Below are 123744 nucleotides of genomic sequence, written 5' to 3'. Positions count from 1 at the left end.
CCCCCCCCCCCCGCTCAAGCATGCACTCTTTCTCTGTCAAATAAATAAATAAATAAAACTTAAAAAAATAAAATAAAATACAACTTCTCAGGAGTGCCTGGGTGACCCAGTCAGTTGAAGCATTCAACTCTTGGTTTCAGCTCAGGTCATGATCTCAGGGTTGTGAGATCAAACCCCCCTTGTTGCATTCCTTGCTAAACTTAGAGCCTGCTTGGGTTTCTCTCTCCCTCTCCCTCTGTCCTTCCCTCCCTCATGCTCTCTCTCGCTCTCTCTTTCTGGGGAAAAAAAAAAAAACAAAAGAAAAAAACAATAGAACGAAAAAAAAGAAACTTCCTCACCAAACCACTGAAACCACTCTTTTCAAAATCATTAACAACCTACATCTTGCCAAATTCAATGGTCAATTTTCTGCCCCACCTTACTCAATATCCACAGAATTTGACAGAGTTGGTTTCTCTTCCCTATTTAAACACTTCCTTCCCTTGGTCTTCAGGGCACCACCATTTCCTGTTTTTTCCTCCTACCTTGATGATGACACCTTCTCAGTCTCTTTCTCAGGATCTACCTTGAAGTACCTCTGGCCTCCTCTCTCTCCACTGGCCTCCTTGGTGATCTCATCCTGCCCCATGACTGCAGATACCATCTATATGCTGAGTGTCCCCAAACACCACAATCATTCAGCTGTTAGTTGCCTAGTAGTGGTCTCCAGCAGCCATCTCAGTCTGAATGAGGTCATAACAGAACTCTTGATCTCCATCCCCTACCACCATCCCTACCACCCAACACACACATCAGCCTTTGTCCTCAGTCTCCCTTTAATAAATGACACCACTACCCACTCAGTTACTTTACTAGATTGCTAAGCCAATCATAAAAAAAAAAATCACAGATGGGGTGGCTTAAACAACAGAAATTTGTTTCTCACAGTTCTGGAGGCAAAACATCTGAGATCAAGGGGTCAGCAGATTTGGTTCCTTTTTGGTTTCTCTTCTTGCCTCACAGATAACTACATTCTCACTGTATCTTCACAGGTTTGTCTCTCTGTGCATGCTCATGTTTGGTATTTTTATGTGTGTTCAAATTTCCTCTTCTTATAAGGATACCAGTGATGTTGGATTAGGGTCCACACTCAAGACTTCATTTTCACTTAATTGCATTTTTAAAGATCTTATCTCCAAATATTGCTACTTTCTGAGGTACTGGGGCTAGGACAAACAAACAAAATGTTGTGGAGACACAATTCAGCCCATAAGAGTTGCTCAGTCCAAAATTTTAGCTGTTATCTTTAGTCCTCTCTTTTCCCACTCATTCTATCAATTAATCTTCTTGATCTTCAAACACATCTCAGATATAAACACATAAATTTCTACTTCTAGAACCCAAGTGTAATTCATGCCCATTACTTAGCTGGATACTGGATACTAGATATTGGAGTTGCTTCCTAACTGGTAGTCATGCTTCCACGCTTGCCCAGACAGAAGTCAGAACAATCATGAATGAATGAATGAATGAATGAATGAATGAATGAATAAAATCCTTCCATGGTTTCCTGATGCACTCAGAATAAAATCCAAATCCCTTACCATGGCTTGCATGATCTAGCCTCTCTCTCTCTTCTATCTTAGCACCCACCATATTCCCCCTTGATTATTATATTCTACCTACACTGAATTTCTTGCTGTTTTTTAACACACCAAGTTTTTCCTTCCTGCTGCTCTGTCCAAGCAAGGAGGAACTTTTATAGTGGGAAAAAAATATCCTGGATTGACATCTGCTTTTGTTTCCAACATTTTTAAAAAACATATAAGCTTGTAAGATTTCTCAAGGTTTTGCTGTTGTGGTTATTTTTGTTTTTCCATTTCTGTGGGCGACATAAACAGCAGAAACTTAGTGCCTCACAATTCTGGAGCTAGAAGCCTAACATCAAAGCTTCATCAGGTTTGGTTCCTTTTGAAGACTGTGAGGGAGATTCTATTCCCCACATCTTCCCCAGCTTCTGGTGGTTTGTTGGCAGTCTTCAGAATTCCTTGGCTTGTGATAGCATAGTTCCAGCTTCACATGGCACTTTCCCTGTGTGCTTGTCTGTCTCCGAGTTCCCACTTTTTATATGGATTGTAGGCATATAGGATGAGGGCCCACCCTAATGACCTCATTTCAACCTGAATACCTTTACAAACACCCTATCTGCAAATAGGATCACAATCTGAGGTACTGGGAGTTAGGACTTCAACATACAAATTTGGGGGGGGGGGACACAAATCCATGTCAATACTTCTATAAGTACTCTGGTGGATAAGACACTGAGTGACAGAAAATTACCAAAGGAACAACTTAGCCTTTTGCACATCTATCCTCAAACTCACCACATCCCTGGAAAGAGTACAGTTCAGTAAAGGAGCATAAATGCTAATATTCAGAAGCTGGGGAGAAACAAGGAATATTCTTCCTTACAGTTGTCATACCACTGCTAATAGACACAACATACTATGGCTGTGAAGTATTCATTCAATTCTTGCAACAGCCAGATGGATAGTTTTCCTACTTGACAAATAAGGACATTGAGATAAAGACAGGGAAAGTAGAACATTCATTGTCGGCATAATCAAAGAGTTTTAATTTCTTCCTATGTTTGCATGACTCTAAAGATGACTAATGTGTGTGACTTTATCATGACTCCTGTGTTCTATAAAAGAAAAGCAGAAACCGTAGTCTCTGGTCTCCAAGTTTTCACAGTTTAGCTGGTAAGACAAGGCATTTATAAAACCACAGATGAATTCAAAATCAAACATCAACAAGACCAAGTTTAAAGTTTCTTGATGGAAGGGACTTTGTCTCATTCACCAATGGGGCCTCTGTACATAGTAAAGTACCTAGCACCAAGAGTATGCTCAATGCACATTTGCCAAATGAGTAAGAGACTGAATGCACGCACAAATAGCAGCATGTTAGGTAGTGCTCAGTCAGCAAGCTATTACTGAATGCTTACTATGTACCAACTTCTGTGTCAAGTACTGCTTAGAGCTCTGGAAGTTACAGGGGTAAACAGAGCAAACAAGATACCTGCCAAAGTTGCCAAAATTCCAGGAAGAGAAGTGTATTCCTAACAGAGGCAAGTGCACATGGCCTCACAGAGAATAAGCAGGACGATGGATCCAAGGAGGCCAAGAGCGCCCATAATTCACAAGCATAAGAACTACCGAGCCTCACTTGTAAGAATAAGGTGTCCGTTGTTTTCCAAGAACTAATACTAATTGAATGTTCACATCTTTTTAAAAATATTTTTTAAAGATTTTATTATTTATTTATTTGGTAGAGAGACAGAGAGAGAGCACAAACAGGGAGAGCAGCAGAGGGAGAGGGAGAAGCAGGCTTCTCACTGAGCAAGGAGCCCAATGTGGGACTCCATCCTAGGACCTCAGGATCATGACCAGAGTGGAAGGCAGATGCCCAGCTGACTGAGACACCCCGACATCCTGAATGTTTACATCTTGAAAGGCATTGTTTTGAGTACTTTTCACATATGAATGCGTTCATTCCTCACAACATCCCTATGAGCTGGGCCCTGTTGTTATTCCCATTTTATGGATGTGGGAACTGAGGCACAGAGAAGGTAGTAACATGTCTAAGGACACAAAGCTAGATGGTAAAATGCCAGGATTTGAATTCAAAGAGGTTAGTTCCACAGCTCCTACTTTTATGGAACATAGTATGTAACCTCTATATATAAGGAAATAAAAATATGGTCCTTAAAGGCAAATATGGCAAAATGTCAATAATCATTGAATCTAGGCAGCGGGTTTACGGGTGATCAATGCACTGCTTTTTCAACATTTATAAATACTGAAAATTTTCATGCTGAAACAGTTGAGAAAAATATAACTTTTGAAAAGTTTACAACAAGGTGATTAAAGATCCAACACACACACACACACACAAACTTTATAGTTCAGTAAAGGAGAGTAAATGCTAAGAAACTAAGGCAGAGTAGGACTTATCTGTGGGCCAGTCCATGTCTACCCTACTCCCAGTTCTGTGCTCCAGAGGGTAGGAGCTGTGTCCTGTGACCACTGTATCACCAACACCTAATATGAGATCTAGAACATGGTTGGTGCTTAATGAATGTTTAATGAGCAAATGAATGAAAGAATGGAGGTGAGAGGTACAGTCTGTACAAGGTAGGGAGATGGTTAGAACAACAGTGTATCGGCTTCTTAGGGCTGCTGTAACAAAGCACCAGACTAGGTGGCATCTAAGAGCGGAAATTGTCTCCCAGTTCTGAAAGCTAGAAGTCCAAAATCACAGTGCCAGCAGGGCCATGCTTTCTCTGAAACCTGAAGAGGGGAGAATCTTTCCTTGCTTCTTCCCAGATTCTGGTAGTGGCTGTCAATCCATGGCCTTCTGTGCTTGCCATTGGATCTCTCCAATCTCTCATGACATGGCACAGCATTCTCTCCACAGACCTCTCTTCTTAATCCACACCAATCATCCTAGATTAAGGGCCCATCCTACTCCAGCATGGCCTTAACTGAACTAATTACATCTGCAAAGACCCTATTTCCAAATAAGGCACATTCTGAGGCACTGGGGATTAGGACTTCAACATGTCTTTTGAGGAGGCTTAAATCAGCCCATATCGTAGGTACTGGGAGAGAAGCATGGAAAGGGAGCACTGGTCTTGACATACTTCACCTCTCCAAAACATCCAGAAGGACACAAATTCAACCAGAATGCTCCAGCATGTAAGACGGAGAATGAGCTTAATATGTATCCATTGACAATACCGACATTGCAAGGAATTTTACAACCTCCGCCTATCAAATGCCAGCAACAGCTGGCTTCCCCCCAGAGCCAAGTCAGCTTTCCCTAAACAGCTTATGACTGGCTTCTCAGCGGCTGTTTATGTTTTCAGAATATTAAGCAGTGTTTAGTCACTTTCTCAGGAAGGGCTTCTCAGTGCGGTTTCTAAAAATGTGCTGAATGTGTTTCCAAAGAGGAAAGGCGCCAGAGGGCCTTTGGTGGGGCACGCTGAGCCTCGTAATCACAAACAGATGACAGAGCTTCCTGGCTCTGACTCCAAGAAACTAGCAAGGGTCTTGAACACCAGCTCCCAATCAGCCTGGGTAAAATCCCCATGGTTTTCTTACAAAAATTATCAAAAAATTTCCTGGATTCCTTGGTTCTATCAAGTCTCTGACTCTCCAGGGGACTCAATTTTCCCATATGGGAAGGGGACCCAGTCTTCCCAACCTTATGGTTGAAAATCCATAAAAGGGATGCAATGGCTTCAAGTTGCCAGGGAAGAGATCCTCAGAGGATTACACACTGAGCAAAGCCAGGGCTTTGGCCCCAGACCTCCGTGTGACTCACTGACACTGGTGAGCTCCTTTTTGCTAGGGTTCTTGAAGAGCAAGCAACAGGATTTGACTAATTTAAACAAAGGCAGAAAAGTGCTCATTGGATGGATACTGTGGGAAGCCTGACCAATCTCAGGCCTCAGGAAGACTGGAGCAAGGAATATATTAGGTCCCTAAGCAATGAGAGAGCTCTGATTACAGCATCCTCATAGTGGATGATCCAAGAGTCTTGGGTGCCCGTAGGCACCTGGTCAAGATCCCTATTTCTAACCTAGATGGAGTCATCTGCCCTCCTGAGTAACGAATAACATGGGGCTGGGGGTGGGACGTGGGGATAAATACTCTTTGGATGGAGTGCTGTTATCAGAAGAAGGAAGAGACTGAAGTATACTGAGCAGGCAGCAACAGCAACTCCCACGGTAGACTGAGGCACGTGCAGAGGACTCACGGAATCCGGTCCAAAGGCAGGTCTACTGAAGCCTGCTTTCTCAGGGCCACATTCTGGTTTCCCTGTAAACTCAGCAGGTGCTCTGTCTGTCTAAACCACAGATGATACGTACCAGATGGAGAGCAACCCAAAGAGAAAGACATCTAAATGGAATTCCTAAAAGAGACCCGACTGAACAAAAGTAAGGCCCTTTACTATCCCTGTTCCACCAACTCCATCTATCACCTGCAGAAAGCATGAAGACCAGTGAGCCTGGTTAGTTCCTACAGGAGAAAGATCAGCTTCCCCAGTCTGGCATCTAAGACCCTCTCCAGAAACAACTTTCTATACCCAGGATACTTTGCAGTATGTCCTCAGGCTTTATTCTGGGCTTCCATAATACCTTGTACATGGGATCATCTCTGCCCTTACTTAACACATTAAAGTGACAGGTACCAATACCTAGGAATACTCACCAAAGGCAAGCTTCCTTGAACAAGTAGAAATTCCCCTGTTTCTCCAAGTACTAGCCATTAGATGGGCAGAGAAGGGAAGAGATTTGGTAGGCAAGGGGAACAGAGTACAATCTGGGGACTACAGTATGATTTGGAGATCACAAAAGAAATGTCAGCAGCAGAAAGGAATCATAATAAGGACATTGTGTTTATCCAGAGGAATGAGAATACTTTCAGCAAGATTTAAAAACCATAAACTATTTTTAAAATAATCACAAATGTGACTATATTCAAAAGTAAAAGCCGAATTTCTAAATACCTCCCACTAAAAAATCCACAAAATTAAGACAAATAGTAAACAGGAAAATAAATACTTACAGCAACTATATCAAAGGGTGTTAATGTTTTTATTCTGTAAAGAGTTCATTCAGACTACTAATAAAAGGAACAACTGCACAACTGTTTATTTAATCAACAAATATTTATTATGCACCTATTATGTGCTCAGTTCAGAAAAAGAAAAACAAATCCCTCAGAATGACAGGAACAGAATCTTAACTTCACACAGTGATTTAGTAAATGCAAATTAAAACAACAGGATATTGTGTTTATTTTTACCTAACAGATTGGCAAGAATTAAAAAGGATTGCAAAACATGGAGTGGGCAAGATCTTGCAGCAACACATATCTACATGGTGGTAATGGGAGGTTATACTGGCATAAACTCTTTGAAGATCAATTTGGCAAAAGGTCAATATCTATTAAAATACTCTTTAGCTCAGAAATTCCACTCCAAACAAATTTTTTTTCTACAGACATACCCACACAAGCACTCAGTGATTTATGTCTAAGGATATTCATTGCCGTATTGCTTGGAGAAGAAATAAAAAAGGAAAATGCTCCAAACTGGAAACAATCTACATGTTCATTAATAGGTGATTGTGGATTTAGATTAAGGTAAATTTATACAGTGAAAAACTTTGAACCATTAAAAGGAATAATGTGCTAGAATTCTATAAAAGGAATGGTATGTACCAATATGAAAATTCCTACAATATATATCATTAAGATAAAAGAAATGGAAGACAGAGAACAGTGTTTATGGAGCCCTGTCATCTGTGTGAGTGGGTCAGATGGGAAGATAAGGCTGTAAGTGTGAGTGTCTGCATTCTAATCTATTTGCATAGGATACATGCACGATAATTTCTATTTTATGTTGTCTATTTTCTATCAGTTGTGTAAAATCCCTGTCTTCAAATCTATAGATTTTACGTGATTGATTTGTTTGGGGATCATTACATACTTGTAGACTACTTTGCTTTCTCTGGAGCATCTGTTTTTTATTGTTATTCTGTATTTTTTATATACTCACATCTTAATCCAGCTCTCAAACATACTATACATCCAATGGCGATCCCCTTTATCCCCTCTAAATCCAGAAAATTGTGTATAATTTGTGATTTTTTTTCATTTAAATGACAGACCTCTGTATTTGGAATTATTAAGCCCAAGAACTGGATGTCCTGGCAGAGAGAAACGTAAAGATGTGCTTGGGTCTTTCCCCAGGGCCAGAAAGGCCAGTACTTCCTTTGAGAAAGGTAACTCTAATCCGTGTGCTCTAACCCTACCCTTGTGCGTGATGCTCCATGAGCAAAATCCCCAAAGTTGAACTGGCTCTGTCTATCGAGTCTGGCCCATTTTTCTGATAAGCACATCCCAGGACAAAGAAAATATGGTTGGCCATCAGGTGAGAGCAAGTCATTGTGGTCCTAGAAAACTACTCACCAGAATTCAGAGCAAATTAAGCATCCTGAAAAAAGGACATCATACCCTTTTGTTCTTCCTCTGTTTCAGCTCAGCCTCACAGGCTTAAGTAACAGCTTCCCAGGTGACACCATTCACATGGGAACACCCCAGAACACTTGTTTCAGAAGTTAGGGAGTTTCCCAGAGGCAGGCAGTCCTGATGGGAAGACAAAGCAGCTGGGCAGGTTGCTGGTGTCCCACACCCTTCAGAGAACTAGCAGGCAGAGGCTCAAACCCCGGGACCACAGAGACACTTTCTCAATTAGTGCTGGAAGTCATGACTGCAAATTACATGTTAGCGCTTTCCTTTTAGATTGTGCTTTTATGAATGGCTATGAAACATTACAGCAGTCACCCTGTATCACCAAAGATGCTATTAGCCCACACAGCAGACAGTTGTCTAATTAGAAACATAACATCCCAGCTCAGCCAAGAGTTTGGAAATCACAGTGGCAGCAAGCAGACCAGCAGCGCATCCTGGGAACCATGCACAGGAGACAGCCATCCCGGCGGTTCATTATGTCTTTTCTGGTGGAAAGGGGGTCCTGCCACTGGTCACATATTGGATAATAAAAAATAATAGCAGCAACAATCACTTATGTTGTGATCCCCATGGGACAGACTCTGTTCTAAGTGCTTTTATGTGATGCTCACTTAATCTGACAACAGCTCTATAATCCCTGTCCCCGTTATTGTCACATGCCAAGCCAAGAGATGGAGCACATGGCACAGGCACGCAGCTGGTCAGTGTGTGAAGGTAGGTGGCACTGGAACTCTGGCGGGGTGGCTCCAGGGCCATCACCCTAACCACTCTGCTCTATTAACTTTCTAAAACTTCACTGGTGGCTCCATCAAGGCTCTCCTCCCTCCTCATTTCCAAGCAAGGACAAAGAGCACTGATTGCGATTCTACCTATTGCCTCGATCGCTTTGTAGAAAGTAGCAAGATCACAGGCAGATTTTAGAATTAGACCTCTGTTTGGAATTTTCTCAGCCACTTGCTCACAATGGGACCATGAGCTGGGAATCTATTATCTTCAACTAAAGTTTCCTCATCTGGAAAGTGAGAACAAGAATGCTTACCATACAGGGTGTCAGAATCAGATGAGATGTTTCTAATGGTGCTCCGTGCATAGTGGTTCTCTTCCCTGTCTTAGCTCTTCCTTTTTCATAATCGCCTGTCTACTCCTTAATTTAAAAAAAAAAAAATTTATTTATTTATTTATTTATCTATCTATTTAGGGAGGGTGCATGACCAGGGGGAGGGGCAGAGGCAGAGGGAGAGAGAGAATCTCCAGCTGACTCCCCACTGAGCATGGAGCCCAACTCGGGACATAGGGCTTGATCCCAGAACCCTGACATCATGACCTGAGCCAAAAGCAAGAGTCAGGCAATAAACTGAGCCACCCAGGTCCCTCCCCCAACCCCCTGTCTACTTTTATTCACCTCAGAATAGAGATGATGATAACAGTTCTCCTTATTTTTCAACAGCGCCAGGCTTTCCTTGGCTTGTAACCACAGCGTTTCAGTCTCTGTCTTCATGGCCACATGACATTCTCTCCTGTGTGGCTCTGTCTTCACATGGTATTTCTCTTTTCTTAAAATGGGGTGCCTGGTTGGCTCAGTTGGTTAAGTATTTGCCTTCTGCTCTGGTCATGATCCCAGGGTCCTGGGATGATAAAGGTGAGAGAGGAATAAGGCATGTGAGGGGAACAATATGTGGTGAGTGCAGGGGTAACGGGTGCAATTTGAAATAGTGGTCACGAAAATCCGCACTGAGAGGTGGATACTTGAGCAAAGATCTGATGGAGGAGGCAAAGATTTTTTTTTAAGATTTTATTTGTTTGTTTGAGACATAAAGCACAAGCAGGGGGAGGGGCAGAGGGACAAGCAGATTCCTTGCTGAGCTCAGAGCCCACATGGGGGTCCCTGCTTAGCTGGGGAGTCTGCTTCTCCCTCTCCCTCTGACCCTCCCCATATCTCTGAAACAAATAATTAAAATCTTAAAAAAAAAAGAAAAGAAAAAGTCATATTGGATTTATGCCTATCTTAATGACCTCATCTAAATTTGATTACATACGCAAAGAACCTATTTTCAAATAAGGTAACTTTCAAAAGTGTTGGGGTGAAGAAGTCAATATATTTTTTGGACAACACAATTCAACCCACAAGATGGATATAAACATGACAAATACAGGGTAGCATAGCATTGTTCCAGGGTAAATAGAACCGAGGCACATGCTTGGAACTTTTGGTAGATTTGCTTCTCTTAATCAGGAAACATGAATCAGCAACCAACACACTCCATGGGGAAGGTAACAATGGATTGGGAGGCCGGAAGTATTGAGGAAAATCCTTTCTCATAAGAACAGAGGGAGTAAACGTGCTTCCCTAATGTCTACTATATACTATTCCCACTCCACCTCATTTAATCCCTCCAACACCCCTAAGAGGTCCTAAGTAAGGGAAGTAAATTCATACTCATGAATGATTAAGGAATTTGCTCAAGATGAGACCACTGGTAAATTTCAGGTCTGGAATGTGAACCCAGCTCTGTCTGGCTCCGGAGCCAGAGAGCTGGTGAGAGCCACAAAAGGAAAATCCATCACAGCTGTTCAATGTTGTCTACACATAAGGGATTAAGATTATTATAATATAATTGTGGGCCTATCATTATTATTGCCATATGGAAATGGCAACCACTAGATGTAGATAAGCTCACCAAGGGGATCCAAGGTCACTCACTCAATTGACCTGATTTCTCTAACCATCCTCCATCTTTCCCCCCATCCTCAGATTCCATCTTATCTCTGGGTCCAGTTGGGGCAATCCCTGAGATGTTTGTGCAGCTATAACCCACCGAGACTTCCATAAACTGGCCACAGGGAGGAGTGCTAAGATGTTGTGCAGAGTCTGAGTCTACCACACCTGAGCTGACAACCCCGCAGTCCTTAACCAGCTCTGAGACCTTAGGCAAGTGACCTAATATCATTGAGTTTCTATTTCCCCATTTGTAAAATAAGTATAATTATGCCTAGTCATAGGGTTGTTGTGAAGATTAAATGTGGCAATACATGAAAAACACCTGGTGTAGCACCTGATACCTAGTGTGTAGTCAACTAATTATATCTGATATGATAACTTTCTTACCTCCATAAGCCAGTGGGTCTCCTCTATTTTAGCTCATTGCACTAGACTCCTGTAATCGATCCAAATGGAGGAGTGGAGTGAAAGAGCCCTGGAACCATAAAACATAAACACAATGAGATTTTGCCCAGGGGCAGTCATACTTCAAACCAGGTGGGGCAGGGTACAAGAACACACAGAGGTCATTAGTTTCCTGGGGCAGCCATAACAAAGTGCCGTAGACTGGGCTAATTAAAACAACAGAAATGTATTATTTCACAGTTCTGGAGGCTAGAAGCCTAAAATCAAGGTGTTGCCAGGGCCATGTTCCCTCTGAAACCCCTAGGAGACAATCCATTCTTACTTCCTCCAGTTTCTAGTAGCCGCAGGAGCAGTCCCTCAGCCAGTAAAGGCCTCACTGCAGTGTCTGCCTCCATCTTCACATAACCTTCTCCTGGTTATGTGTCTTCATATGGCTGTCTTCTTCATAAGGACACCACTCATATTGGATTAGAAGCCCACCCTATTCCAGTACAATCTCATTTTAAATAATCACATCTGTGTCTTCATATGGCTGTCTTCTTCATAAGGACACCACTCATATTGGATTAGAGGCCCACCCTATTCCAGTAAAATCTCATTTTAAATAATCACATCTACAAGGACTCCATTTCCAAATAAGGTAACATTCTGAGATCCTGGGGGTTAAGAGTTTAACATATATTTTGTGGGGGACAAAATTCAGTCCATTACAGACCATGTAGACCAAACCCCAAGACAATTGCTTTCCATTCTCCCCTCCAGGGCCCAGACTATAGTCTGGCTGATGAGACCATTGAACCCTCAGATTCAAGAGACTCCTTGCATGCATCTCTTTCCATCTCAGCATTCAAACAACACTGATGGTTTGAAACCAGCCACAGTGGGAGTATTCACACTGTGATGATCAGCAAACACTTCTCAGAGAACCTGCTGTTCAACCTTAACCAGCCCGCAGCTGCCTGGGGGAGTCCCTTAGCTCCTGAGGCATAGAAAAGAGCCAGAATCCATGAGTTTCAGATTAGAGTGGACAGAACTGAGGAGGACTTTCATGTGGGGACTGAGAAAGTCAGTTCACTTCTCCTAGGCATGGTGTAACAGAGGTCAGAACGTTTTCTGTGCTACCCCATAGGCCTATGGTAAAGATTGAAGGAGGTAAGGAGTGCAAATACAATATATTCTTGCAAACATAGGATTACCATGTTGCGTTTAGGCAATGTGCTCAGAAGTCCTTGGTTCCTTGGCTATAGGTGTCAGAGCAGGACCGGAGTCCCAAGGCCATCTGACAACATTCTTCTCCCCTTGGCCACTCCACCATCACATCACCTTCACTTAGCTGAGACTATGGAAGGTGCCACAATCACATTAAGGACTGAGATGGCAATGGGACACCACCCCAATCTTCAAAGAGCTGGGGACTCCTGGAAGAACAGATAATGGTATAAAGGTAGGTGAATAAAAGTAAAGTCTAGGAAATGGAGAGCTAATACCCACTGAGGGAAGGCTAAGGGGATAAGGAGATCAGAAAATGCCATTGGGGCTGAATTCTAAAAATGAGTGTATGTTAGCCAGAAAAGGCAACTGAAAGGAAAAGAGAAGAAAGGAGAAAGAGAGCACTTGCCAAAGAGAAAGCAAATGCAAAGGGCTGGAAACAGAACAGAACATGGTAAACAGAACTCAAAGGAGATCAACACTTGACGCAGAGAGTGGGGAGGGGAGAGGACCAGATCGTCAAGATACCAAAGGAATGGGCATCTCACCAAGAAGTTAGACTACCTTGAAGATTCATATATAGACCAGTATAACTCAGCATCCTGGGCATGGGCTTTGAAATCAGACAGATCTGAGCTGATGCAGACGAGTCAAAGGTAAGGGCCTACATGATAGTTCTTTATTATGATCTAAGAGAGCAGAAGTGAAAGAAACAGGAGGGTGGGCCAAGAAAAATACTTTGTCAAGTTGGCTGCCACTAGGTGCAACTGGTTTTCTGAATATAAAATGAGCTCTGCACAGCCTGACCATGGGAATAAAAGGGGGGTAGAATCAATTCATCTGATTCCATCTCCCACAGATCAAAGGTTTAACCCACACGGCATTAATTCCCCAGTTCTTCTGAGCTATGTATGCTGACGTGACTAAGAGTACTGATGATTCAGGCCACAGAAGTCCCAGGACAGGAGGCAACAGGCACACTGCACAAGGTGCCCAGGCGAAGTACCAGCAGATCCCACCCGCCAAAAGTTTGTTGAACTCCTGCTGAGCTTGTTGCTATAGGAGCCCTTGAACCAAAATTCAGGTGAGAAGTGGAGGATCTGAAGAGGTAGACTGATCAAATGCAGACTTGCCCATCACTTACCGGCTGTTGTATCTTATGTGCTGGCTAAAGACCACCAAAAGATGCCTCAGTTTTCTCTGATGAAATGGGAATAATAATTGTGTAGCCCATTAGTATTACGCCTGGTATCTAGAAAATGCCCAGTAAATGGCAGCTATCGTTATTAATTATTACTGTCACCACCACCAACAACAACCATTGTATTGAACAACATTTCTCTGAGATTTCCACTTTGTATCACTTGAATCACTGTGGGTTGATATTTTAACCTAATATTATATACAAGAACAAGCAAGAGTAACTTTGATTTCTTCTTAAATAAAAAGCAGCACTTTAAATTCTTTTGATCTCTGTCTCTGGAATCAAATTGATCCCTCTCTCTAGAAACCTAACTAGAAAGTACCGTTTGAGTGATGGCCCAGAAGGTATGGGCCCCAATTTCATCCTTGCACATAAGCTGTGTGTTCTTGGGCAATTCCATTTGCTCCAGCCCACTAACTGCACTGATTCTGGGCAAGCCCTGGCCTTGCCCCAGGGATCACAGACCAATCTGGCTCAGCCACCTGAGAGCTCACAGTCTAGCAGGCAAACACAGACCCTAAACCAGCTGACTGTGGTATCAGTCAATAAAGTCTTTACAAGAATTACAGAATGCCAAGGGGCAAATAGAGAATCACACAGAGCCTCTGGGAAATTGGTTTAATCATTGGTCAAAAGAATGTACCAGTGTGTCCCAAAATGTGGATCATAGACCTCTAGTAAAATCCAAATTAGTTTAGTGGTACACAGGACATTAAAATTATACTGAATAATGTAATGAGAAAGTAACTCTCTTTGCAATCCTTCTGTTTCATTCAGGAGAGATCCATAATCTGCAGTTTGCTAATCTTCATTTTTTTAATAAAGAAGAGGACAGGCCAATGGCTCAGAGCTTTTTTGGGCTGACATGGTTTCCATGTATAATTGTATAACTCTATTTCATTTTATCTTATTTCATGTACTTTCTGCAACTTTTGTGGAAGCACTACTTTCTAGTTAAAAATTTAATTTATAAATATATATATATTTAATTTTTAAAAAGTAAGTTGATTTAAAAAAACATTATGTAAAAATAGCATAGATGGTATGTAAATGTAAGGAAATAACTTTTTCATTACATGATTCAATATGAGGTAATCACTCATATGGATGACATACAACTATCACAAAAATCATAAAAGAGGAATCAAAATGTATAAAGTTTGAGAAACACAGGAGTAAATGACCCACGAGCTCCTCTACTTTTTAAATACCCTATTGTCTATTACACAAATATCTTACGGAAAACATTACTTGGGAGAGTCTTTAAAGGTAGCTGATTCAGCTAAGATGACTTACTTACCTGTTTCACCCTTCCATGGCTTGGAATAAGGATACAATGCATAGAGCTAAGGCAGCCATTTTGGGCTATGTGGTGGTCTTGATGATGACTGTGAAGGTCTTGGAGCAGAAAGGAGCATGGGACACTGATGAATACAGAATCACTAAAGCAGTCCCAGGCTAGCTACTACTAGACTTCTTCTGTATGAAAGTAAAATAAACTTCTTTGTTGTGTATCCAACTGTGATTTTAGAATTTCTTTTTTTTTTCCTGAGTAATCAAGAGTTGCCTTTATTTTAATTTATTCTTCTGATATTTTGTAATAGTTATGTGACCTGATCCTATTCTGACTGAATTACTATCAATAGCAGTATATCACTGATAACATAAAAATGAAATATAATTAAGTGCTTTATCCTTATTTCATCAAACCAATATTTCTGTTGGCTACAAAGAACTATGATCTTGGTGATTTTGGAATTTCTGTTAGATGTGGCTGGACCTAATCTCAAGTAATGCAGAATTTAGTTCTTCCAAGAGAGGTACTATAAGAAATAGAATCTAAAACATGGCACTGGATAAGGCACTAGAGGCAAACATTAAGGGTATTTCAGTTCTGTTTCTGCTGCTTCATTATTGGTGTATAGACATACAACAGATTTCTGTACATTTACTTTGTATCCTGCAACTTTACTGAATTCATTTATCAAAGGACATTGCAGGTAAGAAATCTAGTACCCCATGCTATGTGGTGCCAAAGCATTGGCCAACTTATTGCCTATTGGTAGTTGGAACACAGACCACACACTCACTGAGACTGTAGCATTTAAAAAAGGAAATTTCCAGAATGTTAGTGTATTAATTCTCTATTGCTACATAACAGTTACCCCCAAAATTTAGCAGCTTAAAACAGGAACCATTTATTATCACATAGTCTTTGTGGATTAGGAACCCAAGCACAGTTGAGCTGGGTCCCTTTGGATCAAGGATCCTTTCAGGGATGCAGTCAAGGTATCATCTGGGGCTTCAGTCTCATTGTAAGGCTCAGCTGAGATCTACTATTTTTCCCAGTCTACCTTGCAGCTAGGTAACACAAAGCGACCAAGCTCTTTTCAATGAGGTATAGGCTTAAACAGTGTGGGGAGCCTCTGAGAAAACTCCTTAAGGAGAAATGACTCACCTTGAAGGCACATCCCTTTTCCCTAACACTTTGTTTCTCCTGATGCCTGAGATAGGGATCTGATGGCTAAAGCTCCATGGAACATGAGGTGATCTGGAGGACAGAAACTAGTACTTGAATAATGAAGTACTTGACAATGAAGGAGCTTAGGTCTCTGATGACCAGAGAGAGAGACTTCTACCTTATCTAAGTTGCTGGTATCTTAGGTGTTTACTGTTACATGCTGCCAAACTGATGCAAGCACCCAGTTCATGCCCACTCCTATGAACAGAGGACTCTTAGAACAGTGCCTGGCACGAAACAAGTGTTTAGTAGCTATGAGTTGTCACTACTCTAATTCCATACATTGATGGACCCATTCTGCCATCCCAACAACCCTAGGGCCCGTGGACTTTGTACCATCTTCACTCTACATATGTGAATTCTGAGGCACATTAACCTCGTCAACCAAAAATAACAGAGTAGAGATTCAACCCAGGCATTTCGGCAGCAGAATCCATGCTCTTAAGCATTGCCTCCAATGCCTCCTAATCAAGTCTAGGTGTCACCATTTTCACAACCTACATGCCCATAGATCATCCTACACTTTCTTATGAACCATAGTGATGTTCATTTGTAGTCTGGGGCTCTTTCAACCTGCTGATTGGACCGTAAAGTGTTAATGAAATATGAATTATAGGAATGTGGTTCTTGCTACAATGGACAACACCTTTCTGTACACATTCTGTTTTCCGTTCCTGGTAAAACAGGGACTCATCTTTGCTTCTGATCAATCCAGAGTTGGCTGCAGGGAGCTGACCTCTCCTCTCCCCACCCTGACCCTGACCCTTGGCTCTTCACAAACCAGAGGCAGGAAAGGACAGGGTGTGGGTGTTACACTGCTACTAATCTAATTAAGTGTCAGGGTAGAGGCCATGTTAGGGTTGTTGTAAGAGAAGAAAGTGGAAAGAACAGTCCAAACAGATAATGGTCATTATTGCTATGACTCTGATTATGTGTGGAATTGTTCTAAGCACTTCACACATACCACTAATCACTTGACCTTCTCCACCAGAGATACCATTTATTTCCATTTTACAAATGAAGAAATTAAAGCAGAATAAGTCAAGTAGCTTACCCAAGGTCACACAGCCAGGATGCCAATCAAGGCATTCAGTCTCTAGGGGCCATGTGCTTCATTACCAGTTCCTCTGAACCAAAGTTTTCGAGTCAGCAAGGAGGGAGGAAATGAATCAATTAACGAATGACCAAATTAATGAATAAGTAAATTACTGAATGGACAAATTCACAGACGAATGAACTGAATTCATGAATAAACAGATACCACCACTTTTGTGAGAACTATATTAGATTTGTTAGGTCTCCTTAGTCTTTATCTTGAGAGTGCATTTTCTAAGAAATCTTTGAATCTGACGTTTATCAAAATAAGGGAAGGTAGGCTGTTATTGGTATGTCTGGAGGTACAGCAGGGGAGAGTAATCCAGGGTAGGAAAGAGAGGGGAAACCATCAACACAGCTTCATCTTTCTCCTCCAGGCCCAGACTGGTGTCTCCCACTTCTCAGAAGCCAAATCATCGGTCGGTTACCTCCCAAACAGATTATATTTTCCTCCTCCCAAATGCCATTATAACGAGATTCATTTGAGTTTCATAAAACAACGCAGGGTGAAAGTGTGCCATCATCATTCATACCTCGCCATTCATTTATTTATTCATTAATTCATTTGTTCATGATTTATTATGTCCAACTACATGGCAGGCTTTGTGCTTGCCCCAGCCTAGTCTGAAAGGAAAAGACACCCATTGTCCTAACTTTGATTCCCCCAGAACCCAGCTCTGAGACCAGGACAGGGATGCAAGAGATTTATTTGAAGGTAGCCCCAGAATAACCGGTAGAGAGTAGGGGAGTGAGACTGGCCAGAGAAGGAAGGTAATATAGGCTGTGTTATCAGGATGGTAAATGCTGGGCTTAGCCTTGCATGAGAATTTGGGGACGTGTTGCAGAACTTTCAAGTGATCCTACCCAGGGGTGATAAAGTTGGCTACTTATCACCTTATTCCCATCCGTCTTCAGTTGAGGTGAGGGTGCTCCCAAGGATCCTAACCCTGTTGTCCTTCTGGATTTCCCAGCCTGTGGATGCAGAAAAACCACTCAGACAGAAAGATGCAGGTGCCCGTAGCAGTATGCTCTGGGCATGCACTAGAATCATGGGCGCCAACAGGATATAGGTGGGGCCCTACAGGATCTGTACAAATGGGCATGTAGACAACTGATTAAAGCAGGAACTGGGATAGAGGCATGACCTAGGGACTATGAGAGCAGGCAGGAGGTTACAATAACTTCTCCACTGGACTTCCCTGACCACCCTCCATCACACACACACACACACACACACACACACACACCAGCTTCAAGGCTGATTAAACACCTTTCCTGGTTTCTTTCACAGCTCACAAGCATTCCTTATTAGAGCACTTAACATAACTACTCATGTTTTCCTCTTTATGACAACAAACAACCTTTTGAGACCCCAAGCCTGGGAAAGATCATGGTTTACTTCTTCTGATATCTAAATCAACATAAAAACATTCCTATGCCATAAATACATGTAGGGAAATTCAAGCCAGTTGTGATTTTTTTCCCATATTGATAAAATAGTTGTGTATATGTAAAAATATCAAATTATTTCCTAACAATTTCTTGGTACTCCTTCTTTGTTGGTGCCCAGGCACATACTTGGTCTGCTCACTGGGCAATCTCTACCCTCTTCCCAAGACTTAAGCATTATGAGAAGGGCAGGGAGGAACCTTATTATTTACTTTAAAATCAGCAGTATCCTCAAGGTCTAGTAACATCAGACACAAAGTCCATCAAATGCTGGATGGACGGATGGACGGATGGATGGATGGAGAAATGAGTGAGTTGTATTTGGATAGAGAGAAGTCCCAGGACATGTCAGAGTTTTCAAAGAAGTAAACTCTAAAACCAGTCTTGAAGGATGACCAGTGAAAGTCTTCAGACAGATATTCAGGGTGGAAACAAGCATATCGTGACACTTCTCCAGGTGTTATGAGCTACCATTTATTTTAACTTAGTTCTGCTCTCAGGTTGGAATCCATCAAGTCCCTGGGGTTAAAGCCTCTGAGGTCCTTCTAGTCAGCTTGACATGGAAAGACCTCATGGGTGGTCTCTGAAGTTGTCAGCAGCTTTGGCCACTGCCACAAATAATTTATTCCTTCTGCTTGGGCTTTTGCTACTGAGAGGGGACAGGCTAATTGGGTCTTCCTGGCAATTCACGTCAGCTAGAAGCTTCCTGCTAAGATCCCTCTACCTCTTTCCCAACATTTCTCAGTGCCAAGGCATAAAGAGGAAGAACATTTATAAAGCACATGCCTGCTGAGAATACCCTCTAGTGATTGTTTTCCCCAATCCAAGCATTCCCTGCCAGCTACTTCAAAGGCTTTTGAAGTCACTGCTAATTTAAAAGCAATAATAAGATTGACACTGAAATGCTTCCCAGCTGGTTTTTCTGGGCAATAACTCTCACCAGTTCCTTTACAACCTGCTTTCTGTTACAATTTGGGGTTTGCAAAACATGACTTTTAAAACACATTCAAACAGAGCAGAACAAGTTTCTAAAACAAAGAAATAACATGGTCCTAGCATGGATATAAACATGTTCTTCTCCATTTAGGACATATTTCTTAACTCCATTTAGGACATATTTCTTAATAATGAACCTCAGTAAATGAAGGTTTTAGAGTCAGTGAATCCTAGGTTCAAAACCAACTCTTCTATGTATTAATTGGATAAGTTATTTAACCTCCCTGAAAGTCCTTCTCCAAAAACAAGGCATGAAAGCACCTCTCTTGAAAACTGGTCAGGAAATTACAAGCCATGGGAATGGAAAATGCAGGTGTAGGATGTAGATAAGACTTGAGGTCAAATCTCAGCTCTACCACTTTTCAGATGGTACCTTAGGCTTAGTCAATTCTCCCAATCCTTCTGAAAATCAGGTTCTTTCCCCCATCAAATGGAAATAAGATATATCTCATATGGTAGATACAAGGATTAAATTTTATGACATATAAAACATTGCTGAGTAAATGTTCAATAAAATAAATGGTAGGCTTTGTAGATGGAAGATGAAAAGAGGAAAAATACGCAAGATGCTGGTGCGCGGCATTACTCGGCACGCTCGGTAAGCACCATCTGTTAAAAAAAACTGTTGTCATCAGCGCACCAGCTCCTATGTACACTGCTTCATAATCGATCACCCAAAGCTCAGTGATTGGTTTTATTACTGTTTTTATTAGTTTTGCACTGCTTTGCTGTAAACATTTTATCAGTGTTTAAGCCCAAGCTTAAAATAATAACAGTTAAATATGGCTCATGATTCTACACTTCACCTGCAGGCTGGCAGTTCTTCTGATCCAGGATGGCCTCAATTTCAATAGTTTGTCTCTGCTCCACATGGTTTCTCATCCTCTGGCAGGCTAGCCCTAGCTTGTTTACACAGGGGCCGGGCAAGGTCCCAAAAGAGAGTGAGTAAAAGCTTGGAACTGGCACTTCATAACTTCTGCCACATTCATTGGCCAAAGCACATCACCAGGCCAGCCCAGATCCAAAGACTAGGAGAAAGAGTGCACTTCTTGATGGACAGAGTTGTAAAATTACATGCCAAAGAGGTGGAAAGCATGCCCATTTTTGCAATCTAACTCACTACCCCAAAATAAATTATAGTGGACATTTTACAATGAATTTATCATGAGAATTCATATTCTCTGTCTTCAGGCATAGGCTCAGAAACAGCCTTTCAGAAATGATCAGTTACAAGATTTTCCTTTTGAAAAAACTTGTTAAGCAGGTAGTTTGCATCATGTGTCCTTGGGAGAATTAACCTGGCTTTCCTCACATGCTGTCAGTAAGATATTTCACTATCTGACGGTATCTTCCCAGGCCCGTTGCAGGATGGTGGTGAGTGCCAAACTATACATTATACTTATGTGGAGCAGCTGCAATGCTCTTACCAAAGCTAGGAATGGATAACGGGCAGGATGCAGCTCCTGCATGCCAACCTTGTTACAGGCCCATCAGACCATCCAATTCAGGGTGGGTAGCTTTGCTAAGGACCTAGAACTTGTTGGGGCTACAAAAAAGGGTAGAGCCAATGCCTTCGGGGATGGGAGAGGATCAGAATACCAACCATTCCCCATCTTAATCGTAGCAAAGATAGAAATTGCAGGTTATTCAAGGGGGAAAGAAGATGGTTCTGAAAGTCTAGTCTAATTTCCAAGGTTTTATAGAGATTTTATTTTTAAAGAACCCAGAATTTAAAATTAGAGCTTGATGTGAATCCCAATTCTGCTATTTACTCACTCTGTGACCTTGGATAAATTACTTACCATTCCTGGCTTCCATTCTTCCAAGCTCTAACATGGGGACAATACTTAATTTACAATGATGCTATGAGGACTATATTAAGGAAATACTATAAAGGGCCTGACATAAGGTAGGCTTTCAACAAATATTTAGTCCACATTCCATTATTCCAGCCACCTCTCAAAATTCAACATTAGTAGAACAAATCAGAGTGAGATCTTTGACAATGAATTTGCAAATCTTCTTGCTGACATAGTACAACTGTGCACAACTAGAGAGAGTGAAGAAGAAAGTGACCCAACTTGAGGCTTCAAAACACTGGACTCATAAAAATGCCACCTCTACCTTCCAACCCATTCACCCCTATCTGTGATTTCTTATTCCTCAGTTTTTCTCTTCTAAGTCAATCTGGGTGATCAGCTTAGCCAGAATTACCTATACAACCGTGAAGCCAGAGAATAATGGAACACTTGGGATTCTGAAGCCTTCTGCTTCTACATATAGCCATTCAGGATAGAGAGAGGAGTCAAAATCACCTCTAATGCAGACCAGATCACAAAAGCTGGTCTATCAGGGGCCCAGCCTCAGTCATCCAGGGCAGGACTTACACTGATTGAGGCTACTGGAGTATCTCTTAGTACCTCCATGAAGGACAACCTCAGATATAGATATATCTAATACTTATAATGACCTTAAAATAAAAGTATTGTATAGTTAAGATGAGGTTTGGCTAAAAGTAAGGGAGACCCAAAAACTAAGAGTGCCTTAACATTCCTCTCTCATCATAAATTCCTAGACAGAAAGTGGGAAAATATATGTTGACTTTGCTCCAAAAGCTTTTCAAGAACCCAAGCTCCTCTATGTGTGACCTCCATTTTCAGGTCTCCTCATGGTCCAAAATGACTGCTTTAGCTCCAGTCATTATGTTTGCATTCCACTCAGCAAGGGGAAAAAAGGTCAAAGCAGTAAGGTCAAAGAATATACACCTAACTGTCTTAAAAAAAAAAAAAAAGTCCAAGTAGGGACCTATGCCATGTTAGCATATGTATCATTGGACAATAGTCAAAAACCCTCAGAGTAGCTGGAAAACATAGTCTGCACTCTGGGTGGTGATTATTCCTAAGAAGGAGGTGGGGAACGGATATTAAGTAAAAAAAAGAGAAAGAAAAGAAACTAGCCATCTATGCCACTGATATTAAAATGCCTTTATACAGAAAAGGAAAAAGCCTCAAAGATGTTGTCACTTGCTTAGCTGGTAAATACCTAACCCAGATTTGAGCCCAAGATTGTGCAAGTTTCCACATCCCATTCTTTCTACTAAATTATATTGTGAAATTCCATTATTTCTAGGGGAATCAAGACCATAGATCATCTCATTCATGAGTAGGTTAGTGCAGTGGAGTTCTAGAAATGCCCCATCCCAGACTTTGTACCTCCCCCTTCCACTGCTATATAGCAAGGATTATAACTAAGGGTTATTGTTCTACTGCTAGTGAAACCATTTACTAGCTGAAAAGTTCTGCAGAAAATCACAAAAACGCGTTGTCTTTGAGTTTCCTCATCTATAAAATTGATATAATAATACTTATTTACTAAAGTAAAAATCCAGGGTTTTGATATATGTAAAAGCAATATACAAACAAAAGAACACTATAAATAGATACTAGCACATTGTTTTTTTATATAAGGCATTGGGTATGCTATTTTATTTAAGTGTGTTCTCAGAAGTGGGAAAAATTTACTTCTGCTTGGGTCAATCTTTAAAGACTTCACGGAAGCAGTGACATTCATTTTTATTTATTTGGCAGTTAAGGACTGGAGAGGAAAGTGTTCCAGGCACAGGTCAGCCACAACATAGGGATTTAGAGTAGGCAGAACATAGTGTTTGAGGAAGAGTAAGAAATGAAAGGAGAATGAACTCCCATGCATCTTTGATGAAGGACAATTATCCTTACAATTATGTGGCCACACTGTGGATAACCATTCTCAAGGCCACCTGACGGTCATGGTATTGGATGGCTGCTCTAGCCACCCTGGTCACCACTGTCTTGTTCCTGGGGTCTTTCAGAAGGAGAGAAGGCAGGCAGAGGTTAGCAGAGGTTTTGGTTACTCTGGAGGGTGATTCTAGAGCCCATTCCCAGAAGAATGTCTAGGAGATGGGCCAGTGAGGGATACAAAAAAGAGGTAAGAGGACACCTCACTCCATTTCCAAGTCAGCAAAGGCCGGGATTGTACAGCAGATGCTCCCAAACCAGCTCATATCCTGAAGATTCCAAAATTTGATATTATTATTCTTTTATCCTAAATCTATCAATAAAAATTCAGGAGAATTCTTGTGCTTCCTTAGCAACATGTTAGTAGAAGGGGCAGCGATGTCACCATCCTCTGTAACCGGGAACAGACAGAGTACCACCTGCGGCATGAGTGAGGGACAAGCAACAGGTAGGACCAGGCAGGGTGGTCCCAGAAGCCAAAGGATAAGTTCATAAGAGTCACAGTGGGTTTTCTAGTGATGAACCCCTGAATGAATCCTCAGCCTCCTTTCTCCCTTAGCTTAAAGCTAAGATTCATATTCAAGTCAAATACATGTCTACACTTCTTTCCCAAGGCACAGGGAAGGTTCCTGGCTATGTGGGACTTGAGGCTTATGCAGTTCAGGAACCGTCTTTGAGAAATAGAATACAAACTTAGAATTATCAACTTAATTTTGAAGCCCTGGAAGAGACCTGTGCAAAGGAAGTGAAGGGAAAAATAAGGTAAAGGGAACACCAGTCAATAAGAAAATATTAACTGGGACTCATGTGGGACTTGGCTCTAGAATCATTAACCAGCCATGTGACAACAGATGCATCACTTCCTTCTCTAAGACTCAGCTTTCCTTCTGGAAAATGAAGGTGGCCCCCCATCACCACCCCATCAGTTAGGCTCATGGCAGGAAACAAATGACTCATTCAAGATAGGTCATAACAGAAGGATTTAGTAGGTGAGATCTGGATGAGGGCAAAACATAAAAGGTGCTGGTAGAGCACCCAGGGTTTGCACAGCAGACAACTGCCCCCAACACTAGGTCTGGAAAGGCAGGTACTGAACCACAGAAAAGGTAAGTAACTTCATGGAGAGGATCTCTCAATGGTATCCTCAGAGATGCAGCCCACATTGTGTGACCTTCAGGAAAGGGGTTGGGGGAATAAATATGCCATCATCATTCACCTCCCACCCACTAACTTCTGCCAGGGCTCCTTGTTGGAGAAACGCACCCAGAACTCAAAAGACAAGAGAACCCGCCAATGTGATCCATACAGGCCAGTCTCCTGAGGCACAGAACAAGAGAGAGAATGATGGAGATGGGTCTGGAGGAGCAAAGACACCACGAGAGTTCCTGGTCTCTTCAGATTTGACATATTAGCGGGTTTTCTGTCTAAAAGGTCTCCAAAAGTTTGCTGGCTTAAAACAGGAGATTTATCTCCTGATTTTTGCTATCATAAAAATGGCTCTGCCCAAAGAAAATAAAGGCAGCTATATAACTGTGTCCCCCTGAAAATGGAATGCTTGAGCTAGACTTTAAATTCTAAATTTGGGCCCATCAAGCCATTTCTCAGAGGCTGTTTCTTCATCCGCTTCACAAGATTGTTGCAATAACCAACTCAGATCCTAAGATTTGTGCTTTGTATCCTGAAAATCAGCATGCAAAAGTTAGTCCTTATCATCAGAACTAAGTAGTAACAGTGATAAGTACTATTTTTTGAGTTTTTTTTTCTATACTTCTGAACTAAATAATAATTAGTTCTTCCAAATAATCCTATCAGGAAGATACTATCATCCCCCCCCCATTTTACAGATGAAGAAACAGAGATCAAGAGGCATTACATAATTTGCTCAAAGTTATGCAGGAAGAACAGCACCTCTCAAATATTAACGCACACAGAATCAACTTGCGTATATGTCAGAATCATCCAGTAAAAGGCAGGTTCTGACTAAGAAAGTCTGGGATGGGGCCTGAGATTCTGAATTTCCAACTAGTTACTATTGCTCGTCAACCAATCATGCCCCAAATAGCAGGGAAATAAGATGGAGAAAACAGAGAAACATTTTTTTCCCTATAATATTGTGTTTTCCAAATTTCATACAAATGGAATCAAATAGGACCTTTATATATATATTTATATATATGTGTATGTATTATATATATATATGTATGTATTATATATATACATATATATATATTTTATAGTTTTTATTTTGTTATATTAGTCACCATACAGTACATCCCCAGTTCTTGATGCAATGTTCCATGATTCATTATTTTCATATCACACCCAGTGCACCACACAGTATGTGCCCTCCTTAATACCCATCACCAGCCTATCCCAATCCCCCATCCCCCTCCCCTCTGAAGCCCTCAGTTTGTTTCCCAGAGTCCACAGTCTCTCATGGTTCATTCCCCCTTCTGTTTACCCCCCCTTCATTCTTCCCTTCCTTCTCCTCCCGATCTTCCACAATATTATAGGGGAAAAGTGGATCAGAGGTTAGCAAGGGCTCATTGTAGGAGGAGGGATTAGCTTAAAAGGGGCCATGAGAAAATATTTTGGTATGGTAGTTATTAACACAATTTTATAAAACTCATAAAACTATAATTTAAAAGGTGAATCTTACAGTATGTAAGTTATACTTCAGAACACCTGATTTCAAAATTTTAAAAAATAAAACCAGATACAGTGTCTTCTGTTTAATAAAAAATAAAAAAAAAATTAAAAAAAACAGAGAAACAAATCCTGTAATATGGATTATTCCAGAGTCTAGGATGTTAAACCCCTATACAAATGATGGCATTGATATTCCCTTAATGTGAAGGACCTTTGGAAGAGGCCAGGCCTGGGGACATTGGCAGCACAAGCATTTAGGTGACAGAACGTAGAAGAGGACAGATGTGAGGGAAGAGCAGATCATACAGCCACGCCTGGAACCTAGGTGGGACTGAAGACCTAGTTACCGCCCTCCCCTTCCCACCAACTGGGCCCCATAGTCCTGGAGCTTCCACCGCTTCTTTCACACTCCCGCTGTCATGGACATGCTCCAGGTTCAAACTCCAGCTCTACCATTTATTAGCTGGGTGGTGCTTTCTCTCTCTCTTTGCCAGATAAAAGAATACATTCCTAAGATTGTGGTAAGGGATATATATTAAAAATGCTTAAAAGAATGCCTAGCAAATAGTTAGTACATAAACGACTCAAAGAGCATCATCACTGGTCTCCTTGACTTGAGGCCAATTCCCTTCAAATCCATATTCACTGGCTTCAGACCCTTTGGTGATAGTCTTTGACTTCAATGTGGCATGCTTGGTCTTTCCTTCAGATCCTGCTTCCTGCTAAGGTCTTGTACTCTGATCATATTAAATGATCCCCCTTCCCTGAAATTAGCATTTGCCTTTTTTGCCTTTGAGGCTTTGCATGCACCATTCCCTCTGCCTGGCCTGCGCCTTTTTTTTTTTTTTCTTTTTAAGATTTTATTTATTTGTTTCAGAGAGAGAGCACACAAGTGGGGGTAGGGGCAGAGGGATAGGGAGAAGCAGACTCCCTTCTGAGCAGGGAGCCCTGACAAGGGGCTCAGTCCCAGGACCCAGAGAACATGACCTGAGCCGAAGGCAGTTGCTTAACTGACTGAGGCACCCAGGTGCCCCAACACTCTTAATCTCTCAAGGTCAAACTCAAACACTGCATCCTCTGCAAGCCAGTCCCAATTCCCCTGCTCTCCCCCCAGGCATGACCAGTGTTCCACTGCCCCAGAATACTCTACATCCTCTATTATGGAGTGTCAGAGGGTAAACATTTACCCATGCCCCTCTCTCTGTTCTAGATTCTGAGCCCATATCATGTACCCTCTAGGCCTAATCCACATCCTGGCATATGATGAAGGATGCTAAGGGTTTGATGAAAGATAAAACAGGAAGAAAAGGAAGGAAGAAAAGAAAGGAACAAAGGAAGGGGAGAGGGAGTTTGGGTCAACTTTTGCTGCTGTGGACCTGGGTTTCCGGGGCTATAGAGCTGGCTCGCATTAACCCACTGATACAAAGATCCTCCCTTCTTAGAAATAGATTTTGTTTGCAAAAGTCTGTAAAACAAACTGTCCTGGTTGTTTGGGCTGAACCCACATACTTCCACTGAAGTGAGGTTGTATTGCAGGCTTACACGTAGTGATGGAAGTCAGGATCATTTATTTATGGATTAGCCTCAGATCAGTTCTGTAGAGCCTTTGACATCTTTCAAGCCACCAGGCAAAAGACTGTTTCTGAGGGAAAACACCTTTTGAATAGCAACTGAGCTCCTAGGATTGGCTTCCCCAACATGGCAGGTGGAGAGGCTGGGGAAGAGTACAAGATGGGAGCACTTTCTGGGTCAAAGCTGGGGAGTAAATTTTGACCTGTAAAGTATGTGTTCATTTAATTTGCATAATGGATGACACCTTCTCCCTGCCCGTGTGTCTGTGGAGCTGTAAGAACTCATCACTGTAGCCTTGGAGGTGACATTCGATGCAGATTTTGTGAACTGAAAGGACTCAGTGCTGAGACGAAGGGCAGGATCAGTAGCTACGGCTTCCCTATCACAGCAGTGCTGTGAGATCAGGGCTGCTGGCACCATCATTCTATGGAGGTAGTTGAAGGGTGCAGGCCCCTTAGTCAACAGCTAGTGAGTGGTTCCCACAAAAAGACAGACTCATGCATGGCCTCACTTCCAGGACCTGTGAATGTGACCTCACTGGGAACAAGTGTATTTGAAAATGTAACTAAGTGGAGGGTCTTGAGATGAGGAGGTCTCTGGAACTATTTGGGTGGGCCCTGAAGCAAGTGACGAGTGTCCATATAAGAGACACAGAGAAGACACACGGAGGAGAAGGCAAAGTGAGGATGGACCCAAGAGAGAAGTGGCCACAAGCTGAGGAATGCCAACAGCAGCCAGAGGCAGGAGAGGCAAGGGAGGAATTCTCCCCTAGAGCCCCCAGAGGGAGTATAGACCTAGTGGCTCCTTGATTTCAGACTTCTGGCCTCCAGAACTGTGAGGGAATAAGTTCCTGTTGTGTGAAGTCACCAAGCATGTGGTCATTTGTTGTAACAGCCTTTTGAAGCCAGGATTCAGACCCAAGTCTGCCTGGCCCCCCTCTGTAACTTGGGACAGACGATTGACATTTCAGAGACTTTGCTTCCTCAACTGTAAAAGGGAGTTACAGCAAAGATTAAGTGAGGTAATGTGCTCAATGTAAGTACCTGACACACTTGCTTAAGAGGGAGACCTCAGCCCTACCTCAGTGGAAATTTATGGAGCCAATAGGGCACAGAAGGAAATGAAACTCAGGAGGCCTCAAAGCTTGAGTTCAGAAGACCTGACAATGGTTTCTGCCATTTCCTGGCCGTAGCTTCAGTCAATTTTCTTAACCTCGCTGAGCCCGAGTTTCCTTATTAGCAAAATGGAAATAATACCTTCTTCCCAGGACTGTTCTAGAGAGTAAGTAAGATCGAATTGAAACATAGCATAATAAGGATGAAGATAGTTGGTTTTCCTTTCTTCCTTCTTGGTTGCTCAGAATTAGAAACATAAGCCAGTTTCTCTACCTAGGACATCTCAGATATGCATAAGGCAAGGTATGCCTACACTGTTTTCAAATATTCAGTGAAAAGTCTAGTTCTTCCAACCTCAGATGGGGCCCACACTGAGTCCATACTAGGCTAATCACTAGAAATACAGAGTTGAATACGGATGAGCAGAACTCATTTCACCAACTTAAAATTTTCTCAGAATTCATGATTTGAGCACTCTGAACTGAACTTGAACTCTTTGGCATTCGAATTGGCTTATACAGCTTTGATTGCAAGAAAAGAGAATTTTAAAAAGTCATTAAACAAGGTGAAAAGCCTTATTGGACACGAATTGGCTCTTAAAGAATATTACAATGATATAAAGCTCAAATGGGTCAGAAATTTATGAAAGTCATTTCCCTTAAATAAAACATGATTTTAAATATTCAAGGGAGAACGCTTTGCAAAATGTACTTGGTGTTTTAAAACATCTGAAGAACTGCAAGAGTGTTTGCTCATTCCAAAGACATTGTGCCAGATGTCAACAGCTGCATCAGAGCCGGTGTCTCTACTGAGCCTCAGCCTACGTGCTGAGCCACCTGCACAGACCTGCTGGTCTCAGGGCAAAACCACACTAAGTAATCCTTGTCCACCCAACCCAGAAGGCCATTCAAGAACTGGGCATTGGACACACAGACTGGAGTTCCAGTTGGTACTGGGTACACTACACTGGAGCTGCCTGCCTGTCAAATAGAATGTGAACTTCTTGAGAGTAAATAAGGGGCCTTTTTCACTGTTATATTTTCCAACACTTAACACAATGAGGCAGTCAGTAAGTGGGGGATAGAAGACTGAGTAGGTGAGTAATTAAAAGAGAGGAGGGGAGAGGGAGGAAAAACAGTTATAGATCAGATAGATAGATAAATGGATGGATAGATGATAGATGGATAGACAGAGAGAGGGTAGATGCACAGAAGGATGTATGAACAAAAAGATGGAAGAATGGATGATGAGTGGATGAAAGAAAGAAGGAGGGAAAGATGGGTGAAGATAATGCCTACTCAGGAATTGCTGCTTGAATGAACTAACAATCCCACACTTAAGAATTCTAGTCCCAAGTTTTTATTTCTCTTCCAAAAGATCACATTTACCTTTTAATACAGTGGTCCAGGATGCCTTAATCCCCCCAAAATAAACTTCATCTTCTAGTTGTTTTATCTAATTAACAACAAAATAGTTAAGTGGCAACATAGAAAAGCAACTTGGGATCAGAGAATCTATGCTCCAATCTAGAACCTGACACCCCCCGGCCATGTGGTCTTGGCTAGGTCACTTTTACCTCTGAATTCTGTGTCATTATTTCTAAAATAAAAATGTATCCAATACTGTTAGTTGCCTATTATACAGACATCCCCCCTTTCACTTGCTAACATTATTTTCATTTGATTCAGAAGCAATTTCCCCAATTCCCAAGGGTAAGTCATGACTGGTTTATGTCAAAAAATCCCATTCACATTTGCCAGTTACCCAACTCTGGCCAATAAGAAATAAGGGAAAGTCAAGGATTTCTGGGGATTTAAAAACAAACAAACAACAACAACAACAAAAACAGCTTTCTGAGGAGAAAGCTCCTGGGCCATCATCCCTTCCCTTCCTGCTTTGCGTTGTGTTGTATGAAGCCTTGAAGCTTGGAGCTCAAGCAGCAGCTATTTTATAACCATGAAAAGAAAGACAAGGAATTTCAACAATTCTGACCCATATTCTTGACATTGTTGCGGCTCATAATTCAAATTCAGAATCTACCTATGCTCAAATTCTTGCTATCTTAGACCAATAAAAAATGGGTATTACATATCATACTTTCCATATGTCAGCTACTGCTTGCATAAATTAATTTATTTCACCCTCACAGCTATAGTTATTATTATATCTGTTTCACAGATGAAAATAACAAGACACAAAGATGTTAAGAAACTTGTCTACAATGACAGCTAGCAAGTGGTGGAAGTCAGATTTGAATGTCAATGATGGTCATCATGTAAACCTCCCACCATACTGCTTTCTCTTGTTTGCTAAGTGTTTAAGTTTGGATGCAGCCAAAACCATACCAAGTTATACAAAGCCTATCTTTCCACCTTGCATGATTGTTGTGAACACATGTTGGTGCCAGTGAATCATGTAATCTTCAAAGCACCCTGAGACATACATAACTAACATTATTCTCAAATGTATAAATTAGGGGAATGGTGAATACCAAGGTTGTACCATCTGCCAAAGCCCACACAGCAGGGAAGTGGCAGAGCTGGGATGGAAGGAGCCCCAGCTCCCCTGGCTCTGAAGCTGATTCACTTTCTATTTCCGTATCCTACCTTCCTATGAGATGCTCACTTCTTTGCACCGTGTAAGGAGGCCCAAAGGAGTCCTCAGTGATGCTAATGAAACCTGAGTCCTAGGTTGAAAATAGTCCAGCAGGTCAGTGAGGGGATTTGGGAGCAAATCCCAAAGGCGTGTTTAATACTCTCAAATGCTCCTGTAGTCTACTCTCCTCTGATCCAACGCCTCAAAGGTCACCTCTTCCCCTAGCTCTATAATTTAGAATGACATGTTCAACCTTGGGGACTTAGCACTTACAGTTTTAGAAGCCATGGTCCTTCCTTGATATGGGTCATTTCAGTCTTGCTGCAGAGAAACACTACCAGCACCCATCTCATCTATAAACCGGTGGTCCTCACAATGCCCTAAGCTAAGCCTATTGTGTTTGGAAGAGGCTGGGAGGATTTTAGAGAGTGAATTAGTCAAAGGAGGACCCAAGGGATAATGAGTGGCCAAGAATCAGAGACCTTGTGACCTAAAAAGCATCAAAGATCATTTGGTCTAACATCTTCAATTATAGACGGTGAACATCAGAAACATAGACATTCATTAATAATTGCAACTATCACCCACACATCATCCACTGTGATGTCTGAATTCATTAAATCCCTACAAAAAAATCTGAACCAATAGGTGATATCTCAAAGCTAAAACTAATGCTCAGAAAGACTAGGTGATTTACTCAAGGTCACAGAGCTAGTAAGTGGCATAAGCACACTACGCAGGCAAGATTTCTATCCCCAGAAAACTGTTCTTTATAGTTACTGAGCATGTTGAAGCCCCTAAGGAGGGGCTGACATTCAAGAAATAAATCAAGGAGTGGGGAGAGTCTAAAAGGACACTGAGAATGAAGGAGGGATTCAGGGCTCTTCTTGCTGGGATGTGCAGCCCCTGAAAATGCATGCAAACATGAGTGCCGGTTGGAGAAGAGGAAAGGTACCAAAGCTGTAGCTTCAGCAGATTCTCACAGCTGCCCGTTAAGGTCTAGGAAGCACGTAGGTTTGGTGGGATGCGAGGTGGAGGGCAATTAGGGAATCTCTCCAAGTCATACGACAAAGTAGTGATAAATGAAGGTACCACTGTGTGTGTGTGTGTGTGTGTGTGTGTGTGTATCCTTGCTTTTTTCAGTACACAGTCCGTGTTTTTTCTAGTAGGTGGAGTTTTCCTCACAGTTTTTAAAAGTTCTGGGAAATTATCTGAGAAAAGAATGGAAAAAGAAATTACAAACAGAAATATGGCCGCCATGAAGTTGAGAAGGCACCACTGTGTATTCATTGTGTGTGGCAAGTAGGTGGGGTGTTGGAAACACAGTTTGGTTCTCACTACACACTTTTGGTGCCTTTGTTGATATTACAAAACAGTCAATCCACCTGTGACCTTCCTTCCCACTGAAATTAAAAGCTAACCAATAGCACCCCTGCCGGCTTCTTCTTCTTGCTAAGACAAGCTTAGCATGGAGGAAGACATCAGTGTGACTGAGTTTGAAAGTTAATTATAACCTTCTAGGTGCTGCTCCTCTACTCACTTGTGGTGATATTGGTAAGCCATGCCTTGCGCGGAGATTGCTGTTCATCTGTAAAATGGAGACAGATGATAACCATGCCTGCCGGCTTTCTTTCCTCACTTCAGCCATAGGACTTTGGCACGTACTATTCCTTCAGCCTGGAATAGGCTCCCCACACTTCCCTTATCATACGGTTTCCTACACATGTCTCAGGACCCTCGTATATTCATACAAGTTGTCCTTTGACACTCATTACTGTAGCTGCGTAATGGCATCTTCTGCCCATAAAGACTGAAACCTCCCCTGAGGTAAGGGGGTCTTGTCTGCTTCTCATTACAGTCCAGGATCCATGCCCTGTGCCCTTCAAGAAGCGGGCACTCAAATACTTATGTTGAATTACTGAGTCTCTTTCAAAGGGTTGTCTCGAGGATCAAAGGATTTAATGTATGTAAAGGAGTTGTGTGAAACTCTTTCCCTTCTTTTTCTTTTTTTTTTTTTAGCACCCAACAAACGTGAATTATGATAATTATCTTGGAAAGACCATGTATACAAACTCAGAATCATACAAGACGGGGTTCGGTTTTGCCATGAGCACCCCACTCTCTCCTCTCATGCCTGTAGTTGCATGTGGAACATACCAGTCCTGCTTCTTTGACCTTGAGCAGATGAGGTGACCTGAGAGAGAGAGCATGCAAAGTATTTGTGCATTGCCTGAGAAATTGTGAGCGCTCAACTAATGATAGTTCTCTTTTTTTTCCCATCTGGTTTATGGGATCATTGTGAAGAAAACTTCAGATGATGGTGATAAAAAGCCTTTATAGAGGAGATATCCTTTGACATTACTATTACTTTCTGAGGATGTGCCAGACTCCCTTTCCCTGACTTCACATGATTTAACAGAAACCATTCACCTTCTTTCGCAGCTAGGAAGACGTCTTCGCCATGCCCTGCTTTCTTGTTCCACCTTAACTTCTCTCTGAGGTGGAGTCATTCACCTCACGGCTGGCAGCAGTCATTGGTCCATTGGGTAGAACTCATCTACAATAACCTCAAGCCCTGGGGATCTGGTGTCTCTTTTCCCTTCTCCCTCTGGACCAGTGAGAAGAGTTAAATTAGGGGAGCTGGGCTGTAGGTTCAAACCTTAAACAGGGTGTGCTACCCCAAGGCCAAGACAGGAGTTTGGAGTCAGCAAGACCATTTTCAATCTCACTATAACATATGTTCTTTTGCATAGACGATCAATAATAAATCTAACCTTTTGGCTCTCCATCTGCTGACTCTCTTGCCTATTTCCCAACTGTTTCAAGACTCAGCAAAGATGGGTGCTAGTTATGGACTAAATCTCAGATCAACACTGCCCCTACCCCTTGTGTCTCATTGTCTAACACAATGCTGGGCACATAGTAAGCAGTCACTTTGGGAATGAATATTATCCAACATTTACTAAAGGCTTATCATGTGCTATGCACTGTTCTAAATGCTTCACATGTTTTGCTTTGTTCTGGTTTGCATTTAATCCTCATAATAACACCCTGAGGCTAATTTTAGTATTATCATTCTCATTGTAAAGAGTAGTAGATGGAGGAACAGAGAGTTTATATAACTTGCTCAAAGCCATACCACCAGTAAGTGGCAGGTGTGGGATTTGAGTCTTGTCAGCGTGACTCCACTGAACGCATGCTTAGCCACTATAGTCTAAAGTGCTCGGTTAAAGAAGACATCTACAAATGTCACTTGCCTTCAGCTGTAGTGCAAAGAATCTATAAAAGTGCTCAAGAAAAATAAACGCTTGGGGGGCGCCTAGGTGGCACAGTGGTTAAGCGTCTGCCTTCGGCTCAGGGCGTGATCCCGGCATTATGGGATCGAGCCCCACGTCAGGCTCCTCCGCTATGAGCCTGCTTCTTCCTCTCCCACTCCCCCTGCTTGTGTTCCCTCTCTCGCTGGCTGTCTCTATCTCTTTCGAATAAATAAATAAAATCTAAAAAAAAAAAAAAAGAAAAAGAAATGCTTGGTTTTCTTTAAAGGAAACACATGGCTTTTATTTTTATATATTTTTGAGGGGGAGAGCCTGTGGAAGGGGCAGAGGGAGAGGCAGAGAGAGAATTTCAAGCAGGTTCCATGACTGACACAGAGCCTGACGCGGGGCTCAATCTCATAACCCTGAGAGCATGACCTGAGCTGAAATCAAGAGTTAAATGCTTACCCAACTGAGCCACCTAGGTGCCCCAAATGCTTGGTTTTTTGAAGAATCACAAATTTGATAACTCTGGAATTAAGGGTGAGAGTGGTGTATCCAGGTATTTAGTATTCAGTTAGTTATTCCTCCTAAGATTATCAAAAATGGGGTAGTTGACAGAATAATCCTGTTTTACACTCATTTATTTAAAAGACATAGGTAGAAATAATGAGAAGCCCCAGGACAAGTACAAGTATCCTGACATCCCAGAATAACTGAGACTAACAGAAATGGCTTGCCTGACAGCACCCTTTGGTTCTGCTTCTGAGACTCATGCTTTGAGTCTCACCCAAGGCTTGTGCTAGCTTTCCATGCATCCATGCTGGAAACCCCAACTGCAGGCCTGATCACTTTCACACAAGGTTACTTCTTGTTGGTTCCACAGATGAGCAGACCAGTTCTCCGCCATGCTCATTCCCTTGCTCTCCCAGGGATTTATCTCCCTAGGACCCACTCATTTATACCAAACCTTGTTCAAATCAATCTTTTAAAACAATCTAATGTATTGGGTCTCTTGTTTTATTATAAGATTTTTTAAATTAACAGGTGTCTAAAGACTCTTAGCTCCAGATTTCAAAATTAAAACCAGCCATTTACTGAGTAACTACAACATGCCAGGTATCTAAAATACATTCATCCTACTTAATCCTAATAATAATAATAATAACAATAACAATAATGTTTTGTGAGTATTACCCTAATTAAACAGGTGAGAAAACCAACTCTCTGGACAGTCAAGTGACTTGCCTAAATTAACACAGTTACTGGCCAGCAAACGTGGGATTTGAACCCAGATCCTTTCCTGACACAATGTTCCTTCAACGGTAAGCTTTGTTGTTAAGATGAGCAATGACTTGTGTTCTAATTCAATGACCAAGGGTAACCTTGCAGTTGCTAAAACAATAAATGACACAATCATCTCTCTTCAGACAAACCTTGTGACGCACAGCGTTATCACTGCCTAGCATCTGGCTTGTTTAAAAGATCAGTCGCATGACTTCGGCAGTAAGCCTCATCTAGTATACCAGCTGCCTGTTTTCCAGGAGTGAGGCTGCAGTCAACTCCACCCGATGCTCAAACAAGACTCAGCACCAGTTACACTTCTTGTCATTAAACCCTTGCGGGTCTCACTGTCACCAAGTCCAATCAATTCAGGAGAGTAGGGCCCTGGCTGACGGGGAGTTTCAGCTAATGAAGCATTGGCTGACTGAGAGCTGATTGCACTCTGTAGATACGAAAAGCCCACAGACAGAGAAAACTGATACTCTTAGACGATGCTGGTGGGAGCACAAGAGCAGTTTGGTCAAACTGAGCAAAATTATAGATATTCAAATACTTTGACCCATGGAATTCCTCTTTCGGCAATTTACCTTATGGGTAAACCACACAGGTGTGGAATCATATATGTATTAGCACTGTTTCTAAGAACAAATATTGGAAACAATTAAAATGTCTATCAGTAGGGACAGTTTAAATAAAATGAAACATGAGAGACTATGGACTGTGAGAGGCAAACTGAGGACTTCAGAGGGGAGGGGGTGAGGGAAGGGGATAGCCTGGTGATGGGTGGTAGGGAGGGCACGTATTGCATGGTGCACTGGGTGTTATACGCAACTAGAAGCATCAAACTTTACATCGGAATCTGGGGATGTACTGTATGGTGATTAACACAATATAATAAAATAAAATTTTAAAAAAAATGATAAATATCTACAGTCTCTTATTCAAAACCCTCAGGGCTAGTTTTGACTCAGAATGCAGATTCTTTTTTATTTTAGTAAAGTAATACAACCCAGGTATGATATATACTTCCATTCCCAGCAGACCCTGACCAACGCCCAGCAAGAAAATACATTCATCCTTCTGAAGCACACCCCATGAAACCCGCTGGAATTACCAAAACAATAAATATCTTCGTATCAGCTCAAGTCAGTTTTGCTGCTAGATAAGTGTGGGTGTCAAAATGCTGGGTAAAACTGAGTTTTCAGGGCTTTTGGGATTTGGGAATTAGAGGTAAGTGTTCTGGACCTGTGCTGGAATATTGTAAAACCAGCTAAAAATAAGTGGGGCAACTCAATTACTGATATGGGAAGTTCTCCAAGAAATATTGTAAAGTGAAAAACGTACCATGTCAGGCAGTGTATACAGGATGGCGTCACCCCTGTTTTACACACAGACACACAGGATTGCAGATGCATAGACTATCTCTGTGAAAATACACAAGGAACCAATTTTGTTTTTTGTCTCTGGAAAGGATACTAGGAAATAGGAGTCAAAAAGAGACTCCCTTTTGCTTTATACACTTTGGAATATTTTACAATTTATAGAGAGTGCTGCATCACCAAATTAAATTAAATGCATACATGAAAATTATCTTGATCCCCTCCCTGAAAAGCTTTTCCCAAACACCCTCCCATCATCATTCTGACACATCCCTGTGTTTTATTCTCTTCCTAGTGCTTTCTACCAGTCACAATTTCTTCTTCATTTGCTTCTCTTTGTATTGTTGGGATCTCTCTGTAAAATGCAAGTTTTGTATCCACCTCATTCCCAGTTGAAGCCCAGGATCTAGACAGTGGCTGCTGCTGAGGAATTATGAGAAACTACGATTCCCACACCAAGGGTCTGGCTGAGGTATGAAGTTCAGGGTAAATTATGCAAGGTTCATGGGGCACCTGGGTGGCTCAGTCCTTAAGTGTCTGCCTATGGCTCAGGGCGTGACCCCGGCATTATGGGATCAAGCTCCGCATCAGGCTCCTCCACTGGGAGCCTGCTTCTTCCTCTCTCACTTCCCCTGCTTGTGTTCCCTCTCTCGCTGGCTGTCTCTCTCTCTGTCAAATGAATAAATAAAAAATCTTTTAAAAAAATATATGCAAGGTTCCATAGCAAAACCTGCGCTTGGTGTGCAGAAAAAGGTGGCCCTTCTGGTTGTCCACAAAGGACACTTTTTGAATTAGTTTCCCATAGAGAGGGAGTCTGGAAGCCTAGCCACACTCTCACCTATGATCCCATTGCAATCTAAACTTTGAACAGGTGTCTGGTAAGGCTAAGAGGTTCTGAACACATCCCTTCATCTTGCCCTGTCCCACACCTGCTTACAAACCTCCCTGCAGCCCCTCCGCCATGAGGTCCACTCACAAAACCCTTTGCCCTGAATAACTCCACACCCCCATGTGTACAACATGGGCAGCCCCCCTGCCCCTTCTGCTCCTGAGCCATTTGCCCCAAAGGTCCTTCCTGACCATTGTCTGCTTAGCAGAACCTGATCTTTCCTTTAAGGTACAACTCAAAACACCATTTCCACCATGAAGTCCTCCTAAGTCCCTAAGAACCAACCAGTTGCTTCTTCCTCTGTTCCCCCAGACACTCGGGCAGGCAGCTCACTTGTGGAGCTCACCAGACCTGGCATTAAAGTTAGCTGTTCCCATGTTAACATCCCCAGGAGAGTTTGAGTCCTGGAGAGCAAAAACCCTACTCGAATGAACAGTTCTCTCTTTATTCCCAGCGCTTACAATGGAAACCGGCACCTTCTTAGAACATGACTTGCTTTAACTTTTATGCCAGGAAACAGAGGACAGACAATAAAAATATTCAAAAGCAATATTCCATGCTGTGAAAGAGAGTAAGTGCTTGGGAATTCATTAAACCCGATTTTGAATCTTGGCTCTGACACAATTCTGTAACCTTGGCAGTTCTCTTAACCTCTCCAAGCCTGAATTTCCTTGACTCTACAATGGGCCAATAAGACCTACTTTGCAGGAATAAGACAGGGATTAAATGACAGAAAAGTAAGAGGAGCTGCTGAGCCAAGGATGTAGCTCATAGTAGGCACTCATTAGAAGGTACTCCTTCAGCTCCCTGTATTACATGGAAGAAAGGATGGGTAAATAAATGAGTGCCTATGGAAACATAGTAATCTTGATATTTACTGTTATATAAGATTCATAATTGGGCCATACAGGGATTAAACTTTTGGCCTCTTTCCCCTCATCACAGGTCCACCTTGGTTAGGATAACCACCATTTAAAGGGATCGAACGGATCCAGAAGAAAAGTAGACAGCCCCTGGTCCCTTGCACACGACGCCATTCCCACAGGTGCAGCCACCATTCCTCTGAGCCTTCGGATCAGAAATGAATCTTCTGAAATCCCATCCAGGCAAACTTAACACATTAAGATTTTTCTGACTCTTAAAGAAAACAGAAAGTGGGACGGTGACACCCTGTTCCAGATTCTGATTCTCTTTCCCACCAGAACCCGATGAAAGCTTAAGGAAGACTAACGAAAAAGCCCTGCCCCAAGTCAGGTGTCTGTCGGTGTTTCTGGGAAGTCAGACCTGGACCTGGTTGTCTGCTCCAGTTAGCAGGTGCTTCTGTTTATGTTGGGCCACCTGCTCATTTCCTGACCTGTCCCCTGGTTGCTGTTCTTTCTGCCTTCAATTGAGTCAGAGGGACTCAGCTCTTTTGCAAATGAGAATCATGAAACAATTGGAAGTCAGCTAAATGACCCTACACTTGCCCGCTCCTGCCTATTACCCATCCAAGAGTTGGCATGAGTTACCACAGGCATGACGCATTGAGCTGCATTCTGTTGAGTCAGAAGTGCCTGATACACAGATAAACATGACGGTGTGGTTCCAGAACTCTCCTCAGTTGTGATATTTGTGACACGTCATAATTCCTACTTTGTAATCAACATGCAATTCTAGCTTGACCTTCTTTGGAATCTTTCCCTGGGGGGGAAGGAGACACTATCCCTCTGGGGCACCGATACAGCATGGGCCACTTTTAAACCTCTGGAGCATCTAGGCACTCAAGTTTTCAGAGGCCTCTTGCATACTTTATTAAAATAAAATGTATCCACATCCCAACGTAGCTATATTGTTTCATTCAAGAAAATGCCAAGGATTATAAAACTACTTCCAAATTTGTTTTAGTATAAATTGTTGGCTTTTCTCCTGGTTGTTTAGATACACACACACACACAAAATATATAAAACACGTGTGCACATGCATGCTGACATCACGTAAATTTTCATAAACATTTAATCCAGCATTCATTCATTTTTTTATATTGAAGTTTTCTTTACGCCCTTTGGAGTTGCTTTTTTTTTTTTTTTCAAATAACAGTCATTTGTATTGAAGTCCATGAAAAACTCACAGGTCCAAAACTCTGCTCCAAGTGTCTCATGAATGAACTGGGTCAGAGCACAGCCCCTTCTACTTGGTAGGTTGGAGGAAAGTACATTTTCATGGAGGTCTCTCCATTTGCCTGTAAATCCTTCCGGACAGGGCCCTCTGTTAGATATGCCACATCTGTATATGCAGGGGGCCTCCACAGAGCGGGGGCCTTAGGACACTCTCGAGGAACTGAGGCTCACCCAAAATGCTCCTATTACATCCTCCATCAGATTGTTTCTAGTTTTCACCCTATGGGAAGCTACTAAAACAAAACAACACAAAACTTGCCACCTGTGCCTTCTTTTCTCCTTCAACAAAAACTTCATCAACTCAAATCCCATTTCATGGTAGACTTATAATATTCCTTTCAATAGGGCTGGAATGTGAAGGTTGATACAGAACTTCAAACTATAGAATGTTATTTTCTGGGACTGTAGCTCAGCCATGTAATTTTGCTCCAGGCAGATTTCAACACGCTAGGTCTGAGCTGGAAGATGAATGTTTCATGCATTTATTTCACTTTAAAACCAGAAGGTTTTTTTATGTTATTGTTTTGCACATAAAATCTAGGCAAAGACCGTTCTCCCACAAGATTTTCTCTCAAGATTGAGTCCAATGGAGAAGTCTAGAATGCCCCACCTAGTCTCCTTTTCCATGAAAAGAAAACTGACTCTATTAAAGAAGTATTATGCATTAGGCACTGTGCAGAGTGCTTTTCATGTAGGTTACTGCCTTTCTAACCTTGGAATAACCTTGAGGAGGGTAGATAACATTGATCCCATTTTACAGATAAGGAAGCCAGAATTCAGAAAGGTTAAAACCTTGACCAGAATCAAACATCAAAGACTCATTAAAGCCAATATTTGAAATCAATTCTCGACACTCTACAATTATACAGAGCTGCCTCAAGAGCTGATTGAAGAAAACAAGATATTAAAAGGAAATATATTCTGTGCATTTTACCTGCTGGTTGTATCAGTTCTGAGAGCATTCGCCCATCAAGAAAATGAGACTGAAGTATTATGCACTGAAGACACGTAGGAGGTCCAGTGTTTGGTGACCTCACTGTCTGCATTCATTCCAGAGAGATTAATTCCCCTGATGGCCTTTGCAAATCCTTCTCAAATTTCCCTCCCTTCCCACTCTTACCCTTATTTGTAGATTTTTTTTTAAGGAGTTCCTAGATTTTTATAATTGCCTTATGGCTGACCTCCTTGATTCCAGTACTTTCTCTTTCTTCTGCCTTGTCTTTCTTAGATATCAATTTTGGATAGGTCTCCTTCAAATATCCCGTAGAGGCCCTATGAGGTGAACACTGCCCAGATGCCCCTTCAATGGAAGTCTTGCTGTCCCAGCGTGAAAGTGCTAAGGGCAGATGCCCGCATCCCGGAGACCCTTCAGGGATGCCTCAGCTGCAGAGACGTGTCCCCCCACCCCCGTCAAGGCTGCATCCCTTTCTGGGAGCCCCAAGTCCAATGACAGTTTAATGTGAGATTATGAAGCATCCCGGCCATCTTGGCCTAATTCAGAATAACTCTGAAGAGTCATTCTAGCTCCAGAGCCACTTCTGAGGGGTGAGAGGAGGGTGTCAGATAGCACAGATCGACTTGCCCCCATGCCCAGTCCTGTTCCCTTCCTCTGTCTCCCTCCGGTGTTCATCCCAAGAGAACTCGTCAATAAATATGGCATATTAAACTGTTCAAAGTCAGCTTTCCAGAGAACCCAGCCTGTGACGCCTTACCAGGGGGAGGGGAGAAGGGAGAGTTCAATTAAGCAGGATCACTCGTTCTAATGAATTGCATTTGTTTCTTCTTCCAAGGCACCCTTCAACCCTACTGCAGCCATTATTTCCAATGATGTTTGAACATTTGACCAAATATATCATCTGTGATGAGAACCTTACTTTATTTGCTTAGAAACAGGATTCATAAACTATGAGAAAGACCCTCTGCAAATGTACCCATAAATATAATTGACTCAGCTGACCTTGCCTCCACTGCCTGCCAGGTATCTGATCGAAACAGTTCAGTGGGATCTGCCCAGCTCTAGACACACCTGTGTGGACCCTCTGACACAGACAGTATAAAGATGGCACAGGTTGGCTTATGAACCGTCTAAACTTACATTGTGGAGTGAGGTCTGTATAAATCTATTTCACTAAACAAGTGACTTAAGGGAAGTTATTCACTCCAAACTACCAAATGCCTACAATGTACTCTGACATTCATTTCTGATTACCACTCATAAAAATACTTAACCAGGTGTGGCTGAAAGAAAGCATATGTTCTGGCCCAGACTGGATTGTTCTTCCATTTTGCACTGACCAGGTTCTATAATCTGCCTTTCTGTCTCCTCGTGCTTCCACGTCCCTCTACCCTGTGATGTCCTTCCCTTGTTTCAAGGGCCCTCCTCCCAGTTTAGTTTCCTACTTTAGTTTATGTGTCATCTTAAAAAATTGTGTTAGATAACTTGGTCTGTGCAGTGTCGGACAGACATCTGCCCATACTGGTCCTTTGGTCTGAGAATGGCTGTACTATTTGCACTGACTGCATATGTCTCTCTCATCTGAGCACTCTGTGTTCCAAGCGCTATCTTTGTGTCGTATGCCATGCCTTTGGCTTTTACACACACTATATACGTTGAAGTAACTCACTGCTGGAGGTCTGAGCTCATTATGAGTTCTCTAGAGATAAAACCAGATGCCATGACACTTTCCGAGTTTGAACACTTGCATCTCCTGGCCGCTTAGGTGGGGATTAGCTTTGTCTGGGGATTCTGAAATTTAAGAACCCACATTCATAATCATGCAGACTATATTGGTTTGCTTCTCCCACTGATCGTCCCAAAGCATACTGACTCTATTTTGGTTTTCTAATTTCTCAGCATGGACCTCTGCTCTTCAGACACTAAGACCCCTGTTATTCATTGTCTCGTGCTTTTCTACTCAATTTAGATGTGATCCCATGGGAGTTCTTTAAGAGGACCCAATAAATGGCTACCTTCCTCCTTATTTAAGTTCAAATCAATGGATAAATAAGACAAAGGAGGCAGGCAGATGGGGCCAAAGTTTGATCATTATTAAGCTAATATTAGAGAATTGAGCTTATATCTACAGGCATTTGAACTTTCTAACACTGAGTCCCAGGATCAGTCAGCATTATCCACCAGCCATGCAGCTCCAAGACAAGGCAAACCTGAGTCTGGAGGGGTTGAGTCACACACATGTCCCCCAGTTAACCCCTAAGAGGAAGAGAAGCTTCTTTGCTCAGCTAGATTCTTCCTCTAAACTCTACAATGAGGAGTTATTCCTTGCCTCCAGGGAACAAGGTCAGGCGTGATACAGTAATCAATGTTTATCTTCAGGAATTAAAAACATCAGGAATGGCTAACATTAGTATCTATAATTGTCCCTGGATATATCCTATGTGACAGACGCTATTCTAAGCCCATTACATTTTTTAGCTCACTTAATCTGTTAGGGAGGGACTATTCCTAACCTCCATTTCAATAGTTGGGAAAACTGAGATGCAGAGGCTCGTGAGCTTGTCTGGGGTCACTCCAACAGGAAGAGGTAGAGCCAGGATATGAATCCACAAAGTCAGATTCTAGAAGCAAGACAACCCCTGAGCTGTGGTGGGTTCAAGATCTACTAGGCATGCAAAACTGCTCTTTCTTAACACTTCCCTTCTCTACAGTCCACTCTGCCTACCCTTCAAGGAAAGTCATGAGCCCCGGTACTTCCAAAAGTCTTCCCAGTAAAGCTGGGGGGCTGCATGAACAGCCTTTGCCTTTAAGCCTACTCCTCACAGCCCGAACACTGTCGACTTTGTTCAAGTGTTGACAGAAAGTAAGGGATGCAAGGATGAAGTTGAGAGATAAGGTCTGATTTTTCTGATCTGTTATTAGGTAACTTCAAGTGAATGAAATGATGTAAAGAAAAAATGGCAAAATGTAGAGTCTGCTTTGTATCTTGCAACTTAACTTTGCGGTCTATATTCTACCACTTTGTGGTATTAATATGAGTGCCTGCTCTGTGCTGGGCACTGTTTTGTGTCCTGGGGAGAAAGGGCTGAAAACAAAACACACAAGGCAGTAAGCTAAACCTCTCTGATCTCAGGGACCTTACTGTCTAGTCAGGAGGCGAGCTGGATTCTACGATCACAGAAGCATGCTGCAGCACGCCAGAGTAAGTGTTGGGAAGAAACCAGAACGGTGCTATGGGAACAAAGCACGGGGGAAACCATCATGTCTGGGGCCCAAGATGTCAAGAAAACTTTCCCTGGGGAGCCATTTAGCTACAAGTTGAAGGATGGGTAGCTACTCACGGCTTAAGATCGGTTAGAGCAGGGAGCACATTCCAGGCAGAGGGAACAGAGGGGCACAGAGGCTTTGGGACAGGAGGCAGACTGGAAGTGAGAGGCAGCTCTGGTGGCTGGTGCCTAGTGGAGGTCGAATTAAATGAGGCTAGAAAAACGTGGAGGCCATATGAGGAAGCTTGGGATTTATTCTAAGAGCAATGCGAGGTTTTGCTTCATGTGTAATTTATTCACTGACTCATCCACTCAACAGATATTTTTACAAAATCTACAAGGGGCCAGAATCAAAAGATGAATAAGACAGAACCCCTCTCTCCCTCTCAATTTGTCAGTTGGGGGAAGAAGACAAGGAATAATTAAAACGCATTTTATTATGGTGAGACAGGTTTGTCTCAAGAACTACAAGAACACAAAATGAAACGTTAACCACATGCACTGAAGGAAACAATGAAGGGTGAAAGGGAACCAACCGGTCTATTCGCAGCAGAGGGAAGGACATATGCCCCAAAGAGCATGGTCAGTCAGGAATCTCAGTTATGAGAAAAGAGCTGTGAATGACCTGTCAGGTGGATGGGAATTAGAAGGAAAGGGTATGTCATGCCATTCTGACGTGTTCAGACTTTATCTCACTGCATCTCTGTTTGGGCTGTTAACAAGAAAATACCACAGACTGGGCGGCTTAAACTCACTGAAATTAAAAGCACCAGATGAGGAGATCTGGAGGCAGTGGTGGACAGGTAAGGAGTTCAGGCCTGAGAATATTGACTTTAATAAAGCAAAGGTGGAGAAACAAAACATCTAAGCATCCATTCTGATGTCAAGATCATTACTGAGTATAAAGTGAGTTTAAAAAAAATAGGGATTCTGTTGGTCAACTGAGGAGTAAACTTGAAATTCATAAAGGATAAAAGTTTGTTTAAAATGTGCATTTCTAGGGGCGCCTGGGTGGCACAGCGGTTAAGCGTCTGCCTTCAGCTCAAGGCGTGATCCCGCGTTATGGGTTCGAGCCCCACATCAGGCTCCTCTGCTATGAGCCTGCTTCTTCCTCTCCCACTCCCCTTGCTTGTGTTCCCTCTCACGCTTGCTGTCTCTATCTCTGTCAAATAAATGAATAAAATCTTTAAAAATAAAATAAAATAAAATGTGCATTTCTACAAAGAATATTCTTGGTAGGTCTGATCCTGATTCTTAGTTCAGCACGGCCCTTCCTATCAAAATTGCCCCCCAAAAGTTGAAGTTTTTGCCATAGGGCACTGCACTGACACAGATTATATTTCCTTCTAAAGAGCATTCAGGGGTTAATTCAGACACACAAAATTGTAGTCAGCCTGGGACATGTGCCTTTGGAAAGATATCAGTCACCATTTACTGTGTTCCCAGCACTGGACACTTCCCTTTGTTATAAGCCTCCAGAACACCTCTGTCGTTAGCTAACATGGGAACTCAGAGATAATCAGTGGGATGAGGGGCATCTTACTCAGACAGCCTGTATATGGCGTTTTACAGATGAGGAATCTGACACACACAGGAATTAAGTAACCTGCCCAGATCACAGAGCTGAAGTAATGGAGTCAGTTTCCAAAACCACACGGCTTGGTTCAAAACCCATGCTCTTCCACTTTCCCAAAGGAATCTTCCCAGTAGAATTTTTACTCTCTTATTTAAAAAAAAAAAAAAAAAAAAATTGTTACCACTTTCCCGGTTTGGACTGACTGTATTTTCCCGTGCTTGGATGGGGCCTCCGAACAGGACCACCTTCACAGGCTCCACTCCCCCAGCTCAAGCTCTCTGGCTGGTTTCCTGCCCCTCCAGCCCTGTGCACTGCCAAGCATATTGGTTTCTTATGGCTGCCGTAACAAATCACCAGAAACTTAGGGCCTTTAAACAGCACACATTTATTATCTTACCTTCTGCAGGCTAGAGGCCCAGCACAGGGTCTCCCTGGCTAACATCAAGGAGTCAGCGGGGCTGCAGTTCTTTCCGGAGACTCTAGGGGAGACTCTGTCTCTTTGCTGTCAGCCCCACCTGCCTCCTGGCGGGCTTCCTCCATCTTCAAAGCCAGCAAATCAGGTTGAGAGCTTCTCACGCTGCCAGTCTCCTCCACTCTCAAGGACCCTTGTGATTATATCGGGCTCCCGTGGCTAATCCAGCCTACTCTTTCTCTCTCTCTCTCTCTCTCTCTCTCTCTCTCTCAGCCCGCTGATTAGCAACTTTATTTCTACCTGCAACTTTCACGGTACTTTGTCATGTAACCTAGCATATTCCCAGGTTCTGACGTGGACATCTCCAGGGGCTGTCATTCTGCATACCACACCAAGTATTTCCAGGTTCCCTGTCGGCTGAGGCTGTGTTTAGGGATAGAGACCTTGGAGATGGTTCTGATTAACTTATTAGGGAAAAAAAAAAAAAAAAACGTGGGAGAAGAGCTTTCTAAGGCATCTAGGATGGGCAGCGTAGACAGGAAAGGAGGATTTAGCCTAACAAGAAATCACTAAATTGCTAGGACCAACCTGCCTCTTTTAGAGTCTCTCCCCAGCCCTATCAGGCCAATTTTGGTTCTCCATCCCAGAAACTCCCGGTGGGTTTCTGAATGTGATTTGGGGAAGGTGCCCGCCTGCCATAGAAAAGGGTATAGACTTACCGGTGGACATTCGAAGTGTGTCTCACATCCCATCAGATGCCTCAGGGGGAGGGCGGTTGGATGAAGAGATCTCAAGTTGTCGTCGCAACCCCTTATCACCCCGTGCTGCTGCTTCCCACTCTCTAACGTCCCTGTGGATTACCCTAAAATCTCACCCAATGTGTTTGTAATTGGACGCCGGTGAGGGGTCACCGTGAGCACACGTGCACACACAGCACAGACACCCCGGGCTGTTCCTGCATGGAATCTTTCTTCCATTACATCTTTCCCGGTTTCCTTTTAACCCCATTTCACTCAGCTGCATGTGCTGCGGAGGGAGGAATTGTGACTGGAGTGAAGCTGACTTACTGGATCCAGCCTCCACACACACCCCTCTATCTGACCTTTCACCTCCCTGGGCCTCAGTCTCCTCACCTGTAAAGTAGAAATCACAACACCTAACTCACACATTTGAAATAAATATGAAATGAAATTCTATCTATGTATTTGTTTAACCCAGCCCCTGGCACACGCTTCGTGTCAGTGTCCTTTAGCGTCGGTTCCCATCCCCTACAAAGCTCATGAACTAATAATAATTACAAGAACAACTCAATTGCAGCAAACATTGATTCTGTGTTTCTGTGTGCCAGACACCACCCTATTATGTGCTTTACACGAATCTTCACATGGAACCTTCCATGTGTCACACAACCAGCCAATGAGGTGCTAGCCTGTGCTACTCACTTTGATAAAGAAATTAAAACCCAGAGAGGCTGAATAACTTCTTCAAGGTCACAGGTGAAGGAAGGTGGAGGGGAATTTAAACCTAGATGGGCCAAACAATGAAGATAGCATTCTTAACTTACTTAGAAATAGCCTGGGCTACCAATAGGACAAAGGGAAAAAAAAGACTTAAAAAAAAAAAACAAAACCCAAACTTTAAAAACATCCCATGCCTTTTCTGGCCTTCTGTCTATAATTAGCACTCCAACTTCTGGCCACCAACCATATTTTTTCCTCTCAAGGTCTTCCACCACCTGGATTCCAAAGCCCAGAAAAAGAGGAAGTATGCTGGCCTGAGTAATCTGTATGGTCCCTGAGTCTTCTCCCATCAAAAGGCTAGCTTTGCCCGGGAAGCAATTAACACCTTATTCACAATTGCTGGTATCTCTGTTTCTGTTCAAATAGACTTGCTGACAGTTCCCCCAAACAGAGCATTTGATTATAGACATCATCTTCGGGAGGCTTTCAGGGTCTACATTCTGCTAGAAAGAGCAGCACTGGGCTAACAGACAGGGAAGATAAGCCCCCCAGAGTCCTGCCCAAACTCATTCTGGCAGAAGCCATGGGGTATCTTCAACCTGGGAAAGAAAGTGTATAACTGATTAGAACCCAAGATTGGCAGAGCAGGCAAGCCCCCATGACTTTGAGCACCAGCAGTCTTTGGCTTGGCTGCATATTAAAATAATCTAGGAAGGTTTTAAAAATACTGATGCTTGGATCCCAACTCGGCAAACTGAATCAGAATCCCTAAGGGTGGGCCCAGTCATCAGCAGTAGTTTTAAATCTCCCAGGTGATTCTAGTGTGTTGCTAGAGTTAAAACCCAATAATGTGTCCTACTGACTCTTTCACAGATGAAGAAACTGAGGCCCAGAGGAGTCATCCTTGCCTAGCAATGACAATTGTCACCATTTGAATTGTAACTTCAGCTCACTAACGTGAAACCAACCTCAGGAATCAGTAAATGATGGGGGAAAAAATAAAGTTAAATATGAAAGTTAGAGGAACCAAATTGACTACTGTAAGGAGATGCTTTTTGAAAATGCAACTACCCTAGAACTGATTACATTTATATTCCCTCTATTTGCTCATTTCTCTGAATCATCCCACCAACCCCGATCAACCATGATTGGCACCAAAGCAGAACCATGCTCCCTTCATCTCTGCATCCCTGCTTCTGGCATAGTGTCTGGCCCAGTGTGATGGGTTACACTGTGTCCCCAAAAGAGATATGCTCAAGTCCTAACCCCTGATACATGAGGTTGTGACCTTATTTGAAAACTGGGTCTTTGCAGATGTAATTAGGCTAAGATGAGGTCACACTGGATTAACGTGTGCCTTTAATCCGATAGAACTAGTATCCTCATAAGAAGAGAAGAGAAACAGGGACACACAGGGAGAACATCTTGTGAAGGTGGAGGTGGAGACTGGAGTGATCTACCTAGAAACCAAAGAACACCAAGGACGGAAGGCCACCATCGGAAGCTAGGATGAAGCACGGAAGGAATCCTCCCTAGAGCATTTGGAGGGAGGATGGCCCTGCGGACACCTTGACTTACCTTGAAGCCACCTACAGACAGCTCAGCACATACTGTGGGGTCCTATGCCTCTCTCCTCAAGGGTGTTCTCTGGCCACAGAACATGCCCAGAACTCCTAAGGTAGGCTAGATGGGTCTAGGGTTGACCAGGGGAAACAAACCTCTAAACAATGAGGGAAGGGATTTGACAGATAAACAGGCTAGCTCTTTTGTTCCTCAGTAAGACAGATGGAAAGAGACATCTTTCCAGTGGGTCCCCAGTGTAACTGAGCTTCAGCTGCACACAGCAGAGACCTGCTACATCAGGGGTCCTCAAACCATGGCTAGTAGCCCCAATCAACTGACACCTGTTTTTATAAATAAAGTTGTATTGTAATGCATGCATGCCCTGTTATTTATATGTTGTCTATGCCTGCCTTTGGGCTACAAGAACAGGGCTGAGTAGTTGCAACAGAGGCTGTATAGCCAGCAAAGCACAAAATACAATCTAGTCCTTTACAGAAGAAGTTTGCTGACCCCTGCTAAGATGAAATATATTTCATTGTTTTCCTTTCCTTCCCCGACTTACTTCCCCACTACTTGGCATTGCTTACTGGGCTCACTTCCCAAATAACCTGCATCCAAATCCTTGTGCTGTGGTTGGCTTCTGGAAGAATCCAAACTAAGACACTGTTAGAATAACTTCCCCATCTCAATGCCCAACTCAGTGTCTGGTACAGAGTTAGCTCTCAAAAATTTGTTATATAAATGAATGAATGTTAAGTAGAAAGAGGCTGCTAAGTCCCCAAATTAAAGAAGCCTATGAAAGGGGACAACATCGCTAAGAGGGACCCCATGACCAGGTAGAAGAATGGACAGAGGTTTGATATATGCTGGATGCCCTTTCCCTGCTCAATTACCACCCTTGGCTTCTGAAACCCCAAGATTTCTACATCATAAATAAACTTGACCCTTGCAGACACAATCTCTGAGAGGATAAATAAATACTCCTTCCAAGATTAGGCATGTGGTACACAGTTCCCTCTGTCTGAGCCTTAGGACAGGTGCTTTGATAAATTCATTACATAAGCAAATGAAGATGCCTGGAAGGAAAGAGGGGGCGGGTACAAAAAGAGGAAAGACCAAGGCCAGAAGTTGTCACACGCTCAGCACTCTCTACGTCTGGAACCGATATCTTATCAGTTCTCTGTAGTAGATAAAGATATTTTTGAACATTTGCCAGAAGGAATGTCATATGATAGGATTTGAAGGCAGATACACCCAGTCCATCATACTTGAGCCCCTTCAAATGTTTCCCAAGCATCTTCCATGTGCTACCACTAGACTCAGCACCTTCTCATACTTGGCCAATGTGAAGGCTTTGCTTTTGTTTGATACAGAGGGATCCTGCCTCCCAAGTTTTGGGAATGATAATATCACCTCCGATCTTAATGGTGGAGAGTCACCTCTGTGCTGCTGTGTAAGGCACTGTGGTGCCATCAGGACAAACCCATAGACTTCCTACAGCTCTTGCGGAAGGCACAACTGACCTCAGACCCCAGATGTTGCACCTGAAGCCGACTTCATTGACACCAAAGCCATGTCCCTTCGCAGGCTGCCTTCCCACTATGCCCGAGTGCTGCCCCTTCCTGGGACATGGGCTCCGGGACTCCTTTCCCAACCACCTTAGGTGCAGGACTTCCCGACAACTTGGTCAACCCTCCCTTAGACCAAACAGTGGTCTGGGATACTTCCATACAACTTCCTCTCCCTCTCCCCTTTATATCTGAGGCTCTCCCAGCCTTCACAAACTTGCTCCCTATTGCCTTTCACACGGGAATTTCCCCCAATAAAATCTTTGCATGTTTAATCTCGTCCTAGCGTCTGTGTCTAGAAGGACTTGAACCAACTAGGTTGGCTCATTTAAGTCTCACGATTTCTATCTCTAGTTTTTATAAAGTCCTGAGAAATAAACCCACAGTCAAGCAGTCAACCAGGAAAGTCTTAGTGCTTCAACTCAGTTTCTCCCAACTCCAACATGTCACTGTCTGCACTGCTGACCCTCCAGATAGATTGTCTTCTTCCTCCACAGAAATCTTCATGAAGATTAGCAGAAGGCATCAGGAACTTCTTGCATTACTTATGATAAATATAGAGACTAAAAAGGAAATACATGGTGCTTTGAAATAATGGACCATGTGGGTAAAAAGACAAGCTGAGGGATTTATTGTGTATTGGGCCAGATTCTGTGAGGGAGGGAAGGAAGACACCCAATAGCCCCTCTCATGCAGATGACGCAGTGACTGAGATGTTCAAAACTGTTTAGGGGATTCTGTTTAACAAGAAACTGTAAAGAAATATCTGTATGGTTGATGGAAAAGAAAACCTTAAAACACTATTTTTAAAAAGCAAGAAAGGGAAAATAAACCAGTTAGATTCAGATCGGTGCCTCTACTGAGGGATTTAGGGTTTTTGTAATTCTGGAAAATTCATCCTATACTTCATAAACAGGCAAAGTAACAGGTGAGTGGCAATGCTGGATGACAAAATATAGAAAGCCTCTACAGAGCTACCGTCCCTACGACAAATGATTTTTCTCACCCCCTCCCTCCCTGGCTCAGCCCCTCAGGCCCCTGAAATCAGCAAGGGAAGCGTTAATGCATGGCAAACCTATATCCTCTAGGAACCTCTCCAGCTCCTTGACCAGAACCTACTCTGATTGGCCCAGCATCACTACAAACAGGAATGTGTTGGCTGGATCATCTTCTCCAGACAACCTTCCTGACCCCATAAATGGTGTCATCTGCCCCTCTTGCTGCCCCCCGCCCCCGCCATAATTCCTCTGCTAATCTCCATCACAGTCTATGCCACACACACACTTACACACATACATACCGGGAATTACATGATTACACAATTAATTACAGGTATTACAGGTTCACTTGTACTATGTTTGGCACATAGTAGGAGCTCCAGGAAGCCTAGATGAATGGCTGAACACATATGGAAGGAAGTCCTGATCATTGGCGATGGCAATTGTTTTGTTGTTTTTCTCTTGACCAGTACAACCAACGCATTTTCTGAAGTGGTCGTAATACATCTGAATGTATATTTCATACTTAAATATAAAATTCTTTCTAATACACCTCACTTCTGGCTGTATCTTAGTTTTGTACCTTACACTCAATGACTTAACCTGTCCAAACCTCACAGAAACCATGGTATGACCTGGACTTTACAAGCCAGTGCATACACGTGGCCACTAACAAAGCCCACAGTGTAGCCACAAAAGACAAGCCACAGCTAAAATGCCACTCCACTGGTTTGGGATGAGAAGCAGCATTTGCTGAGTAATTTTCTTATACCAGAAACTTATCATTTGTCACATTACCTTCACCTCATAAGAACACTATGAGGCCCTGATTGCTATCCCTGTTTCACAGGTGAGTAAAATGGGAGCTTGATAAATCTTACCCAGGGATACACAGTAAAAGAAGCATGACCGGGGCGGGGGGTGGCCTGGGTGGCTCAGTTGGTTAAGCATCTGGCTCTTGTTTTTGGCTCAGGTCATGATCTCAGGGTCATGGTATTGAGCCCCACATTGGGCTCCATGCTCAGCAGGGAGTCTGCTTGAGATTTTCTCTCTCCCTCTCCCTCTGCCCCTTCCCCTGCTCTCTCTCTCTCTCTCTAAAATAAATAAATAAAATCTTAAGAAGCAGCAGCATCAGCATGACCAGGATTCCAAACCAGGACTGCCTAACTCAAAGTAAATGGCTTTCCACATAACCCCCAAACCAGGTCTTCTGACTCAAGGCCATGGTCTGTTCTGACAAGTTGATAGCCAGGGAGCTCAGGCTCTCCTAAATATTCCTTAAGGGGTGTAGAGTTGCAGTTGTGGGTCTGCAGAAAGAATAGAAGAGGACAGAATGATTCTAGGAGAAGCCACCCAAACACACTGGGCTAGAGACTAGCTGCTCACATCAGTGTGATGTCCAGTGCCAAGAAATGACCCAACACATCTTGCCTACAGCCCAGAGGCATACAGAGTTCAGAAATACAAGACTGTACACTCTCTGAAGACTGGGACCACGTCTTGCTCATCCTTCTACCATAAGCACCAGGCTCAATAATTGTATATGGACTTCAACTGAACTGAATTCTTAAGCCAGTGCTTTCAAACATAACAGCCTTTTTAAAAGTATTAAGGAAACTGGAGGACAGAAAAAAAAACAAAAACTATGAAAATTGGAGAGGGTCCAAAGTGAATATGAAGAGATTTATTTGAGAGAAAAATTAAAGGAGCCAAAATGCATGACTTGGCTAGCAGACAAAATATAAAGAGCATAAGATCCTACTAATATGTGAAAGGTACAAACAAGAATAGAAAGTACAATTTCATATTTTTTGTTTAAGTATCATTAACATAGTTGTTATATTAACTTCAGGTATACAATCATACGGTTTTTAATATTGTGTACAGGTGGAAGCAACAAGAGAAATGGTCTGGGGGAGAAAATAGGCATGCCAGTAGGATCCAGGAACAGAGGAGTGGTTTGCAATGACGAATTTAGAAAGCCAAGCCACTAGACTTAATGCTCTCTCTTTTTTTTAAAGATTTTATTTATTTTATTTTATTTTTTTGACAGAGAGAGAGACAACGAGAGAGGGAACACAAGCAGGGGGAGTGGGAGAGGGAGAAGCAGGCTCCCCACTGAGCAGACAGCCTGATGCAGGGCTTGATCCCAGGACCCTGGGATCATGACCTGAGCCAAAGGCAGACGCTTAATGACTAAGCCACCCAGATGCTCCCCAGATTTAATTTTCAACATGATCTTGGCAAGCCACGGTACTCATTCATTCATCCATCCACCTAGTATTCATTGAGCAGCTGCTATGTACCAGCGGCTCTGCACACAGTGGCCTGGCCACTGCCAGTGAAGCTCGCCATCTTCCAGAGAAGAGACACATCAGCAAGTAGAAGAGAGTTTCACCATGGAGGCTGTAGGAGCACATACAGGGGTTTACAGGACAAGGAAGTCTCCCTGGGGTAAAGATGGTTAAACCAAGACTACAAGAATGAGGAGACATGTTTCAGTGTAGACAGAGGTAGAGGGGTCCCAGGAAGGAGGAGTTCCATGTGAAAAGGTGCTACAGACGGAATACGTACATCCTCCCAAAATTCAAATACCAAAGCCCTAACCTCCAACCTGGTGGTATTTGGAGGTGGGCCTTTGGGAGGTAATTAGAGTTAGATGAGGTAATAATGAGTGTGGGGCCTCCAGGATGGGATCAGAGCCCTCTTGCCTCTTGCCATGTGAGGACACAGCCAGAAGGTGACCATCTAAAAGCCAGGAAGGGGGCTCTGACCAGTATCCAATCCTGCTGACACCCTGACCTTGAACTTCCAGCCTCCGGAACTGAGAGAAGATGCATTTCTGTTGTTTAAGTCACCCAGTCAGTCCATGGTATTTTGTTGCAGCAGCCAAGCTGACTGAGACAGAAAGGAAGGAAGTGAGAGAGCAAGTTGCTGGCAGAGAATTGAAAGAAGTTTACTGGGGGAGGGTGATCAGGGGGTAGGGGAATAGGGGATGGTGAGGTAAGATTCAAGAGAGGGGCAGGCAAGGGCCAGGACTAGCCTTTTATGTCAGGCATCTTAAGAACAAAATGGAACTACTAAAGGGTGATGGAGCCAGGGGGTTGTAGGATCAGATTTATATTCTAGAAAGTTCTTTGGGGAAGAAATATGAAGATAAAGTTGGATCAGTGCAAATGGAAGAACAGAGACTGGACGCTGTTCACTAGTGCATGAAAAATAATTTAAAAAGCTTCCCTACGACAGTAACATATGAGCTGAGTGTCAATAAATGAGTAGAAAATTGCAAAGGGAAATCTTGGCAGGCACACGGCCTAGGCAAGGCAGGGATGGGCAAAGGATGGAGAGCATCAGAATAGCAAAAACTTCTTGTGGCTGCAGAGTGGCATGAGTGAGCAGAAGTGCTGGGCCAGGACAAGAAACACCTTGTGTGTTAAGCCATGGGAGTACAGACTTTCCCCTCTACGCCAGTAGGGAGGAGCAGTCAAGCGCAAAGATTTGGGCTCATAAATACCAGGGTTCAGGGCACCTGGGTGGCTCAGGTGGTTAAGCATCAGACTCTTTGATTTCCGCTTGGGTCATGAGCTCAGGGTTGTGAGACTGGGCCCTGCGTCGGGCTCTGTGCTCAGCGGGGAGTCTGCTTGAGCTTCTCTCTCTCCCTCCCTCTGACCCTCCCCCGACGCATGCTCTAAATAAACAAATAAAACCTTAAAAAAAAAAAGAAAGAAAGAAACACCAGGTTTCAAATCCCAGCTGTGCCACAGCCTGCGTGCTCATGACCAACTGACTAATGGCTGTGCCTCAGCTTCCTCACCTGTAAAATGGGAACTCTGTATTGAGCAAAGGGTTTGATGCTCAGGGAGTTGCTGAAGACATGATGGGACCTCTAAGGGGTCTGGAACAGACATAGAAGCAGAGGAACCACATTCTGTGTACTCTTAGGACATCACATGAATGCACTCTTGCTTTTCTTCTCCAGAGAGCCCCGAGAGTTTAACTTTGGACCTATGTAAGGAAGTTGAGTGGTCGAAGCCCCCAAAGGCTCACGTCATGTTAAAATGTAGTTTTTCTTAGAACACAGAGCTAAGCAATGTGGAAGCTCTGCAGGGCCTCTGATTCTCGGTCTGATGCTTCCTGAACTCAAGGTGCCTCAAGGTCTCTACCTGGCAATGACCTGCCTCTTCATGCCCAAGTACCATCCCATGCCCTGACCAATGCATGCCATCACCGGCATGAGAATGGCAGCAAGAAGACTGGTGACAATCGGGTGTGTCCTTTCAGCAGTAAGCCTCTCTCCTACCTCTCCCGGGCCTCCAGAAGACAGTGCACTCACTTGACCCTCCAAGCTCCAACCAGGCTGGGTAGCTGTGACCCAGGAAAACGTGCCATCTGTCCTTGGCCTCCAGCAGGTGTGGGATGGTCCCCAGACCAATTCAGTATGCCTGCCCCCTGGACAGCCCCACTTATGCACATGCAGCCTAAAGCCTGATGATTTACTGGCTTGCCAGATATGACCCATTGTAAAGAGGCAACCTCAGAACTCTAACCATTGTGATCAAAGCCCATTCCACAGAGCAGGTGTGCGACCTCCCCCCCTCCCCCAGGTTACTTTCTCTGTGTCCTGTTTCCTCATCTGCAACATGGGGATAATAATGGCACCCACGTCCTGGGGTGTCTATGAGGGCCACATGTTTTAATAGGTGTAAAGCATTTAGTAAATGTTTACTACCTCTATGATGGTGATGAGTTCAGGGCTACTAAAGGCTGAGGAAGCCTGGTTCTCCTTCTTTGGAAGAAAGTATGGTGGGCTGCACAGGGGGCCTGTCTTAACACGTTTCACCAATGTACACACACTGAAACACCTGCCTGGGGCCCCCACCATCTAACGTTGAGCTACTGCGAAAGGCACATCTCTACCAGACAGCTACCCACAGTAAGTTCTCCTGTCCTTCCAGGAAGCCTGAATATTAGAGCAGAAACAGTGAAACCAGGCTGACCTCCTCATCTTAGAGGAAGAACACCTAAGACCAGAGAGGGCAGTAACAGGTCTGAGGTCACACACCTAACTGATGACAGAGCCAAGTCCGTAATTCAGGACTCTTGCCAATTAGCCTCATGCTATGCAATCAGTCTGTAGTGAGGGGATGCACAAAGTTACCAGCATTCACTAAGGACCTACTATGCACCAGGCCCAGGGGAGAGGACTTCACATTCATGATTTCATCACATCCTTACAACACACCTAAAAGTGGATGTCGTTATCCCCATTTTGCGTGAGGAAATAACAACTGAAGTCCTAAACCCATACAAATGTGCACTACGGGCAAGGTCTCTTCTAATGTGTGTGTGTGTGTGTGTACTCATTTGCTCATTTGATGCTCGTAACAGCACCTTGATAAGGCACAAAACTGTTCCCTTTACACATAAGGAAACTGAGGCACAGAACATTAAGTAATTACTCAAATCACAGAGCCAGTAAGTGACAGACTTCAAACGTGAATCCTGGAAGCTGGTCTCCAGAGACCATCTCTCAACTAAAGAGCGACAAAATTCTTTACCTTGCCCATGTAGAGCCAGGATTCAATCCAAACCCAAATGACTCTGAGAGCCTAGGTCTTCCATCCATCCACACTCCTTCCTGACCCCTCCTGGTGTCTGGCTGTGTCGGAGGCTCAAGAGACAGGTAGTGGCATTTCTAGGGCCTTCCCTGAGCCATTGAGCCCAGCAGAGCAGCCCTGACAAATCTGCAGGGCTGGGGGCCTGCCGAGTCCAGTGGGAACTGCAATGGGGATTAAGAGAAGAGAACGCAATTTTGTTCCTGCCTGGCCCCTGGCCAGGATACTGAGATTAGCAGAATAACTGCCAGATGGGTTACTGAATTTCTGTGCATTCCAATTACCAACATCTAAAAGCCCATTTCCCATTCCAAGCCCAGAGCGACTCACAGCAAATGTCATCCTTGCTCCGAGAATGCTCGCCCCGCAGGTCACTTCAATTTCCGAGCTGGCACATTAACATGGTGGGCGTTTTCCTCCTCCTCTTCTGGCTCTTTATCTTTCTGTTTTCATTGAGCTGAGCTCTGTGAAATGAGTGGCTGCTCCCCACCCTGCCCATACCCCAAACACCCTGCACTCCACACAATGGACAAGGAACAATGCCCCCCCTCTCAGCAGAGCCCAAGGCGCGCTGGCAGGACAAGGACACCTCTGCAGCGGACCCACACGCCAGCTCCCGCCGCTGGCCGGCTCCCCAGTGTGCCAGCTGGGGCTTTTCACTAATGTCAAAGCACAGCACCTCTTTATAAAGCAAAGCTCCGCCCAGTCTGCAGGCCCCCTTAGACCTCAGAAAGGCTTTCTTCTCCCATGGCGCCAGGCCCACACTGCTGCATTTGGGGCCCTCAGACACTGGACTCTGAGCCTGGAATGAGGGGGACCCTTTTTCATTTCATTTCAACACTTACAGAACATCTACTAGCGCTTGTGTTTGGAGCTCTGGATGAAGAGAAGCCAAACAAAACACTGGACTTCAAAATACCCACTATCTAGAAAAGGAAAGGTGAGGCAGGGAGGGAAGGAGGGGCCTCACAGAAAGACAGAGACAGTACAAGACAGCCTGAAGTTCGTTTGGGTAAAAAAAAGTACGGAGAATCATCAGCTATTACAAGGGACTGCAAAGTGCAGTAAGGCAGGTAGGAGGTGCAAATCCAGTCTGCCACCTGTTTTTGTAAATAAAGTTTTATTGGAACATAGCCACACCCATTCATTGACATATCGTCCCTGGTAATTTATGCCCTACAATGGCAAAGCTGAAAGACAGTATGTACCATAAGCCCAAATTATTTACTGTCTGGCCTTATTAGAAAAATTTTGCTGATCCTCAGTCTTTCTGGGAAATTGCCATGTTCGATTCCATGTAATGGCCACAAAACTCTTATCCTATAAGTATTATTAACTCCACTTTACAGATAGAGGCATAGAGGAGTTAGCACTGACTCAAGGTTACATAGAAATGAAGAGAAGTACCTAGACTTGACCAAAATGCATTGCTTTTCTTCCATGCCTATGGCTGAGGCTTATGCTCAGTCTCTAAGTTAGCAGAAGACTCTGATTAATGGCAAAGAGTTGGAGAAAACATACCAGTGAGGAGGAATGGCTTGGGGGACAGGAGAGTGGCAGGAATGAAACACAGCCAATAACAGAGGAGACCTTGAGAAAGACTGTGAGAACTGCAGAGCCAGAAGGAGCCTTCAAGATCAAGCTCATAAAAGTCTGGGTCTTAATCAGCTTGGGCTGCTATAACAAAATACCAGAAACTCAGGTGCTTAAGTAACAATTTATTTCTCTCAGTTCTGTAGGCTGGAAGTCCCAAGATCAAGGTGCTGGCAGAGCTGGCTCCTGATGAGAGCTTGCCTCCTGCCTTCTGTGTCCTCCAGCAGCGTAGAGAGAGAGATAGCTCTAGTCTCTTTGTCTCTTTTCCTTTTCTCCTGAGGACACTAATTCCATCATGCGGGCTCTACTCTCGTGACCTCATCTGAACCTAATTACCTCTCAAAGGCCCACCTGCAAATATCATCACATTCTGGGTTAGAGTTTCAAGATGTGAATTTGGACAGATGTTGGAGTGCACAAACATTTAGTCCATAATGCCCCATCATACTAGCAAGGAGACTAGATACCAGAGAAGCAAAACAATGTACCCAAGATCACAAAGGAAAAAAAAAAAAAAGCCTCACTGTAAACAAAACACTCTTGGAGCTTTGCAGAATCTGGGCCCTTTCTGGGCCGAGCATGCCTCCCTATCAGAAGCCCTATGTTTACTCTGGTCTGAGGACAGTTCCACGGAGCCCGGGAGCCACATGCCCCCTCGTGTTGTTTAGAGTCATGATCAGATTGGTTACAGACTTGGTGTTTGTTTTCACTGCGCACCCTCATGTGACTGTAATTTCTGTTTGACCAGGCACAGAGAAAGGACACAGGACTGGAAACCAGCTGACCTGGCATCCTGTTTGCCGCTGGCTTCCTGTGTGACCATGGACTAGTCACTTAAACACTCCAGCCCCAGTCTCCTCCTGTGTAAAACACAGGGGCTGTGGCTGGACAGACAACTTTCCCTTGAGCTCAGATTGTTCATATTGAATAAGATTGATTAACACAGAAATCATTAAGGAACCCAAAGACAACACACCAGTTGTTTGGCTGTCCTTGTTTAGTTACAATTGATCACATCAAATCAAGAAGCAGGAATGTTTGATTTGAATTTGCAAGACATAAAGTATCCATAACCAGAATTCAGGAATTCATTCCACAAAAAGTATTTATTGAGCTTAATTTTTACTGGGGTTCGTCCTGCGTGGTAGAATGCAGCTGTGAATAAAACAGGGGTAACAGGACGATGCAAGCAGTATGAAAAATGCCACACACGAGAGGCATTTGACAGCAGTACGCCAAGTGGCTCCACAGCCAGACTACACAGTTCAAACCCTGACTACCCCAAATTACCTGCACAGCCACGGACAAGTTAATTAACTTACCTGAGGCAGAGTCCTCATCTGTAAAACAGAAATAAAAATGGTATCTGTCTGTCATCAGGGTTGTTGAGGAAGAGCAACCAAGTTAATTCTTGTCAAATTCTTCAAGCCGTGTCTGCCTTGATGAAGCCCACGTGAACATCAGCTATGATGATGATGACGGACATGCACCAGGAGATGAAGGAGAAAAAAGAAAAGGCACCTACGTGATCCAGGCCAGGAGTGGGGGTTGTGGGCAGTGAAGACTCTCCAAGGGAAGCAACATCAAAACGGAAGCCCAAAGGATGAGCAGGAGCCAGAGCTGAGGGTCGAGGTGGGGATAAAGTCGTCTGTGCAGGGGGAATGGGGTGTGCAAAGGCCGAGACAGGACAAATGGGTGTTTTGGGGAAAGAAGAAGAGCGCTGACAGGTAAGGATGGGGTGATGAGGCCAAGTCTGATCATGAAAGCTTTACAGCCACCCTCTTCCACTCCCATTCTGGAACTAGAGATGTATAACCCAACACACAATTTATCTGTTTACCCATGTGAAAAGCTCTAGGGGAATTCCATCAATGCCTTCAGGGCTACGCCAGCACTGGGGGTTGGGACTCAAGTTGGAATTTGGTCAGGCAGGACATTTGCCAGAAGCTGCCAGGAACAGAAGAGTCCAGGGTGAGTGCTGGCTAAAGGCAGTGAGTCTCAGCCTGGGAAGCCAAGTGCCCACTGCAGAACAAAAGAGCTGGAGGGGCTGGAGCTAAAAACAAAGACAAGAGGGCCAGAGGACAGTCAAGTAGAGGTTGGAAGAGGAGGGAGGGAGATCAGGGGTGCAGAACCAACAGAATTCAAGACAAATGCCCAAAGACAGCCCAAACCTCAGCAGCCTGTGTGCGTGGGTCTGCTCATAAGGTATGCGGGAGACCAACCTGCTTTGACTGTCAAGGCTCTGGATGGATACCAGGCACCCTCACGCACTAACAGGCTGAGAAATGAGGAGTAGTTTAGATGAGGTTAGCAGAGGGAGTATCTCTATTTAGACTCATGACTGTGCTCAAAGGCTGCCTCCCTTGCCCGGGGTTAAGGTGAGGAGCATTCCATGGGGTCACTTCCTCCATCAACATCAGTAGATCTAGAAGGGAGGTATTAGGAGAAACACAGCTCTCAACAGCCTCTGCTCTACAGAAAGAAGGTCTACGATCACCACTGACTGTACTTCCATCTCATTTACATGTAAGTAGAATACGAATAGAGCTTTCAGACTATATTTTATGAGGGTTACATGAATTAATGCAGGCGAAGTACTTAAAACAGTGCTTGAAACAGAGTAAGTACTCATTACTTCATTTGGTTTCACTATACTCATTCATTTAAGAAACTACATCAAAGCCAACATTCTAGGCTCTGCGGCAGCTGTTCAGAATATAAAGAATAGGGTGTGATCCCTGCCCTCAAAGAGATCACAATCTAAAAAGTCAGCCAGACAAGTGAGTGGATGAGGAAAGGACAGGGTTATAGTGTCTGTGGCACAGAGCAGCCAACAATGGGAGCCCTGCTGAGACTGAGCACAGGAAATACAGAATGAAATGCCCTGATTGCTCACACTTCTAAACAAGGCCCATGGAGAGAAGAGGAGTAAGCTACAACAAAAACAATGTCTGTGAAAATAAAATGGTGACCATGCCCTGAAAAGGTGCAGGGCTGCCATATTGCCAACTCATGGGCCGCCTACTTGAGAAGACACTGCTCTCCATTATTAAGGAGAAAGGATGCTGAGGCACGGTATTTTTGTGGCTCAAAATAAATATGTATTTCAAAGACTTATCAACAAGTTGTGACCAAGTCTCCTTTCCTTCCTGATATTCAGGCTTCTGGGTTTTTATTGTTCCAAATCGATTTATAGATGCAATAAAAATAAATATGAGAAGCAATGGATTTGTCCTAGGTAAAAAAGAAAGCATCAGCGAGTTTCAAATACATTCAGGGCTTTTATTTCTACTTGAAGTCCCATGTTTTGAAAATTAAATATATTAAGGATTAGGCCAACTATAATTCTTAGCAGCTCCAACATTAGAACACTTAAAGCAAGAAAAAAAGGTCTTTGCCTATCAAGTAAAATGAGAATGGAAAAAAAAATTTACCAGAATAATTCAAGGCTCCCTAATACCGTTCTTTTTTTCATTTTCTGCCAGTTTTTGGTAACTGTGACAATTTCATCCAAATTACATCTTTGGATTCACTTTCCATCTGCTCCCAGGAAGACATCTGAGTATAAATGTATCTATTTTCTTCTGACTAGAACACACCCAAGTAGTGCTAGGTCAAACTATTTTTTTTATAAATCTGATTTTAAACCATACATGTTTTTGGTGGGAAAATTTGCAGGAATAGAAAAACTTAAAGGAAAAAAACAACCATAACCTAAAAATCCAATTCCTTGCAACAATCACAATTAACTTTGGGGTATTTCTTTCCTGATGCCTTGCTTTGATGCATATTTTGTTATTTGTCTATTGTTTGTTTTAAAAGGTAAGACTATGCCGTTACCCGCATTTGTGTCCAACCTCCTCACTTACTGTAGTGCTCTAACCATTTTGAGGATGGTATTACACACTGTCCCCACACGTCTGATGACTGCACTACAGCACTTTCTCAGAAAGTCAGTTCAGCTTTTTTTTTTTTTTCCTCCTGAACCAAGAAATGGAAAAGGTAAGAAAAACATGCTTTGAGTTTTACTCAGAAGGACTGGGCTCTGGGATGAGAACCTCTTGAAGCCTTAAAAGTCCTGACTCCTCTCCAGCCAGGGCAAGGGCTAGACCTGAAAAAGCAGCAGGACCAGCCCAGGCAGCAGTCACATGGGAAGAGGCACAATGGTTTAAAACACAAAGGAAAACCTCAGGTCAACAGTTCCTGGGAGCCAGCTGAAGTCAGATCCTCTGAGAACACCCCCAGCTGCTCCTTCCTTGTCCAGCCTGACAAGTAAGACTGGTGTTTCCTCTAGAGCCACTGTGTGGACATGTGAGACAGCAGCCCCACCTCACCACCCCCACTGCACTGAAAATGAAGAGGACCCTACTTCTAAAATCCAGCAAAGGCTTTCTATTAATTGACCGAGATCACAGGTGGCAAACATTTTCTCTAAAAGAACAGAGAGTAAATATTTTAGACTTTGCAGGCCACCTACAGTCCCTATAGCATATTCTTCTTTGTTCTTTGTTGGTTTGCTTTTGTTTTTTTTTTTTAATGACCATTTAAAAATGGGGGAAAAAAATTCTTAGCTCAGGCTGCATAAAAAAGCCACAGGCCAGAGTGTGTGGACTCCTGGACAGGAACTTCTTTCCTTTCATATTAAAGAAAATAAAGGAAGCAGAGAGCCTAAGAATTATTCCAAAATTTCTGAGAAATGTTATACCAAACCAAGTCCAATCTTAATTCATATTCTGAGAAATAATCAACACCAGGAGTTAAATCTCTGTGACCTCCAGTTCCCACAGGAGTGGTAGAGAGTACCCAAGAATTCTGAGGCCACGGACACCAAAATGTCCTTTATATCTTTGGAAACTCACAACTCTTGTAAGAGTTTAGAGGATGCCTTTTCCAGAATCAGAAAATGCTAACTGTTGCATCCCACAGATGGTCTGTAGTACTCGTGAACTACCAGAAAATAAGTCTGGAGACACCTGTAGTTTATCTATTGTCATGTTTATTAACAACACAAACCATGATTCTGGATATACTCTCTTGACTTGGAGAACTTTTGAGTTGAGCTGAATTGAACTTTACACAAACAGTTAATGAAGATAAAAGACTAAAAATATAAACAGACAATGGCCTGACTGTACCTAAAAATAGAACTCTGACCCCAAACCTGCCAAATCCTTATCTATGGTAACCAAATCCTTATCTATGGTAACCAGCCCAGGAGGCCAGCCTGCTCTAAGTCACACTTGTAGGATGTCAGACTGCTATCTTTAGCAACACTCGAGGAAGTCAAGCCATAGCCACTGTAACAATCAACCCAAAATGGCCAAGATTTGATTAATAGCTGACAGCTTACCTAATTTTTGTCCCTGTTTCCAACTTAGGACCAACCAGAAAAAGCTAAATATGAACCCCAACCAAACACATAGGATGCTCCACTTGTAATTATCCCCTCTACAGTTCTCCCATGCCAACAGCCTTCAATCAGGACATACCTGAAGCCTTCTGGGCTTTCTACTCTAAAGCTTTCCCACTTTGCCTGCCTTCGAGTCTGCCAAGACACAACTAATGGTGGCTGACTCCCTTTCTATAGCAAGCTCTGAATAAACAGTCTTTGTTTTTCTCATTTGGTTAATCTTTGTTTATTTCAACAAGGTTATATCCCCTCCCTCTATTTTGCATATTTGTATGGTAAAATTTCACCAACTGTACTGCCCCTAATTCATGATTACAAAGAATTTAAAGGTAGAAAATAACACAGAGGCTCTTTAACTTGGGATACCAAAGTTGTAAAGAAGGAAAGTAAGCCACAGAGATTTTGGATCCAGTGCTCCCTCCATGACATTACACTCCTGCCTGAAGGTGGGGTCATTTCACACAAGGCTGGGCTGAAGGGCTCGCTCTGAAATAGAACACAGAACCCAGTGAATTGGCTAAGCAACATTTGTTTTGCTAAGTACTTACTATGTGCCCAGTTCTATGGCGGATATTAAGAGTCATATATAGTATAATCAAGAAATTTGAAAATTAACTGAAAAGACTCATACCCAAAGAATTAGGAAATTACGTAAGATACACAAAGAATGAGGAAATTATATACAATGTCATTTCCAAAGTATATTCCAAAGAATGTTAATAACTACTAGGTGAAAAAAGGAACTTCTATAACAAAAGCATTTGGAAATTATAATTCCAGTAAGTTACTTTGTGGGTATCAACAACCTGATTCTAAAGTTTATATGGAGAGGGAAAAGACTCAGAATAGTTGATACAGTATGGAGGCATAAAAACAAAGTTGGAGGACTGATACTACCCAACTTCAAGAGTTAATATACAACCATAGTAATCAAGACAGCATTGGTGAAAGAATAGACAAATAGATCAATGGGACAGAACTGAGAGCCCAGAAATAGACCCCCATAAATCTAGTCAACAGACCTTTGACAAAAGAGTAAATTCAACACAATGGAGCAAAGATAGACTTTTCAACAATGGTGCTATAACAACAGGACATTCACAGGCAAAAATAAAACTAAACAGAGATCTTACTCCTTTCACAAAAAAAAATTAAGTCAAAGTGGATCATAGACCTAAATGTCACACACAAAACTATAAAACTCCTAGAAGATAATGTAGGAGAAAAGCTAGATGACCTTGGGTGTGGTGATGTCTTTCTAGATACAACACCAGAGGCGCAGTTGATGAAAGAAATCACTGATAAACTGGACCTCATTATAATTGAAAAATTCTTCTCTGGGAAAGACAATGTCAAGAGAATGAGAAAACAAGCCACAGGCTGGGAGAGAATACTTGGAAAAGGCACATCTGATAAAGGACCATTAACCAAAATATATCAAAACTCTTAAAACTCAATGATAAAAAACAAACAACCCAATTGAAAGTGGGCCAAAGACCTCATTAAAAAAGATATACAGATGGCAAATAAGCGTATGAAAAAAAATGCTTCATATCATATGTCATCAGAGAAATGAAAATTAAAGCAACAATGAGATATTTAAACAACCAAAATCCAAAGCACTGACAACACCAAATGCTGGTGAGAATGTGGAGCAACAGGAACTCTCATTTGTTGCCAGTGGAAATGTAAAATGGTACAGCCACTTTGGAAGGGAGTTTAGCAGTTTCTTATAAAACTAAGCATACTCTTACCATACAATCCAGCAATCACACTTCTTGGTATTTACCCAAAGGAGTCAAAAATTTGTGTCCACACAAAAACCTGCACACAGATGTTTATCGTAGCTTTATTCGTAATTACCAAGATGTGGAAGCAACCAAGATGTCCTTCTGTGGGTAAATGGATAAATAAACTATGGTCCATTGGAACGTTACTCAGCACTAAAAGGAAATAAGCTATTAAGACATGAAAAGACATGGAGGAAACTTAAATGCACATTATTAAGGGAAAGAAGTCAATTTGAACACCTGAAATACTACATGATTTCAACACTATGACATTCTGAAAAAGCAAAAATCACTGGTTTCCAGTGATTGTGGGGAGTGGGAAGAGAGAGGAATAGATGGAGCACAGAGTATTTTTAGGATAGTGAAAATACTCTCGCATAATACTAAAATGGTGGATACATGTCATTATACATTTATTCTAAGCCCACAGAATACATAACACCAAGAGTGCACCTGAAGGTAAACTACAGACTTTGGGTGTTTATGTTGTGTTGATATAGATCCATCAATTGTTAACATATGCACTACTCTGATGGGGGACGTGGATGGCGGGGGGAGCTATGTAGATGTGGGAGCAAGGGGTATATGAGAAATTTCTGTGCTTCCCTCTTAATTTTGTTTTGTGAACCTAAAACTGCTCTAAAAAAGAAAAATAAAGTCATAAAAATATTTTAGTTAATTGTGTTTTTAAAACAGCATTCAGAAGATGGTGTGTGAAACCAAATTTAACGAAGTTTTTATTATAAAACTTTCAGAGCATTTAATTTTCAAAAAGGAAGAAATTTTAAATGTATTTCCAAAACACAACTGATCCCAGAACTCATTCAGAGAAGAGCATTCTGGCTCCAAGATACAAGGAACAAACACATTTTGGGAAATGTGATTGTAGGAGATTGTCTAAGATGTTTGTGACATCTTAAAGATTGAAGTTTCACTGAAAGGGAAGTAACTTAATGCAAAAGAAAACGCCTTGTCACCACTTCCTTGGTAACATGTAAGAGTTTAGTAAGGGCTTACCACATTCCAGGCATTGTGCTAAGTTATTTGCATATATTATCTCGTTTAATTGTTACAATATCCCCCAGGAGTTGGCTACTATTATTATGTTTCACCGATGAGAAAAGAGGAGAACTGAGAAGTTAAGTAACTTGCCCATCCATTGCCTACCCCAGGAGGAGCTCACCAATTACCCTGTCGTCCCTGCACTTAGCTTCAAGGGGCGCTGCTCCCCTTTCTTGCTGAGACCCAGGGAAGAGCAGAGGGCCCTTTCCCCTCTGTTTGCACATTTGAGGCAGGACTCAAATGTTCCTCTGAAAAGACTACCAAAGGAAGGTTAGCATCAGCAAGATATAGATTCTAAATACTCTGGCTTGTTTAAAAATAGCTAAGAATACGGTTTTGAGTAAGAATCACAGGATTCAAATCCCAGTAGCTTGACTTACTAGATGTGTGAGCTTGGGAAACTCATTTAATTCCTCTAAGCCTCAAGGTTCTCATCGGTAAAATAAGGATAACTAGCACCTACTGACATTTGGAGTTCTGTGAAAGTTGGTGAGATCAGTCATTGACCACAGTGCCTGGGCGGGCAGTGTGTGTTCAACCCGTGTGAGCCACCATCACTATTAGCACCCATCTGCCCCAGGTGACAGAGTCTGTCCTTAACTCCCATTACTTGAGAGTGACCTCCCACCTACCAGGATGCCTCAGTGCTGGTCAAGAATGAAAAACAAGAGCAAACCCATTGTCCATGCAAGCCACCCACCTCTTTCTTAGTTCCTGACTAAGGAGCCAAGCCAGGTGGTTGACACTGGGAATGTCAAAATGTTCCCTACCATCAGGGTATGTTTAACTTCGACCATATAGCCCACATGTATCAAGATGCTTCATACTGGCCGCACTGAAAGAAGAAATACACACACTCAGTTCAAGGTAGAGAAGTGGTTGGTTTCTTCGTTAAGCTAAAAAAAAAAAAAAAAATCATTTTTATTCATTAAGGTAGGCAGAACTAGCAGTTAGTAGCATTTTTTTTAATGTACCATATACTAAGGTACTGCAATTTCTCTCTGGAATGCTAAGATTTTAATTTCCTACCTGGCAGTCATAAGAGGGCAAGTGGAGAAGTTTCACCTGGAGGTGTTAGCATATTACTAGTGTCTTTCCGGTATGCTCTAGGCATGAAAGTTCTGTTTCTTGTTCTTTTATATCATAACTGAAAGGAAAGTGGGCCAAGAAGAATGTTTCACCTCAGTCACATCCATGGAGTCAACCCAACTGGCCAGTTTTGTTGTTGTTGTTTTGGTAAGATTTTATTTATTTGTTTGTTTGTTTGTTTGTTTGAATGAGAGCAAGAGAGCACATGAGCAGGGGGAAGAGCAGAGGGACATGGACAAGCAGACTCCATGCTGAGCTAAAAGCCCGATGCAGGGCTTGATCCCAGACCCAGAGATCATGACCTGAGCCAAAATCAAGAGCCGGATGCTTAACTGACTGAGCCACCCAGGCACCGCCCCCGACTGGACAGTTTTGAGAGATGTCCCAGTACATGTCCAAAAAACTAAAATTTTCAAGCTATTATTGAGGTCCTGGAATTTTAGCTCAATTAGTTCTCTTGAGAGACTTTCAAAGGAGATTAACATCTCACCTTATGGAACCAAGTTCAGTCCTGTGGTGGCAGTGTGTTTATGGAAGGCCAAAATAATTTTCATGTGATTAGTGATTGCTAACATTTCTTTGTGCTTACCATTACTATGGCAAGGTTTTTCATTCACACAATAAATATTCATCAAACAGCAGTTATATGCTAGACAACAAATCAGAACAAATGTTCAGTTATCATGGAGCTCATATTCCAGTTAGGGAGATCGACAATAAACAAAACAAATTAATTGTAAGTTTTAAGATGATAAAGGTGAGAGAGGAATAAGGCATGTGAGGGGAACAATATGTGGTGAGTGCAGGGGTAACGGGTGCAATTTGAAATAGTGGTCACGAAAATCTGCACTGAGAGGTGGATACTTGAGCAAAGATCTGATGGAGAAGGCAAAGATTTTTTTTTTAAGATTTTGTTTGTTTGAGACATAAAGCACAAGCAGGGGGAGGGGCAGAGGGACAAGCAGATTCCTTGCTGAGCTTGGAGCCCACATGGGGTTTAATCCCAGGACCCTGAGATCATGACCCAAGCAGAAGTCAGATGCTTAACCGACTGAGCCACCCAGGTGCCCCAGGATATTTACCTGACAGCCATTACCACGTTTAATCCCTTCTACTGGATACCATGATTATCCCCATTACACAGAGGAGGGAAGTGAAGAAGAGAGCGTAAATGTCTTACTCAAGGTCACAGATCTTGAAGTAGCTGGCAAAGTCAACATCTGAACCCTGGCAGCTTTGGACTATTTTAAGGCCAGAATTCTTTTTTTTTAAAGATTTTATTTATTTATTCGACAGAGAGATAGAGATAGCCAGCGAGAGAGGGAACACAAGCAGGGAGAGTGGGAGAGGAAGAAGCAGGCTCACAGCAGAGGAGCCTGATGTGGGGCTCGATCCCACAACGCCAGGATCACACCGTGAGCCAAAGGCAGACGCTTAACCGCTGTGCCACCCAGGCACCCCTTAACCTCCCCTATGCAAAAGTGCTTCCTTAAGATCAGAAGGCTGGGTCCCCTTGTGTTTCTGCCATTGTTTCTCACATCCAAACAGAATTCAAGAGTCATCGGATGCTTAACCAACTGAGCCACCCAGGCGCCCCTCAGAAACATCTTCAAGCTTCTAACTTCTGGTTATCCCAAATTCCACCCCTGCCCCCAGCCCTAGGGATGGCTGCTGCTTCCCACACTGACATCTCTGCTACCTCACAGATTCCATTTTGCTTTGTTAGCTCTCTAGTACCTGCTTCAACCAGTCTTCCTCGGTGGATGCTTGCTGTTAATCACTTGCTGTGATTTCTGTTTTCCTGACTGGAACCTGATGGGTACTCTGTCAACTTCATCCTTCCAGAATTTTTCACAAACGTCCCCAACCCAATTGGGTTGCCCTTGTGCCTTGTTGCCTTTGACCTCGTTGGTCCTTCTGCCTAAAACCTCATCTCCTAGCTCCTCTGTCCCATCGAGTCCTTCTCATTCCCCAGCAGCAATACACCTGCTATGTTGTTAACTTTCTTCCCCGCCCTGTGAGTGCCTTGAAAACAGGGACTCTGGTCTTCTTGTCTTTGCTGTGTCCCTGTATTTCCCAAGTGCTGAGCACAGTTCCTAGAATATTGATATCTTTGTATCAAAAATTAGAGGAACAGACCAATAGGATAGAGGAGATTTATACATTGCAAGGAACTGGCTTACACAATTATGGAGACTGGCAAGTCCCCAGATCTGTGGGGTGAGTCAGCGAGCTGCAGACCCAGGGAAGTAATGTCTCAGTTCCAGTCGGAAGGCCCCCAGGCTCGAGACCCAGGGAGAGCCAGTGTTTCAGTTCATGCCTATAGGCAGGAAAAATTACCTTTTATTTGAGGAGGGTCAGGCTTTTTCTTCTACTCAGGCTTTCCACTCATTGGACAAGACCCACCCACATTGGAGAGGGCAACGTGCTTTATTCAGGCCACTAAGTTAAACGTAAAACTCAGACAAAAACATCCTCACAGAAACATCAAGAAAAATGTTTGATCAAACATCTGGGTGCTCCACGGTCCAGTCAAAATGACACATGAAATTAATCATCTTAATTGTAAAAGCTCACCGTACAGTGATTAAAAGTGGACGTATGGTATAGAATGGTATAGCACGGTATGGTCTGACCAGAGAGACCCGCAGGCAAACCTGACTCCACCCCTTCCTAGGTCGTGGGACTAAGGCATGTGGCCATACTCTCTGCCCTTGGTGCCTTCATCTGTAAAGTGAGAAGGGTCATGCCTGCCCCTCAGGCCTATCAGAAGAATTAAAAGAGCTCATGTGTAGGGTGCCTGGGTGGCACAGCGGTTAAGCGCCTGCCTTCGGCCCAGGGCGTGATCCCGGCGTTATGGGATCAAGCCCCACATCAGGCTCCTCCGCTATGAGCCTGCTTCTTCCTCTCCCACTCCCCCTGCTTGTGTTCCCTCTCTCGCTAGCTGTCTCTATCTCTGTCGAATAAATAAATAAAATCTTTAAAAAGAAAAAAAAAAAAGAGCTCATGTGTAAAGTACCTAACACATTTTCTGGACCAGAGCAGACGATGAACGTGTGCTTGTTGAATGCACTCCCACCAAGTAGAAAGGGATTGTGTGAGACACCCCCCACGTGCTGGCTCACTATACATAACCTTCTCTAGGGCTCCTGGTTGGACACGCAATTATTCTTGACCAGGCTAATCAGCCAGATTTCTGCGACCCCAAGCTGAAGGGAGTATTTCAGGCTATTCTTCACTCTTTGGAGTCCAGGAAATATTGCAGCCCAAAGCCAGGAAACACTCCTGCCTGATGGGTGGGCCGGGGGAGAGAACCCGGTTCTCTGCTTGGGATGGATTCATTCAAGGACTTAGGAAACCCAGGCCTGAGAAATGATGTTCAGTCTTCAGTTTCTGATCAACATAAGCTAAAAATTCTGCTGGGATCTCAGAAGGAGCCCAACCTGAGTCAAAGGCTCTCAGTCCTGCTTTTGACTAGTGTGTCCAGACGCCACAGGGTAAGCTCTGCAACTCTCTCTCTGCTCTTCTCGACAGTGAGGGCAGTGGGTGGACGCCTGGGCCCCTGGCACTCTCTCTCTACAGCACTGCTCACCTCCCAGGGATTCCTGCTCATTCCTGTTGGAAACAGACCCCAGGTGAGTGTCAGCTCAACCTCTGGGCTGTCTGACCTTGTTGCGTAAGTCATTTTACTTTCCAGAGCCTCTGTTCTTTCATTTGTAAAATAGGATAAGTAACATGTTTTTCAAAGCCTTATGGATAACTGGAGTTCACTGAATTCTCACCATATCCTAGGCACAGCAATTATGCTAATAGTTTGAGGAAGGACAGCCTCTAGTGGCCTAGGTCACTGCACCCAGAGGGGCCATCTTGAAATTCTCAGTAACTTTTGAACAAGGGGTCCAACATTTTCAATTAGGACTAGGTCCTACAAATTTTGCAGCCAACCCAGTCTCTACGAAACAAGAATTACCCTTATCCTCCTTTTACAGAGGAGTGAATTATGGCACAGAAAGGTTCAGTAACTTGCCCAAGGTCACACAGCTAATTAGTGGCAGAACAAGGGTGTCTCCTTCTGACCCATGCTTTTAACTACTTCTGGATGGTATGTTAGTGAGATAATTCACTTAAAAGTCATTAGTTCGTACTTTATAACTCTGACGGGCTTCCATCTCCTGCCATCCTCAGGCTAACAGCCCAGAAGCTATTAAGAAATGACCCCATGTTGTAAATGCATATGGTTCTTGAATACAGTGCCTGTGTCATGCTATGATTAGAGCAAGGGATCCGGCACAATAAAGTCACTGCCCTGTAGCTGGGCTGAGGCAGAGTCTCTTTAAAGGGCAGCAGGGGGAGAGAAGAGCTGACAGGAATACTCTGAGAAAGAGACAAGAAATGAGAAAGCGGATGGAGCCCGGGATCGTCTCCTGTCCTGGGGGACCCAGCTCTCTCATTCCTGACCACAAAATAATCAAGACATCTCAGGTCTGTCTCTCTTTATCAGGGCAAGGGGCAGGGGAGGGGGATGCCAGTAAACTGTGAGATGGTTCTCTCCAGGAAGCAACAGGACAGAAGACACAGGAAAAAAGAGGAGACCAAGACACAAAAGGGGCCCGGGCTGCTTTACCAGCTGTTCGGGGCTGGAGGGTTCTTTCTTTTTCTTTCTTTCTTTCTTTCTTTCTTTCTTTCTTTCTTTCTTTCTTTTTCTTTCTTTCTTTCTTTCTTTCTTTCTTTCTTTCTTTCTTTTTCTTTCTCTCTTTCTCTCTTTCTCTCTTTCTTTCTTTCTTTTCTTTCCTCTTCCTTCCTTCCTTCCTTCTCTTTGCTTTGCCTCTGTATTTGGTATGTTTCACTTGTTTGCTTTAATTCTGGTAAGCAAATCTGTTCAAGGAATTAGGAGAAAGGGCTTGTGACCCGGCACCATCCAGGACTGATAGATGATGAGAGCACTATAAGCCAGTAACCCTGCAGTGCACAGCGGTGGTGGCTAAATTAGCAAGTAATGGTCAGGAGGAAGAGGCGAGTCCTTTAGATTAGCCAGCTGCCTCCTGGTTCAGTGCTTCTCCCCCTTTCCTGTGAGCACAATCACCAGAACATCTGATGCAGGAGGTCTGTGTGGGGCCTGAGACCCTGCATTTTCACCAAGCTCCCAGGTGGTGCAGAGGCTGGTCATCTGCAGGCCACACCTGGAGCAGCAAAGTCCCAGAAAAGGGCCAGCCCCGTAGGCACTGCGCCACTTGTCAGATACACCCGGCTATGGAAATGTGAAGAAGAGAAAAATGCCAGTCTGCTATTTACAGAAAAGAATGCATCCCTTAAAACAGGCCCTGAAAGCTCTTGAGGTTACCACTACAAAGAGAAAAAGCAGGAGGAAAGAGAAGCTGAATATTTTTGTTGACAAGTTTCATTTCTCTTTCATGAAGTTTAGCATGATTGTAGAAGTAACCAAAAGCCGGTGCCTAGACCGCTCCTGCCTTCCCGTGGTCTCTCCAATTCCCACCATGAAGAAAACCTATTTTATTAAGGCAACATTTCTTCAGGAATGTCTTACCCGAAAGTTTTTCCAAGGTGTTGATTGCTGCTTTGCAAAAAAAAAAAATGTGTGTTCTGTGATCAACATAATTAGGAAAACAGTGACTCGACAAGAGAGTTGAACATGTTACTTTCCTGTGGGAATCTTCAGAACATGTCCACTATGAAAAATGAAGATGGGAATGGGACACAGCTTTTCCTAACCTTGTCTGAGTATATAAATCTGTTTCTCTTTCTCTCTAGGGTTCTCCATCTCTTCCTTTATTAGCAGTTAAATAAACGCCAACTACATCAACGAAATGCTGGGGGCGGGGCAGAGAAGTTCCTTATTTGTATTAGCAAAGATTTTGGGGGTTTAAGTATTCAATATTGGTGGCAGGCCAGTGAAATGAGCACTCTTATGCTACTGATGTGGACTGCAATGGGTGTGAGCCCCTCACAAAATGCTTTGCCATTATGAAGGAAAAATAATAAAAATATTTATAAACTTATAAAACAATACATTCATTTCTATGATTCTACATCAGGATTTTTTTTATTAATAAGCTCAAGTAGAAACGCTTTCTCCCCATACACCTGTGTGTTGTACCCCAGAAAACAAAATGGGAAATCCGAAATGTCTTAAACTATGGAAATGTGCAAATTATCTGTGACGGTGCCACTCAGGGTAATACTATAAAGTCATTAAAAAGTCTATGATGTAATATAGAAATATGTTTCTGTTAGTATGGGGGGCGGACCACAAACTCTAGATACAGTACTGCAGCCCTCCCTGTATCTTTGACCACTGCAAATGACAAGGGATCCCCTTCCCACAGAGATGTGGGGGCTTTCTTCCCAGCCCCTGAATGCAGGCTGGCCTCGTGACTTAACATTGGCAGTCACTGTACCTACCTCTCCTGCTTCTGCGTTCTTTCTGTCTCTCTCTGTCTCTCTCTTTCTCTTGGAATCTTGCCACCACACATCCAAGTCCAGGCTGGCCTCCTAGAGGATGACAGACCAAGTGTAAGGTAGCCGTGAACCCCCAGAGAACTTAGATTACTCCACCACAGTCACCTGATGGCAGCCCCATGAGCGAGTCCAGATGAGACCAGATCTGAAGAAGCTTCCGGCTGACCCCTGAACTCATTAGCAATCGTAAATGGCTCTTATTTTAATCTGCTGAGTCTTCGGGTGGCAATAGATAACTGTTAGAGTTACGATGTCGTATAAAAGGAAAAAAAGCCACAGAGTATAAAATTCTATCAACTAACATGAAATACTTACAAAATAATTGTGACAAAAAGGAAAATGGTACACATAGAAATTTAAAGAATGGTTGTCTTCGGGCAGCAAACCCATTGAAATACTGATATATTTTTCTTTAACTTTCTACCCTTCTGCATTTCCAATTTTCTCTGATAAGTATGCACAACTGTCATGTTGGCATATTATAAGAATGATTCACTTAAAACGAATTGCTCAGAAGCCTTATGTATTGTTGGCATCTGCCAGATACTCTAGAATCAAGACCAGTCCAGGGGAAAGTATAAGTGTTATGAAAATCATAAAATATTGTAGAACCTATAAGGTGTTATGGTTTTTTTATGTTACGTACTTTCATAATTGTCGAGTGCTCTATGATGCAGCTCTTTCTGTTCTAACATCGGTGGGGTTTTTGCATTTTTTTAATTTGAGGTAAGAATGTGACTATTAGCCCTAAAGAGCTAACAAAGCCACCACCTGAAAATTTGAGCCAACTTCCTTATCACTAACTAATACATAATAGCAATAATGAACACATTTCCTCCCTGTAGCATACAGCAACCTCTCATGCTCATTAAAGCTGGGCTTTCATCTCCAATGGTAGCTCTGGAAACACAGCAAGTATGGAGTAATCCTTGAACTGTTTACAGAGACAGTAAAATGAGAAACACATCCTCTCGGGATAAAAGCTGTTTTATGATGTATAAAGAAAGTCTGTCTTTGAAAGTGCAGCTAAAATGGAGATGGAGACTTTGTAGTTCTACAGCAACTTTCATCCAAGCACCTGAAAGCATTTTATTGACATACACCTTTAATCTATACAACCTCCCGAGGGTAAGTAGCAAGTTTCACCATTCCTATTTTACAGGTGGAAACACCGAGGCCGAAAGATGGTCAGAAAGACGGTCACATGGTCAGAAAAATAGTCAGTATTAGTTAAAAGTCTTTAGTTGCAAGCAACAGAAAGCAATTGGTCAATATAAGGGAAAAAATGTGTGTGTGTGTGTGTGTGTGTATGACACATATACTTGTATACATATAGATATGATATGAGCAAACACACAACAATGAAGAAAGGAAGGTGCGGCAGTTCCAGGGCCTTAAAGCTCCAGGAACCAAAGGAAAGTCTCTTCAGAGTGCTGGAGTCCAGATGAAGGAGGTGCAGACATGTCTCATCACCATGTCACTCCATTCAAAAGCTAATTCTAGAGGCAGTTGCCTGGCCACTCTAGTCTGGATCATAGGCCAATACTATGACTGTTGCACAACATGGCTGAGGAGTAATTCCCAAAAGAAAAATCAAAAGAAAGGAAATGGATGTTGGATGGGCAAAAAAATACCTATGTGTCCATTATAGGGTGGATCAAAAGAAAAGGAATGCACTTACAGATTTCCGCTTACTCATCACTCTGCCCTTCCTGGAATCAACTAGAAGCTTCTGGAAGCCAGGGAGGAGGGCATTCTTGAGCCCAGCTCATGGCTTGCCCCAGAGTTATGTTCAATAAGAGGATACTGAACGTCTGAATGAACACATGAACCATCTGGTGTCTGTGCTGTCCCTGAACAAATATTGAGTAGTGACATTTGTCTCCCACTCACTTCCACCAGTTTCCACACACTTCAACACCTCACACCATTTTTTCTGTTCCCGGGCTCCTTCCCAGGGGCCAGTGAGTATTTTCCAAGCCACCCGCCATCCCCTAGAGTTGTTTATTCTCAAAGCTGTGTTCAGTGTTGCGCATCCAGAAGCAGTTACATCTTCAAGCCTGATGTCTCTTCTGCCTCAATTGTCTTACTTGTCAAAAGAAAATAAGTAATAATTCTACCTCATAGGGTTGTTAAGAGGATTAACAGAGTATTTGTAAAGCTCTTAGATAGTCCTGGCACATAGTAGCCACTATCTGTTAGCTGCCGTCATCATCATCATCATCTTACCATTATTCTTGTTATGGAATACGGCACATTTAATATCAAGAACTTCCCATTATTGCAGGTTACCCTTAGGGTGCTCAGTGTTACTCTTATTGTTCTCGTTTAATAAATAACAAAGCAAAGCTCAGAGTGTCTAAGTTATCAGCCCAAGGCCTATCACTACTAGGTAGCGTATTCTACTCCTTGCCTCTGAAGCCTGTCTTCTTTCCACTATATCATGTGGCTCCCCCCAAAAAAGGCAAACAGCTTATTCAAAAACTGAGTTTGCAATGGCGGAATTCCAGGCACATGGAAGGAAATGCCCCTCTGGTGACCCATAGTTCGCCTTGGATAGGAAACTTTGCCCTGTCTGTGGGGAAGATCCATCTATGGGAGACCCAACCATTTGCCTCCAGCAAATTCTGAGCTCCTTGAGAGTGGACAGGTGCACAAAGCATAGTTCCTGGCCCCTGGCAAGGACTAACACATATGTACTCAAGTCACTCCACAGGAGAAAGACACGTGACATTCTCCAGAAGGTTTATATGGTTTGGATCTTCTGGAGAGTCATCTGTTCTTCTCCCTGTCTGCCATTTCTTTTTGTCTCTTCTCCTCCTCAGTGCAGGAACCCATGTTAATTTGACTTTGTATATGTTAACCTTTCCTACTCTTCCCTCTCCTTAATCTGGTCTTTTCTCTGAGCCCAGCCTGTCAGACAGCCACTTACAAGTCTCATGAGCTGTACAAACTCAACAGGCCTAAAACCACATTTGTATCTCCACCCACTTCCACTCCTCCCAAACTTGTCTCTCGTCCTGTAATTCCTGGTCTTTCCAGAATGCATCATCAACCGGACAAGAAAGCCCAGTGTCACCTCCTTCCTCTCTCTCATGCTTCCTCCCCCATCCACACTTCAAGGCCTGGCAGTTCTGTCTCCATAAGGATTCTTATACCATCTCTCTAATCTCTATTTCTACACCCTAAAATCCCCTCTATCATGCATGAGTACAACTGTCTTTTTGTTTGGTGTCCTTTAAATCAATTTTCTGCTGATCCAAAGAGATGTTTTAGAGCAGAGATGGACTAGCCATTCACCAAACTGGTTTCCCTTCCTCCAGGGCAACATCTTGGCAACACCTGCCTGGCTGCCTTGTTGTGAGCTGCTGAGATGTGACTGAGTTGACTGGGTTCTGGAGAGTGAAATATGGATGGGAGTGATGCCTGGCCTAATCCTTAAAAACTTTCTGCAAAAGCCTTCTTAGTTCCCTTCCTCAGTCTGCTGGGAATAACGTCAATGGCTTGGAAGCCGTTGTTAATGGCTTTGGAAGCCTTGTGTTAAAAAGGGCAGATTCAGTGTCAACCTGAGACTCTTAGCAGACCCCTTACTGCCACCAATTGGCTTACACACCACTGAGAAATAATCTTGTATTGCATCAACCACTGAGGTTTTAGGATTTGTCTATAATAGAACCCAGCATTGCATTAATTAATTCATCTTTCTAAAGCTGAAATTTGACCTGCTTAAAACCCTCTGATTTCTGCTCATCATACTTGGGATCTAGTAAAGGGTTATCTGGCTCTGGACCTATCAACTTTCTAATCTCATTCTCCACCATTAAGATCACACATTTCATCTTCCAGCAACATCCAACTACATATAAACCCCCTCATACTCAGGATAGTTCACTCACATTTCCATCTCTCTCTGTCACCCTGACGCATAGAATACCCTTCCTATTTTTTAATCACAAACTTAGTTCATTTTTAGCTCTGAGGATCAGTTCAAATACCATATACTCCAGAAGACCTTCCTTGCTTCTCCAGTCCAGGATAAGTCCTCCCCTCTTCAGTGCTTCTCTCTTCTTCAACTTACACCAAGTTATATTGAAATCCCTGATTGTGTGACCATCTAGTCTACCCCAGAGACTGCAAGCAAACACCATGAAAAGGGGCCATGGCTTATCCACCATGATATTCTTAGCCCCAAACATAGAGCCAGTGTTCCATATATGCCTACTGGACTGGATCATTCTAACTGATTCATTTGCAAGACTAGTGGTTCACTTTCTTTGTTCATGAGGACTCTTTGTGATGAAAAAGTACCTGCATAAAGCCCTGACTCATCAAAGAAATTCAATTTTAGTCATCCCCCCCTAGGATTGGAGGGCAATCCTTCCCTCTCATTTGGATAATGGAAGAACCCCAGAGCTTACTAGACCCAAGAAGATGGTGGGAAGAGAGTGGGCTGGTAAGGAGACCACAGTTTTATTTCCAATCTCTAGTGCTACTGTATCTAAGTCCTTGCTCAGCTATCATGGACCAAACAGAAAGTGGTGGTGTGCAAGCAGCCACTCTCCCTCTGCACCGCCCAATCATAGGGAATATTGCCAGGGCTCCTGAGGCCACTGCTCTTAGCACTCAGGCCTCATAGGCCACAATGAAGGCCATCAACGGCCTTTCAGTTGGAGCAAATCACCGAACATTCCCATAACCATGCCTTTGACCCAGCCCAAGAAGACCCAACCATCACATTTATTGGCCTCCACCCTCTTTAAACCTTGAATAAGTCCTTCTCCACGTTAGACTATACTTCAATGGGTCTGTACCTTTAAGTAAATTTCACAAGACTGAGTTGGAGAGGGGCATGTCCACATTTTTTTTTAGCTCTGAAGCCCAAAAAGACTATTTATTGCCTTCATTAACAGTAAAGAAAATTCAGATCTTCAATAACACAGAAAAGGACATCTTTCTTTCATTTCTAATGCATCTACAGTGACATAAAAAGAGACACAGATAAGTTTCTCCATCACCCTACTATGTGATGTCATCCATCATTTCTAACACCCACTATGTGGTTTGTGCCAACAGGGTCTTGTCCCTTGAAAAGCTTATTGCAATGTCGAGAAGACAGATGATTAAATAGAAAAGTAGTGTGCAGGGAAGTGCAGCGAGGGCTGGGCTAGCAGGAAGCCCAAGATGTGCAAGGAATGCACAGAGCAGATTCCTAGCTCAGCCTGGCATTTCAGAAGAGGCAACAGCAGAGCCGAACCTTGGAGACCGAGAAAAGTGGGTCAGGTAAAGCAGGGAAACAGGGGGAAAGAAGATGTGTGTGTGTGGGTTTTCCTTTCCATTTAAACCATAAAAATATTCTTCCTCTTGTTAAATAGAGGTTAAAGGGAAGTCATTAAAGATCCTAAGCATGAGAGTGACATGACAATGGGCAGGCTGGAGGGATGCCAAACCAGAGGCAGGAGGACCGGTTCTGAGGCTCATTCTCTGCTTCCCTCCAGGATGAGCTGTCTGCTAATTATAACCAGTCTGTGAAGCCACAGGCCCAGTGGCCTGTGATGACCCAGCGCTAAGGGAGTCCCTGCTTTTCCTGGTACTCCCACTAAGCTGCACTTGACACAGGGCTTGGTTCCCCAGTCTCTAATTCTTCTGCAAAACCCAGAATTCACCCGTGATCTCAGCCATGGAACATCTGTGACCTGACCTCTGATCCAGGAGTGTCCCCTTGACTGACTGAGGATTTCCCAGGGTGGGACCAAAGAAGGAGCAATTAGCTAAAAAGGAAAAACCCACAGAGGCATGAAGTTCTCCTTGGCTAAAGGAGAAGGCGCGTGCCAACCACAATGGTGTGGCTTAAAGAACTATGGTGCTCCTTGACCTTGAAGGATTAGACTTAAATTTATAGTTCTTTTGAGACTGTCAGAAGCCAGAATGACTCATAACCCTGCTTGGCCCCAGGGGGAGGGGCACGTGATGGGGTATGAATCACAATGGAGAGAAAGACCCGCTTAGCTTGGGGGTTGAGAAAGCCCCGTGGCAAATGGCAATGACGATGATGGTGGTGATGGGGTCTTCTGGTTTCCTTTAAGACTGGAGCTAAGCCAGGGGCCACAAAAGAAACTATATGGTGGCTTCTTATTTAGACTAGATACTTAGAGGAGAAAAGAAAAACACAAGTCAGGAACAGGGCTGGCCCACGGAAACCAGAACTGCAGGTCTTTTTAGAAAAGTTAATAGAAGAAATGTCTTGTTTTGTCCTTCCTCCAAAAAATGCAGGTTGGTGTCACCGTGCACTGCAGGAAGAGCCGAAGTGAGCCTTGGGGCTGGATGGGTCTGTGTCGGATTCCTGCCCTGCCACACCTTACTCTCATAATTTTACAGACAACTTGCTGAATCTCTCCAAGCCTTAGCTTCTTTGTCTGTCAAATGAATCTAAGCAGCAGTAGTAATGGACGTCGCTGCTGAACAAGTAATGTACTTGAGCAGGCAATGGACCTGGTGTCTTACTTACAGCTTCTCAAATAACCCTCAACCCTGTTTCATAATAACACATTCATTTTAGGGTTGCAGGGAGGATTAAATGAGATGGTGCAGGGACAGGGTCTAGCCTCACTGCCTAGCACAACATAGGGATGAAATAGGTCCTGTTTTCTCTTTAACCTCTAAGGAAGCATGCCTGTCTATCTTGAGCCCTAAGTTTTCCCTGGACGTGTTTACCTGAGTTTAGTTAAATCTGTACATGTCTCCTTTGGGGGGGAAAAAAAAGAACAAAACAAAAAATGCCTTTTATTTTGATCACTCTTATACTGTACTGTTTTATGTGCATTTTTTTCCAGCACCATGAACTTCACACATACCATCCTAACTGATTCTGATTTGTAGTGTGTGATGTCTTAGAACGAGGCCAGGACAAAAGAGTGTAAAGCCAATCTGCGTCAGCAACAAAGAGATTGGGAATAACGTTTTTAATTTACCTATTCCTCTGAGACCTCGAAGTTACAAGGAGACAGCCTGTGTGTCTTCGCTAAACTGACCCTCAGGTTGTACGAGCTGCTCTTAAGTCCGGATTCTAGCAAACAGGAGAGTGAGAGGGAGCAAGAGGGGGAAGCCTCTCCTTCTCCTTGGAAGTGGGACTCCTTAGGTAAGTCTTGTTCCTCACAGGAGGTAAGATTGTACAATACTTTAAAGCTACGGCTCCCTAAAGGCAGGGACCGTGGCCTTGCTCTTGCTGAATTCTCCATGAGCACAGAAATTGCTCCACAAAGATCTGATGAATGAAGGTAGGAACAGGAGAGAGGCCTGAATTTCAGCTGAAGACCAGAACTGCTGACTTCTATCTGCCCTGGAGTAGAGAGATGTGACAAGAGCACTGGCTTCAAAACCAGACGGTCCTTGGGTGAAATCCAAGCTCTGTCACTGACTGACCTTGGACAAGACACATCACCTCTCTGAACCCTCATTTCCTCACCTTTTTTTTTTTAGAGTTTTTATTTAAATTGCAGTCAGTTAACCTACAGTGTAATATGAGTTTCGAGCGTGCAACATAGCGATTCAACACTTCCATACATCACCCAGTGCTCATCACAAGTGCCCTCCTTCGTCCCCTCACCTATTTCCCCCACCCCCACCCACCTCCCCTCTAGTAACCAGCACTGTGTTCTCTAGAGTTAAGGGTCTGTTTCTTGGTTTGTCTCTCTCTCTCTCTGTTTTTGTCCTTTTAGTCATTTGTTCTGTTTCTTAATTTCCACATGAGTGAAATCATATGGTATTTTTCTTTCTCTGACAGACTTATTTCACTTAATACTCTCTAGCCCTACCCATGTCATGCCAAATGACAAGATTTTGTAGTTTTATATAGCTGAGGACTAGTCCATCACACACATACACACACACACACACACACACACACACACATATGCCACGTCGACTTTCTCCCTCTCTCAGATCTAGGGTTCGGGTTCATGTCAGTGCCAGAGTTAGGATTAGGGTGAGGGTATGTGCCTGGTATCCTGCAGTTCAGAGACCTCTCCAGAGAATAAAACCCTAGACTTCTGCTGGGGTGAGAATAGACACGGCAGCATGACTTTCTCACCTTTAAACTGGGATAACAGTTCATCTGTGCTGTACAGGATTGTGTCATCTGTACGTAATTCTCCCTCTCTCCCTCCATCCATCCATCTGTAGATAGAAAAGACCCTATGAGAAATCGCACTCCTTTGCTGAAGAAGAAATCTGTTTCTCTCCATCATCATCATCACCGTCATCATCATCATCATCTTCTTCGTCTTCATCCTCATCCTGTGTTCATTTGGGGAACACTTTACAGAGTGCGATGCCTGTTCACACACCCCTAAGGTAAACCCTGATGATGGTCAGCTTAGGGTGGCGGATAGGACAGTGGTTAAGAACCTGGCTTCCTGACCAGAGAGCCTGCACTTGTCTCTTAGTTCTGCAAAGAATAAGTTTTGTGACCTATTAAATTAGTGAACTTTTCTGTTCCTCGTGTTCCCATCTGCAAAATGAAGACACTAATAACATTTACCTCCTAAAGTTGTTAATAGCTGACATAAGTGAGGCACTTAGACTAGTCTCTGGCTCATAGTAAATTCTCACTGAATCTTATTTCACATCCCGATTGTTGACCTCATTTTACAGAAGACTAAACAGGCTCAGAGAGGCTTTGACGGGCCCAAAGTCACACAGCAAGGAGGGGAGCAGAGCATACATCTGCCTCAGCAGTGACATCTTCCTAGTCGACCATACTGCAAAGGAACTAGAGAAGGAGCAGACAGTTCACTGTGAGGCCTGTGAACAGGCACAGCTTTGGGAAGCCAAACCATATACAACCCTTAGACAGGAAATCTTTTTGAGCTCCTAGAATACAGAAACTCATCTTAACCATTCCATATCCCCAGTGCCCATCACTATGTCTGGGCCAAAGTAAGCACTAAGGGAATATTTGTGGAAAGAACTGATAAAGAAATTGTTGAGAAAAACTGGGGTTGAGAAGAGTAACAGTATCAAGATTTCTGAACCCTGATGAATGAGCCAAGTCCAGACGGTGTGGGTAATCTAGATTTCTAGAGAAAGAGGGACAGGCAGTCCTGCCCCAAGAAAATGGTGTTCAGTTGCAATGTCTTGAAAAGAGAAGGGGATCCCATTCTTGGTTTCAGAAAATGGGTCCATTGTGGGGTATGTCCAGGACGGGTGGAGTATATGATCAGACTTATGGCTCTCTACAAGGCTTCACCTCTGAATAATCCTCCCTACACCCACTTCCTCTCCAGCCTGGATATAGCTTGTCAGAAACTGGGCAGAAGTCAAACAGTCGATCAAGAAAAATAACTGCCAAAGTTGCGCTACTGAGAAGAGTCTTTCATAGAAACACCTAAGTTTTCTTCCCATGTCAAAAATAATCACATCTGTGCTTCACAAGGCATTTTCCTGTGTGTGATCCCACTGGAACCCCTCACGGCTGCTACACAGTAGGAAAGGCAGCATCTATTATCCCCATTTCACAGATGTGAACACTGAGGGCCAGAGAGCAAAAGACCTGCCCAGGGTCACTCAGGAAGTGAGGGTCAGAAGTAAGCCCTGACGTAAGAACCAAATCCCTACCCTGGCCTCCCCACCCAAATCACCCACATTCTGGATGCACCCATAGCAAATCCCATAGGCCAGGTGCCTAGTGGGACCACACAGTTCTCTCCTCTAACCTCATACCCACCCCACCCTCCCATCCCACCATTTGGTGTAAGGATCAGGGAGGGACACTGAGTCTCTGAGTCTCCCAGGGGTGGAGGAGGTCTTGCTATGACTAAAGCGGTCATGGCCCCTTTGTAAGCCCTCGGGCCATCTTAGTCATTGAAGTGATCAGGATCACGGACTCCGGTAACTGCCTGGATTCAAATCCACGTAGACCCCGTACTGATTGTATGGCCTTGGGCAAGTTACTCCATCTCTCAGGGGTTCTGTTTCCTCATTTTTGTAATAGAGAAAATCAGAGGAGACTTTAACTCTATTTAAAGATTTCTCTGAACAATTAGAACTTTCCTTGATGGATCAGTCTTCCCCATCAGGTAATAAGTTCCCCATCACCAGAAGTTTCTAAGCAGACTGGTACATGCAAAAGTCTGCTCTTAGGAAGGATGCTATAAGGATAAAGCAAGTACTACAAGATATGTGGACAGGCCCACTCGCTCCCACACTACCAACTACAACAGAATTTCCAAGGGACGTGTAAAGCATGCAGGTCCCTTAGCTCCACCCCTGGGTATTCTGACTGTAAACATGTCAGATACAGCTCAGAAACCTGGATTTGTCTTACGAGTATCCAGGTGTGTCCGTTTGCTAGGGCTGCCATAACAGAGTAACACGAACACTTAACCAAGAAGAAACTCACTGTCTCACATTGCTGGAGCCCAGGAGTCTGAGATGGAGTCATCAGGTAATGTCCTGAGGGTGTTAGCGACAACCTTCTCCGTGGCTCTCTCTGAACTTCCGATGGTTTACTGAAGATCTTCGTCACGCCTTTTCTTACAGACGCATCTCTCCAATCCCTGCCTTCGTCTCTGCACGGCATTATCCTAGGACGCATGTCCGCCTCTGTGTCCAAATGCCCCCTTTCTATAACTCATACTGGATTAGAGCCCACCCTAATGACCCTGATCACGTGCAAAGACCCTATCTCCAAACCAGTTCTTGTTCATGGTACTGGGGGTTAGGACTTTCAACATCTTTTTTGAGGACACAGTTCAGCCCATAACTCGAGGTGATCCCAATGCGCAGCCAGGGTTAAGAACCAGCTTTTCAAACGGCTGGTGTGTGTAACCCCCTGGGAAGCCTGAATAGCTGCAGCTTCAGTGGAGTTGGATGGAGGACCTGAGACTCTGCTCTTTGAACGGGACTTACTGTGACTGCAGGTCCCAGGACTGGTGCTTCTAGTGAGTTCGTTCCTTGCACAAGATCCCCAGGAAATCCAGAAAGGATTACCACGCAAATAGAAGTTCTCTGCTTTGTTTCTCTCAAGTATTGCTTTCTTCTTCTTTTTCAATCTCGAAGTGAAAAACCTGCCACTAAAAGTCTGTGTCCTTCGTGCTTGGTGGGAGGGAGTGGCTTGGTAGGAGCGTGTATCCTAGGGTGGGCAGAAAGGATTGGGCTGCCAAATTCCGGAAAAGTTCTCCTCATTCCTATGCCCCCTCCCCCCATTTAATTTTACACATCCGGGGTTATTTTGTGGTTCCTGCTGTTTTGTACCATCCCCCTCCCTCATCCCACCCCCAATCTCAACACCACCATCTGTTAACACAGCCCAGCCTGAGCCAGCTCTGGGTGCACCTGGCTCCCATGAAGTGACTGCTGTCTGGTCACCTGCGCTGGCTGGCGGAGTGGGGCCAGAGGCTCCCCAGCCAGGGAGGCCAGCCCTGGGCCAGGAGAAGCCCACCCTCAGCACTGGGGTCAATCCCCGAGGCCGGCAGGGGAAGGTGCGCCCCGCCCCGCACGCGCGGCCCCACCTGCCCCGGGTGAGTGCATCTGGATGGGGCAGGCCTGGTGGGGCACAAAGGCGACAGCTGCACACCAGGGCCAGAGAGGCCACAGCCAGAGGGGCAGCCGCCCGCGCCTTGCAGCCGCCTTAATTTATTTATAGATGCGCTGGCTCTTTATGTGGCCTAGTTAAGGACGCCTTTCCATAAATACATAGAAACGGATGTTATTCTAGAACCCACCAATAATAGACACAGCTGTAGAGATTGTTGCTGGATTAACAGCCCCACCTCCCTCTCAGCACCCCCTCCCACCAAAATAGAAAATAAAGTTTAAAATGCATGTGGGATTTTTTTTTTAAGTGTTTGCATGCAAGAGGGAAATTCTGTTAACAATGAGATGTTTCTTTGAGAGCAAAGACAGAATTTCTTAGGAAACAGAAAATTGCGAGCTAAGGCTACATCTTTACCAAACCCAAGACACAGCCCTCCCAGGACTGTGATATCTGGGCCCTGCACTTTCATCCTTAACCTCGAGCATCTGTTTAACCCAAACGTAATCCTCTTGTTCCAGAGGCCACACACGGTTTATTTCTTTGCAAAAATATGATTTGCCAAATACAATTCTGGCCCTTTCCAATGCGACCCGTTGTTTGGGGCGCTGGCTCAATCACGGCTCCTTGGAGTCAAGGGGCCCAGAAAGAATGAAATCATTACAGAGCTGTGGAGGAGTCCTCAGCCCTTACGCCTCTGTTATTTCTTCCAGTTCATTCTACAGACCCTTAATTCTATTACCCAGCTGTAATTTGGCTCTGTGTCTCTCCAGCATTCTTTCCTTTCTTCTACCCCTTTTCTTTTTAATCGATTGATTCATCTGTAATTGGATTTTCTCTGGCTCTTACCAGCTATTAAAAGTAGCTATGTGTGCGTATGTGGGTGAGTGAGCTTTCTAACTAGGCCACACTTTCCAATGCCTTGCAATCCTGAATCTTGTTTGGGTTTCTTAGTATGAATTCAATTGCCCAGTTCCTTTTGACGCAGCCACGAGCAGCAAAAAATACAAGGTTTAGGAGCCGACGAAACCATCCGTGTTTTGTTTAGTTTTGTGTAAGGCTGACATTTATTGAGCTCATACTATGTGCCAGATGTTCTCCCAAGCACTTTACAAGCATTAATAACTATCACCACATCCTTTTAGGGCAGTTACTGTTACTACTCCATTTTGGAGTAATGGAGACAGGAGGAGGTTAAGTAATGGGTCCAAGGCCACGCAATGAGCTAATGGCAGAGCTCTTGATCATGATGCAATTTTCCTAAATTCTGCTCCTTCCTATCTGTGTGGGCTTCGGCATGGCTTCTTTTTTCTGCCTCACTCTCCAGATCTGTACGATGAGTAGGAGTCGGTGTCCCTTGCAAAACTATTTTCAGAATGTGCTGCGAATACAGTGCCTGACTTTCTGGGGCTCAAACACACAGTGGATCCCAGTAATCCCAGTGCTGTGGAGGAGACCAAGGACTAAATAAAGGAATCCTGTGAGCACAGACAGCGGAAATAGAGCGCTGGCCTCAGAGGCTTGCTTACTACACCATCGCAGTCTCTGCTTTGGACAAACAACCAGAAACCGAGCAGATCACTTGGAAAAATCACTATAAAGATTCTTTTGCTGGCAAGCCTTTCCTCTTTCTAGCCGTCTGTTCTCCCCAGTGTAAAATGATGTAGTGGGGTGAGCTGACCACCACTGCCTCTTCTGTAAGGACCCCAGGGGACAGGCTCAGTGCTGTCACCTCAAGACTGGACCAACTGTTCCATGGCGATCGTGAAACACTTGCACACGCTTACCAGTTTCATTTCATATTTCATGCAATGGGGAAACTGAGCCACAGAGTAGTTAAGTAGCCCAAGGTGGCAAGGTAAATGGCAGAACCAAGACCCAAACCACACTCTCTCCACTAAGGCGCAGGACTCCCCCGGTTGTTTCTAGGTGGAGGATGTCAGGGAAGATCTGCAGAACTTGGCTTTGTCATTGAGACCGGGTGGGACAAGGTGCAGGGAGCGTGAATCAGGCTCCGGGAAGGGATAAATTACTGAGGGACAAATGGACCGGCCAAACTGACTCCAGAGTAACTTGTTGCTTGACCATCATTAGGTTGTGTAATACTTCCGACCTCTATTTTTTAAACAATCTTATGGACGATTTCACAAGTTGTTGAATGAAATAATGCATATGAAATACTCAGCACCACACCTGGTGCTCAAAGACTCATGACATCCTAATTCATGGGAGTTATGACAATAATTAGTATTGTTAGTGGAATGAATTCTGAATTTTTAAATGTGATCTACACAGGCAAATGTACACAGGATTCTTAAAATATAGTTACCAAATTCCTTTTATATCAGATTAAGATCTATTTTTTAAAATCAAATCTTAAAAAATCCCTCCTAGAAACCGAGAACAGAATTGGTTCCAGCCCATGCTCTTCTGCCTGCCTCTCTTTCTCCAAGGTCCTAACGCTGCTCAGAGAGACACAAAACAAAACACAGCTTTGTCACTTAAAGAGGGGGAGTCAAGAACCAAACTCTACTGTGAAACTGCAGAGTAATAGAATTTCACAACTTCCAACCTCTGGCAAATTCCACGGGCACTATTTGCAAAAGCACTTGTGCAATGACCACACTCGGGAAATCCCCGAAGAATGTTTATAAATTCTGCAGATTTAGAGATTTAATTCTAAATTTTCCCAAAACCGCATTATCCAAAAATGTAACACTCCTTTTCGAATTAAAATAGCATCTGTGTATTACTTCTAACATAGCTCAGAAATATAATTTGACTGGACCAAAATTTACAGACTGATCATTACAGTATTGTTTGAAGTCATACGTAGTCATAAGCAATGTATATATCAACGGTGAGGAAGCCGTTCGGTCACTCATGCCATCTCTACAGTACTACTACTACCAGCCAGGGGCTAGAGGAAGGAGGGTACAGGGAGTCACTGCAAATGGATAAAGAGAGTTCTTTTGGGGATGATGGAAGTGTTCTTGAATTAGAAACAGTTATGATTGTCCAACCTTGTCACTAAAAACCACTGAATTAGTTGCATACTTTAAAAGGGTGAATTTTATAGTATGTAAATTATCCCAATTAAAAAAAGGTAATAGAAAAAGATGAGTAGAATTCTTTGTAAATTAAGTCAATACACTAACAGAAAATCTGGAAAAAAAATTATGATCTAGAACTATGCCTATTGACATAGACTAATACACTATACGTACAGAGTAAGATTCAAAATATCAAGTCAAGGGGCGCCTGGGTGGCTCAGCGGTTAAGCGTCTGCCTTCGGCTCAGGGCGTGATCCCGGCATTCTGGGATCGAGCCCCACATCAGGCTCCTCTGCTATGGGCCTGCTTCTGCCTCTCCCACTCCCCCTGCCTGTGTTCCCTCTCTCTCTGGCTGTCTCTCTGTCACATAAATAAATAAAATCTTTAAAAAAAAAATATCAAGTCGGGAGAAAAAAATCATGTCCCAGGTGACCAGGTGACCTATTTTGATGAAAAAAGATGATATATGTGTATATGTGTCTAGAGGCATCTAGAAGAACATATACCCAAATCATTAACTGGTCATTTCTGNTATCAAGTCGGGAGAAAAAAATCATGTCCCAGGTGACCAGGTGACCTATTTTGATGAAAAAAAATGATATATGTGTATATGTGTCTAGAGGCATCTAGAAGAACATATACCCAAATCATTAACTGGTCATTTCTGGAATTAAAGGTGGTTTTATTTCCTTTTTTGCCTCTCTGGGGAGGGATATATATATATTTTTTTTCTTTTAATACAGAGAGGGAAAAGAAGAAAACAATAATTCTAGGGGAAGGGGTAGGATGGATGACAGATGGAGATGTTTTTCTTTATACCTTCAACTAAGCCAAAGTGAAGAACCTTCCAGGATGTTTTCATTTCCGGTGAACCCAGCAAGCTGTGCTGTGTCAGAAAGCAGCCACCAACCACCAGAAACACAATGACAAACAACAAACAATGCTTCAGTGTTTATCAGTTGACTGCCCTCCCCCCTCTCTTTCATTTTAATTTTTAAAATGCAGGGACTGTTCTCCTGATGGAAGTTACAAGCAAAGCCAACTTCACTTATCAACTGCTCTTTGATAAACATAACTAAATGCATCTATTATCAAAGAGACCGTATTTGGCCTGTTATGAGAGATTTTTTAGTTGATTGGTTCTGTTTTACTGACGTCACGTACACAGTCATACCTACCGAGAAGGAGAGGAGAAGAAAACTATTTTCAGAGTGCCTACTACGTGTCCGGTGGGTTGCAGACAGTACTGACAGTGATATTTACTTAACCCCAACAAAGGACCCATGACGGAAGTGGTACGCTGACCAGCCTGAGGCGCCCAGCTGGTGGGTGGTTAAGCAGGGTCAGAATGCCTGTGTCTGACCCCCAAGAATCATGTTCTAATCCTCTACAACCCTCCCCTGCCCTTGGTCCCACAAGGTCCTTGTAGCCAACTAATTATCAAACTGAAACACAGATTTCTGGAACGGCTTCTTTGAAATAAAATTGATCAGCTGCCAAAGCACTCACTTACTGAATTGCTAGGGCTCAGCCCTGACCTTCGTCACTGAGGATGAAACGTCTGCCTCGCCCAAGCGTGCACGCGCTCCACACGCTGTAAACATCAGATGGAGGGGGAAAGGAAGACAGGGGAGTGGGGTAAGCAAGCCTTTCTCCCTGCCGCTCCTCCACCCATCAAGGGCTCCCCTGGCCCCAGCCCTGCAGTTGGTCCCATTATCGCTTCCACCCCAGCTAATTATAGTCACTGATTACCTAACAGCAAGCCCCACTGTCACCTGCTTTGGCCTGATGGATTATGCCATCTGGGCCACGTGGCCAGGGTCCGAGAGCCACAAGAGGTCACAGAGAGGGGCAAATGGCTCTGAATGGGAAGAAATGTGTTTACAGCCCTGACAGCTGACTGGGCCATTAAAGGGGCTTTAGCTGTGTGTTTCCAGCTGAAACCCCTCTCCAGGGGCCTCGCTATTAGCTAATGGGATGTGGCTGCATGTATCGCTCTGGTTCCAAATGTGGACACACTAGGGGGCTGATGCATGCTCTCCTAAAAAGGAAAGGAAAAAGGGCTTAGGAGAAACGTAGGGGCTTACAGTTGTTTGGGGTCCTGGTTGAAAGGGCATCAGCACGTGCGTGCAGAGGCCGTGCTCCGTGGCCCGCAGTATTCAAATACATTTCCCACTTCCTGTGCTCGTGTACATTAAATTAACACGTGTATAAAGCACATTTGATGGCATGAGATAAACTCTGTAAGGGACTTCAGTTTCATTAAGAACTTGGCGCCCTTCACAGCCGCGCATCTATCTCAAACTTGAACACACTAGTGTATGACCCGGGAATCTTACCGCAGTGTGGATTCTGACTGTGGATTGCGGTGGGGGGAGGCGCAAGGGAGTGCAGATTCCGTATTTCTAAGGAGGGCCTCGAAGCTGATGCCACCGGTCCGTGGACGATGCTTTGAGTAGCAAGGAACCAGTTAGTTATCGAATGACGTTAAATTTCCGAATTAACATTGCACAAAAATAACCCCATGAAATAGCATTTCTGAAGCTGTAGCTTAGAACGGGAGTCAGCTAAGGAGGCTGCCTCCACGCCAACATGTCCTCAGTGGAATAAGCTGGGGAATCGCTCCACAGTCTGCAGCCCCCCGGGAATCCCAGTACGTCGTTCGCATGGCGGAGCCGCGGAGGCCCGCAGTGATCTGTCGCACTTCAGATGTGAACAGTTTGCACTGCACTGAAAGTTTGCTGCTCTATGCCCTAGTTTTTGTTGCAACCCTCACTGAAGATTTTATATTATCCCGATTGCTTAACCTGTACATAAATTTCTTGATTTGAAAAATGTCTTCTCAGCCATACGGAGTTATTCACATGAAACACAGACTGTGGGGTGATGATTGCATGAGGCACCGCCATGAAATGAGGCATTGTGCCAGTTCATTTCTTCTAACAGCTTCTGAGCCCAGTGACCACAGCTTACCTGGCTTCCCCAACTCCCAGCTTAGCGAGGAAGAAGAAATGCATGAGGAAAAATTGAAGGAGAAGTGCCCAGTGGGGCCCAGAGGACTGCACAGGGAGTTGGTCTGGAGGCCCGATGACAAAGGCCAGCAGTCTATGGAAAACAGAGCTCCAAGACTGATTTGCTTAAAATCTAACTTTAAAAAAATAATAATAATAAAGCAAAGTTCATCAAACCACTTTCTAAAGCATTTTTACTAACATCATAAAATGCTCCCCATATCATATTAAATAAAAAATAAAAGACACCAAAATGGAAGACACAATGCAATCACAACTTGTGTCTATATATACAGGGGTATGTATGTATACACATGCACGAGTGTGTGAGTGTGGAACTACACACATGACTTTGAAGGAGAAGAGGGAATCATGAAGAATGTTTGCTTTGGAGTCAAGCAACACCCGGTTCAAATTGCAACTGATCAAGTTTCTTAACCTTTGGTTTGTATCTTCTGTAGGATGAGGCTGGCAATTCCCACCACAGGCTTATGTGGGAATTAAATGAGATAATGTCTGGCAAGCACTTAGCACATTGCCTGGCTCAAATTAAACACCAAATGGGAGTTATGAGTGTATCAATACAGAAAGGGGGTGGAAGAAAACACACAAAATATTAATAGTGGATCATCTCTGGGTGATGAGTTAGAAGTGATTTTGATTTTCTTCTTTGTACATTTCTGAATTACCCAAAATTATTCAAAAAACAAACACCAGTTTAAAATTTTTAAAAAATTATATAACAAACTTTATGAGGTAAAACACTAATTGTAACTATCTCTGGTTGGTAAATGTGGGTCATTTTTATTTTCTTCTTTATACTTTTAGTATTTGAAATTGTCCACAACTCATTAGTTTTAACAATTTTTTTATAACTTTCTTTCTTTTTTTTTTTTTTAAAGATTTTATTTATTTGATAGAGACAGAGACAGCCAGCGAGAGAGGGAACACAAGCAGGGGGAGTGGGAGAGGAAGAAGCAGGCTCATAGCAGAAGAGCCTGATGCGGGGCTCGATCCCAGAACGCCGGGATCACGCCCTGAGCCGAAGGCAGACGCTTAACCACTGTGCCACCCAGGCGCCCCTAGTTTTAACAATTTTTGAATATGAAAGCCATGCCCATCCATTTTGAACATGTTGAGAAAATACAGAAAAATCTGGATAAGAAAGAAAACATCACTTACAATGTCATAATTTCTCTGTTTTTGTTACTCTTTGTTTCAATTTGTAAAGTACAGATTTACATCCAAATGAACGGTCCCCTAGAATTGTTTAGTGCACAACATGAACAGCCATATTCAATGGTCCTGAAATAGCACCCCCAATATACTTCTCAACCCACTTCCCAGAAGTCATTGATATGAATTCTTTCAGTATATGTATACCTACATATATATGTATATGTGCATGATCATATGATTAGTAAAAATGTCTTTATTAGAAAATTCAAGAAAGTTTTTAGAGGCCATTCAAATGTAATAGATGTATCAGGATGCCTAAATGGCTCAGTCAGTTGGGTGTCTGCCTTTGGCTTGGGTCATGATCCCGAGTCCCACACTGGGTTCCTTGCTCAGGGTGTAGCCTGCTTCTTTCTCTGCCTAACACTCCCCCTGCTTGTTCTCTCTCTCTCTCTCTGACAAATACATAAATAAGATCTTTTCTATCCCATTTTCATAGTCCATAGTCTCTCATGTTTCATTCCCCCTTCTGATTACCCCCCCTTTCTTTATCCCTTTCTTCCCCTACCAATCATCCTAGTTCTTATGTTCCATAGATGAGAGAAATCATATGATAATTGTCTTTCTCTGCTTGACTTATTTCACTTAGCATTATCTCCTCCAGTGCCGTCCATGTTGCAGCAAATGTTGAGAATTCGTTCTTTCTGATAGCTGAGTAATATTCCATTGTATATATGGACCACAGCTTCTTAATCCAGTCATCTGTTGAAGGGCATCTCGGCTCCTTCCATGATTTGGCTATTGTGGACAATGCAGCTATGAACATTGGGGTGCATATGGCCCTTCTCTTTACTACGTCTGTATCTTTGGGGTAAACACCCAGTAGTGCAATGGCTGGGTCATAGGGTAGTTCAATTTTTAACTTTTTAAGGGACCTCCACACTGTTTTCCAGAGTGGCTGTACCAACTTGCATTCCCACCAACAATGTAGGAGGGATCCCCTTTCTCCACATCCTCTCCAACAATTGTTGTTTCTTGCCTTGTCTATCTTTGCCATTCTAACTGGCGTAAGGTGGTANATAAATAAATAAATAAATGTAATAGATCTAATTAGTCCCCCAAAGATCAATTCTAAGGAGGTGGGCACCTTCCCCACGTGTGAACTCACTTGAGCAGATAGGCTTTAAGCATCTACGCTATTCCAGGGCCTATGCTATTGACTAAGGAAACAAAAATGAAGACACAGCTCTCTGGTCTCAAGAAGCTTCTGGTCTATCATGGGAATGTGCATAGAGTACTCCCCCCATGACCAGAGGTTTCAGTTCCCCGCAGTCGACTGTTGTCAGGAAGCAGACGATCCTCCTGACATAATTAATGTAAGAAGGTCAATAGTAGCCGAGTGCTACATCACGGCACCTGCAAAATTCACCCCCCTTCATCTCATCACGCGTGGCATTTTATCATCTCACATCATCACAAGAAGGATGAGTACAGTAAGTTATTTTAAGAGAGAGATCACATTCACATGACTTTTATTACAGTACATCATAATTGTTCTATTTTATTATTAGTCACTGTTAATTTCTTTCTGTGCCTAATTTATAACTTAAACTTGATCCTAGGTCTGTATGCACAGGAACAAACACTATATGGTATGTGTAGGGTTTGGTGCTACCTGCGGTTTCAAGCATCCCCTGGGGGTATTGGGATGCAACCCCCACAGATGCGGGGGCGGGGGGGGGGACTCCTGAATTAGAAATGTGTGCTGTGCCTTGTGGCAGATACAAAATGGGAGCTGATCGCAGGTCTAGAGGCAGTAAAGAAGAGATCGAGAGCCCCTTCTTCAGCCAGGCTTCTGGAAGACCTCCCAGGAAAGATGCATCTCACCTGCATCTAAGAGTCTATGGGGTTGGGTTCCTCTCACACCCACACAACCTCAAGCTTCCTGGCTTCCATCATGTCCAGGCAGGTCTCTGGACTTGGGCTGGAGTATGTTCCCACGCTTCCACTCCAGGGCAAACCCTACACATCTTTCAGAACTTCACCAGGAGTTACTTCCTGGAAGCCTTCCCTCGCTACCCAGCACGGAGAAGGTGCCCCTTCGCTCTGCACACGTGTCTTTATCATACACTCACCTAAATGACTGATGACACTGGAGTCAGCATTTTGCCCTATTTATCTTTCAATGATGCGGCAGGACTGAATAGCACACCCAGTACACAGCACCCAATAAATGTCTTCTTCAGAAAAACACAGAACAGTGCTAGGGTAGTGCCACGTCAGACCCAAAACACACATGGCCCCTGACAGCAGAAAGAGCACACGTACGTGCTGCACCTGGGTGGCTCAGTCACTTAGGCATCCAACTCGTGATCTCAGCTCAGGTCATGGTCTCATGGTCATGAGATCAAGCCCTGCGTCAGGCTCCGTGCTCAGTGGAGAGTCTGCTTGAGATGCTCTCTCTCCCTCTGCCTCTTCCCCCCACTCTCCCTCTAATAATAAATAAATAAATCTTAAAAAAAAAAAAAAAAGAGCACAGAGCATAGAAAACTCTCTCTCTGACCCTCATAATTAGAAAAGAGGCTTCCTCTGGGAACACGCAATTCCTCAGGCTGCAGCTTCGCACACAGACTGGACCTTTGTGCTTCTTAAGGACCAAGTCCTGCAGGTTCAAGCAGCTCCCGACCAGAAAAGCCGAGGCTGGATTCCAGCCCCGACTCATTCAGCTGGGCGTGCTCGCCTCATTCAGTCCTGCACCCCTGCTTAGGGCAGCCCTGCTGATCCATAGATGAACCAGACATCTTTCTTCCCAAGAAGGAGCCGAAAGTCTGTTCAATTCAACAATCAAGTAAACCCACAGAGCTAGTGGCTGCTTATAAAATGTAGAGTAAATGAGTAAGTGAATGAATGTTATGAAAAAAAAAATAGCTTAATTTTCTTAGACTGATTCTGATGGTATTCAGTGAAGTCCTACCATGTGTTTGTTTTGTGCTTTCAGATCCACTTGGAGCAAATCCTCCCATGGGAGGTTCTAATTCCTTCTCTTCCTGGCTAAAGGCTATGGGGGCCTCTGACTTGTTTTGAACAAATGGAATATTCTAGTACAAAGGACCTGAAGAGCAAATCATCATTGAGAGGGCTCTTTCAGGTGCTGTTATGGAAACTGACTCAGCCCTGCTGTTGGCCAGGACACTCATCAGATGCCCATCTCTCTCCCCACTGCTTTCAAGTAAAGCCTTTACTACACACGCACACCGTTCTTTTTTTTTTTTTAAAGATTTTATTTATTTATTTGACAGAGAGACAGCCAGCCAGATAGGGAACACAAGCAGGGGGAGTGGGAGAGGAAGAAGCAGGCTCCCAGAGGAGGAGCCTGATGTGGGGCTCGATACCAGAATGCCGGGATCACGCCCTGAGACGAAGGCAGACGCTTAACAACTGCGCTATCCAGGCCCCACACACACACCATTCTAACACTGTTGGAAGCAGTGATCAGTGGCAGGATCTTATCCCAGTGTTTTGTGTTGTTTTTTAAGATTTTACTCATTTATTTGACAGAGAGAGAAAGAGTGAGAGAGAGAGAGCACAAGCAGGGGAAGGGGCAGAGGAAGAGGGAGAAGCAGGCTCCCCACCAGGCAGGGAGCCTGATGTGGGGCTCAATCCCAGGACCCCGAAATCATGACCCGAGCCAAAGGCAGACACTTAATCAGTGAGTGGCCCAGGTGCCCTGGATCTTACCCCATTGTTAAGCGCAGCACCGTGTACATGGCAGGCACTCCAAATGTCCTCAGAGTATTTCCATGCTATTAAAACTCCTGTTTGATTGGGTGGGTTGCATGAGCCAGTCACTGGGTGTGACAAACATGGAAAAGGCCCAGGCAGGAAGCTGCCCCAGGAAGCTGCAAGAGATGCCCGAGGCTATCCCACCAGTGGGGCAGGGCCTAGCCTGAGACCTGGGGCTCCTGACCCTAACAGAGGGCTCTTTAAGTACCACAGAGCCCTCCTGCCACCCAGGAGGGGACTGGGAAGTGCCTCTGAGGTCCCCAGACATCAGTAACAGCAGAATCAGCAAGGTCATTAAAACGCAAATTATAGCCCAAGGTGACTTTAAATACCTGTGGGACCAGGCCTTTGCTTTACAATTACACAGCCCCTGCTCCTGCCCCAAGTCAGAACTGTTGCAAAAGCATCCTCACTGGGTGTTCCTTCCCCCTGGTCACCCACCCCAAATTTTGTGTTTTTTTCACCCCCAAACAACACTGGAATCAGAAGATGATCAGCATCTCTCAGACCATCCACCAGCTGCAGCCCCAGCTTCCCAGCCCAGCTTTGGAGAGCTTCTTGTAACTGACCTCTCCCACATTCCTGGCCCTTCCCACATTTCCCCAGCAGGCCTCTCCACAGAGTCTCTGCTTCAGCCAGAGAGAGGCCTTCTCTGCCGCTGACATACCTGACACCTTCCCTTCTGCCAGCCCTACTCTAGTGATGTCCCTGCTCAAAACAGCCTCTCCTTCTCCCTCTAAGGGCAAATCCTTTTTATCCTCTGAAATGTAACAGTGAAGCCTTCTTGGACCCTTGCAACTGAAACTCCTGTGCTGTTTCTGATTTCCTACAGCACCTGTGAAATCTACTTTGGACTGGACACTTAGCAGATCTCTCTTCCACAGACACTCGTCTCTCTGGGCACAGTCACATCTCAGCGAGATCTAAATTCTTTCTGCCTGAGAACCACATCTTTGACAAAACACGGTGGGCAAAATCTCAGGCCCTGGACTCACAGACCTAATTCTAACCCTTTAACTGCTTTTAATCCATAGGGCCTGGAGCAAATTTCTTTTCCAGGTGTCAGGTTTCTTCTCTGTCAAAGGGGCATAATAATAACTATTATATGGGGTTGCTATGGGGTTTATTAAGAATGCAGGTTGCCAGGCATCTGGCTGGCTCAGTCGCTGGAACATGCGACTCCTCTTGAACTCGGGGTTGTGAGTTCAAGCCCCATGTTGGGTGTGGAGTTTACATAAATATAAAAATCTTTAAAAAAAAAGAATGCAGATTGAGCAAAGAGAAAGTAGCTGGCATAGCACATGCTTGGTAACTATCAGTTACTGCAATCATGTGAGAGGGTGGGATTATTCAGGGAGTTACTGTGGTTCGGTGGCTGGTGGAGCTTTCTCTGTGAGCGGAGAAGGGGTGCAGATGAGATCAGAGAGCTAAACCAGGTCCAGGTGATGAAAAGCCCCCTAAGCCACATGAAGGAGTATGGATTTACCAGGAGGACAAGAGTACTCAGGGCAGGGTTTTTTATCTGGAAGGACTGATCTGATTTACATCTTAAAGTCTTCCCTGGCTCCAGTGGGGAGGAAGATGTAGGGATTAGGTAAAGTCAAAAACCAAGTGAGAAGGCCATCACAGTCACCAGGGGAGGGCTGCTGAGTGTCTGAGGTGGTGGCCCTACATGACTTGTGAAATGCCTTCTACCCAGAAGCCAGTCATTCAGTGTGTGAGGTGAACAGATACCAGTCCCTGACTGCTGGGAGCTGTGGTCTACTGCAGGGAGCCAGAGAGATAACTAAGGAAGTACAGTCAATGCAAAATGATGGGAAAAGGAATAAGGACCCCTTGGAAGCAAGGAGAGAGGCGCCATGTGCACCTGATGGGGAAGGATGCCCAAGGAAGGTTTTAAGGAGGACACGCCCTGTGAGGGCTCTGTCTTTCTGAAGGATCCCTTATGCTCTCTTTAGGGTTACTGGATATAAATGCCTGGCCATTCTAATATGGTCCATTGTCCCCAGGAGAGGAACTCCCAGCATGTATAATGAATGGGAATAGGACTCGGTGAGAGTCCCTATTAGGATTAAAAATCTCTAAATTTCATTTTCATCATAATACTTCGAAACTTTAATCTCCCCCTTTGTGCTGTCGTGTCAGTGTTTCGGATTTTAGAGGGCAATTATTTGAAGAGGGACAATCTTTTTTCTTCTGTTTTATCTATCTGTATCTATCTATCTATCATCTATCTATCTATTTTTAAAGATTTCCTGAGATAAACTTTTTAGAGGAAAACAGGAGCTCTGAAATGAACTGGAATTTAATGTCATTCCATTAACATTTCAGAAAATGCCAGCAGAAGCTTAAGGAGATAATTACATACGAGGGGAGCAAATTGGGTGTGTACGCCCCAAGTCCAGCAGAAAGTGTTTCAAAGTGGATTGTGTCACCAAAGTTACTTGCTCTCAACAATTATGAACTAAAATAATATTTACATTGGGACGAATGGTTTCTAATTGGGTTATCCATTAGTGATTGGGTGCAGAAGTCATGAGAAAATGAAACCTAATTTGCAAGCCTCAGACAGGAAGGCAGCGATCAGTTGTGGAAGGTGAGAAATGCACAAGTCCTGGACCCTATCTGCCTTCAGATGTGCCAGAAAGGGGTGGCGTAGCCAGGGAAGAAGCCAGCAATGCCCAGAGTGCCAACGAAAACCCACTCTTTCCTAGAACTCTACAAAGCACTTTCCCACGCATGATCTTCTTGGATCTCACCACCGCCCTGAGAATAGACAGGGCAGGTACTCGTTTGTCCTCGTTTACAGCAGTGGCAACTAACATTCAGGTGACTCACCCAACGTCACAGAATGAGGGCAGGAAGGGGCCACAATTCAGGCCAGCTCCTTTGACCTTCAATCCCATGTTCTGGCCACACTGCCTCTCAAAAGCCTTCCACGAGTGACAGCTCATAGTAAGAGCCTTGGCACCGAAGTATAAATATAGCCAGTATACTAATGGGTATAGAACAATTGCATAATAATGGCTTGTCCCTTGGCTGCTGGGGTAGTGGCCATGGTGATACCACTAGTGAGGCCCAGCAAGGCAGCTATTCTCAGCTCAGGCTCAACTTACCCCTTTAGGCAGTGGGAACCCAGAAAAAGAGACTATAATGAGTAGACCCTTGCATGAGACAGACTGGAATCAGAGTGACCCGGAGAGTTTAACTGATGAAGGCTTGGTAGAGAAATACTATTCTTTGAAGAAGTATATAAAACACCACTTAGGACCCTCCTATGGTTAGCATTAAAGGATGCAAAGTAAGAAGCAGGCACCTTGCTCAGGTTAGGAGATACACTAGGTCAGGGTAAGGCACACACACCAGAGACAAATCTTTCCCCATTGCCATAGTGATGAGGGGGTCCACTGGTCCATTAGAGAAGAAAACTGGAAAATGTATCAGACCCACCACCACCACTTTTACAGACTTCCTCAAGTGACCTGGAGATAAAGGCAAATTTCCTAGGAGGAATCACAACACCCTGAGGTCCCTGCCTTGCTCGCCTCTTTAGCCCCATTTCCCATCACACTCCACCCCACGTATATACCCACAAGCAGCCCGCACAGCCACTCCATCTATCCAAACACTCACTGCTTCTCTTCCTTCGCTAGAGCACATTCTCTCTTGCTTCTAGGCCTTGATCCATGCTGTCCTTTTTACCAGCTTCATTTCTTCCTTCCTATCCCAACTGCTTAGCTCCTGCTCATACCTTGGGTATCAACCTACCGGTCACTTCCGTCCATCACCTCTATTCTTCTAGGCTAAGTTCACCTGCCATGCTCTCCTATATCAGTCTGTACTTCCTGAAACCTCACCGAAATTGTTTGATTCATATTCCAGCCTCACTACCCAGCAATGACTTGACAGAAGCAGGGGTTCCTAGCACTACAGTAACCCCAAGCCAAGCACATTTGTTGAATGATGTGATAGAGTAATCCATTAATTAATTTCGCTGGGGGTAAAATCTAGTAAACAAAATGCATTTCTCCATTATAGATGGTAAGTTTAGTTGGTCTCCATTCAACAAAGATCCAGCTGGACAACCCCACCATGTCCTGTTACATAAGCACCTGAACAGACTGCTAGAGTCAAGATTCTGCTGAAAATGTGAGCAAGAGAGCTGTTTACACAATCCTGACTTAAGAAGGCTTATTTCTGTCTGGGTGTGATCCAAGGAACTCAGGGCTTTAAATAATTGGGAAAGACATTATCTTTGGAAACTATAATCCAAACCCTGTCCCTTGGTTTCTGCCAAATATCTCCCATAACCCACATTAAGTGGATTACTCTGTCCTTAATCACAAACTAAATGCCTGCATCTGTGGTTGGCATCAGTGGTTGTAAGACAGCTGCAATCACTGCATACAGGTCCTGCTATTACAGCAGGAGAAATATTGGGTAAAGAGCTCCAGGTAGTGGGTGAGAGTAAGATCTTCATTCATTCATTTATTTATTCATTTATTCGATCATAGTTAAGGGTCTAGGTACTAAAAAGAGATAAATAAGATACATTCCCTTTCTCCAGAGGAGCTCTTTAGAAAAAAGAAGGTTTGGAGAACTCAAAGTTCCTTAAAATCGTTTACTCTTTCCTTCTTAAGCTTTAATGTGTATTTGCAATCACCTAGGAATCATATTAAAATGAGATTCTGATTCCGTAAGTCTGGGGTGGAGCCTACGAATCTGCATGTCTAATGAGCTCTTGAGTGACATGAATGCAGCTGGTCTGGGAAACACACTTTGAGGAGAAAGCATAACAATATGGTCTATATGAAGACAGTAAATATATCCTCATTACCTCATTTGATTCTCACAAAAATGCTGGGAGTAGTTAGGGAAGGTACATTATGACCCCTCCACAGATAAAATCACTGAATTTAGAAGAAATCAGCTGTTTTTCCCAATGGTATCTCACCTGTTAAGACGAGGATTGATTTATTCATTCCCAGGACTTCAAATCACCAACTTAATCATCAGTCTAAATGCCCCCTACCCTGAGCTGCTGACTGCAGCCACGATGTTCTTCCACCTCCGGACACAGACCTGGCATCCACCAGGTAGCCTCCCCAGCCCCAAGATGACACACTGGCAGTTATGGCCCTCTCCTCTGTGATTGGCCTTGGTTGAACTTCACTGGTTTGGTGATTCCCAGGACAATGGACGGAGGGCCACAGGGAGAAGAATAAGAAGAGAAGTATGGATTTTCCTGGAAGCACCTATCACCTCTGGGTCTCGGAAAGGTCTCTGAGCACCTGTCATCTCCTCCACACTTCTACTGTGTCTCTACTCAAGTTACATGAAGATGACAAGCCACTGTCCCCAGGGCAATGGAAGAGAACTGCACTTGCTGAGCACCTCTCGGGTGTAGGACTCTGCACAGGTGTCTTCCCTGAGTTAGTTCATCCAACAGGTGCAGCGTGGGTTAAGATCTTCACTCACGCATGCATTCGTTCAACACTAGTTAAGGGCCACCTATGTTCTGGGCACTGAATAGAGATGAATATAAATAAAACACATTCCTTCCCTTCAAAGGATACTCAGAGACAGTGAGTGACACGTGAAAATTACCCAGCTAGAAAGTGCTGCAGCAGGGGCAGGAAACAACCATCTCCCCAGCCTAAACTCATCACTTTTTCCAACCCCAGTGAACTCTTGAGACTGGCAGCCCTCATTATCTGAGGAACCTGTTAATAATGCAGAGATGATGATTCAGTAGGTCTGCAAGAGGCCTAATTATCCACATTTTCATAATCACACCAAGGGATTCTGATTCAAGCAAACTTCAGATCATACTCTGAGGACAATGACTTCATACCAACTGTGGAAATCAGACGGTAGCATTGCCTGTTTAAAGGTCTCCCTGGGAATCTGCCTGATGCAGAGAGAACAGACATCCTCCCACTTTGGACAGACGGACTTGGTTGGGAAGAAGAGTACAATTTTTGCACCCAACCAAATTTGGAAGCAATATAACAAGTGTTGCGTCTGAGGCCAGGAATGCAGCCATGCTAGAATGCTGCAGAGCTAGCAGGGTGTGTGTGGGTAAGGCAGCTTGCAGGTACCACCCCACGCTGCTCACATCCCATCATGTTATTATGATGGATGTTTCTCCATGCCAGTGTCCTGCCATGTGATTATCATTTTATAGTTCTCAGCCCCACAATCTTAAGGGATGGTCACTTTGGTCCTTAGGTTGGCAGATGCCCTAGATAAACATACTCCCGTGGTAATCCCACAGCCAGGGTTAACCCTGGGCTCCTGGACCTTAGAGGTAACCAGCTGCAGTTGACATAGAAGGGGAGCACAATGAATCCATGTTGACAGCTTAACAGACTGAAGACAACTGAGATGGTGGGAAGAGCAATGGGCTAAAAGCTGGCCTAACCATTAACTTATTGCAGAAGCCTCAGCAAGTCAGGACACTGTTCTGGGTCACAATGTCCTCATGAGTAAAACACTTTCATCTCTGCCTTTCTGAAAGTCCTTAATTTTGCTATAGGGAAAAGACACTTGCTCAGCTCAAAATGGTAAGTTGAGATCTACTCCTGGCTCTTTTCTCATTACATCCTTCACTCCTGGAAGACTGGTCAACTCTCCAGAAAGTGTCTGTCTCTCTCATCCCAACTCCACCTCCCCCATCTCTTTGCAGGGTTACTGGGCTGTACCACAGAATCAAGAAGATCTGACTCAGGAAGGGAAAGAAAATAGACATATCCCAACAGTAGGAGTTTGTAGCTTTTCTTTCTAGGATGTTGCCATTAGCCTCAGTGGGTACTACCACCTGCTAGACTCTTTGTTTCTCTATTTTAAATATTAAATTCTAGAAGATGAAGAATCCCATTGGCCCAGGTAAGGTTGGATGCCTACTCCTGGCTCCATCATGTATGGCTAGATGGGCAGGATCACTAAAGAGAAACATGGCCAGTTAGACTCCACTGCCGGTGAGAGGTAAATCCCACAGGAGGGGGAAGCCATCCCTGGGCTGGACACGATGATACTTCCTGAGGGACCTGAGCCTCTCCTGTCCTTCCAACTCATTCCCACTTTCTACTGATGCTCTGTCCTTTCCCAGGCCCCCTCGTCAAACACTGGAAACTGAACTGCTGCAGGATGCAAAACTCACAGCTGAACTACACCGAGAGCGCCAAACTTGATTCTCCACAGTGTACCCACTACCAGCTTCTCCCTCAGTATAATGTCATTTGTTCTATCCCCGGAGGTCAGCCCTCACTTAGAGCTCATGAATTCTGGAGTTGGGTATAACACTGGCTATGATCCACCCAGCAGAAAGCCATCCCATGCCGTCTTCCAGAAATCCTGTCGGGAAAGCTTTATGTAATGTTTATTATGGTGCAAAGGTCTGTGCTGGGTGCTGGGGGTAAAGATAAGGCCATACATACAAATCCCTGCTTCCAAGACAACCATCAGAAGAGAACCCAGAAAACAGACAACACCACAACCAAACATGTGCTTTCATAAGCCCAGCAGAAGAAGCTCAGGTAAGGAGAGACTCAAATAAGCATTTCCAGGGAAGGTGGTGCTTTCCAAATTGTGTTTGAGAGAAGGAGTAGAGGCTATCTAGGAGAAAGGAAGGCAGAGAATACAAGCAGGAGAAATAGCATGTGAACAGACTCAGAGGCATTCCACAACTCAGCATAGGAGGGCAATGTAACCTGTGAGGCAAGGAATCCAGTAAGGATGAGGCTGGAGGGCTGGGCAGAGGCTAGACCATGTTAGACTGAGTCAACCAGGCTGAAATCCATGAGGTGTAGACAGGGGATGGGAGGGGGAGACCGAGGCAGAAGGCAGCAGGGAGGTGCCTTCAGTCATCCAGACAAGAGACGATAAAGATATGCTCCATGGTACAATTTAAGCTAAGATCTAAGAGACAAGGAGGAGCCAATCGCAGAAAGATCAGGGAGAAGAATATTCTAGCAAGAGAAACTGTGGAGTCCTTGAGGAGGAAACAGGCATAGCTTGTCGGAGGAAGAGACAGTGAGCTAGTGAGTGGCTGAAGAAAGTAAGAGTGGTGAGGTCTGACATGCACGCAGACTAAAGTCAACCCTGTAAACTGAGGGGAAGGTGTTTGAATTCTCTTCACAGGGAAGTTTTCGGAGCATGTTAAACAAACAACTTACATGATCTTGTTAATATTTATTTTTAAAACTTCTCCTTATTATGCAGGCAGTGAACTGAAGGGAGGCAATAATCAAAACAGGGAGAGCAGATGGGAGTCTCTTGATGCATTCCAGGCAAGAATGAGGATGGCATGGGATTAGGATGGTGGTCAAGGGGTAGAGTGGCATGGGCAGACTGGTGAGAAGTGTTGGAAACAGAGACATTTCCTGAGACGCAAAAACTGGGAAACGAACGAGGTTATCTTTTGGGGGTGGGGGATGGAGGCAATACGGGAAATCAGTAGTTCCCTCATGTCTGAGGTGCATGTTAGATATCTAAGTGGAGATGCCAGGGAATAGATGGTTATAGAGTTTTCCCTGTGGGGCTAGAGACATAAACCTGAGTGTCATTAGCATGTACTCGGCATTTAGAGACATGGATGGGACTGGACTACACAGAGTGAGACAGAGAAGAAAAGGAGATTTGGGGCCAAATCTTGTGGCCCTTCACCATTTTACGATAAGAAGTAAAGGACACCTGAGGAGTAACATAGCCTTTGACATGGGAGGAGAGAATATGGTTTCCAGGAAGCCAGACCAGGGCTGGGGAAAGGGTGTATCTCAAGAATGAAAAAGTGACTAGCTCCAGCTAATTTTGCAGAGAAGGCAGGAAAAATGAGAATTGGGAAATAACCACTGGATTCACACCTCCAGACCCTAGGACCACAACTGGTACATAGTAGATGCTCAATAAATATAAGCTGAATTAATTAGCTGAAGAATCAAACCCAAGGATGACCAGTTCAGAACATTCTTGCCTTCCAGGGTACTATTCCTCATCCTTCTGCCCCTGTGACAGACACTGATAATCAGTTACTGGTTGTTGCTGTTGTTGTTGTTGTTTTCTTTTTTCTTCTTTAATCCAGACTCAGCCTTGGAATCCTCCCACTCTAGGCAGGCACTGTCAAGTAATTAGAACTATCATACAAATTTAAGCTGATGTGCCATTCCTGGTATCCACTGAAAAGTCAGGACAGGACTTTGTATCAGTTATCCAACAACGGAACCTCATCAGGGCAGCTGCAGGAGGAACCACAGGCTATCTGCAAAGGGCACCACAAAGGGAATTCCTGTTTATACAAGGATGAACGAGGTGACCACTAAGACCCCTTGAAGAGTCCATGGTTCAGATGACAGTCTCCCTACCCCAAGCATGCGGCCACCCAAGACACAAAGAGAAAACTCCAGCCCAGCCTAGGTTAATATGTGTAAAGTAAATCTTTCTTAAAACTTCTCCTATGCATTTCTTTTCCCCTTATCTTTATTGGCCTCCTGAAATGCCTTATCTGCAAAGGCATGATTCTGTTCTAAATCTCTGTCTATGAACACAATTACCATTTCTGCTTCTTCCACAAGGTAAAAATGAATCATGAGATGCAAGACATTAACTTAACTTATCCACCCAGCCATAGGCAGACTGGCTTCATCTCCAAATGATGCACTCCCCCACATAAAATAAAAGCAGACGGTTTAATTCTTCAGACCAAAGCACTTAGCATTGCGGAGAGACATCTGCTGCAGACAAACCTTGGGTCTTTGGAGCTTTAATACTTTAAAATTTATTCCTCTCTACCACCTGGAGGCTCATGAGTCCATTTGTGGACTTTTCCACCTAATGCTGCCTGGCAAGCTAATGAGCAGTTGGTTCATCGACATGCAAGTTGCAGCTCTTCTATTAATAGAACTCCTACATCCACATTGCAGCAGAAAGGGCAGAGAATTAACCATCAGGAGCCTCTCAGTACCCTCCATCTTTTCTTACCTTTATTAATTGCTTCAATAAACAAGTACCAAGTGCCAGATTCTATGCTGTTTTCTAGAGTAGAATCTGGAGTTATAGCAAGGAATAAGATATAATTTCTTTTCCCATCTAGGGCTCATGAATGGGCTTTAGAAGTTCTATGCATCTCTCTGAAGTGACAGGCAAAATGCTGTATGCGTACATATGCATATAGGTCTCCTGAGTGGTCTATCATTCATTCCCTTCTCTCCATGCCCCCAACTTGCTCCAAGCTGCCCTACCCTGATGGTTGACTAAAAACAGCCTCCTCGTAGTCTCCCCTGGCCTCCTCACCCTCTTCCAATCTGCTCCAAAGGCAAGCCAGCCACGTTTTCAGATCTGTAATCTGATCACTTCAATCCCTCGCTCAAAACCTTCTCATGACTCCCACCAAGCATCAATGGCAGGCATTAAACTTCACACCATCATTACCAATCACAACAGCATCGTGTCTACCGACTCTAGCCTCATCAAAGTTCTTTCCTGTCTTCTCATTCTCTACCTGCTCTCTTGCCACCAGGCTTGTGTGCACTCAGTACTGCCCACCCAAAAGGCTTCTCTTCTCATCCTTTTCCAGGCTGTATCACAATTATCACTTCTCTTGGGCATCCCCTCGACCTCCCTGACCAGGTCAAACATCCTGCTGTAAAAATCTTCTAGCTCCATATACTTCTTCATAGCTTTTGCCCAAGCTAGAATTATGCAGGCTTTGCATGACCCATTGATTAATCTCTATCCCTCAGCAAATCCGACTATTGCTCATTGTGTCCCCGGTGTTTCTCAGAACACTGGGCACAGGGCAGGCAAGGGCTTGATTAATGCCCAGTGAAGGAACAAATGAATGATCAAGTAGCTGAATAAATAAGCAATGTGGTAAATGCTGTAATAAAATAATGCATTAAGTACCGCCGGGACACAAAAGAGGGGGACAACTTCTCAGTAGGTCAGGGCAGGAGCTGTGTCTCATTCATCTTCAGCGCCTAGTCCAGGCTTATCAGGCAGTATAGGTGTGCAACGTTCATTGAGCGCATGAAATACCAACTGACTCTGCCTGGGAGAGTGAGTGGGGCTTCCAGAGGAGTCAGCAATTGACATCAGTCACAAAGGGAAACTGAAAGTCTCAGATCAAAGGGAGAAAGCAGGAGGCAAAGGGCATTTCCAACAGAAGACACAAGACAAAGGCATGAAATCACAAAAAAAGGAGAAGTTCTGTGGAGCAAAAGGAGGGTAAGTGAAGGACAAGTGGAGGTGCACGCCCAATCCTCCCTCTAGGAGGGAAGGACTCGTTGCCCCAGCTATGGGGTGTACTGAGGAAAGACACTTCCAGCTGTCATCTCCTTAGGGGTAGTCTCTGCTTTGGAGAGCTGCCTGGCCCACGGTCATGCATTTCAAGAGCAGCACCCTCCCCAGGACTGGCTGGGACAGGGGTATAAAGGCTGCTATTTTGGACCAGCAAGGGACAATTCTGGCAGCTTTTTAGCTCCAATGCTCCCAGTGGGACGATCAGAGACCAATAGTACTCCCAGTAAGGTTAGCAGAGGCCACCAGTGCTCCCAGTTGGGCCCTGCATCATCACAGCTTAACTGCTCCCTCCCCACACTCCTACTTGTATTGATCTCACCTGAGCACTAAATTCTGTACCAGAGTGCACCTGGGTAAGGCTACCAGAGTTGGGTTTATACATGGGAACCAACAAGAAAGTGAGTTTGGAGCTAGAAGATGAGGACCTCCAATGCTAGGCCAAGTGGGGTCAACTCTTCCTGCAGGCAGTGAGAAACCAGGGAGGACTTTTTTTTTTAATTTAAATGATTTTTTTATTATATTATGTTAGTCACCATACAGTACATCCCCGGATTCCGATGTAAAGTTCGATGCTCCATTAGTTGCGTATAACACCCAGTGCACCATGCAACGTGCCCTCCTTACTACCCATCACCAGTCTATCCCATTCCCCCACCCCCTCCCCTCTGAAGTCCTCAGTTTGTTTCTTACAGTCCATAGTCTCTCATGTTTCATTCCCCCTTCTGATTACCCCCCCTTTCTTTATCCCTTTCTTCTGCAGAGGGTGCTGAGTTAGAGACCTGTGTTGGCAAGGGCTCTGCAGCTGCCATATGGTGGCCGCACTGTAAGGAGGCAAAAAGACCTGCCAGAAAGACACTGGATCAGTCCAGGAAGGAGACAAGTGACATCCCAGCTGGAGAAGTGGCAGGTCACGGCAAGGAAGGGTGGTATTGAGAAATTTAGGAGGAAGAATCAGTAGCCCTTTGCGACACACTGTCCAAGGGGCAGAGTAAGGTATGAGTGAAGAATGACACTGAGGGAGTATACTAGTCCCCAGCCAGGGTAGGGAGACGCTGATAACTTGGGTAAAAAATAGCGTCTATAGTTAACAATACTGTGTTATGTACTTTACCATTTGCTAAGAGGATAGATCTTACGTTGTGTTCCTATGACAAAAAAATAATCGTAACAAAGAGGGTAAGAGGAAATACTTTGGGGGACTAGATGTTTATTGCATAGACTGTGATGGGAGTTTCATGGGTGGATACTTATCTCCAGGCTATCCAGTTGTATAATTAAGTATGTGCAGCTTTTTGTATGGCAACTATACCTCAATAAAGTCATTCTAAAACATATATATATATATATATAGCAACCTAGAAGAGGGGTCTTCCCTCCTAAGGTCTTTTCCAAGGCACTCCCAGGCAGTGGAGAAAAAAATTGGTAACTGGAATGTTCCAACAGCATTAAAATACATAATAAAACAGCACAGTTTTACATGAAGAGTTGTCATCAAAGTTTTTGTTTGTTATGATCACAGGGCTTTTTGCTTCATATTTCAGACATTAAGTTGCTAAAGAACACCCTCGTGTCGAACAGGTCTTCAAAAAGAGAAGGACAAAGGTATGAACCTGCAAAAAAGAAGTCCAAGTAAATGCTGAGTGAAGAACTTGGCAGGCATATTATTCATCCAGCTAATATTTATTGAGCATCTTCTACGTGCCAAGCAGTGCGCTGGGACCACAGTGATGAGCAGAGTTCCACAGATTCTATGTCAGGAAGCAAGCATGTAACTGGGGAAAACGTAAATAAATTATGCGTTGCTGGGCCCAGGGTGGGCTGGCACATCAGTTAAGTCCAAACATCCTCCAATGGGGTATTTGCCATTCTGTGTTATTTTTGAACAGGAATTACTTTTCGTGGTTTTGGGTTTTTCTTTCCTCATTCATCATGATATAGTAGCACGAGAAGACAGACATACCAGTCATGATCAGAACCCTTACTGATGGTGTGACCTTGAGCAAATTATACATCTATCCGGTGGCGACAATTACACCAATCTCCTTGGGTGCATTTGAGAATGCACTAAGTACTGCGTATGATTGTTATTCTGCTACAGTGACATACCATGTAAACATTTATCTTCTGTGACTTCAACTATACCAGATGGAATGGAGAAGGAGTGAGGGAAGTGATAATGTAAAGATATGATCAGGACTGACTACATAATTTGTGGGGCCTAGAGAAAAATAAAATCTAGAGGCCCTTTGTTCAAAAATTAGGATTTTTAAGATGGTAAGAGCAGAGCCCTGAGCCTTCCAGCAGGAGACTCTGCATAATCCCACAGGATGCATACACAGGAAGCTGGCCCTGGGTATGGGCCCATTCCCGTCCTCTCAGTGGTTCTTGGTTCTGATGTACTTCTAATGACATGAACACGTTGTTCTATGATAAATATGATTGCAATGTACAAATATAGGTTTATTTACCTGTTCTTTTCTTTACCTTGTCCACTATCCAGAAGCAATCTTCACGTCGGCATAAAACCAGATAAGCTGTCCTATTTAAATCTTCAAAGGTGGATTTTACTCTATTTTTCCCTTTACACAATGACTTCCTAAAGCCTGCAAAAGATGGAAGTCTGTAGTTGTGATTTCTCTTGGGACTTCTAGCATAGGGGCAACCTTGAGCCAGAGTCTGGAACGCCTGCTTTATATATGAACCTCATGTTCAACGCTCGGCAGCCTATAAGGTACATATGACCATCCTTATTTTGTAAAGGAGGAGGAAGCTCAGACTCAGAGCAGGACAGTGATTTGCTCAAGTCACCCAGCAAATAAGTGGCAGACCTGGGATTCAGATATGGGTCTTTGGACCCCAGGGTCCAGGTTCTGTTTCAATGATAGCAAAAGGTTTGTTTCTTCTAGCTCTCTTCTACAAACCTTGCTCCAATCCTTTGAAATGAAGACTTTGTTGGTAAACAGCAAATACAGTTCTCTGCATCCTGAAAGCAGAGAACAGTTTACCAATTCAGTTCTGGGCACATAGGGTTGGAGGCAGAGCCACAGGAAAGCCCAAAAGTCTGACCTGTACTTCCAGAGCTCTGTTTGCCAGGCGGTGAAAACTCAGGGCTGTAGTCACTAGTTTCCAGCCACCCAAATGCAAGCCTGTGTAGAGAGAATGTTATAAGGAGGGGAAAATAATAAAGGTCATTTTAGAATGAATGATAGGTGTAATTAATGTTATTGACAATGAAAAGTCTCAGTTGCTGAGAGACAAATGAGTCAGCGGTGAACTTGATGTTGAAACTACACGCTGTCTGCTGTTGCTCAAATACTGAAAAACAAAAAGCAATTTCTTGATCAATGCATACAAAATTTGGGGTTGAAAACACCAGGTAAAAAAGTAGGAAAAAGGCAGCCTGTGTGTTATAGTTCCAGCACATACACACGCGCACACGCATATACACACGTTTATTCTGATGCATAATTCTGGGCTTGTCTTTCCCCTTTAAGAATTTTTATTGTCTTCTCTTAGCATGAAGGCTTTTTATAACCCAAGCCCAACCCCTCCCTGTGTTCATCCTCCCCAGTCCCTGCACTAAATCTCCAAATCCTGCTCTGCATTTCAGAAGCACCTCTACCTAGACGCGACTCCTGCCCCGGTCTCTGAATTGCAAATACAAGTCATAAATGGGCAAGACTTATTTGCAGAATAGTGAGAAGTTCACTGTGTTCCCCAATTTCAGTCCAGAATGCCCCTCTTCCCCCTCACCATCTGGCATGCATGTCATCTCCACATTGAGTTAATCACTCCCTGCTTCCAGTGTCATCAGCGCTTGGTTCATATATCTACTAATCACAGGTATATCTTTCCATCCCCCTCGTGAGCTCAGAAAATACCTGATGCATCACTGGATACATGGGAGTATCTTCCCCACTAAACCATGGGATTCATGAGAGTGGCACCCTTATATTGCTCATCTCCACACCCCTCTCTGTGCTTGGCATATTGCTTTGAACAAAATAGGTGCTCAATAAATAGTAAATAGATATATTTGCATCCATCAAGATTTTTATTAATGATCACAAATGTGTTACATACTACACGACATTTGGTGCCTCTTGAAAACAGAGGCAAACTGATTATTTGATAACAAAAGATCTTCCCAGACTGCGGGAGGAGTGTGAGGAAAAATATGTTCTGGACTAACACAGATGTTACTGTGTCAAATTATTTAAAAATTAAAAATTGTGTAGGATGTGTAACTGATAGAGCATCAAACATGAAAGGACAACTCAACTCCTGCCAAAAAAACGAATCATCTGGCCCATTTTGATAGAGTCATTAGTCTTGATCCTAGGAAATTCATGCTGATAATAATAGCTGTCTACTGCCTTTTATTGACTGACCATGTGCCAGATGCTTGTTAAGCCCCTTAGAATATTATCACATTAAACCCTCTTGATAGCCCCATGAGGAGAGAATTACTATACTATTCCCAGTCCGTAGCCCTACTTGGAGATCACACTTCAGAGAGGTTCAGTCATCTGCCCCAAGTTGCAGAGTTAGCAGGTGGAAGAGCTGGATGCAAGCTGAGATCAGTTGCTCCGAAGTCCCTGCTCTAAACTAGTCTGCTCTAGTCTAGTCTGCTCATCCGTAGGTAAAAGAAGGATATCAGGGGATGCTTGTAGTTGAATCATAGAGGGATCATCTATTAGAGACTCCAGTATCCTCATTTTACAAGGAATAAAGCAGATCCACAGAGGTAAAAGAAGGTAGGGTCTTAGAATCTCGTAACTGAAAATCTTATGACTATGAAATTCACCCAAACATCCTTACATCCAACTGCTAACTTAACATTTGCCTTTTTTTAAACAGCTTTATAGAGATGTGATTCAGAAACCATACAATTCACTCATTTAGAGTTACCACTCAATGCTTCTTAGAATATCCAGTTTTGTGTGTGTCAATCACCATAATCAAATTTTAGAATATTTTGGTCACCCCAAGAAGAAATCCTGTACTCATTTACAGTGAGTCCACATCCCACCCGCAGTCCCAGTCCTAGACAACCACTAATCTGTCTCCATGGATTTGCCTATTCAGAACTTTTAATATAAATGGAGCTATCCGATATGTGGTCTTATGTGAACACAAAAATATATAAAATCTAAAATGTCCTTTTGAATTTCTTGAAGTCATCTCAAACTCATACATAGCGAGCAAATTAGTGTCAGCAACAGGAATGGTTAAGAGGGAGTACATTACCTCCTTTGATCTTTATTAACCTCACCCCATAAACTACCCTCAAATAAACATAAAATCTAAGTTAAAACAGCATGCTTGATATTTGTTACGGATTGAATTGTACTCCTCCCTCCAAAATTCGTATGTTGAAGTCCTAAACCCCAGCACCCCAGAAAATGAGTTCATTTGGAGGAAGGGTCTTTATAGAAGTAATATAATTAAAATGAGGTCATTAGAATGAGTTCTAATCCAATATAAGTGGTGTCCTCATAAGAAGGAGAAATTTGAAAGCAGACACACACAGGAAGACTGACATAGGAAGACAGGATTTATGGTGCTACAAGCCCAGGAACTACCAGAAGCCTAGAGAAGAGTCTGGAAAAGATTCTCCCTTAGAGCTGTCCGAATGAACCAACTCAGCCAACACCCTGAACTCAGACTGCTAACCTCCAGAGCGATGAGATAATAAACATCTGTTGTTCAAGCCACCTAGTGTGTGGTACTTTGTTAGAGCAGCCCTAGGAAAGTGATATAGTTTCTAGACACGATTCCTAGTCATCCTTTTTGGCAAGTGTATCACCAAGACTCCTCCCCAGTCAAAATCTGAAAATCAACATTTCTCTAAAATGAAAATCATGAGATTTTCACTCAATCCAGACCTTCTCCCAGAGCTCCCTATTTTAGGCAATGAGACTGTTCAAAAAATGTGTAAGCTAGAATTCTAGAAGTCATCATCGACTCCTCCTTCGTGCCTCCCCTGACACACACACACCACACACACACACCCCTCTAGGCTGAGTTTCACAAGAGGATTATAACAAGCCTTAAAAGACTGTTTAAAATATTCCAGATCATAAAAACAAACTTGCAAATTCCTTCATGGAGTCAATAAATTACTATCGGAACCTGAAAAAAAAATTTAAAAACACACACACACAGAAACTCAGTAAAGAGTATCCATACAAACCCTAGTTAAGACATTAGGCTGCTTGATCATGGTTCTTTAAAAGGGTAATATATCACAGCCAAGTGCAAATTAGTTCAAGAATGCAAATCTACCTCCTCTCAAACTACTGGCCTAGAATGTTACCATATAAGAAACTTAGAATAGACCAACAAGGTCTGCCTGTTAAAACGCTGTATTGGAGTTACTCAGTAGCCTAATCTACTCTCAAAAAAATTTATAAATATTTTTTCACTTTTTTTTTTCAGGAATCTTTATAAGTTATTTGGCTCTGAATACCATATTTTTCCCTTTTTTAAATACACTAATGGTTTTGCTAAACCTTAATCTATTGAAATGTCTGTCTACACAGAGCCTCTTGCCAATATAGATACAGAAAAATCCCTCACTGCCAACATTTAATGGAAGTGACCGGTTTTATAACAGTCAAAAACAACCTTTCCCACATGAATTTATTTTAAAGCCAAAAGTCCACTTACTGGAAAAAATTTCCTGGAAAACTTCCTTTAGGTCTGAATTTCTACCCAACTCAATGTCACCGCTATGATTATGTGGGCTATGATATTATGTAACAAAATATCCCCCAAATAAAAGTGCAACTTATTATTATATTTCATGGTCCTCTGAGTTGACTGGGTGCACCTGGTCATTCTCCCATTGAGTTTTTCATTCTCTGAGTGATTGCAGTCAGTTGATAGCTGATCTGTACTGATCTAAAATCTTGCCTGAGTTGCAGATCCAAGATGGGTCACTTACATGGCTGGCAATTGATGCAGGCTATTGGCAAGGAGATCAGAGAGACTGTTGACCAGGACACTTTGCAGCAACTCAGATAGTCAATGTTGTCAGAGAGGTAAGCCCAGGGACTTTAACAGGCACAGCAGCCAACACCTGGCTGGAACAGCCCACTGCCAGCTCTATTATAGTCTCCACAGCAAACTCACAGAAGGATCCTATGAGATTTCAAAGTCTGCTGCTCAGTCCTGTGTAGAGACTTCTGGAACACCACTTCTGTCATCCTTGAAGGCTCTTCAAGCATTTGGCTTTGAGTTGGACAAGCCTGGGTTCCCAGTTGGGTAAATCTGGCAAACTTCTAAACCTTCTCTTTAAAATGCAGACAGCATTACCCAACTTGCAAAATTGTGATAATATTAAAAAAGGTTTAAAAAATATGGAGTACAAGGCTCCTGGGTGGCTCAGTCAGTTAAGCATCTGCCTGTAACTCAGGTCATGATCCCAGGGTCCTGGGATTGAGCCCTGCAATGGGCTCCCTGCTGAGCGGGGAGTCTGCTTCTCCCTCTCCCCCTGCTTGTGTGCTCTCTCTCTGTGTCAAATAAGGAGAAAATAAATAAATAAATAAATAAATAAATAAATAAATAAATAAATAATTTTTTTTTTAAGATTTTATTTATTTGACACAGAGAAAGAGCCAGCCAGAGAGGGAACACAAGCAGGGGGAGTGGGAGAGGAAGAAGCAGGCTCCCAGCAGACAAGCCCGACGTGGGGCTGGATCCCAGAACGCCGGGACCATGCCCTGAGCCGAAGGCAGACACTTAACGACTGAGCCACCCAGGCGCCCCTAAATAAATCTTTTTTAAAAAGTGTGAAGTAATTCGCACACTGCCTGGCATGTGATGAGAGGTGGTTAATGAGTGGTGATTACTATCATTTCCACTAATATCATCATTGTTTTGCAAAGAAGATAAAGGGTATATTAGGTTAAAAGGAAATGATTTTCGTATTTTGAGTATTAGCCTAAAATGCCAGATGACACCACTTGTGATTTTACCGTGGGTTCCATTTTCATATAAAAAGTCACGGGACACTACTCAATCTACATTCTTTCATTTTGTTTCCTGTCTGAACATACTTATGTTCTATGTATGGATTTAAAAAAAAAAAAAGTGTTAGAGAGAGAGTGTGTGTGTGCGTGTGTGCGCGCACGCGTAAGCACCGGGAAAGGATGGGGAAAACAAATACCAAATGTTAACACGATCATCTTTGGGTAACAAGATTAGTCACACCATTATAATTTCCCCCACATTCCAAATGTTTATAATAAGCATTGTTCTTAGACTCAAAAAGAGAGAGAAAGAGAGTATGGTGTTTTTCCATGTATGGCAGACTGCTTGGCCAGGTTATAAAACACCAAAAAACTATTTTTTTTGTTGCCCTGCTGAGCCTATAAACAATGGAAACTATCATGTCTGTAACCAAAATGGCCATTCATTTATTCACCCTCCTTTCTTTGATTAGTCAGTAAACATGCGTCAAGACCCGCAAAGTCATGGGCACCTTGACAGTCACTAAACATACTTACATGAAATGAGACCCTTATAATCCCCCTTAAAAACAAAACAAAACAAAACAAAACAAATACACTCATTTCTGAAGCTTCCTGTCTGTCCACTCCCCGGTGCAACCTTGCCCTCCGGCCTTCCCCACAGGTCTCTCCCTCTTTGTGGCCCCCACAGTTTGACCACACCTCTGCCATAACTCTCACTAGAGCTTGACTTGTGTCAAAGGAACCTGGGCATGGTTTTTGTGCTCCTTGGAGGCTGGGACTCACCCTTCTCTGTATCTCTTTACTCTGATTCATCCACCAGCCCTAGTAGATGCCAAATCGTTGTATTTTGAACTGATTTTTGGACAAATCCCTCATTGTAGAGTCAAAGTAACTCTAACCAAGCAATTTTGTGACTTGCTTAGAGTCATACAGCAGAGGCAGAGCTAGAATCTCTGTTCCTTCCTCCCCAGTAAGCACCACTGTGTCCCAGCAGCCAATGCTCCAGCCAACCAGGACATGTGGGAGATGTAGAAAGTGGGACATGAGGAACCAGGTGCACTTCTCTCTGTGGGACTACAGACAAGTTCTCTGAGGACCCTTCCCCACAACTACCTTTCCCACCCTGGTTTGGCCCCATGGGGGAGAGCCTAGTCTAATTAGATGAGGTAGTTTCACAGCTGGAAATGGCAATGGTACTACTGATACAGCTTGGAATAGGCAGAGCAGGAAAGTGCTGGGCTCTGGGCTAAGCAGGCCTGGTTTCAAATTGTATTTCTTCAGCTTACAAGCTGTTTGATCTTGGGTAAATCACTCCCTTTCCTAGTTCTGTTTTCTCTTCTGTTGAATGGGAATTATAGCATCTACTGGGAAGGCACAAAGCAGGTAACCAGTAAAAGAGAGTTACCTGTATCATTGTTTGACAATGCTACAGTGCCCTGGTGCCCACAAATTCAAGTTCCCATTCACCAAATATCTACCCACAATTGCATCTCTCTTCCTCTGCCCTGGCATGAGGTTTCTGGGCCTGATCTCCATGCTGCCTGTCTGGATAAGAGCTTTTCCTAGAGTTTCTAAGGAGCCAACTTTGGAGAGGTTCTAGGTGTCTGTGGGGATTCTTCTTTACCTTAGGAGTTTCTGGCTACTTGGGATCCCCCACTCTCTCTGCCTGTTCCCCAGAATCCTGTCTGCTATATGTTTGCTTGAAGGAGACATTCAAATAAAATAGTCTGTCAAAAGACAGTGTATTAATCCGAGTTCTCATTTTTACGTACTCTAGGTACCCGGGGTGGGGGGGACACTAGTATGATTTAGAAGTGTTCAGTGTCTCCTGAAAGAGGTGATATTAGGGCTACACTTAAAGGAGGGACAACTAGGATCAAGGGGTTTGTCAACTCATTCATGCAGCCCTAGATGACATGGATGGGATTCAGCATAGGTGCCACAGAGAAAGAGCATGGTGCTGTGTGAAAAGTAAGTGAGGGGATAGCTGAACGGTGTTGAGTTGCAATGACAGTCCCAGTTCTCCCCCTACCCTGTACCAACTGTCTCTGACTTTCAGCTTTGCGGTGGTATTTCACTCTGGACTAACCTGGACATGCTCACATGGTGACAATAGGGGATGAGAAAGCAAAGCCCAGAATGCCAGGCCATTTCAAGACACTATATGTATCAGGTCTGCTAACCACCCAAACAAGTCACATGGATAGGGCAACTCTCAAAGGATCAGACAGAAAAGAGGCATGTTAAAATCGCCCCTGAGAGCCAGAAGACTTGAATGTGGTGGCCCAGAGAAGAAGAGGCTAGAGAGAAGAAGGCTAAGGCAACCTCTGTGGTCCACCAGGTCTTCTTACCCACCCAACTTCTACCGTGTCTCCACAATAGAAATTAAGGAAAGAACATGGGAGGGGATGCCTGTGACCTGGTTGGGAGTCCCAGTTCTCTCTCACTCATTGTGACTTGAACAGACCCTTGCATCTTGCTTGTCCTCCTCCATTTTTCTTCCAGTAGAGATGCGAATTCTTGCTCTAAATTCTTCCCATGTTGTTGTTGTTGTTCTTGCTGTTCTTGTGTTGTGTTGTGTTGTGCTGTGTTGTGTTTAAGAAGAGCTTATTGAACACAGGACACTCAACAAAGACTTTCTGTGGTTCCCCATGGCCTACCAGTAAATTCCAAACTCCTTAGCTACACATTCAAATGCCCTCCATGATCTGAGCCATCTACATTCGGCTTTGCTGTGGGTCTATTAATGCAGGAATCTTATCTTGACTACTCACTTGTGAGCTTCTTCCAGACAGGGATTGGGAATTAAACAACATTCATCAGAAAGCCTGGTTTATAACAGGCACCTAATATGCTTTTTCACTCTGGGTTAAGGTAAAGCATTAAATAACTCCAAGACATGACTAATCTCTGTGGTGGGAAGAGCCCTGCAATAGGAAGATCTAATTCTAGGTATTGACTCTGCTTCTTGCTGTTGGGTGATCTTGGGACCACTGCTCTCCTCCAGTTACAATTCTCTTATCTGGTAGATGGACATGGTAACATCAGCTTCCCTGGGGGGGGAGTGAGATTGGGGGGGATAAAATTCCAAATATAAAGGGGAAAGACGCAATATGGCTGAGAAAGAAATGTCACAAGAATTATTATTCATACTAGAGCCTTTGAAGAACCCAAGGCTGTCCCTACCATATCTACGACATTGAGAGTTCAATAGGATTTTTTCTCCTCTTCTGAAGTCAATTTGTCGATCTTAAAAGTGGGGGTAACACATTGACTTGAAGACTTTACATGACATAAATGAATGGTTTTGTTAGAAATAAAACGTAAGAGGTAATAACACACCATTATACCCATTTTATAGCAAAACCACCATGAACCATAGAAGCCTAGCAATTTGTACAAGCTAACAAGTTGTGAATCAAATATTATAAAAATATCTCAGACAAATTAGTTACAAAGACCATGGGAACATTTTCTACAACTGCTCCAGGCTGTCAAGATAGGGATCTCTCAAAGAATAGTGTTGAAGTGAAGGGAGCTTTCACAAAGGGCAAAACCAGCAGAGAATTTCCCATGTGAGAACTAATCAGTAACTAACACAACTGGTGCCATTGCAAGAGAAAAAAAAAAAAAGATTTTTGTCTTTTTCTGTAATAAAATTAAGCTCACCAGCAGTCCAAACCTGTTTCTCCACTAGAGACCCACAGCTCAGGTGGCTCCACACTGGGGAGATCCTCTGTCTCTTCAAATGAGCCTTTGATTGCTCCAGGAGAGATTTCAGGAGCTGAGAAAGGAGGAGGAGGGACCTGAGTGCAGTTGGAAGCTCCACCTTCTGCCCTAGGGGGCTTTCCCATTCTGGTTTTGCCAGTAAGTCCTTGGAAGCTACTCCATTTCCTCAAGCAGTCTCCTTTTAACTGCCCCTGAAATCCCAGCCAGAAAAAGGGAAGGTGGTCCTAAAGAGTCTAGTTACCACAAGTTAATGACCATCCATTTAAAAACTAAAACTATAACTTAATTCCCAGCCATTGTGGCCTTGGGTTACAGTCAAACTTGCCAGGAGGCAAAAGAAGGGCTAGCTCCTTGGGGACAAGTGGGAGACTTGAGCAGACCCTTCAGCTAGGAAACACTGCTCTTTGACTTAAATCTGCCTGAAATTCTTTCATTCGATATTTACAATTTCAGTTTGTCTTCCTTTGAGAATCTCACAAAAGAATCTTTGGGAGGAGATTCCCATGGGACATCATTAATGACTCCTTAGAGGGTATCTGACCAAACACTTCACTTTGAAGGAGGAATGCAGAGACCCAGGATTGTTAAGGAATCTGCCCAAGATAATCCAGTAAGTAAGCAGCAGAGTTCTTACTACCCCTAGTCCAGCCACTTTCCACTGGGCCATACTCAATTCCTCAGCTGCTTAGTAACATCCTAGCAAGGATTGATGGGTCTCATTAAGCCACCTCCCTGAGCTTGACACTAAAAGGAAATAAGGGAGTAGGAAGCCATTTCCTCTCTGAATGTCCTCTCAATCTAGACAGAGAGACACAGTCATAAAACAAAGACAAAAGTAATCCAATGGAAATAGTGTTTCAGTGAAGGCTTGCACACAATGTAGAGGGAAAATAGAAGAGAGGAAACTCCCTCTGGGAGACAGGATTGCTGAGGGCTCTCCAAAAAGATGACAGTTGAGCTGACTCTCAAAGGGAGAATGTGATGTGACCAGAAATGAAGGAATACACTCAACACCCAAAGTCATATTCCAGAACCCCTGAGAAGGGTCTAGATCCTATATAAGCTCTCTCTAGAGAACAGACTGGTGGAAGATGCTCGAAAACAGGTCAGAACTGGGTCTTGGATGACCTCGTACGCCATGATAAGAAACAGGGATTTTACCTAGTAGACAGTGGAAAGTATGTCAGTTTGCTAGGCCTGCTGCAACAGTGTACCACAGGCCAGTGGCTTAAACAACAGACATTTATTGTCTCACAGCTCTGGAGGCTGGAAGTCTGGGATCCAGGTTTCTGTAGGGTTGGTTCCTTCTAAAAGTTGTGAGGAAGAACCTGTGCTCTTTCCTAGTTCTTGGTACTTTGATGGCAATCCAAGTGGAGTTAGTGAGTAGGCAGTTAGAAGTACAAGAAATAATGGGGTTGTCTTGCCACAACTATTTCAAAAGACCTACTAAGTGGATGGTGGTCTGCTGGAGTTTGAGATACAAATGTGAATTACAGAAGACATTCTTGATTGCACATCTAACCTCCCAAGTCTGTTTCCTTCATCCTTAATGGGAAATTCCTGATTTTTTTTCATGTTAATCTTCTTATGTGCTCAAGGAAGGTGGCTCCAGGTGAGGCCCAAGGAATGAATATTGATCAGTCCAAGCTGATAGAGACATTTCTATTCCTTCTGACAGGCCTGACTTAAGCAAGGCCATGTGATGCAGCCCTGACCCATGAGGCACAAAGGGGAAATCCATTGGAGGTTTCTATAAAAGGTTTTGCTTTCTTTTAAAAAGATAGTTGAGGAGAAACTTGTTTTCTTCTTGACATACTTGTATGAAAATTTGAGGGCTGGCATTATAGCAACCATCTTGATATTATGAGGGAACATGTCTTGGATGAATGCCAGCAAGCTGCAAATGGCCAAGGGAAGCTATGGGGACATCTATGTCCCTACGGACACCTTGCACCATTGGAATAAATCATCTGGAAGCTCCTACCCTCTCACCCTTCTTTATGTTGGGTAGTAAAGTTTTATCAATGTTTAAACTACTTTCATTTGAATTTTTTTTCTTTATAGCTCAGAGTATCCTAATTAATACATGATTATGAAACACTGTCTCCTTAAAGAGGAATATAACACATTGCACATACAGGAAAAGAGAATACAAAGATAAAATGTGATGTTGTAATCTTGCCATTTGCAATGATGTGGATGGAAGTAGAGGGTATTATGCTAAGTGAAAAAAGAGAAATAAGTACATGATTTCACTCATATATGGAAGTTTAGAAACAACATAGATGAACATAGGAGAATGGAAGGAAAAATAAGATGAAATCAGAGAGGGAGACAAACCATAAGAGACTCTTAGTCATAGGAAACAAACTGAGGGTTGCTGGAGGGGAGGTGGGTGAGGGGATGTGGTAACTGAGTGATGGACATTCAGGAGGGCACTTGATGGAATGAGCCCTGGGTGTTATATGAAACTGATGAATCACTAAACTCTACCTCTGAAACTAATAATACACCATGTTAATTAATTGATTTGAAATAAGTATTTTTTAATTTTTTTATTATATTATGTTAGTCACCATACAGTACATCCCTGGTTTTTGATGTAAAGTTACATGATTCATTAGTTGCGTATTACACCCAGGGCACCATGCAATACGTGCCTTCCTTACTACCCATCACCAGCCTATCCCATTCCCCCACTCCCCTCCCCTCTGAAGCCCTCAGTTTGTTTCTCAGAGTCCATAGTCTCTCATGCTTCATTCCCCCTTCTGATTACCCTCCTTTCTTTATCCCTTTCTTCCCCTACTGATCTTCCTAGTTCTTATGTTCCATACATGAGAGAAACCATATGATAATTGTCTTTCTCTGCTTGACTTATTTCACTTAGCATTATCTCCTCCCAGTACCGTCCATGTTGCAGCAAATGTTGAGAAATCGTTCTTTTTGATAGCTGAGTAATATTCCATTGTATATATGGACCACATCTTCTTCTTCTTTTTTTT

At 43.5% G+C, this 123744-nt stretch overlaps 1 protein-coding gene and 2 long non-coding RNA genes across 3 annotated transcripts in view; 1 reads left to right on the top strand and 2 right to left on the bottom strand.

Moving 5' to 3' along the window:
* Window positions 1-6745: 6745 nt before the first annotated feature.
* On the bottom strand, window positions 6746-56728 carry LOC109489589. The gene is made up of 5 exons (XR_004628933.1): window positions 56448-56728; window positions 11191-11278; window positions 9487-9709; window positions 9124-9228; window positions 6746-8592 (listed from the first exon to the last, which is right to left on the bottom strand). It is a non-coding gene; the product is annotated as an uncharacterized LOC109489589 (long non-coding RNA).
* A 5090-nt stretch (window positions 56729-61818) lies between these two features.
* LOC117804465 lies at window positions 61819-72289 on the top strand. The gene is made up of 3 exons (XR_004628934.1): window positions 61819-61881; window positions 68772-68853; window positions 72241-72289. It is a non-coding gene; the product is annotated as an uncharacterized LOC117804465 (long non-coding RNA).
* A 37440-nt stretch (window positions 72290-109729) lies between these two features.
* Window positions 109730-123744, bottom strand: part of LOC117804326 — a 113128-nt gene continuing 99113 nt past the window's right edge. Inside the window, exons 4-6 of the mRNA XM_034670967.1 lie at window positions 112101-112180; window positions 111503-111637; window positions 109730-110644 (exon numbers count right to left, since the gene is read on the bottom strand). Of these exons, the coding sequence (XP_034526858.1) occupies window positions 110565-110644; window positions 111503-111637; window positions 112101-112180 (295 nt within the window). The 3' untranslated portion in view covers window positions 109730-110564. The remainder of the gene's footprint in view (window positions 110645-111502; window positions 111638-112100; window positions 112181-123744) is intronic.

Source organism: Ailuropoda melanoleuca, chromosome 11 (genome assembly GCF_002007445.2).
Source record: "Ailuropoda melanoleuca isolate Jingjing chromosome 11, ASM200744v2, whole genome shotgun sequence".
NCBI lineage: Eukaryota > Metazoa > Chordata > Mammalia > Carnivora > Ursidae > Ailuropoda > Ailuropoda melanoleuca.
Note: the sequence above shows the minus strand (reverse complement) of the source record. Positions and strands in the feature narration are given on the sequence as shown.